The sequence below is a fragment of the Cyclopterus lumpus genome, chromosome 14, assembly GCF_009769545.1.
Source record: "Cyclopterus lumpus isolate fCycLum1 chromosome 14, fCycLum1.pri, whole genome shotgun sequence".
Lineage (NCBI taxonomy): Eukaryota > Metazoa > Chordata > Actinopteri > Perciformes > Cyclopteridae > Cyclopterus > Cyclopterus lumpus.
The window spans coordinates 16,670,960-16,808,152 of record NC_046979.1 but is presented as its reverse complement, the minus strand read 5'-3'; the positions used below and the strand labels follow the sequence as shown (position 1 = coordinate 16,808,152).

General features: G+C 41.4%; 1 protein-coding gene across 2 annotated transcripts; it reads left to right on the top strand.

The window, feature by feature from the left end:
• The first annotated feature begins 29,958 nt into the window (after positions 1-29,958).
• On the top strand, positions 29,959-113,196 carry LOC117742716 (seizure protein 6 homolog). Of its 2 annotated transcripts, XM_034550307.1 has the most exons (18): positions 29,959-30,386; positions 72,319-73,044; positions 73,501-73,622; positions 85,855-86,047; positions 93,813-93,998; positions 94,748-94,916; positions 95,437-95,603; positions 95,726-95,920; positions 96,778-96,916; positions 104,910-105,106; positions 105,827-106,021; positions 108,888-109,079; positions 109,585-109,779; positions 109,921-109,959; positions 110,204-110,312; positions 110,408-110,504; positions 111,044-111,097; positions 112,081-113,196. In XM_034550307.1, the coding sequence occupies exons 1-17, from the start codon at positions 30,302-30,304 to the stop codon at positions 111,068-111,070; spliced, it is 3,033 nt and encodes a 1,010-aa protein (XP_034406198.1). In that variant the 5' UTR covers positions 29,959-30,301; the 3' UTR covers positions 111,071-111,097; positions 112,081-113,196. The 2 variants fall into 2 exon arrangements, with proteins under 2 accessions (XP_034406198.1, XP_034406199.1); XM_034550308.1 differs by lacking the exon at positions 111,044-111,097 and having other exon boundaries at positions 30,030-30,386; positions 112,081-113,195.
• The last annotated feature ends 23,997 nt before the right edge of the window (positions 113,197-137,193 follow it).

The following is a 137,193-nucleotide window of genomic DNA, read 5'->3' as shown; positions in this document are numbered from 1 at the left end:
TAGTGCATGCCAACGATTGTTTTCCTTTTGCTCCTGACAACATTTGCCCTCATCAAAAAAAAAAGTCGCCAATTTCCTGTACTGTAGTTATCCCCCGTGTGCACTACTGACACGCTTCGGTCACTTCAGTTTTATTTCTAAATGTCATCATAAACTGCTGCGGATGCATTTTATCCATTGACGGTTTCCTTGTCAGAGGCAGCGCACTGAAACACTCGTGGTCAGACTCGTGAAGCGGCGCTAGTCGCCTGCTTCCATTTTGCAGAGATGGAACGCAGTGTTTCTCCCGACGTTGTGTTTGATGCTGGTACATAGTGTTGAGAGAGGGTTGCCTGGCTGTGGCACAGATGCTGGCAATTAGGGGAAAAAACTAAATGACAGCAATTTTTGCTTTAACATGTTAAACTGAGCAGAGTTCAAAGAGGTGTGACACGGCTGCTTCCTTTAACCGATCACGCTTAAAACGCTAGCTCTAAGCTTCAAAAGCATATCTTCTTTTCTGAGAGTATCTTCACTGATAGTGTGAGCATCTCTGCCTCCCTCCTGTGTGAATTTAAAAAATGCAAGACAGCTTGTGTTTGTTTTTCTTGTCCCCCCCCCACCCCCCCCACCCCCCCCACCCCCCAAGTGTCCTTGAACATGTTTGCCTCGAGTTGAGTGAAGGTGGCACCGGCCCACGTGTGACCGGCTCACGTCAACAGGATGACAGTTTTAACTAAACAGACAGTTTACGGCTCAAAACTGTGTTTCACTTTAGATTCACAGTGTTGCAAAATGTACTCTGTAATACCACTAGAGAGCTTCCATGCTACAAGTTTGCCAAGAGCACTGCTCTCTAGTAAACAGTTACAAGGAAACAACAGCTTAACCCCCCCCCCCCGAAAAAAAAAGATGAAAACACCTCCTACAAATTAAGTGTCACTTTCACAGCAGATAAACACGCCAGTAAGTGATCTCACGGTGGGATACAGTGTGCTTGTCTTGGCAAACATACACAGACATGCAGCATTTGGTATGGAAGAGCACTTTGGCAAATATCCAATACTTCATATGCATACAATAGTGGAGAGTTATTGCATTGAAAGGACATGTTTCAGTGCTTCTTGTTGCTTATTTTCCTTTTAGTGTGTATTGATGGCCAGTGGTCATGTCAGTTTGAATGTAGAACATTTCTACAGTAATGCACTGAGTACATGTGTTGTCATGACAACATGATCTAAGGATGTAAAGCCCTGCTTTGAAATGACCTGTAATGAGTGCGGTAGGGAGAAGCACCGCAAACTGGAGTCATGCAGATGCCTGACATTTACCTTATTAATAACTGCACGCACGGTTTACTAATATGTAAACATTGTGTCATCACCACAATGCTTGCGCATGGCTTTCCTGTCGGTCCTATGTGCTGGTTTAATCCCAGTAATCTTTCAGGTTTGATCGTGGGCCAAGGATATTTGCGATACATCTTTTCCGACATATAAAATATGAAAAGAGTATAGAAAACACGTGCACATATGATGGGCACACCTCATGGGATGTGGTGTTTACTGCCTGGGGAGTGTAATCTCACAGCTTAAATTGCTTTGTTTATCCCAAAACCACCATTTCCTCCTCCACATTGTGTGTAGCTACAGTTTTATTTCTACTGTAAGTAGCCAGGTAATGATATAATGCCGTGTCTGTGTGTGTGTTGACCCCTGCAGCCCTCCTGTGTGCCGCAGACACCTGAGTCTCGGCAGATCTGATGAGGATGAGGTGGACAGAGAGTCCGGCAGGCGGTCGACAGGGAAGAGCGAAGGCGAAGGCACATCGGCAGAGAGCGCGTCGTAACCCAGACTTTGGGTCGTCTCGGCTTTCAGTGGCATCAGACACAACAGGAAATCATGTTTCTCTTAATCACATCGTGAAGTGATGCTGCTCCTTTGTGCTTTTCTGTTTCATTTAACACGGCATATTGAATACGTTTGTTTATACAGAACAGGCAAGTTATATCAGAAGAACTTCCTGGCTCTAGTTAATTTATAAGAGCTGCTTTTCAGGCAAAAATGAGCCCTCCTCTGCACTCTGACTTTTCAGATAGCTCTGCCAAGAGGATTTAGATAAGCCCGCTCTGGCTCCTCCAAGAAGGTCTGACCAGCCATCACGACCGCTCCCCCTCCTCCCCATTAATGTGGACTGTAGCGCTTGGGAGGATTTAACCTATTTTAAATAAATATCTTGCTGTAAGTTTACATGTGGCTTTTGCTGCAAGCTGCGATGGCCAACATCAAAGTAAAATCATGAAATAAAATATATTTTATTTTGAAGCAAGCTGGTAGATGCGACGCCTAAGTTTGAAAAGTATTTAAAAGTGTATTTATATCGTATACATAGACATATAATAATATATGTGGAATCTACGCCTTTACATGAACATGATATTCAAATGAATTAAGATTTTTCTAAAGCTAGCGAGAGACATATTTTATTAAGATAAGGCTTCTGTCCTATTTCATGCTGCAATGACTTGGCTCCTTTGCGGCTCTGCCGTGCTTTTGTCCACTTTCCTCAAGGTTCAAAGGGAATTGCGTTTGTTTGCTATTATAAATTAGCTTTCTTTAGAGCTTTCGAGACCTCGATCGATGCAGAGACGCATTTTTTTCCGTCTTCTCTTTAAATACACAAACACTGGACTTCTACTGTACATCATAAATTAAAGCTCCTTTGAATGTTCAATGATATTCCAGCACAATGATGTTCATTTTGATGTTTCAGTGCATGTTCCTGTTACATGTGTACGGTGCAAATTGTCTTGAACTTTTTTGTTGGCCATATTGGTTTAAGCAGTAAAATAATAACACCGTTTTCAGCATAAGGTTCTTCCACATTCAAGGTGCCAAAAACAATTAAACTGGTGATACTGTGCAGGTGAGATCATTTGGGATGTTAGCGCCTATCTTTCCATGATTACCAATAAGAAGCACTCATATTGGGATATTGGGCAAAAAATGTCCTCAATCTAAAGCCAGTCTGCTCCTATATTTCATATTTTTTTGTGGCTGTCCAGACACATGAAACTCACTGGTTATTTCTATATTTGGCCTTACAGATGTGAGATTGCGAGCTTGTGAATTTTAAAACTAATCATATGTAGATATATTTAAATAAAGCATACACTGAATATGTGCATGCGGACTGTCTGCCTGTGTGCAAAAGAGAAGCTTCAAGTGTCTGACTTGCTATTTGCAGATCTTCTCAGAAGAGGCTAATCTGCATTTTTTTTGTGGTTCACATGAATATTAATGTGGAACACAGGACACTTTGATGTCAGTGATTCAAAATAGACTTGTTAACTGAAAAGAAGAAAAAAAGAAGAAAAAAAACACATTTTGAGTTTCATTGCCTCCAAGTTGGAGTTGCTGGCATTACACACAATGTTGAATAAGTGTTGCACACTTTTCAAAAGGCTTGCCTATTTTCATTATTCAACAAATCATTTGTGATATGAGTGATTTTCCAGTTTATTTTAGATAATAAATGTGTCTTGTTTACAGAATCAATGTTGGCTCGCTGTAATTGCATAGAAGTACAATTTGAAATGCGTTTCTGTTTTTCAAATTCACCGCCCGCGGAAGAAAATGAAGGTTAGAAATGAGGCCGGGAAGTTTTCTTTTTTTTTGTCACAACAAGCCACTGATGTGTTTGATTAATTTGAGCTCATCCTCCCCAGAGTAACTTCTCATCACACCCATCCACTTATCCCTGGAGACCGCGGAGGGAAACAAACAATTCATTGAAATTAATTAATTCGGAGCCGTTGGAAGACTTGAGTTGCTCGCGCCGCCCTGCAAAACGCACGTTTGGAAACGAGAGCCACACAGCGATGCAATTCAAAAACCGGCTCGCGGCGAATTCAGGAGGATCAAAAAAAACCCGAGAGCAAGCGCAGTCTTCCTCCCCACATCAATCTCTCTTCTACATAGGTGGAGCTTACCTAGATTCAAAGGCATTGATGGTTTTAGATTACCACCTTGGTTGACATTCACACCCGCCGCGTTTTGCTTCAAAGAAGCCCTTATTTATCCAACCAATCTGTAGTCCTCCTCATCCCCCGTACACAACCTGCTTCACTCGGTTCCAGGGAGCCCTTTTCTGTCATTTCACTTCACTTGCGTGCACCCTTCTGGGTGGCTGCGTGTTTCTGCTTAAAGGCTTTCCATTGAGTGACAGATTAAATTCAACCTCCCAATTTTACTTATTTCGGCTCCAACACTGTTTCACAAGCCACTGGAGCAGGAAGTCATTAGCTCGACAAAGCCAAGCAAGTCTGTGTTTACCGTGCCCCCCCCTCCCCCCCTCCCCCACCCCCGTTATTTAGACGGAATGGTTCGGCCACAGACATCTGCTGCGCTGGAAGTGTAATACGACGCCTCCACGGACGGGGCTGCCTGGTGCAATAACCCAGAATGCCAGTGGTCTTAACGTGTATGCACACACAGCTCATTTGCTCGTTGAGTGGAGCTTCCGAGTAGGCTATTTCTCCCATATCTTTTTAACATTTTCATCTCCGACGACGAGATTCAAAGATGCAGCTTTTTGAAATGACACTGCACGTGGAAAACCGCCAAACTGAGTCAAGAGCTGACTGTTAAATTAAACATTATTTAAATTATTTTTCATTTGATTAATTTATTTGGCCCAAGCTGCTCTGTTCGCCAAGCATCTCCACATTTTGACCTTGGTTGGAGGCCACGCTGCCAGGCAGAAAAAACATGCAGGGGGAGCAGTTATAAGGGAGAACGTGTTTATCAGGCATCATCTTCTACTATTAGCACTCCCAGTTCTCCTGCAGGATGCCTGCTGTCAGTAAAGCTCTGATTGGAGACTCTGGGACACCGCCTGCAGGGACCAGGTGAGGAGGCTGCACTCATTTGCAATTCTGAGATGTAAAGACACAGCGGTGTGCCGCACGGGAGCCTCTCTTTGTTTGCACATATCATTTCCACTCTAATGAACACTGCACAGTAGTTGGCCCTTGTAACGAGGATCAAAGGTAGCCTCAAACATTGTTTACATTTTGCAAAGGTCTTCGCCGCGAACCCGAAGAACAATAAATGCACTTTTTGTTCTCTTTTCCGTTCCATGAAAGTGAATCAGATTCAGCACCCTGCAGCAACTGTTGATTTATTTTTGTCTTGTGCCACTCCTCATATCCAAGCAAAGACCTTGGAGTGGAAAAGGGAAATGTTGGAGTGTTTATCACCAATTTCACTGTTGGATGTGTCTCTCTATCTCCACGCCGCAGTATGCAGGTGGCCGACGTCTCCTGCTGTGCTCAGAGCTGTTCAGTGCTCAGTGTCCCTGTCAAAGGAGAGTTGCTGCCCCTGTCGCTGGTGTGTGTGTGTGTGGTGTGTGTGTGGTGTGTGTGTGTGTGTGTGTGTGTGACCGAGGGGGGAATAAAGACTAAGCATGTACTCAATAGCAGTCCACTTCATCTGGGATTTGAAAGAGGAACAAATGGTCCTTCCCCCCTCAGCCTCTCTCAGGGGGGGGGAAGTGTTGGAAAGATCATTTACCTGTTTCCCAAAAATTCATCGAGCACTTGCTCCCGCATTGTGGTAAGATGTAATTTCTGTTGTACCATTGCTATTATGTTTTTATTATGTTTTTATATATGTCCTCTTGTCTCTTTTGATCAGGGACTTCTTTTTGTGTATGCCGTTTTTATCGCTCTATCACGGCAGTCTATGCTGTCCATCCAGCAATTGGGGATAATTCAAATGAAAATAATCAAACAGAATGTAATCAAAAATGTAATGCCAAAAGAGGTTGAGTGGTGACAAAAAGAAAAACGTGCAACACGGTCCCTAAATTCAGAGGGGAATGTGCTGCACATTGTAAGGGTAAATGCATTTTTCACTGCACAAAATATAGAACGTATGTGCTTTGTGCAGATGATTGATGATCATTAGCGATTCCTCCCCCATGTGCAGAGATTTATGGCTTTGAGACGACACCTACCCACCTGTTAGAATTTCAAAATCCTCCTCCAGTTTGGCCTACTTTTGTTTCCCACTGCCGAGTGATGGAGAACAGTTCAGACAGAGAGAGAGAATATTTGACACATTCATGTGGCAAAGCCTAAAAAGCGCTTGGTTTTTAAGCCCAAATGGACCATGAAAGAGCGGTTTTATTGCAATGGTATTCTGCATCTCTTGAAATTCTTTTCTCATTAGCTCGTCTAAAATGCAACCTTATTGTCCATATTCATCCGTGGCCAAACAGATGGGAGCATTGACACGGATGTGGGTGGTGACAGAGACTGAAGGAGGCTGCTGCTGTAGCTGCGCTTCCTTGTTACGCTGATCAATGGGAGTTATAGATTGCTGAATGGCCCTTTTACTCTCTCGACAATGGGAGGGTGAGAGAGAGAGAGTATAATGCCGATAACCAGATTCCTATTCGCAGCAGATTTCTTGAGCCGACTGAGTAGCTTTCTCTGCAGCTACATTCATGTATAAGGGTCTGTTTTCTAATGATCCTTGAATCTCCAGATCACATCTTCCAAGCAGGAGGTCATGTTGCTGCCCTGGAGCTGCCGCCAAGCTGTCCAGTTCCACTTCGGGATCGCCACATTCTGCACAGGAGCCCGTGCCTGTCCAAAAGATACCTCGAGCGGCCGTCACTAATTCTTCTCGACACTCTCCTGGCAAGAAACTCAGACATTCGGAAGAATGCTGAGGTCTTTAATCGCAGGGACAAATTTGAGGGCTTACGAAATAAGTGTGGAAGCTGACTTCACCGGGCACTTCATACACTCTTCAGCTGTGTCACTGCACGAGCCGCTGCGCTGAGAGATAAAATGTTCTCGACTCGGTGCCAGCACTTGACAGCTTGGTGGACTTTGCCACCAAACTCACGAGCTATAAACGGGATAGATTGCAGGAATTAACTATACATCTAATTGGAGAATTTACAAGCATAACCCACTGAGCGCAGATGGAAGTCATTCCAAGTGTTTTTGGAGTCACTTTATTTAAAAACCAAAGATATTGCACTGCATCAAAGTCCCCGGGGAACACATTACTCTCCGAAGTGGGATTTATTTAAACTAACACAAAAGCCCAGTGGCTACTTGGCTCTTGACTGGCTTTGTGTCTCTGAGTCTTGGCATGTGCAGAGTGAAAATGACACGGCTCTGCTGTAATCTATACCAGATCTGGATGGCTGTGATGGACCATATGCACATCGGTGTTGTCAGGTGGCGGAGACATCTGAACCCAGTGGACTGTTTTGTATATTTCTGCATAATTGAAATTGAACATTTAAAACAACCTTCAGGAGAAAGCCCCTCAAAAGTGTCAGGTATTTTTAATACAGCGAACAGTGACATATACATATTCACAGAAATAAGAAAAGAAAGCTCTATTTATTTATTTTTTTTCAAATAGAGCCTCTATATCTCAGGATGTCTGCTATTTGTACAGAGTTTTTCATTTCTGTATGTGATTGGAAGAGAGATCAAATCCCTGAATCTTTCCATTTCAACCTAACCCCGCTGAAATTGAGGGAAGCAACTTGAAACCACAGCCAACTGCAAGACCCTCAAACAGTTATTCATGGTAGGGGGGTGGGGGACAATCAGCAACCAACAGCGAGGTACTGAATGGTGGATAATCAGGCACTGAATAGAAATTTGGAAATGCATAAAGTGGGAAAGTAGCGGCTCAAACACATCCAGAGATTGACAGTCGGACAGTGAGTGAGTCAGACTGGATACTAATGTCTGTCTTGTCGTTCGGTCTTCCCTTTTAGCGGGCTCCATCCTGCTGCCCATGTGGGACTGAGTCTGAGTGACAGGCCGCTGACATTTGCAATCCCTCTGCCTCCAAGCGTGGGCATGCATGCCTGTATTAAAATGCAATGCCAGCGGACGGTCATTATTGGTGCATTCCACATATTATGGACGTACATCATTATATTACTTCTTCTTCATCATTCTGTGTAGCGTGCACTCTGATTGGCCTGTTGTCCCATCTGCTTTCAGCACAGCAGAATATTTCTCCCTCTAGCTGAAGGTCATCATTCCTGTCACATCTCTTTAGTTAGTTTGAGGTGTTTGACCCTGCAAGCGTACCTTAAGGAACCGGAGTAAAGCCCATCTCAATGGGAGAAATAATGTAGAAAGTATGAAATCCACGTCACCTTTTCAAGTTATTCTTAGAATATCTATCCATTACGGGCATTGTGTGGAAATTACAGGCTGCAGTCTGGGACTATATGGCAATGTTTATCGTGCCTCTGTGACAGAACACCTACCGGAAGTCCAGCAATGTTGCTGGGAGGCTTTATGTCCAGGCAAATGGTGGACTAATGGACGCTGAATTATTCAGTATCAGTTCTCATCAGAAGTGACGCCGTTAAGAAAGGTTAAATCAGCACGGAAGGGCCCTTTTTTCTTCCTGAGACCTTTTGCAAGCGTAAAAATGGGCTGCATCGCTGGAAGTTCAGGTGGATTCGTTTGTGTGTGTGATATTTCCTCACATTAATCCTTGACGGTGCTCATCGAAGGGCATTCAGTCAGAGGGGCTCCTCTCGCTCTCTTTTCCAGACGGCTGCTCCGGCTACTGCATGTGCGTGGAGCCCTCGCCGTGCCGGTGGCTCAAATTAATCTACAGCGCCTGTCCACCTGCAACAGACCTCATACGGCACAAGGGCACGTGCATTTGTTTCATGACTTCCTCCGGGGCCAAACACACGGAGACGTGTAATTTAGAGCTGTTGTCGGCCGCTGCAGTATCTGCTGGGTTTTTTCTGGCTAAACGATGCAGAATTTAAACGCGAGGTAAGCGCTCGTCTGTACTATGTAAGCCTCACCAGGAAGAAAAAGACACGAGGAATGTGACTATAAATCTCCAGCGGTATAAATAAATAATTGCAAACCTCCTATTGATGTCTGCTGCAGGTACTGTATATATATATATATATATATATATATATATATATATATATATATATAAATAAAGCACTTTAGTCTGTAACTATCGCAACACGCTGTTGTACAGTGTTGTGAGGCGGCACTTGCTGCTGTTTCTATAACTAGAAACTAAAAGGAAATAACATTTTTGAGGAACAAAAATACAGCTTCAGGGCTTCTTTGCCTGTATGTCATTATGTTCAGTCAAACAAAGTGCACATATAGATATGTGGTGTATTTGTTGGAGAGGTGGAGTCACATGGTAGCCCATGTTAGTAAAGCACAGCACTCATTATTATCATTATATCAGTGACAAACATGTGTTTTGCAGATCCACAACTCCAAAACAGCATAATTTATTTCTCCAATATTATCCGACACAATCAGACATTCTGAACATATTTTATTAGTGGGTTTCTTTTATGTTATCCATACCCGGTTTAAAAAAGAAACAAATTAATAATGTATACAGGATACTTTGGGAACACCAGAGGCCCTTTTACTCTTCTATATAGGATTAGAGTCCATCACTCAGCACAACACCCTGGACAGTATGGCCTCCTTTTCCAAGTGATTAAGCGTTGAGTAACCATAAGGCTGGGTTGATTTGAAAGAGTATGTAAAAACAAAAGTACTGCCAGCTAACGTATAAAACTGATTTAGTTCTGTGCTTGTTGGTGCTTTGTGGCCAATATTATATCCTTTTTATGAGGATAATATTGTGTGCGGAGTAAATTAGATATTGTATTTCGTGTTCTTCTTACAGGAGGATGAAGGTTGAATAAATCATTGCCGGCAACATTGCACTAAACGAATGACATCACCGCTGAGACAGTTGGCAGCGTTTGACATTGTGTCGCTTCTATTGGGTTTTGCAGGAAATCTGCAGCCTTGTTTTACAACGGTAGCCAGAAACAAAAATGGCTGTTGAACCGACACAAACAATAAAGCATTCAGGGTGTCTGGCTGTGGCAAAATCCTCTTTGTGGCAGAGAAGGAACGGTTGCACTGAAAAACACGATTGCGACGAAATAGAAGCACTAAATCAGTACTGAAAGTCATTATACGTTAAATAATGATTTACTGATCTTTAAAAAACTAAATAAGTAATACTAATAAGAAGATAAATAAAATATACATTACAACAAAAATAATCCTGTGTCCATTTGAGCCATCTACCTCTATGTAGTAAAAAAGTAAACCACATCACCAACACTCTAATAAGGACGAAGGTGGGTTTACATAGCAGTTACTTACTAATTACTAAATTTGGTGCGCCTACGGACACTAAAAGGAGCCGTATGTGTCGGTATACTATAACGGGTATAGAGACGTGCAGAGGCGTGACAAAGCATCGCTATTTGACGACCCTGGCAATGACACCAGGCTGGAAACACCGCAGTTATCGTAGAACTAGAGTACACTTGTGTAACCACTGCCATATCCTTCCTGATTGCGCCATGAAAGGATGATTCTCGATGCTGGAATCAGTGTGCAAACAGTACGAGTGGATCATTGCTGCAGACGTTTAGACATGGTTTTCTCTCAAACACAAAAACACCAGCATTTTCCCCATCTGCTAAAAGACGACACATAACATTTGTTTGTGTGTGTGTGTGTGTGTGTGTAAGTTCAACTTCGAATGGAAAGGTTTCAACACCAAAAAAAAACAACCCAATGAGAACCAGAATCACCTCCATTGATTGTGTGTGATGACAGTTCTTTCCCGACACTTCTGACCTTCGTATATATAGTGTCCAGCTTGTGAGAGTTACAGAGTGTATTTGTTGCAGGCTCTGTCACCAGCTCGTCCCTCAGGGGGCCAGTGGCTGCAGCAAATCTCGAAGTGGCTGCCTCAAATCGAGCGTTCTGGGTGACGGATTGCCTCTGGCATGATGTATGGCTGCTGCTTTCTTCCCACAGGCCTGCACGGGTTGCGTGTGGTTTAAGTGACCTCTGCTTCCTGTGCATCCAATCCAGTCCCCGCAGCCTCGATCTGCTGTCTGGGTGTAAATATGATCCATGGTACTACATGGCAGGCGGCGAGTGACGGCGCCTCATTGTCCGTGGGATGAAAATGAAAGATTCTCCAGAGTTTGTTCCAGCAGCTTTTGCACTGAGTTGAGGAGTTGGGATTCAGTCTCTTGAGTAGAAAACATCATTCGTTGTCAAGTGATGATAATACGTGAAAGCACAAAGCAACTGGATTTTAAGCACGTGCAGTTCCTTTGGGAGATTGCGGATTGAGATTGATGTTTTTAGTATTGGGACATTTTCTAGACGCCGCGTGCAAGTCATTCATACAAATGCTTTAAAACGTGAATTCAAAACATGTAACTCTATTTGGCACCGTGTCTGCATTCACACATTTATGTCTGGTTCTGATATTTCTAGCTGCAGGACAATTAAATTACAAATGAGTGTTTCTGTAATAGCAACGTTTAGAACGTTTTGCCTTTGCAGTCCACCAAGAATCCGGATACAGCGTGACCTTTTATCGTGTCCAACCTCTAATCAGCCAGCCTTTGCAACAATGGAGTCAAATATGTAATTTCTCAGTATAGCATCAAGTAAAATGTATGATTGTCAATGTTCTCACTGCAGTGCACACCACACCACTATATGATGGGTCACTGAACTTCCATAACAGAGGGAAGTGCCTGGTGCTGACACAATACATTTCCCCCTGCAATAGCTACTCTGGTAAATACACACACTGAGAAATTAGATTTGGCAGGTCATTCAACTCTCCCCTTGGGGATCTGCAACTTTGCGACTGCAATGTTTTTATTATTATTTTTTTAATCCAGCTCAAAAATAAAGAGTTCACCTCAAATGCTCCAAGTGTTTTGCAGATTTGACCATTTCCTTTTACCTCTCCAGATCTTTTAAGGCTGTGTCAGGAACTAGAAAACAACACATGTCTCAGCCGCTAATCAAAGAACGTGTAAGGGTGGAATTACATTTTCATCCTTGACTTTTGACTGTTTTGATACTCTACACTTTTACTTCGAGTAAACAGAGAGAAATAATTGGCTTGCCAAAAAGCCCAAAACTCCTGAAGGGTGAATTTTAAGAGACTATTTAAAGCTGAAGTTTGCTTCCTGGTGCATATTTTGCTGCACCGCAGTGGCATGAGCCTCACCTCTTACTTTGCCCAGAGCTGGTGGCCCTACTGGAGGATACAGTCCTGCTCATAGATCTTCCAGAGTATTCATGTATGTCCACTCCAGCTCCCTTGGCAACAGTGAGAGAGAACCTCGTCCCTCATGTTGAGTGCTCTCTGAACAAAGTGAGACATCGTTCTATTTAAAAATCTAAAGATACAATTGCAACTCTCCATTCATCAATAATACTCTGATTCATTAATGCTACTTCCGTGAGCACAAAGGGAAGCTTTGCCATCCGGCATAGAGCTGTTTCTACAATTGCACCTCTGTGTTTTCTTTTTAAAATCCTGTGTAGCAACATGATCAACACTGCTGACATGACAGCAGCAACTGGATTGTCTGCCTAATTAAATACGCTAATGTAAATGTGTTTGTGTCTTTATTAGATACAACCAGTGGTGGTTGGTGTTTTGTTTTTGGTAGGGCGATCCAAGAACATCAGCAAACATCCCAGTATGATTCAATGCAAAGAAAGTATCATATAGATCATATAATAATATTCAGTATAATATGATATATAAATACCATATAATATAAATATACATATCATAAATATATTATAATAACATATAAATATCGTATGATATAAATCACATATATATATATATATATATATATATATATATATATATATATATTAAGATGCCCCTATGAACCTTGTTAGGGTTAAAGTGTGCCTGTTTTGTGGCGGCTGGTGGAATCTTTTTTTGGTAGGGCCATCCAATCAATTACAGCAAACATCCCAGTATGATTCAATGCAAAGAAAGTATGAAACTACTGTGTAGTTAAATATTTAACATTTATTCCAACACTGACATTGTTTTGTTACAATTGTCAAATCAATATATTATATGTTTTATTTTGAAACAGGACGTTTTATTTTGAAACAGGAAATGTCTTGTAACTTGTAATCAGGAAGTGAAGGAAGAGCATGGCTCAGATTACAATCCAGTTGAGTTTGCTTGCATCTTATGCCTTTTGATGGCATCGTTGGTATGTATTGCAACTGTCTTCAGAGTCGTGATGTCAGGAAGGAGTTTGTCTAACTGCCAAGGTGTATCACGGCACATATACTGAGGGCAGCATATACATAATAAGGACATCTTATTCATACAATTCAGTATATTAATATATATATCATATAATAATATTCAGTAAAATATGATATATAAATACCATCTAATGTAAATATACAATATACATATCATAAATATATTATAATAACATATAAATATCGTATGATATAAATCACATATATAATAGAACATGTTTGTATATTAAGATGCCCCTATGAACCTTGTTAGGGTTAAAGTGTGCCTGTTTTTATCCACCTCCTCATTGTGTTTCTTCTCCTCAATCCTGTCCGTCGTCCAGCTGGTAGCGACGTTCACTTTGCTCAATATGGCTGCTTGAGGAGTTATCATGTGTGTCCTGGTGTCCTCATGTTGTATTAATTCTTCTGACAAGTGCTTCATGTCCCTTCCTCCTGTATCTGTCCATGCTGGATCTGTCCCCCTTGATTTTTACCGGGTCGGGTCTTCTTGGAAGAGAAGTTCTCACGCCTGACAAGAGTGCGCAGCTTTTGGGCCACACGACTTTAGCCCAAAGCTGAACCTATTTTAGGACGCTGATTGGCTAAATTGTACATCACTCATTTATATCTTTAATCAGTAATTGGCTAAACTGTTTCTTAGACCTGTCTCTTCTTGGCCAGAACAATTCGGCCCCAGTGCAGCGGCGACACGCAGACAGGCGGAGAGGATGTGCAGGAAAAGCAGATATTTTGCACAGATATCCTATTTTACAAATATTACTGGATATGTTCCCTATTTCCAAAACACTAATATTGACAATTTGTATAATTTATAAATATTATTCATATTATTATTAGAATTTTTGTATACTTTTTGTTGTGGCTCAAGGGCCCCGTGGCCCTCTATTGGCCAGCCGCCACAGGATACAACTTATACAAGTTAATTTCTCCATCAATTATTAGATTTAAATTCTCTATCATTAAGCTGACAAATCTTACTTCTAGTTGACATAAGCTGCATGCAAGGGTTGATATTTGTGTTGCCCTTTTTAAACCCCGTCAGCACAACTTGATACATTCTAAGATCTGACTTTTGCCCTTGTGCCACCGGCAGGTTGACATTTACTGCTTTTATTCAACATTTTTATTATTGTTGGGTGAATTGCTATAAACAGACAGACATTCATGGTTTTCAGAGGTCCAACCCCACAGACCCTGGTGCAGATCACATGTTTCACTTCTTCTGTGTCTCAACATCTATTCGATGTACTGCCACAGAATCGTGTAAATTCAAGATTCCCAGATGATGTATCCTGATGATCTGCTGATTTTCCTCTCGCATGGAATATTGGGTGATGTTGATATTTTGCATGCAAATGATAGCAGGGAATGTCCACCAGCAGTAAAACTAAACACACTTTGCAATCCAGTTTTATCTGTGGGAATCCTGTACGTCTCCTCTCTCTCGTGGTTTCAAAAGATCTCTGTTCATAACAATTAACCTGACTGAGAGATGAACTCCTGCTTCGTTTCTGGGTAATAAGAGAAGGAGATGTAAATAATATAAACTAGTTGGTAATCATTCTTTGTTTTAACTCTGCCAAGTAAAACCCTCAGCCTTAGTTCAGTGTCATGTACATGAGAACATGAGAGAATGGATAGAGGTTATGCGCCTCACAGCCTTCCAACCCTTTCCTCTCATCTCCAAAAAACATGCAGATGCTCGTGTTGAAATAGTTTTTCTAGTTTTTGAAATATTGACTATGCTCTGTGGCCATTTTTGCTTATTTGATCTCTCCAACGATCAAATGTTGACCGAACTTCAAATAAACAAGAAAGGTGCTCTCAGAGTGGAGATCTCTGTGAGGTGTAGCTACAAAAACAACAGCTGTATTGTGTGATTGAATGAATACAAATGATATTTAGCTAACTAAACAAATGAATAAAGTATCTATCCCACTATCTATCTATCTATCTATCTATCTATCTATCTATCTATCTATCTATCTATCTATCTATCTATCTATCTATCTATCTATCTAGTCTAGACACTAATGGGCTGTAAGGCTTCATTCAAACTAAAACAAGCGGCTGTGCACGCAAGAAATCGTCTCACAGTTGTTGTATAAGACACTGCTAAGTTGCACTGTACTCAGCAGTGTGTGTGTATCTGTAGTTCCTTCAGCAGTTAGCCAAACCCACTGAAGTGAGCCATCTAACAACAGGTGGTGAACGCAGCCTATGGACTGCAAAACGCTGTCAAAAAAAACATATGCACTCAGCGGCGTCATCACTAGCGGTCCTCACAGGCCAGGCCTGTCCTCTTGTGTCGCGTTTTCACTTCACTTCCTGCCATTGCAGTTCTCGGCCCCGCCCCTCTTTGAATCCCCCTGTGTCCAATCACAGGGTTGGACACAACCTGCCCAGTGGATTCAAACCCTGTGGTCTGCTATGTTCCTGTTAATATACCTTGTGCATATATCCTTTTACCTGGTCCTGCTTTGTGTCATTTTGCCTCAGTTACTCATTTGTTGTTTTGGATTTTTCTTTAATCAAATCACCCTTTATCCTCCTTCTGCATTTGGGTCCATCCCCAGTTGTCTTTTTGCCCCACAGTGACAGAGTGGATAAAGTGGCACGCATCCTGCTGCTCCTTCCAAAATTCTGGCAGATGTAAAAGTTTGCTCTGCGAGAACACTCCACACAGGTTGATTGTGCGCCTCCTCGGCTGATTTACAGGTGCTAGTCACGGCAGCAAAAAACGGCGACTTCCTCTCAGGATCTGGATCCCCAGCCTCAAACCAACGCGTTCTGTGCCTGGCAACAGGATTCAAAAGCTCACTGAATCAGCCGTAGAATTGTATTTCTACCAGAAAGGTGAGCTTCATTAACCCCACCCCCCCACCCCCCCAGTTATGTTGCTCTGGCATGGATTCTCAAGATAATTTTGCTATCCCTGAAATGCAGTGAATAATTAAACTGGCTGGGTATAATATTGAATTTTGACTTTCCAGAGACATATAAATATTTCTGTAACATCTATGAGAACACAAATAGCTACTGCAGCAATATCAGCACACACTTACTTATTATCTCACTCGTATCGCCTCATGTGCATGTGTGACGGAGCTGGCCACAGAAAGGTTGGCTACTACATGCTAGGAGGCATTGGCCCAAACGTTTTAGATGGGAGATAATTAATTAGAGTCCCTGGACTGACTGGGAACTCTCTTCCTGTCTTTAATCCCTTCACAAATGCTCCTCAGGTGCCACCAACAGCATTTAACCTCCCATTGCATCAGCTCCAACAGCAGAGGATGGTTATCCATATTAGGTTGCAAAGCATGGATTTTTCTTTTACCTACTCTCCACTTCTTGCCTTCTTTTGGCCCATTTTCTTTGCTGACTTTGAACACAACACATTGTTGTCCACACTCATCACCTTTTACACTTTATTTACCCCACATGCAGGGTATTTTTCAGCACATACTCGAATATAAGCCAAACCTATCATTTTGTCAAAGATTAAAAAGAAGAAAAATAAAACTATAATAGTCTATTTACATGCAAGATGTTGTGTTTTTCAAACTGTATAACAGGCATAACAGAGACTTTTAACTGATTCTCTACACAATTTATTCAGTGTATAATGTTACTTTTCCTGAAAGATGTTAATGCACTGATGAATAGATTGAGTCTAGATGTGATTACAACTTAAAAAGACAACAAATTACAAACTCGGATGCAAATTCACTGCAAGAATGCAATGCGCCGAATGGCTTTGTGTCCTTTCCTAATCATATGTGTGGCTGCAGGTCCACACATCTTAATTACCATTCACACGCATGTGAGAGTCACATAGCTTATTTTTTGAGCTGTTCAAACGGCTATCTGCTGAATATTAATGATATGCTCTCTGGGTTGCGCACAGGTTAATGCGCGTCCTTTCTGATGAATAACTAAGGGATCATGTATAATGCATAAGACTGGCTGTTCCCTGCCCTTGACTTTGCTGTTGTCTCAGGTGTCCATGTTGGAAGGTGAGGGAAGTCACCCTCAGTGGGAATTGTTTGTGAATGTCTAATACACTGTAACTAGAATAAGGAAATACTCAGTTGACAATGGTTATGATTATGTTGAATAAGTCATAATAATCATGCTGTCACGGTAATTCTAGCATTCCAATATTCATTTATTTTTGTGTTCGCTGCTTTGAATTAAAGCAAAGCAACTGCTTCTGAGGTTATAGTTATCCAGGTTTCAGCAAAGAAAACCATAGTGCTATACTAAGCCGTTGCAGTCATTCCCATAAGGTATATCCACGTCTGTGTGCTCTATAGTATTTATGCTGTCGGCATTCGATGTGAAGGCTATATATACTATAAAAAACCCACTATCCTGGATAAATTCAAATTGCATTTCTCAAACGTGTTTAAGGGTGCTCTGAACTAGCACACGCCTCCCAATCATTCAACTCTATGACAGTCTCATCTCCAGACACTGTTTTGTAAAAGAGTTGGTGGCTTGAGAGGCAGACGCTGGTGAAATGATGGAGGGAATATATATAAGAATGGCTAGAGGCACTGCATTGTTAGCTGGCTGAGTGAAGCTGCTTTGCTGTACTAGTTTGCAGACCCCTGGGCAACCCAGTCCATGTAAACAGAATATTTATTTAATTGTCTTCTTGGCATGTGGGACTGTTCCAACTCAAGTAAAATGCTGCACATGGATTTATTTTACTCTCCCCGCTCGCAGAGCAGTTCTTCCGATAGCGTGTAAACCTTTCCCTGCTTATTGACTCGTTGGTGTATCGATTCACGGGAGCATGTCAGTGGAAGATGCTGTTGTTAGTTTGTTGATGAAAACATTTTGCTATTCAGGTATTCAACATGAATGAACAATTTGAAAAGCATTCTTTCTGAATGCTGGGGAAAAAGAAGACGCATTGTGTGTGTGTGTGTGTGTGTGTGCTCAGTCCTATCTAGTGATGGCACATGTCTTGCCCCATGTTGTGAGTGTTCCCACTGTGCTGTAATAACACACCTCACTGCTGTCTGAAATATTCATGGCCAGGTAAGCCCATCACTCTGAGTCAGTCACATGGATTCCTTATTATCACCCCCCCCCCCTTCTCCTTGAGCCTCCAGGTCACTTTATTCCACCTGCCTTCTGCTGCAGTGTTGAGCTCAAAATGCCACTGTTCCACTCTGCATTGATGTGTGGGTATTGTTTTTTGTATACAGGCTTCAGTATACATGTTTGTATGTATTTAATTTGTTATCAGTCTTAACTTGGAGTGGAAATCTGAGAACCTCATTAATGCATCGTGGTGGCTAACAAGATGGAGGTTCTCATCTAGCAACGACTACTGTAGCAATCAGTGTTGCTTAGAGATGTGTGAAGGATCAAATCTCACATACAAGACAGGGTTGACATTTTTCCATGATAGCAATCCCATGTATATACATTCTGTGAATACCATGTAGTCGTTTTCATTGTTATTGGGGAATCCGCTGTTCTTCTGACATTCCTTCCCTACGCATATCTAGTTTGTTCATTTACACTGTTAACAGATACACAAGTTTGCCCTTTGTTTTCTTCTGGCTGCACTCGCTGTCATGACAAATGTCGAATGGCTTCAAGCTCTGCATTCGTTGTAGATTAATATTGTTTATTCATTTCTCATAAGATATAGTAAACATGAGCATACAGCTGTGTGTGAATTAGATTATTTAGAGATCGTCCCGTGGCTTAATTCCTGAGATTCCTCTGTGAGACACAGAACTGTGTTGTGAAGAACAAACAGAGCTGTGCAGTACCAGCAGAGAGCTCAGAGGCAACGTATTACACAATAAAGCGTTTCACTTAATGACGTGAAATAATCCAGTTAACATAATCCATGCTGCATTTACAGATTTGTTATACAGTTCATTCACGATTGAATCCTCATAATAACCAACGCCTTGACAAAATCTATTTCATTTGGTCCCTTGTTTGAGAGCAGGCAAGGGCAAATATTGCAAAATTCTTCATGAACAAATCTCGCCGGCGTCCAATAAGGTCAGGGCTCCATAAGCTCCGAGCCTTCCTTCAGAAGTGAGGCCGCACAGGCAGGACCAGAGCAGTTGATCGTACCGTAAGAAGCTTTTCTTGACCACACTGCACTGGTGTGACCACTCGGCAGCGCGGGCCATTCAGCGAGGTCAAAGTCAACCTGCACCAGGTCATGCCCTCAGCCAGGCACCATCAGTTGGATACAGGCACTACTTTTATTTCTGCTTTGACAGCTTGTTCAAGACATGTTATTTCTCTAAAAAAAGATTTAGCCTGCTGCTTCTTTCTTCTTCTTCTAACAACACCGAGGTTCATAAACAATCCCAGCTGGGTGCTTCTTACAACAATCACGCTTCCTTCTGCTTTGGTGGAAGAGCTAGGTGCCAAGGGGTTTGCTCAAGGGCACGTTGATTACGGCTATTGGGGGAGGAGTGCGGGTTTGAATCTACACCAATGTCATCTATAAATGTATATGATAATTACTTGTGTGATCCGTGTAATTTCATGCATCCAGCGATGAGACAAAGACCTCTGAGGAAATCAACAACGTCACACTTCCTTCTTTTTTTTTTTAATCAATAACTAGAAATGTCATGCTTCCAGGTCTAAATGGTGAGCTTGTGTACTGTATTTTATTGTTGATATGATTGTTGATATTGTTAATACAACCAGTAGTTTTTTCTGGATTATAGCAAACATGAAAAAACACAACAATCCTGTTAAATTTTCTGAAGGAAAAGCAAACATTGAGTATGAGATGCATCAATTACAATGTTCATTTTCATACTTGCACAATGCATATAAAATCCAATATCCCTTGATACTCACTGTAACTCACTTCATACACACACACAGGCTTCATACCAGTTAAAGTAAGTAAAGAGTTAAAATTAGATTTTACTTTATTCATCCCCAGGGGGAAATTACGTGAAGCAGCAGCAAATATGTTTACAAATATACAATAAAATAAAATAAAATAGCAGGGCACATTACATTTAAGAATGTAACTCTTTGTCTGGACATTTCATCAGTCAAAACGTTGTTGTGTTTCTTTTGTTCTTTTGTCTTGGCTTTCACATCTGGTTACTGCAATTAAAAGAAAGCCTCACTTTCATAATGCTTACTCCGCCGTGCTGTGAATCGTACCGTCATGTCACTGTCATGATTACAGGACCAAGAAGGAGCCCACTGGCGCCATGAAAGTCAACTCAGCGGTATGTTTTGAAGAAGAGGAGGAAAAAAAATAATAAAGGACAACTACAGAAAAACAGGTTGACTGATCCAGCGAATCAAAATCAAAATCCTCACATAGTGAAGGAACATTACATGAAAGAGTGAAGCATGAAACAAACACATGCAGCTGGCATGTGAACAACCCTCCCATACAGAATGAGATATTTCTGCCGAGACGTCCTGGAGGGATCTTATAAGAGAGTTCATATTGGTAAGCATACAGTGCATACAACTAAACATGTTTACTGATGTTGACGCGGAAAATAAAAGAAAACACTACAATGTGGTCAACAACCTTTTGATATTGCTGCAGAGCTCTTGAGAGGTTTTGTAGCCTTTGATTCAGCAGACAGTTCACATGCAGCAGGACTGACAAAGGTGAGAGTTAAGCATCTACAGAGAGATATGATCTGGAATACTGAACAACCTTGTGAGAAAAAGCTATGGCAGGGCAGGACATGAAAGCAGAGAGTGTGTGTGTGTGTGTGTGTGTGTGTGTACTCACATTCCCAACTCGTTACATATGTGAGTAAGCCTGGTCTCAACCCCTTGGCGTCACATTTTAGCACACAGGGACCCCTTAGGTTTAGGCTTAGGCAACAAAAGTACTTGGTTAGGTTTGTAAACAATTGTGGTTTCTGGTTAAAATAAGTACACATTTCGTAGGCAACGTAGCTTGATGTGATGTAGCGTAATGTAGAGTGGTAATAGGTTATTTTGATTTGCACATGTACACAAAGGGAGTCTTATGTTTTAAATTAATACATAAAGGAAGTTATGATAATTAATAGGGAATATTCTGAGGAATATTCTGGTGGAATGTATTGTAAAGCATAAGATGAACACTGTTTTTATTATTGTAACTGTATGTATTGATAACTATGTATTGATAACTATGTATTGATAACGTTTATGATGCATGAGAATGAATGGTAGTTTATTGTTTAGAAATGTTGGTTACAATTGGAAGCGGGGTGGGAACCCGTGACGTTACTTTATTCTGAAGGCAAGACGAGAGGTTTTATTCTGAAGGGGAACTTCTCTGTTCTTGACTGGAAGTATGACGTTTGACCCCGTCACCTTTGAAGATGGCCTTACGCCAACCAAAGTGATGCTTTGTTTGACCCAACGAATTACTAACATTTGAGGTGTTAAAGGCGTGACTGTGACTTATGAAAGGGATTTGTACTGGGGGGTACGTTCTCTTTTCACTTTCCGTTCGGCTTGAACGGAGGAGTTTTGGCGTGAGTGTGTATTCGGACTGTGGACATTTTGTTCAGCTGGTCCCCCACGATCGTGAACGTATTATTGTCTGGTAGTTTTTGCCATTAAATATTGTTCATTTTAAACCCATTGAATCCTGAATTTCCTTGAGCCCGAGACGTCCAGTAGCAAAGAATATTTTTAGTAAGTCCACGTAGACTACATTAAAATATGTCATCATTGGCTTCTGGTTTCACACAAGCAGCTGACTCCTGGGTGAACCTGCAGGGTGTCTTTTGACCCACCCGACCTCCTCCTGACGTGGACTTTGTCCCTCTTCACACGACGTCGCCTGGCTTCCAGAGCAGCTGCTCTGAGCGTCGACTGATGAAGCAGACGTGTGAGTTACTCGACAGCCAGGTGCATCTCGTGGAGGCGCTACAGGTTGCCCTGTGTGTCGGCATCGGGCGGCGAGGGCCACGACAAAACGTCCGCATCCGAGGCCCCTGAACGACTGGGCTGAACAAGGAGGCGCAACGTGGCAATCATAAACATACTGTACGCCCAGCTTAGTGTTTGTGGACAGCAAGTTGCACTGGCGGTGAGTATTGAACATGATTAAATATTTAATGTTTATTGGGCATTTATTATTATTTATTATTCAAAGTGACCATATAGAGCTCTAGCAACCTTTCATTGGACCGATCCAGTAGATGTATATAGTAAGTCAGGATGAAGACATCAAAGAGATTGAAAATCAATTCAATTTAAGTTTGCAACCATCACACAAAAGACGACAGTGGACACTCTCCACGGTTTCCATTCATCAATAAAGGCTTCAGTCGTGCCAATGGACTTAACAGATGGGTTTTCTCTTATAGTTCTGCACAGTCACACTTTAAAAAAAAAAGTATATAATGCATAAAATACAGCCGTCACTCAAACAGCAGCACTATTTTAAATGGTTTGTTAACCTGACAGCTCCAGGGGAAGATGAAAAATGTAACAGAATGACCATCCATCCTCTTTCTTGACATTTGGTATTTCAGAAACACTTCAAAGAGGTCCTCCATTACCTCTGTGTAGCCATCACACCCTTCAGCAGCGTGCACTGCTGAGCCTCTACAACAAGACGTGTGGATCGCCTCGTGTCTAAAGCAATATTCCCTTTCGCATCACACAGATGGAGCAGATAGAGATAGTTATAATTCTGGCATTTTTACCATGCAACGCGAAGTGCTCTTTCATTCATTTTACTTGACATAAAAAATAAAAAACTATGCTCCATCTGTTTGTTGTGCGAGAGAAGGGATTTTCCTACAGCTCCAACAGATTTCTTTTGCACATGTTATTTAAGGGTGCTATTTCAAATTCAGAGTGCCTCCACACTGCCCTCAACATGGAGTCAGCTGAGCCGGCAGCTCGCTGCTAACCGTGCCAACAACAGTGCTGACTGAGCTAACAGTATTTACCTGAGGGGGAATTGGAGGGTGGGCATTCGTAATGACGCCGTTGTCAGCTGCAACCGCCGCGTGAGCATGTCCGTGCATGCGTGCCAGCCCGGCTATGTAAACAAAGCCCTCGGATTACAACACACAGAGTGAGAGTGACTTCCTTCTCAGCTCAGGTGGACATTCCTCCTGCACTATATATTTACACAGCAAATAGCTGTTTGCTGGTATATCAATGCTCTGAATGTTTAATAAGAGAACCCTTAAACAAAGTGATCTTTTCAATCTGAAATTGTATTTCAGTCTGTGGCTCGCACTCTGACACTAAATGTTAATAGTCCATTGTAGTAGCGATGTCTCAGTTGGTTGACATTTAAGAGACTTAAACATGTTGATAATGTTGATAAAAGCAATAGTGGCAACACACAGTTATGATGAGCTGAACATCTTGCATCATCTTGTATCTTCCTTTGCATATTTACAGGGTTAATTCACACTGTCAACTGAATGATGTCTCTGTGTGTGCGTGTGTGTGTGTGTGTGTGTGTGTGTGTCAGAGAGAGAGACTGGCATTGCAAGAGGAAGAAAGGAAGAGCAAGAAGCTGGAAGGAACAATAGAAATCGCAATAAAGTAAAATTGCCCTTTGATCCTTTTCATAAAAAAAAAAAAAGACTCCGTGAACAATGTTCTTTTTAATTATAATTGAACATGTGTTTTAATAGAGAAAAATGACGTTCAAATGCAATTTAATGGCGACCAGAAAAGAGTAGCGAGGGGGAAAAAAAGAACAAAAAGAAACAGTCAAATGTGCCCACTGCCTCCCATTAGAGCAATTGCTCAAATCTTTTGAAGAGAATAACATAACTTCCCCGTCATCGCGGCTGTCAGTTTGAGTCTTATGGCTGAACGCTGATTTCCGGCCGCAGCCCCTTCTCTCTCCCAAAAGGCGAGGCGGCACCTTCGTGGCTGAGAGTGGGGAAACAGCCATTGCGTGGAGCAAAGCGAGCTAAACAGCTGGCAAAGATGAAAGCTGACGTTAAAAGTGGCAAGACTTGCATCTCTGTGACTCAGGGCCTGCGTGGTTTAGCGGGATGTCGCTGAACTCCAGACACACGGCACAACGGTCGCCAGCTGTGGTGTGTGTGTGTGTGTGTGTGTGTGTGTGTGTGTGTGTGTCTGTGTGTGTGTGTAGAGGTAAAGTGTGTGAGCCACCCACCTTCATCTGCACTTAACTTCTCATTAGGGGCTCGTGTCACATAAGGAAACGACCTGTGACCAACTATAGTATGCGGCTGAGGAGAGTGGGAGGGTGAGATCGGGGGGGGGGGGCGCATGTGACTTGTTGTCACTTGTCAGGTAGCGCGGCCGCTAGCCTTGAGATACTTGGCTGTTGTCTGGGAGTGCTTTATCATCTTGATAAATGCAGCCTTGGAGCCGTGCACTATCAGCACGCTCAGGGGCATGAGACACACTCTGACTAATGAAAAGAGAAGGTCAAGGGAGGGGAGCGGGAGAGGAGAAATCGTGAACAGAGATGTGGATGTAAAAGTATGGGATAACATGTCACACACTCCATGGAAGGTTTGTGTGTGCGTGTGAGAGAAAATGCGTATTTTGTTGCCTGCGTGTGTTGCCGCCATGACGTCTGCGTGCGTGCAGGCATGGGGGCAGCGTGTGCACGCAGCTCATATGGCTTTGTGTGTAAAGGCTGCGTAAATCAATTGTTTGGAAGTGTACAATCCCTTCTAGGCGAGCACTTCATTATACCTCTGGACAGAAAACTCCATCTTCACATACGCCTCTGTTATCAGGGCAAAATAGAGTTTCTCGCTGCAGCAATAATTTCATTCTCTTCAAAACATTCATTGCGCCATGTCCAGTGCCACTAAGCTTCTAATTGCATTTGTACAAGAGGTACAACTGTATTACAGTAGAAATATTCCCTCTCTCTTGAATGTTACTAGAGCAGGTGTTGAGATTTGTCGAGCGCAGTGTTAATTTTGGAGTCATCAAAGTGACAGCACTGAGCTTGGGAATGGTGTGAGGCTCATTACCGTGGACTGCTGAATCTATTGCCCCCCCCCCCCCGCATGACTGGGCAGACACTGCCTAGCATTCAGACAGACGCAATGATCAGGGGGTTAACAGATGCTGCTCAGTCTTTGAGGTCACATCCACTCCAGTCCCACTGTTGGGACTCAGACTGAGCGGAGCGAGCACAACAACATGCTCATGGACAAGTCGGGCAGCTAAGAGGAATGTTTCTCGCTACAGAGAGTCTCCGAACGCTCTTGTACGATGAAAGAAAGAAAGAAGAAAAAAAAACCCGGATACAAATCCACAAAGCGTTTTTTTTTTAAATTCATAACTCGAGGTCAAAGGTCAGGTGTAGCATGAATCTCCCCCCACCCCCCTCTCCGGTCCCTTTTTTTTCTCCTGCAGAAAATGGATGTGAACCGAGAGCTTTGAAAAACTGTCTACTGCGCAGTTGACTTGCTCAGAGGGAGCTCCTTTCCAATGCGTGGTAATGAGGAGTGTGCAATTAACTGGGCTCCACCAGCAGGAAGTACACAACAAAGAGAGCGGGGGGGGGACGGGGGACGGGGGGGGGGAGGGACGACTACAATGACGAAGACAGCTCAATGCTACAAACTGCACTGAACTATTTATTTCCATGCAGGCATGTGCGAGTTAAGACGACACTTGATATTTATAGGGAAATTGGGTCACTGTGGTAGCAAGGACCAGGACACAGAGTGGAGAAGACGGCAAAAAAAAAGCAATAAATTAAAGAGAATATCCACAGTGGCTGTTAGATCAGTAAACAATAAAGTATCTCTAGATCTATTACAGATATTCTCCTGTAATATACATACATATATATATTTAGTGTGTAGTTATGGCAAGGACATAACCTGAAATTGCTGATTTGGTCAGTTATAGATAGCTAACGTCCATATGTCATTGTACTTCACACGTATTTATCTCTTTTTAGTTCAAATCTTTACATATTTAAGAATGTATTTCATGTGTCCGACTGTGTAACATGTACTCTAATTACTGTGCCAGAAATACTCAGGGCTCGGAGCGTAAGGAATTTGGTTAATTTCCACGTTGGGCATCATCAGCATTTTATGTATGTAAATATATGAATAGCGAATGTTTTAACCTTGAACTGTCAGTTCCAGAAGATGAGAAGCATACGAGTGAACAGAATGAGTCACACCTGTTTTGGTAAAAAAAGAAAGAAATGAAAGCAACAGAGATGTTTTCAGCTTTCTTTTATCTATTCAGTGGGTAATACAATTTGACAGGGTCTCCTGCATTATTCTGCGGGAATAAGCCGCGTGCTCGTGGTTAAATGAAAAGCATGAACCTCAAAACATTCAATATCCAATTATGTCAACATTTAAAAAGGAGTTGGCTTGTGTGTATGTGACAATATATGAAAACGTGAAAATGTTGCTATTGTGAAGAATGCAGAACTTGTTTCTTTGAATGTTGTTTTGGTGGAGAAAGTGGCTTTGAAAGAACGAAAATACACATTGAGGCAATCGTTGAAAGAAACACTTGGAGGGCATCAATACTATTAGAGATTAGCTGTTCGGTTTTTCTATGATCAGACTTCTCTCGCTGTTTACTCCAAATGTATAATTAAGACTGTTGGTAGCACTTCAGTAGTAATTATACATATTTTTCTAAAATGCCTAAAAAGGAAAAACACACCAGAGTCTACGTTAAGCCTGCATTGAGTTGCATCAGATAAGGTTTAACGCTAACAGTAGTGAGTTAGGTATATATTATTTTCTACAACAAAAGGGATATATTCCCTCAGTTTCAAACCCTAAATCTGTCTCATTTTCCTCCCCTCTGGCAGCTGCCGCCTGATTGCCGTCGCCTAATAAAAGACAAATAGCAGTAAATAACAGTGATTTCGGGGCGGTATTCTGATTGCGACTGTTGGCTGAAAGGGGTCACGGCTCTGCGCTGTGAATGTAACGCGCGGTGATTAGCCCCGCGTGCATTTGTGAGTCCTCTGACTGTGATATTGTTGCCGCCAGTGACTGTAATATGGGCTGTAATTTGTAGGTTGTAATGCTCCGTGGGCAGGGACTCATTGATAGCGTTTGGCACACAGCCTTGCTTTGATGAAGCACTTAGCCAAGGCAGTCAGTCTGAATATCACAAGCATTGCTCTGAGTCAGTGGGAGTGTGTTTGTTAGCTGAACATGCCACGTAATAATCAGTCAGTCCTTAGCCATCTAATGAACAGTCATCATAAGATGTTTTTTACATAATCCTGCCATCTAAGATTACCTTAATGCATGTAAAGGCCTGCTGTCGACATGCGCCTCATTACCTTGGTACATTGGTCATTTCATTTCAAGGGTCTGATTTTCATTAACTGCTCTGCCCCCCTAGCCATTAGCAGAATGAAAGCTCGGCTGGAACCATCTGGCTGCCAACTAGACCTCAGGGCTGCTTTATGGCTCCACCGAGCTTCACTAAAGGGAAAGTTGCACTATTAGAGCCTCTTCTGAGTCAGGCCAGAGGGAAATACGGGAGCGATGCGAGGAGTGTCCCGTGCTTGGGGATGTGGGAGGGGAACAGGGAGATAAATTTAGAAGAAAAAGAGACACGTTGGCGCAGTGATAGAGGAGACAGAGGGGAGGCAAAGTGAGACAAAGTCAAATCGAGCCGGAAAGAAAAGTCAACATGAAGAAGAGAGAATAACAAGGAGAGTGCTATGACCATGTGGTTTCTGATATAAGATCTCTAAAAAGGCACAAAGTGACAAGGAAGATGCATCCGTCGACTGGCAATAACATCACACTTACGGCTCTTAACGGGATCCTGCTCATGTGGACCTCAGAGGACGAACGGGCGGACTGACAGCTCCACTGTACACCGTTTTACTTTCACAATGGATCTGCTTACACATACCATTTTAGAGTCTTTCATGATGCCTGGTTCTCTCTCCGTGCTTTGAATCCCTCCTCCTGTCCCCCATCTCTATTCTCGCCTTCTAATTGCTTTTATTTTTATACCGTTTTGCTCGTGTCACACAACAGACTGCCTTGTGAACGCACATGAACCTGCTGTATCTTCTCCTGTTCGGGTGACAGGGTGCACAGAAAAACTATCCAAAATTATTAGAGATGACTCACAAGCAACCTGAGTTTCAACGATTACCGTTCATGCATCATTTATGTTGACGTTGTTGACTGGATGAACAGAACACATCGTAATTACTGCTATAATAAGCTTCTTGATGTAACGGGCTATTGTGACGTAGATAACTAAAGTGGGAATAATGATGGTACTACGCCGATAACATTTTGGTGTCATCAGGGCAGAGCACATTCAGAACAACTTATCAGACTGGTTATTTCCAAATAACCACTTGTGTCACACCAGGGCTGTTAATGAATTTAAGCTTAGTTAACCACAACAAAACAGTGACGTAATAATCAATCTTTTCACTTGCGGCATCTTCACAGGAAGGGCAGAGGTTAACCACACAACATCAACGCTTAGGGCTTGTTGGAGTTTGACACTTGCTCGTTGCTTCAGTTCAGTAATGGTCTGCTGATACACGTGAGACTAATACTAATACTTATCACAGTTGTGTCTCTTGCCGCTACACCGACGAAATATTGTATTACTGGTTGTGCTCTACCCGCAGTAACCAATTTAGGAGCCCAGCTTTATTCATTAAAGTAGAGCTCTCCTGCAAGCACTGGGCAGACATGCATCACCAGCAAATAGATACAGCCCTGAGAGATACACTGAAACTCGAAAAGGGACATATAAAAGTGACCTAAGAGACTCGGAGCATGTCATGATTATTTCCAGCACCTGAGGACCGTCTCACCACAGGGTTAGTCATGCACAGCAGGGTCTGAGCTTTACTGGGTATGGGTCTAAAAAAGAAAGAAAAGAAGCCGCTGTCCTGACTGTCAGAATGGTGTAAAGCTAAATGTAGCAACATAACTTAATAATAGTCACATGGGCAATGGCATACAAATAATTACAAATACTACAAATATGTAGCTCTCTGGATGGATAAAAGGTTCACTTCATGATGTGGAACACCTGACTGGCAAAATTGAATTTCTCAATAGAATCAAATCGTGTTTTTCTAGTCGGAATCTAGCATTTTATGGTAATTGTGTACACAAGCAAGCCTCACCCTCCTCCATAAGGTCTCTACAGTAAACACTTTTATTATAATGTTAGGTGACGGGATTGTAACCTTATTTATACCGCATGCTTAAACAGAGCTCAGAAACCAAGAAGTTCTAAAAACTATTTTATATAATATTTAAAGATTTTTGAATTTGAAACCGTATTACTTTCAAATACTATTCTCAAGCACTTTGAAAACTACTTGTAATTATTACAGTTAAAAAAAAAGAAAAGTATAACCCCTGCTATGTGAAATCGTGTATATTGTGACTGTGTTCCTTCACCACTGCTCATCCTGAATACGTTCTTTTGTGCTGTGAAAATGAGATTCTGGTCCCAATGAGTCTCATTGTGTTTATGTAAATGATACAACATTATACAATAATGAAAATAAAACTAGACAATTATCAAACATATTGTCCTTATTATAAGTGAGCCACACCAGCAACACTGGTAAACCTAAACAAAACAATCGAATAATCCAATTTTTCTGTAGATCTGAACATGATTGTGAACGTTATATTGTTTTTTTAAAAAGGAAACAAATACACATGTAAACAACGAATGTGCTCTTAAAGAAGAACTCGTAGGATGTAAAGGGAAATACACAGAGCCCTCAGCCCAGCATTGAAACTCCCCCAACTAACTTCGAGCAGGCTGTTCCCTGAGCTGACGCTAGGAGCTGTCCGCGGTGCTGAAGCCTGCGCGCTGCCTCGTCTCTCCATGTGCCGACTGCTCTCACAGACAGACGGAAATCCGCGCACCGAGCGTCCAAATTAATAAAGGGACCTCCGCATTTCACTTGATAATTATCGACTGTCTTCACACTGCGAATATCAGAGGAAGTGCCCTCGGCGGACCGCGCGACTCAGTTTATGGTGTTGTTGTTTTTTTTGGCGTACGACTGAATTCCTTTTCGCTTTCCTTTGTTTTTCTTAAGCCCTGGAAGTATTCTTTCTCAACACGAGGACGTGCTCTGCAGCTACGCGAGGAGCGACCTCCACTTGAGGAGACATGTGTGTGAGACAGGACTGCCAATTGAGGACCCTCTTCGCGGCGCTGGTCCTCGCCGCCGCCGTGGCCGACATCCACGGGCAAGGTAAGAACTTGGGTCTCGCACGCACTTTGTGGGGATTGTTTTCGGTTACTTCCTTTTGTCAAAGTGCACCACGCGAAGGTGGAGCTGCTGGGCAAGGACACCCGGCTCCACCACCATCAGATCTACAAGTGTGTGTGTGTGTGTGTGTGTTCGTGTGTGTGTGTGTGTGTGTGTGTGTGTGTGTGTGTGTGGCGGCGCTTGCACAGCGATCCATATGATATCGAAATCACAATTATTGGGTTGAATTCTTGAAACAATCAAGCTAAAGAAACTACAACGTTGCTCGTTTATTTTATTATCAGCAGACATTCTAAGCTGCTAAAATATTATATAAACTACATAAATAACTTAAATATTAAATAAGAAGACTGATATATATACACACACACACACACACACACACACATATATATATATATATATATATATATATATATATATATATATATATATATTGTTTACTTATTTTAGCCTTCAATAATGTCCATACTGCACACTGAGTGTAGCTCATTAGAAGAGTTATAGATCCTCACATTTTGCCACTGGGTAATATGTGTTTAACAGTCAGTTACATAACGGTTTACTGTCAACTTACAGAACCTTTTTAGAACACACACACACACACACACACACACACACACACACATGCACACACAAAATAAAACCATCGACCTAACCTATTGAACAATATTTAATCTAACGTGATTCATTTTCCTAGTGAGATGCTTATTTATTTGTTGAAGCCCGGAGTAAACAGTCAAGAAGTGACTTGTTTTGGGCACCGAGGTCCGTGTGACAGACGGTGTTCGGTAATAAGACTCTAATCCTCAGGAATTGCTGAAGATTATTGACCAAGCTGTTTGACACAGTTGAGTGCGTGTGCGAAGCGGCGACGCATTCATGCACACTGGCCTTGTCCTAATTATTTCTCTATTGTGCCTCTGCCCTCTCTTTATCATTCTAACTATGCAAGCTGTTTTTCTACCTGTGTGTCAGCTTGTCTGTACAATTGTACCCCCCTCCACAAAGATGTGGTGATCTATATCTTCTAGCTTTTTCTCATGCAGTTTCAACTAAACAAGAGCCACCTCCAAGGTAGTGCGTGCAGATACAGTTTGTCCAGCAGTAATGAATACAATGTGCAGCAAAAATATTTACATCTGTACTCATTTCGGGATTACATGTTGAATATATAATACAAATCAATGCACAGGTCTGAAAATGCACATCACATCATCAGCTAATACAAGTATCTCATAATGCTGCAACACATTCCAGAGTAAAAGACCGAAGGCTTTTTCTACAATGTCTTTTCTGTGGATCGTTTTTATGAAAGCCGTCTGTTTCATGTTGAAAATGAACACATCTAGGGACAAGTAATTCATAAACAATGCAATCATTTTAAATATTTTCACATCGCCTGGGCTGTTTCAGCCATTACATCTCAGCCCATGCTAAATCAATCCTGGACTAGCGCCTGAAATAACATTTTACACTATCAACCAAACATCTGCTGATGGATATCAAGAGGAGGAAAGGTGCTGCGTCGCAAATAATTTCAGAACCTTGCACAATCACATTTGAGGTACAGCCTAACACCCTCTTTTCCAATTGTTTGAATGTTTTATGAACTTCTTTGCGTAAACACATAGTAGTGCTTATAAGTAGAAGATGTATGCATATTTTAGTGTTGACAAATGCACACATACCAAGAACACACCTGCTCTGCTCGCTCACCGCTCAAAACTCTCGGGAGGGGAAAAAAATGCACACTCCACTATTTCTTTTTTGAGAACAAAATATAATGTAATAATAAATAGCTTCCATTAGTGAATTCTCTGCCATTGCTTAGCGAGCAAATGTTCACGCTTTAGTAAATTCTGTTAGGCTGGCCATTTAGATTTTTGATTCTTGTGGTTTTGAGTGCGTAGACAAGCGGTGAGATCTGATTCTCTCATTTGTGGCACATGCCCGTTGTTCACAGGCTTCAGTCTGTTACTGAGCAGCGGATACGGACGCCCATCCGTTTCACTGGCATGCAGCATTTTGGAGACTGTGACTTTAGTTTCCCATCTGCACTGTGCACTTTCATATTATTGTGTAGGGAAAATGTTATTTTCAGTAATAAATGTAACTTAATATTTGTTGTCGGGGGTCATCAAAATTCTAAGGAACTGATTGTCCCTTAACTACTGGCTTATTTCTATTTCTCATCCAAGTGTATTGCTCCTAACGCTTTCTATTTGCAAAGCACATTCAGGCTGCTTTTGTTATTTAAAAACATCACCCCACACACACACACACAAACTGTCATCATTTTCTTGTTTTGTACCAGAATGTGGAAAACAGATGGATGAAAGACATTTTACATATGACAAAAACTATTTCCTACAAAGCATGTCCTGGCCTTTGACAACATTTTGAGTGGTGGCTATGTCTTTCATATGGTAAGCATCAAATAGAAAGCAAAACATCGAAATGACAAAAGGAAATGCAAGCACGCAAAACATAATTACCCACTCATTAATTAACAGAAAATGATTAACGGGTCTGCAGGCACAAAGTTCATGGTTGTAACAAATAATGTTGCTTTTTAAATTAATTGGTCAAGGCTTCTATACCTTTAATTTATTTTTTCCCATTAACAAGAGGTCATTTAGGGAGACGGAAAGAACAACAAAAACTGTTTCAAAGAGGATCATTACAATTCTGATCAGAACCTCGCAGATCTCTACATACCTTCAACAGCCAAAACAACCCGATAATTAAATGGACATGCCAAAGACATACAAGTCAAGTGGTTTGTGACCGAAATGTATTCATGTGTTCCATCTGTGTGCTGGGATGGAATCTGTCTCACATCATGAATACAAAAATAGATTCACACACATTAAATCTGATTGAAATAAAATGGTGCTCACTCCATGATAATTAAAATGTAATTGTGTGAATTGGTGAAGTGTAGTGAAAAATAGAGCTGCCCATGCACAGCACCCAGCAACAGTATTCTGAGGATACAGTATGATTACCAAATTGCAAAGAGTAATACTTAACATGAGAACACTACAGGCCTTTAATTATTTCCAATGCGGTACTCCGAGCGACAAAGTGACAAAACCTGTTATGGACATTTACTCGGATATACAACCTGAAGGCAACAGCTTTGAGTTGTCATAAAAGGTATCAATCAAATTTACACTCTGATAGAAAGCATGTAATCAGATGAAACTGCTATTACTTCAACAGCACTGTTAGAAATAATCTAAACAATATTAAAAAGGAACATCCCATGTATCTGTCGTCTCAGATACTGTGTAGAAACATTTCTAACCACTGAATCGACCTTAAGTAAAAAAATCTCACACAATGGTTTATACGCTCATTTCCAATTCAGTCGTTACAAAGCAGCTCAATAATAATGACATTTTGTAAAATGATTCAAATGAGTACGTCTGATAAAATCCAGACGCATAATTAATAGCTAATCACGCATCCATTCAGTGTGGAGAGTTTTTCGCTGGCCTCGGTGCTGCACTTGAAGTTTTCCACATTGTAATGACATTCAGCTGAGCCTATTATCTTTATGCTTACACATTATCTCCGCCTGTTAACAATGATCTGTAGCCATCGGGGAGTTGGAGAAAGCGATGTTTTATGTATCCTAAAGCTCATTAAAATGAGTTACGATCTCCTCGTGGTTGACAGAGCCTCCTTGACATGCCACTGTTGGTTTAAGGAATGTGTATAGTCAAGTCTTAGTTGTAATATATCTGGCAAATATGATTCATCATTAAAACATATCGCAAGTTAGCTCGTATAAAAACAACAACTTTGCATCCAGTTCACATGGAGATTTTTTTCTTCTTCCTAAAACTAAAACTCTAGTAGTGAGGCTGTATTGGACTTGACTTGAGATTATTGTTGGAAGAGTTGCATATTAAATCTGCACCATAAGTCATCGAGCGGGCGAGCATTTCTGAGGACCCGCTTTTGTTGCGACACCTGTTGACACAATGGAATTAATTACTTTCACGTTTCAAAAAAGCGTTTTGTGTGTTACTCATTGAGCTCAGTAGTGTTTGTCTGGCTGACATCACGGGTTACGACACTGGAGATGCTCTTCACAGTCACAAACGGTCATGAAATGAGTCCGGATCGTGGGAATGAGACGCCAATACTTTCGAGTAGATTGCTGCTTTGAGTGATGTGCTTGACAAATCTGAACATCCTCTAGTTTCAGGGGTGGCAACAGAAATTATTCAACACCTGTTTTTTGGATTGCCAGTGATTAACTTCATCAAGGGCTATTCAGCATCTGTGTGCTGTCATAATTAGTTTAACTTTCCCAAGGCCTGTCAATGGTAAATGAGAGTCATTATGCCAGAATGCCCCTCTTCAAGCCTTGGCGCCTGCCTGCCTCAGCCCCTCTCTGCGCCTGCCTCGGTCTCTTTCACTGCCTCCTAGGTGGAGCTCACAGCTTGGCTGAATGCGACTCATTTTCAACTCTTCATGTGCAAATGCCTCTCTCTTGCTGCGTGAGAAGGTTCTATGCATTCTAATTTGAGTCATTGCCTCATATATTTTCTCCCTCAAAAGTGTGGAGCTTTGTTTGTGGAAGGAAAGGAGTATTTTTGCAAGAATCTTTTTGGGGATTTCATCACAGCTTTTCTTGGAATGGGTCTCCAACAGCTGGTTCAGTCCTATAGAAATAAAGCCTGGTGCCATCACTAAATCAGGCTGTACTTCAGCTCAATCTGCAGTTCAGTATTACAATTCAGATGTGGAGAGCGGTAAAGTAGTTGGTTTATTTCTTTTCCTCATATTCTTGCTGTGTGGTCAAAATGCCGCATCAGCTTTAAAAAGGAGGCCAACCAGCTATGTTGTATGAATAGTGAAATAAGTATTTGTATCATCAGTTTCTTTGTCAGGTTCTCTTTCCTCCTCCCTGTTTTATTTAACATTTTGCTTTTAATTTTATCTTAAGGGAGACTCAGAGATGAGTGGTTGGCAATCGTCTGCTCCAGAGTAATTGAACATTTTAGTGTCCTTATTTTGGGACAAACTAATTAATTAACTAAATGCATTCTGTTCTCCAGCACTGAAAACATTTAAATAGACTTTTTCATTTTTCTTTCTAATATAATTGCACACTTCCTGCATACGCTATATTTTTTTAAATCTCAGAGTAAAATACCCTCAACACCGACAACATACACACCATCACATTATTTAGTCAGCAGTAACAGTATTGGCTGCTTGACAATTAACCAATAAAGCAAGAACATGTTCAGGTTTTTAATTCCATTATAAATAAATGACAGCAACAATATTATAATTCAAGCAACGTAATTTGATTTTTGTATATCTACTTGACTTATTTGCCTCAGCTGTACATTTGAGTCTATTATGCATGCGGTGTATAAGAAAATAAATTAAATACTGTTATAATTTACAAAACAGCACTCAATATTGTGAGTAATTACTAAAGAGTGCAATGAAGCAGGAACAACTTGAGATACCAAGATTCTCAATAAAAAAATAAAAAAAATCATTATATTCAGACTCATTTTGTAATAGCTACTCAGATTCTTTAAAACTTTTTTTTTTTTTTACAATATTGCCATATGTTACCAAAATGCATCGTACAGTAAAGCATTTACAATTACAACAATGTTTTTTCTTTTTCTTTCCCTGAACGCATTTCCCACCCTGTTTATTTAATCTTGTTGACAGTTTGGATGATGAGATGTTTGTGTTGAGCCAAAACACAGATATTAAAAGTGAACAAGTTCACCATGTATCCTCGGCAAAAGAGAGACATTTCCTCAGGATCGGAGGCAGGCACCAAGAGCTGCTCCACTTATGAAATCTCCCACCCGAGCAGAGAGCCGAGGCCGGACTTCCAGCAGGGAGGGCAATGGACTCTGGGAAAACCGGAGGGGCATACACAGTTAATTTATTCCAAGCAAAAAACCCTAAATGAAGCCATGTCTACTACTTTGTCAAGGCAGTACATCGCTGGCTTACTTCTACCTACTTTGCCTTTGGCCTGGCTTCTTATCGATCCCACCAGTCGTCCATTGACAAAAGAGTCGGCATGGTTTGCCTCCCCAGGCCGGGCCTCCTTTCCGCACCTTTCACGCTCGGCCTGGCCTTGTACACACCTCTCTAATCAGGACTGGCGTGTTTTGCGGCTGCAGTGGGGATGGCTCTGTGAAACGATTAGGCTTTGGGACAGCTCCGGCTCTCTTCCCCTCTTCTCCACGCCACAATCCATCTAGAAGGCATTTCATCTGCGGCTGTGGGAAGGCTTATGCGGGGTCGAAGAGCGCTGGGTGAAAAGCAGCAGGTAATAGGCTGTGTAATGTGTTTGGGGGAGTAGTTTTAGTATTCACAGTTAGCGCTGACCTCTGGCAGGCTGAGCCACCCCCACAGCAATTTTCTCTGAAAAGATGTAATTGAATTCATCAGGATGAGTAAACATATTATAAGTAGCATCGAAAGATAACAATGTTGTGGATAGATCAAGGAAGGGGATAGTAGCTCCATGAGTAATTGAAAATAGTCAAAGACAAACATAGGCGAAGAAAGTGTAGAAAGCTGGGAGAACACATTGCATTTATAGTTGCAGCTTGGCTGCTTCTCGAGCAACATCTGTCCTGGTTTTAAGTACCTCAAGCTGATCATAAGCGCCACAAACATTGGATTCTTGCAGTTGATGCACTGCTGGCTAAAATTAAGCAACATATCACAGGCATAAAACCATTTCCAAGCCTTCTGCTTCGCTGACGTGTTCAGGTCACACGACACAGACGCAGAGCAGATGTAACCCTGAGCCTCGTGCTCTGTAGTACGATGTTGACGTGTCCTCCCAGTGGACCTTGTGTATCATTTAGAGGTTCTAACATCGACCGCCATCTTCAAAATATCGAACATTGTCAGTCCCAGCAACTGCCGGGTGTTCGGGCAATTGTCTGCCAGTAACAAGGCGGTCCTCTGCCTCCGCTTCTCTCCTGGTGATGGAGAGCCAGCTCTTTGTGGCTGTTCTCATCTGTCAAAGCAGCAAGCAGCCTTTGGAGAGAAAACCCATCCTTGCGAATGGATTAGTTAGCAGGGAACAGCTGTGGCTTTGTTAGACCACGTCATTGATTGCTGGACTATAGCTTTTAGTGGTAAAAGCTGGTCCATGCATCGGATGCTACTGACATCTCTTTAAGATGGTGGGGGAAATAGATGGTGACATGATGTTTAGTAGCTTCCCATTGATAGAAGGAAGGTATTGAAAGCCAATACTGTTGACAGGAACATAATGTAACTCATTGCTTATTGTCTCTGTGTTCCTTCTCTTTTATATGGAATAAAGACAAGGTGACATCTGAAATATCTCAGCAGCTATTGGATATATTCCCATTACATTGAGTTGAGACATACAGGCAGTGCTACCATGAGGTTTACATTTGGGTTTCAGTGAAATTGCTCAACTATCGTATGGACTATGGTTAATTTTAGTTCTGATATCCATGGTCCCCAGAGAATGAATCATAATGACTTTGGTAATTCCTTGAACTTTCCTTTTTAATTTCCCCCCCAAAACAATCTGCATAACTGACATTCCCATCAGCCTCAGCTGCAATTTACGCTTAAACATATTAGCCAATATTAGTATGCTAACACTTTAATAACATGCAAATACACACGGTTAACCAGATCTGAAAAACAACATTACTGTCCATATAGCATTTATATGGTGTGTGTGTGTGTGTGTGTGTGTGTGTGTGTGTGTGTGTGTGCGTGCAAATTGTCCATTTTGAAGAATATCCTGGTCGCTTCTGTTTTTGTTTTTTTGCTGAATTTCTGAATCTCATTGGCCCACACTTAAATTGTATAAATATATTATCATTCTAGCCTCTCAATCCCCAAAAACATAGCAACAAAAATGACTTTGATTTGATTTGATTTAACCCACGAAACCAGTTTTGTTGCTCAGCAGCTTGGGGGAGGAGCCCATGAAGCCTGGCTGGGTGTGCTTGGAAGGATTAAGTCGGAATTATGAAAGCAAACAGACTGGGAATTATGGTAGTAGGGCTGATCCTTGCCAAAGATTGGACCTTTTACACAGTATGTTCACGGTAAACTGTATTCAGGAAGATCATTTAACTTGAGGATACAGCATTTAATGATCTTAAGATCATTTGATGGAAATATGAGAACAGTTCGACATAAATGGTACATTTGGGGAAAATTCAAATATTATCCAGCCCATGTAGAATACGTAATCTTATGAAAATATGATTGTGCTCATAATAAATAATACATTTAACATTGTTGCAATGAGACAATTTAGCAATGTGAGCACCTTAAGTTTAACGGAAAAAATATTGAACCAACTGCTGCGGCTATCATTAGAATTTTCTATCATTATTCAAGGCACTGCAGCATGTTGGGCCTACGTCTAAATAATAATAATTTACATATTGATTTACCATTTTATTTTAATTGTGTTGTATTGTGTGCCTTCTTTTCGTTTCTGCATTGCAACCTGAATTTTTAATGTTTGCCTCTTACATCTACAACATTATTAACATAATAAAATATCCTTATCCTTTCTGCCATAGATTATGATTTACTCTCCTTGTCTATTGCAAAATATTAACCAACCTTTTGGTTGATATTACAGAGTTAAATGGTTTATTTAATAAGAATATGATTAGTTTAAAGAAAATAGAGAATCCTGCTGTCTCAGTGCATTCTTGATGTGCTGCTGAATTAATCTACAATTTTGAGTGCTGTATTGTAAAGTATTATTGTAACTATAACTTATTTTACCTAGCAGTCTGCAGTATATCAGAAGTCAGATGTTCACCATAGCAGATCTGGATGCATATGAGAAAATATTGAACCAATTCTATAAAGTGTTATGTAACATTGCTTTTCATACACAATTCAGTACAAAATATGTAAGTATATGAAAAATCAAAACTGCATCTTGCACCATCCACATTTATGACCAAGACAAAAAAAGATCTCCAGAAAAGTGGAAAAAGCAGTTGACATGCTTTTGGACCTCATTTTGCAGACACCGAGCAAGCAACTGAGGTAGGTAGGCACTTGATATGACAGAAACGTTACTGTAAACTTGCAAGAAGGTAGAAAAAAAAACATCTAGTGCCAGACAGGTAGACACAAAACTGACAAGGGAACTGGGAAAAGCCAGGCGGTCTGACAAAAAATGGGTTGTAATGAGGTGCATGTGCAGGCAGCTGGTCACAAAGGCTGATGAGGAGATGAGCCACAGGTGTGCAGGACAGCGGGACACACTAACGACGCCTGCTGGACTGGTGCGGCTGGAGGCCTTCTTTTTCCCAGACACGTTGACGTGTCACAGTAGGAAAGCACATGGAAAAATACAATTAATGATGACTAAAGTCCATCTTAGCTACAGTTTAAGGGTCCTTATAATGTGCATTCTGGCTCACTGTCACACCGTCATGGTTTACTGGGACACTTGATTAGAACAGAGACATTATTAATGTGAGCAGTAACAGCTTGAAGTTGCAATGCCTGCTCTGTCTGCTAATTGCCCACGATCACTTTCTTGCTGAGGTTTAATTGTGAACACTCGTATGCCTGTATGCTATCGATGAGGCTGCAGCCCAGTTAGCTTATGTTAGCATGTAACTAGGGTTAAGAGCTAGCACGGCTCTGTCAAAATAAAAAATCCACGCAGTGGCACCTCAAAATCTTCCATGTAGCATATTAATGCTATGCTAAGCTAACCCTGCAGACTCCATCTTCATAATTTCACATTTCCCCCACTCTTAAATATAACGGTTTGCCTTGTTGGGACCAGCTTTTTGCCCCTGAATGAGAGACGAGTCCCTCAAGTGTAATTGTGTGAATAGATTTTTGTCCCAATAACATGATTAATACAAGTACACAGGAACTGAAGGAGATCGAAGCAGAAGAAGAAGGAGAGGCAACAGGCACAACTGTCACCATGACATCAGTTTAGCCTCTGGTGGAAATGTCTGCTAACTGAACCGTCAATTATTCCATTTGCTGCTAATAACTTTAAACATGCATCAATGGACTTAATGGTGATTTTTGTGTCAAATGTAATGGATAATGGCTTATCGCATCACTGATATATGAAAGTGAGGTAAACGAATGACAGTTAAAGCTTCATCTGGACCCATATTTAATTATGTAACTCAATGAGGTATTCATTTATTTCTCTTAAGACAACAATACACTATGATCAGCTGGGAATCCCATACTTTTTGGGTCAATCATGGGTCAGTCTCTTTACAGTAACAAGGCAAGCACAATGTTATAACAGCAATATCTCAATATATGCCAGAATGTAGCTCTAACTAGCTTTGAGGCATTGTTGCATGCCTTGAAATTCACCAGTTTAAGATTTTTCTCACAATATGTATTTTTAGATCACCTAAATGGCAGAATTCCCTTGACCTGAGAAACTCAATGCATATAGTTTAAGACAAGATAAGGACATATTATTTATTATTTTATTTACCTGGAATTCCCAATAGTTAGTAGGGTCAGTACAACAATCACAATGTAAAAACAGATATGCAATTAAAATCCCAAAAGGTATTACCAACCAAAAGGAATTTAGAACCAGAAGAAACAAATTGCATTAGCTGATGAGCTATATGCCGGCCTCCTGCGTTTTTCATTTCCCCCCACTACAACATAGGTAGCATCATGAACCCATCTCTGATTACTTTTAGTGGAGCTTGTTCTGCAGGAACAAAAATAAGCCAGATGTTTATCAGGAAACGGAGAAAAGGAGAGAAAATATTATATGAAAGGGCATTTTAACTAGTGTCCATGCTACTTCGAAAGCACTCTTGTGCTCCTTGAGTTCTCTCCATTTCCCTTTCTGTATTGTGAATGAAATGTTCGGTTGCATAGTGGGATTTTCATGAAGACAAAATGAGTAAAAATGAATCTGCAATGTATGAAGACAGCTCTTGAGACAATGAATGGGTTGGACTCCCCAGTACACAGCGTCTATGAATTTTGGTGAATCTCCTTGATACCGTTTCTTTTCAAACAACATGTTTCCCGGTTTTTTTTCTCCCTACACTGAAGTCAGAATGAGAGGAATGTGTACATAGCATAGTGTTAAAGCAGATCTCACATTGAGAGGAGTAGAGCATCTTCAATGTAGATCGCAGCTGCGAGGCTATATGCTGTGTGTTCATGGCGAGGATTATGCATCGGTAGCAGGTTATAAACAATTTGACAAGGAGGGTGCGAAAGTGAGAGCAGAGTTACGGAGACGAGGAGAGGAATGAATGCATAGTAGCTGGGCATCTTCTCCCCTTCTAGTTATACTAGGGAAAACATTAGATACACCACTTGGTCCAAGCTTTTATCTAGAGTGCCTGAGAGTGATCCAGCAGGGCTCAAAACAGTACCCCTAAAAATATTAATATTCATCAGTGTTTTTTCTTTCGGAGCCTCTCAAGAGATGGTGACCAGACAAGTGTCATGTTATTTCATGCCTAGGTGTACACAATAGGGAGGACAGTCCGTAAAAAAAGCCTTCCAATGTCAGTGACCGGTCCTGCTTGAAGGTGATGTGTTGTTTAGCTGAACTTATATGTCCCTGTCAAAGTAGTTTCATCTGGCGAGTAAATAAATCCAGACCCTTCTAGCAAAGCTGAGAAAACCTCATTATAAAAGCGCACCACTTGGCTCCAGAGCAATTACCTTCTGTAAATGAAGCTCAGCCTGTCCTGCCAGTCGCTCACACTGTGCAGGCGCTTTGCACATACACTGTGTCAACAAAGCAGCACGGGCCTCTGTTTGGAAGGTGCGAGGCTGTTTACCTTTGTTGCTGTGTGGATTGATGAGGTGGCTGAGGCAGAGGCGAGGGCATGATGTGAATAGTTGGAGTATTACTGTGGAAAGAGGTGTTTTCCCCCCTCGGAGGCGGCTAACTGAGTTTGACAAAGCTGTTTCTGCTGAGAGGCTATGGGGACGCTCCCTGGCCCCGCTCCAGGAGGCCCGGCTCTGAATGTGGATGCACATTTGAGGAAGTGATGAAAGGGAAAGAAGAAGACAGGGGGGGGGGGGAAGAGGCAGCTCCCAGTAACATTGTAGTGTAAATCAGCCTATAGTTAGTTTGATGTTTCAGTAGCAGAGAGAGAATACAAGTTTGACTTTCAGGGAGCTTTATCCGATTTTAAGCTCCGTTGTGTCTGTTATATTTTTATGGCCGCAGGCATTGTGTTTTTCGGATTGTCCGTGACGTCTCTCCATTCCCATGAACACAACATCTCAGGAACGCCTGGGGGGAATTTCTTTGATTTGGCACAAATGTCCACTTGGAGTCAAGGATAAACTGATAAGATTTGTGTGGCCAAAGGTCAAGGTCACTGACCTTATTTCCGCAAATGCAATTTGTCAAGAGCGCCTTGAGAGCTAATTTCTTCAAATTTTGCACACGCATCCACTTGCACTCAATTTCATGGTCTGAGGTCACTGTGACACCATAATTCAAGAATTCCAATGCTAATTATGACAATTTCACACAAATGTCTGATAGAATAAAATGATTAAGTGATAGCAAACTGCAACGAGTCTGGTTGGCGGAGGCATACGACCGCAAGGTTGTAAATCTAGTCGATATCTATAATTTTGTCTCAACCAGAATTATAATTTTAAACAAGATTATGAATTAATACTCATCTCATTCCAAAATTCTGCACTAACATGATAAAACCAAGAAGAAAAAAAAAGTCTTTCTCAGGGTATTTTACCTACATCTCAAAATAAAAATATAAAAAGAAGAGGGCTTTGTTCCTCTCAGTCAACCCAGTGATTACTCTGGTATTTTGATTTCTAATTATGTCCTTTGGCTACAATAGATTCTCTTTGAATCTGTCTTCCTCTTGTTAGATTGTTGAGCAATTCTACTTTTGGTGTTGTGGAATTGCCCATTTGGATGGTATATAGCCATCCCTATGGCTTTTATAGAGGACAAACCACTATGTGATTTTAACACGGCTACAACTGCCGAGCAAATTGGATTAAATGTCATGCTTTTGGAGTCATTTTATTCTGCAGCCTTTCCTTTCATTGTCAGTTACATGCGCTCTATCCCGACATCCCCTCACCATCGGGGCTCTCCCCCATTTTTAACTGACAAACTTAACTATATGGACTTTTTTTATATTTACTAAACGCCACTGTAGATGACAAGAAAGGCTTCAAGCCAACTGGATTTGTCACCCTATAATCCAATGGGATTTGCAAGCTCACGTTTCATTTCACAGCACAATCCAGTCCGTCCAAACTGATTATGAAAGCAAATATGGGGAGACATTTATGGGCACAAGTTCAACCATATTCTGAAGTTGTTGTTTTTTCCCCATGTATTGGCCTCTACATGCCACCACTTGCAAACTGGGCAGATGGGGTTACATGGTCACCGTTGTTGTATGTAACTAGAAAAAAGAAAAACAACTTAATGCAATATACTGTATTCTGTTGGAAACTAAAGTATCAACAACCTTAAAGTATCAATGACCTTATTACATGAAAACATTTTATTATTTTCGCTGACTTTATTATCATGCCCTTTATTGTTTTCTCTTGCATTGGGAAATCATTCATGTATGAATGGACCCATTTTGTATGTTGTTGCTATTAAAACACAAGTTTATTCAATTGAATGACGGTTCCATATTTAAAAGAGCTGTATTTCCTAATTGAGTGTGTCTTGATGTTGAGTTGTTGTTTTTATCCTCAGTCACTGAGTAAACAGAAGAAACACTTTGCCTGTCCGAAATATAACATATAAAGAAAAACACTTTTCTTTACTTCTTTATTTCTTTTCTTTTCTTATCTTATTTTTTCTTTGTTTATTACGGAGGGCACAGAGAGTCTTTAAAACAACAATTATTGACAAAGGCAAACTGACATAAGAAGCACAGAGGTGTCATATTCACCCTTTTCATTGACTCATGAATAGATCCTCAGAATAGAAGTTTTTTAATAGATCCTCAGGGAAGAAGAATCTTGTTGTTTCCATGGTAATACGGGTGAGGATCGTTCGCTTGCAGGGAGTAATTCGACAAAGAAACTTTCCATGGAAAAAGGTCACCAATAGGGGTAGGGAGGCCTCAGTCCTTCAATTTAGATATCTCATCAAGGCAGAAGAATAGAGTAGTATATTAGAATAATAATATACCGCGAGAGAAGAAGCCTGTAATGATTGTTGGAATGGAGTGGCACAAGGGGGTACAACAGAACAGGGTCAATGCACGAACACACACACACACACACACACACACACACCCTAACAGACAGCTCTGCCATTACGCAAATGGATCTGGAAAGGCACTCCAGTATGTTTACTCTTTGTTTCGGGCCGTCTGAGGATTTGGTGAGCTTGAAGACAAACCGCCCCTTGATCTGAAAGCCCAGAATCACGCAGAAGATAGATCAAAGCCTTGTGCCATGCTTCCGTTAGAGTCGGGGAAGATTGAGCAAAGGAAGGGAAAGAGAGGGCAAAGTGTGTGTGTGTGTGACTGTGTACTCAGTGTGTGTAATTAGGGTGGCTTTCTGGTAAACGTGTAGGAGGGGAGATGGATTGGCTGAGAAGAGCCGCAGAAGAAAATCCTTCCGTCTGGGTCTCACATCAAGCACCAAGGGGCCCAGTCAGATACCGGGAGACAAAATAGGGCCTGCTAAATGATGTGTGGAAGCAAGGACTGGACAATAGTTCCAGAAAATAGTTATCAAAAGTAGGCAGTATGGTTCCTCGCTCATGTTCTGTGGATTAAAATACGGGCATTAAAATACCGTTGAAGAGCTTATATTTGAAGGTATTTCTAGCTGTTGAGCTAAACCAATAAAAGCGTTGCAGTGCATTTTTGCACAAGGCCTCAACTTTTCAGCGCTGTAAAAATGTTTTTTAAAACTGTTGGCACAAGTTGCGACCGTATTAAATAAAGCATTCAGAACCCTTGCAGGTTTCTTGGCTGTGTTCTGTGTTCAGTTAATGATAAAGCAGAAAGATGTCCTTCTGGCCTTTATTTGAAACACTTCCAGTGAGAGAAGCTTCTTAAATTAATTATGTTTGCCTAATGAATAATTAAGTCAGGGGAAAGATAATTTGGTGTTACGCAGCGAGCCAGACCATTGTGCATGTAGGGGAACCGCGGCTCTGTGTGCCTGGCTGATTTCACATTGGGAGTGTGTGAAATGAGAATTAGCAAACAATCTGCCTCCTGTTCCATCACTCGCCATGACTAAAACATCACTGCTGATTACGCCTTGACAAGTGTCAATACTGCATGCCTGTTTGTTAACTGCACCAGAGACGTGTCGGTTATGAGGTCCTATTGTGGTGCGTTATTTATTCGCAGTTTGAGTCAAAGCAGATAACAAATGTTATTGTGTCAGGGTGTATTTTCAGAGAAGTTAAGAAAGAAGTTGAGGTACAGCCTCATAATGACAGGAGAACGGCATCTTTTCTGTGGATGACAGAGGTTAGAGATGAAGCCATTGGAGAAGACATTGAATCATCCAAGTCATTCTTATAGTTGTCTCTCAAGACGTAGATGGTGTTACCAATCAAACACTCTTATTCATGTATTTCTACAATGCCTTTATTGGAGAAAATTACATACCGGTAATTTTTCTTCCTTAATCCACACAATCACTGAGGCTAAAAGCAAAACATTCTGCGCCCCTCAGCGCAACTAGGAAGCAATGATTGATTCGGCCGAGACCAACAGTCACATGACACAGCAGTGAGGAGAGGACAGCAGAGGCTGTAAGTAGAGGTTGTATATTTATATATATAGCACGCAAAGCCTTCAACACTTGTGGCAACTTGTTTTGGCAATCTTTAAACATTTATTTTACAACATTATGCCACAAAGAAATTCAACTTCTTTTTCTGTGATTTATGGCATCTGTACTTCTAGCCGTGGTGGTGCTGTTACGATAGAGGTGCAGGATTATATATTGCAGGGAAAATCAAGGCTACAGAGAGAAACACGTGACGGGAGTGAAAAACGCAGAAACTGCTGGGGTTCAGAGATTATGTGGAAAATCAAACAGAAAGAAAACGTACATACTTTAAAGGTGGTTATTCTTTTTTCCGTTTGTGTGTCTTCTCACTAATATACACACATCGCTTAGATGTAAAAGGACGAACACCGCTGACAGTTTCAGCTTTGCTGCCCCCAGTGATTTATAGTCACTCACACACACAGAGAGAGAATGAGAGAGAGAGAGAGAGAGAGAGAGCAATAGGGGAAAGAGAGAGGGAGAGCCCCCCTTTCTATCTCCTTGTCTCTTCCTCTCCGCCTCTTTGTTACTCCCAGGTTATAAAGACTTGCCAAGAAATCATTGGCTCAACAGGGAAAGGGCAAATCCTCTTCAGCCAATTTAAATTCTCCTGAGCACATGGTGCCGCCTATTCCAAACTAATTAATAGACATGTCATGAATAAAAACACTTTGATTATGAAAAGAGGTTGCCCTGTGCCTCCTTTCAGGCTTGTCATTAGTATGAGGACACATGTGGTGAATAGCTGGAGTGGTGGTACCAGCAGCCCGAGACAGCCACAGATGCCCCCTTTTGATTACACTTTTTATGTTTTATTCAGAGCTGGCTGCATGGACCCAATACCACAGCCTCTGATTAGCTTTACCTGCACCAACAGGAGAGCCAGAGCCAGCAGGGCCAGGAGGGCAAGGCCTATTCAAAGGGCAGGGCACAAAGACATGTGACCTCCTTGAGCCCTCACTCACACTCCTAGTGCACTCAATCACCCACTTCCCTCCTGCTTTCTTTGTCAAAGTGACGTACAGTGCAGATCTTCCTATTCTGTAGCACCACTGTAACCTGCACTTGCTCAGTTTTATGTGGTTGCACTGTGAGGATGTGGCAGCACATTTGTACTCCAAAGGTCGGACATAGTGCATCCGTTCTTTTCAGGAAGCAGGTGGAAGTAGTTTGTCTCTCCTGACCAAATGATGTATTACGTTACTATGTTTTGATTTAATACATATTATTTGCATGCACGCTAGCATGGTCATACTTTCCAAGCTTCTCATCTGTGGGTTTGCGTTGGTCTGGCGTTCCACATGGCGTGACTCGGACACGGGCTTATGATGACATACACATCACACGGACCATAGGAAACTCTTGCGGAGCCGCAATGTATGACTTGGCCCCGCTTGTTCTCCCTTTGCTAATAACTGGACCTGATGCATCCAATAATAATTCTCCAAAAGTAGGGTAGAATAAGCCTTTGCAATTCTTTGTTAGAACAGACATGTGTGCTTATAAACTATTGCCTCTAATGAGTTGTAATCAAAGTATATAGTACTTATTAACATATTCATTTAACTTTATAAATGACTGATCAAATTATTTGTAAATGCATATAAATAATTATATAACGGGTGTCTAATTATGGCATAGTGGAGAAGGTTTGGTTGGGATAATAGTTTCCAGAGGGGAGTCTCCCATTACACTATGTGCAGTTAACAATGCGCTATCTGTTGGCGTTGTTAGTGTTACATTTGGCTGCTTTTTTTATCCTGTGGCAGCATCTAAGAGATGTTCATGGTCTCCAAGCAGTTATAGCTGGCATAGCGATGCCTCATGTCACTCTACAAAGAGGTTCTGCTGTCAACATGTGGTCTTCAGCCCAGCTGATTCATCCCAAAGGGAAGCCGGACCCCCTGCAGGAGCCATCTGTATCACTGACAAGGCTATCCATCATCCTCACTGCAGCGCTCAATTTAGGGTTCCTCTTCAGACAGCTTCAAGCAGCAGTGAACAGCTTTACATGTACGTGTCGGTAATGAGAGCCCTTGAAACCTAGTGGCTCTCAAAGCTAGCGTAAGGGAAAATCAATGTGTCAATCAATGTGTCAATCCCTGAGCCCACGCCCATCGTCCCGGGTTGTTCCAAATGTTGGTTTCTTCTCTGAATGTCTCATTGTGGAGACAGCAACACTAACTTCAGTGGAAAAAAAGTGATTGGTGTGTCTGGTATCACACAGCCGTGGCTTCTATAGGTCAGTGATGCTCAAACAGGGTGTGCTTTAGGGCCCTCTAAAGGGTTCAAAGGAAGAATAAATCCACTGTATTGCTTTAGTTGTTTATGTACATATGTAGCAGTACAACCAGGAAACTGGAAAAGTGGAGGTAACTGGAAATTCCGGCTTTAAGCATCCCCTGAAACTGTATGTACATTTTGCCTGTGGCCTAGAGTGCAACAAATGGAACAACAACATGGTCTAAATATCCATTAGTGCTCTTGAGTATTTTGATCATAGCCCACCTCTCCTCAAGGCACCCCGGCATCATATTTATCACGCTAATGGTTGGTGTTTGCTGCCCCATTGCTAGGAAACAAATGTATTTACGTCAAAAAACCAACCCCTGCCTTTAATACAGTGCAGAAACAAGAGCCTCACTCCGGGGTTGGGGATATCTTTTTAGTCGTTCCAGTTGTATTTGGTGTTGCGCTGAGAATGTGTTTAAGCTAATGGCTGACCGAGCCACTGCATCCCTACATCCTACAACACTCTGGCATTGCCTGGACTCAAAGTTTGTCAGTGATGCGTTCATCTGTCCGGCAGGTTGAGTAAGTGGAATCCATTTTGTTCCAGTTAATTCAATCAGGCTCAGCTGAGTGCTGCATGCTGACAGTGCTTTCAGAGGCCATGGGAGCTCTGGAGAGAGAAGATAGAAGAAGGATCCTCTTGGTAGGAGGGGTGAAATGTCATAGCCCACTGCCCCGGCCAGATGAGGCTGTCTTACACACCAACTTGGCGGCTCAAGGCACGATAGTTGCAGCTTATCATGTGTAAGCTTGGGGAAGGAGGCCAGTGGGCATGCCCACATTTTGTGTTGTCGTACTGATTCTCTACATTACAAATCTCATTCTTCATGCCGGTGCGCTGAGCTCTCATGCAGTTTCTCAATAATCGCATAGGCTGGTAGGCGACATGTCTAAATCTGTCTCCTACAGTTTCCCATTTCCACACAAGACTTGTTGTGATGCTTTCTGACCCGCGAACAAAATGGCAGTAAACAACCTCAAAAGTACTGTCCGCTGAAGGTAAACCCAACAGGCGTAATACCTAATCATCGTTCCATGCCCAAAAATCAGTCTGTCCACGTTGCACATTACTGCAACCAATGGAGAGCTTCCAATGGGAAAACGTACATCATAAGATGTAAGATTGGGGGAATGAGTCAGACCTGGTACGTTGGAACCTTAAAGCACATAGCTGAAGAGCATTGGTTCGATTTGCACAAATTCTTCAATTTGTCCCACTTGAAAACTTTGGGATTTTGGGGGTGAAGTGTGAGGCGAAGTAAACACAAACCTTTTTGTCCCTGCTGTGTGAAAATAAGATCCAATAAAGTCAAGTTTCATTCCATATCTAGTGCTGTAACTCAAGCGGTGGATCATATTTTTCTACCTTCAAGTAAACCACAGTGCCGATGTCATTACATTTTATTTTGAGAAAAATTCTTAGACAGATGCAAAGCGGTACAATGCAACAACCTGGTGTGACATGGTAGAAATGTGATTTTAGAGAAAATAACGCGGGGCTTTGTGAGGGAAAAACATGACTTTGCCTTTATCTGTTTTGCTGCAGAGTGTCAGGTTTGCTGAAAGTACCACAGTGGTAGATACAGTGGGATGGTTATCTGTGGAGTGCTTTGAAACCACTTCTATTCGATTTCTATCACTGCGTTTAGTTCACAAGATTTGTATGTTGAGGTTTTTGCTTCTATTCTTAGACAGACAAGCCTCCAGAGGGGCCCTTGCTTTTATTTTGATCACACATGAAGGTATCCTGATTTTTCCAGTAATGATCCCCATCCTCCCCGTCAGGGAGAGTCCCTGTAGACATCAGCTAGTTGAAGTGTCTCAAATTAAAGGCAACATCTCCACAATGTATAGGAAGCTTGCATTAATCACACCTTGAGAGTTCTGCTTCAACCCATCAGCTCTCCTTTAAAGGAAAATACTCCAAGTTATGTGCTCAGCTGTATCAATTTGGCAGTTATACCATCCCACGTAGTTGCTAACACAAAGTCACATTATCCTTTTGCAGCTCATACAACCGCTTAGAATCTGAATGTCGCTCCAAAGTCATCAGCGCCCACTTTTTGAAACTCTCTTTTTAATATCAGCAAGCAATTTCCTGCAACCAGCTAAATGAATATGCACAAAAATGTATGCAATATGTCTTGTGGGTGTATGTGTGTTCATTCTATGACCGAGTTTGGGAATGTGTGTGTGTGGTTCGTGGCGTGCGGGCGCGTGTGAGCAGTTGAGCATGTGGCCGAAGGACTGTCACTAATAACAAAAATTAAATTTCTGTAGATTAACATATGGAGATTGCAGGCTGTGAAATTGACTTGAGGCTGTGAAATTAAAGGCAATACCCACTGACGTGGTGGCTCTGGTTGTTCGGGGGTGGGGCAATTCTGCACCGTACGTGTGTATACTGCAATTCAATTAGTGCCCTTGATCATCTCCTTTAGCAAGTCCTATGTGGTGCAACTTGCCATCCAGGCGGTGACACACCGGCTCACTCTCGAAGAGATCTTTGATTTATTTGTTCATTAGGAACTCTCTCTACAGACTCAGACCTCTCATCAATCCCTGTTCGCCCTCAACAAGCACAATCAACCCACGTTCCATTTCACAGCCAAAGGGAAATAAGAGAAAAAATTGCCACGCATCATAACCATTGATAAGGCCTTCCCCTGCCAATGTTTTCAACTAACCCATAGCGTGGTAATCCCATCTAAAGTGGATTAAATATTAAATAGTTTGGCGTGTGTGTGTGGAAGGCTAGTGAAATGCCAGGGGGATTAAGTTGGAGCGGATATGTTGCGGCAGGAGTCGCATGCCATCCTGGAGTTGCCTTTTCTCAGTAATAGAAATGTCAGGAGGGGGAGAGAGGAGTGGGAAGGGAGGAGTGAGGGGCATGTCCTAACGGCAAGAGTTAGAAATCGTAGCTAGCGTAGAAGACACCGTTACTGCTTCACGTCGGCTTAAAAATGGCATTAACCTTTGCTGCGGAGGAAAGTCACATTTGTGATGCTTAAATTCTACTGAAAGTATTTCATTCAAATATATTTAGAACAAAAGGGCTTTATAGTTAGGTCAACGTAATACTTTTTCTTTTCTTAAATATATTCAAATTGTTTCTTTAAGCCTTTACACACACATACTCACACACACACACACACACACACACTTATCAAGACCAAATTTAATAATCTATAGCGATCTGTTAATAAGCAATTGAGTTTAGTGAAACCAACATTACAACCACCTTGCCTTCAGCAGGAAGTGTTATTCATATCCATCTTCGTGCTTTATTTTGTGATGTTTTATCTCTCCCAGAGCGATCATTTTGTCAGCATCAGTAATGCCTATAAATCCTACTGTGGAGGAGATTAGTCTGCGAGAAGTGCTGCTGCCTGCAGTAATTAAAATTCTGCTGGATGGCCAGGGTTTCTCCTGCCATCATCTCCTCCAAACATCGCTCACTGTCTGTCTTACGAACTCTCTTTATCCTTTTGTCCCTCTCAATAGTTTTAATCAATTACAATACATGTCAGACCTGATAACCGCGTTCTTTCGTGCTTAAGTGGACGATAAGAGGAGAAGAATAAAGGCCCTTCTTGAAAAAAAATTAAACCGATGACAGCCTTCTACTTCTGGGGCTTTACATCTCATCTCAGATCACGGTTACGCCGGTGTCATCTGGAAATGAAAAGAAAGAAATATGGCAGAGAATATCTGATGCGTGATAAAGGTCATGTAATATATATTTAAATTCTTAACATTACAAGTTAACACACAGAAAAGCCACTGACTTTATTTATTATAATAAAATTTAAATTAAAATTCCACCACAGTTCACAGATTGTTGTGTTGGGTTCATCTGTTTATTTAGTGAATCATTTCCTAATCTAATCCAGATTTGTTGACGATTGCTCTCTTTTGATTGAGTCACACAGCCATCTGCTGCTGTCTAGAACTGATCCTACAAACTACGACTGGCTGAGACTGGCTGTCTTGCTCTATGAACATGTATTTTATGACACTCCAGCTCATAGCCCGACAATCGCACTCAATCACAAATGGAATGAAATGCCATTGTGCATCTCTTTGCATCACCAGTAGTATGTAAAGTCAATGCAAATATATTGTTCTCAATGTCTGACAAACAGCTTTATAATTCCTCATTTTAACTACCAAACTTGTGACTCCTTCCATTTGGACTTGCATGATCTATGGATAGTCTCCATCAATCTATCATCATGGTCATCTAAAGTGTGTCTTTATCTGACAAAGACAGTGAAACTAGACGTCCAACACTCTGACTGGACATATAACAAAGAATTGTAGTGGGACCTTGACTTTTATTATAATCTCCGCCTGGAGAGTCATGAGAATGCTTGGGTGTGATTGAGTGTGCACCTCTGTGTCTGTCCATTGCGAATCTCACCCTCAGCTGCAGCAAACTGCATAATATTTTTGGGTGCTCATATATGGCTGCATGCTCAAGGACCTCTCTTGGTTGCAGTGAGGCATACATTCTCAAAAACACCTTGTATTGTCTGTTTGATACTGCCATTGTTTGACTGCGGATTGCTCACTCACTACTCCTAACGGGCCCCCGGCCATAAGAGGACAATGAGGCACACAATGGAAGAAAAAAAAAAAACCCTTTTTGAAAACAGTGGGAGGACGGTGAGTTTGTCTATTAGCTAACAGAGTGTAGAACTACACACACAGCTGACTGCATGGCCGCAACTGCAGTCACTGCCCCACTGTCAGAGACGCAGTTATTCTGTGCGTCTTTATTTGGCATCAACCTCACGTTTACATACCGTATTGTCAGATCAATGACTTGGAGCCTAAAGTTGCGGCTACACCCGCTAAGACATGTGTCTGCACAGAGCAGCTGCAGACATCTGAATTGATTAAAGTGAAAGGGAATCTATTGTGTGAGATGTGCGAGTAAAACAACACGTCTGATGCACTTAGTCCTTGGTTGTTGCAGACAAATCTGATGCGCATCTGTATTCTACTGTGGGCACCTTTCTAGTTGCCTCTATAATTTATATTCGTACACACACACATTACAATCCCTCACTGTAAACACAATTATAGTCATGGGAGATAGAAAGTACTTCCACTGCCGCTAAACTAAATATGCTGTTTTACACTTATGAGTGGGGATCATGTGCTATCTGGACAGACATTTGCCATCAGTTACACATTCATAACTAAAGGGAAGATGTTTGTAGATGTGACCCTGACTGGTTTTCTCTAGGTCTTCAGAATGTCAACATTCAAAGAAATAACAGACGTAAGAATACTGTAAAGCAATCAGTTTCTTATCTTAATCTGTCAGACGGCGATGCTGCCAACTCAGTGAAGCTCAGCAGTCTGCACTTTGAAAGATCTTTGATGACGGTAATCTGCCCTGTTTCGCAAGCTGTGCAACCGACCGCATTTCAGGCGGTATGAAATGGCGCCATGGTTCCTGTCTGTTGTATTTTTTTTTCTTGCTCTATTTTTGACACTTGTTGCCTCAAATGTCAGCAGTGCATCTGCTTCATCACCTTATTGAGCTACCCTTTGTGTCTGAGTTATACTGATGCTGCGATTGGGCGATGAGCCCGTGTCTCATTTATAAGTTCTCCACGGAATCATGTGCAAAATCTTGGAGTTTTAATCAACAACCTCAATCTGCACCTAATTTTGTTTTATGGTTTCAGTGACCTTTTCTGGGACATAAAACTCTGCCTGTGCCAATCCCCGTGACGTCGTGGGGTCATTGCTTCATCAGTTATCTCTTTACTATAACAGCAACATGACCTAAACGCTCTGTCCTCAGCCATCAGGCAGAGGTAGATAGATGGTTTTATCTGTAAATGTAGCTATTGCACTACATGTGCTGACATAAATTCCCCGCTGATAAGAGGAGCACTTTACAGGCCAGGTGGCAGGTCATGGCTGTAATTCAATGCAGCGTGTACAGGAGCAGAAATGAGACTCACTGGCTGCCCAGTCTTACGAATGAGCATTACAATTATACAGCATTTGGTTGTAAATCAACTGCTGGGAGCCCACTAAACAACTCATTTATTCAAAGTAATTTTTATATATGTTATATATTTGTTAGTAGTGCAAGAAAATTGAGTAATATTAAGCAGCATAAGGCATTTGTAGCATTTATTGTATGTTAAATAATCAAAGCTTGTGCTCTCTGAGTGAACCTTATCACAAGTAGCTGATTGCCAGTCTGGCACTTTGCGACACGTCTCTCATCCACAGACCTCGATCCAGGGAGTCGGCCATCAGCACTATTGACGCTAAGCTTGATGGATACGACTTGGCAGAGAGCATCGACTGAAGAAACTACAGTGTTGTGCAGTGATTGGCTGGTTGTCTGGATCTGGAAAGTGCCACATGAACATTTATAAATCGACAAGCAAATACTCTAAGGCCAGCTCCACAGGAGGTTTAATTAATCCCAATGGGAAAGCATAGCTTTTAACAAGAAGAGAAAAATATCTCAGATGTTTAGGTGCGGCAATCTTTATTATTTTTCTTCAAGTTGAGACCTACAGATTGAAGACTGTTGACAAATGAATATGGGAACCTAGTGGACTTTAGTCTTAATTAACTGAACAGTTTTTTTCTTTAAATTTTCTTATTAATATTTCATTAAAATTCATCATCCTTCCAATCATGTAGCAGATTTGCATGCTTAGTTTGACATTTTCTTTGAAATAACAACCCCCAAAAGACACCCCATCTAACTGAAAATATTGCCTTTGGGGCAGAGGAATGTGTGTTTGTGTTTTGGTCCAGAATACTGAAATAAGGTTGACAAGGTGTCAGACCAAATATTTGATTTTTTTCCTTTTTATTCCCCAGGAGGAGCTATGTAACTATAATGATGTGTTGCTACAAAATAAAGAAGAAAAAAAACAACCTCTTTCAGACTCTGTTAAGATCAGAATTAGCATAACATCTCTATGAACAGCCGCACATAGAGGTTGCAGTCCTTTTAACCTTGTGGTTGGCAACGCTCGCAGCACTGACACACTGATGTGTCGGACCACTTGCTTATTCACCTCCCTCCGGAACGGAGCAGACAGGTAGCTCGAGCTGGGTGAGGTTGCTGGCTGACTTTGTAGAGAAGTGATGCTGTAACAAGCTGTAAACACTGACTCGCTCATTTAAGTATTTAAGTCATAGTCTACTGGTGCCACTAAGACCTCGGGCCTTTCTTGAAGACGTTTACACGTGACTGCAAAGTCCCTTGTCATAGAATATTAAACACTAGACTCTCAATTTTTGCAAACACACTGAAATAAATTAAAACGTTCCATAATAAACACTTAAATATGAGACGATAGGATCATTTAAATTTGAAATGGTGTTGAAATGATGTGTCCATTTAATTTATTCCTTCCAAAGATGGGGAAAAATATCAGGTGACTAATGGGATTGCAATTTTCACAGGAAGCTGATCTAATCAAACATTTAACAATGGGCCAATGTATATCACATACTATCTGTTTCCAGTAATGTTTGGTGCAAGTTTCCCCTGTGCTGGTAGATCTGCCAAGATTTAAGGGATTAGAGTGGGTTGTATTTTCCATGGTTCTACAGACCGCTTAACCTTGCAGCGCTGTGACGACCGTTTTCTGACCAGATTAAGCGGCAAATGTACACATCCACCAGATTTACTCTTTGGTAATTGTATGTGCAGTACTCATACAGGAAAATACCGAAGTCGGGCCAAATTTTGGTATCATGGATTTTAAGGCTCATAAATGACCATATCACAAAAATACACTCAGGGATACAGTTCCATAATTTAATCAATCATTCATTTCCATATAAATAAGGTACTAAATGACACAGAAGAGTATGAGGGCATCCTTAATAAAAACAAAAAAGAATGAAGGTATTTATTTTGCATGAGATTAAAGTTAAAATACCATTTCAAGAATAAGTAGAGATGCTGAGAATAAAGAAGAAATTAAGGTAGAAATTTCGCGTCATTTTGTCCATATTCTCGAAATCCATTACTGCTCTCCGTTTGTGTGGCTGCATCATCAGTGCATGTGTGTCTCTCTGAGGCAGACCCAGGCTGTGGCTCTGCTCTCTGGGTCTGTGGCTGCATCATCAGTGCATGCGTGTCTCTCAGAGGCAGACCCAGGCTGTGGCTCTGCTCTCTGGGTCTGTGGCTGCATCATCAGTGCATGCGTGTCTCTCAGAGGCAGACCCAGGCTGTGGCTCTGCTCTCTGGGTCTGTGGCTGCATCATCAGTGCATGCGTGTCTCTCAGAGGCAGACCCAGGCTGTGGCTCTGCTCTCTGGGTCTGTGGCTGCATCATCAGTGCATGCGTGTCTCTCAGAGGCAGACCCAGGCTGTGGCTCTGCTCTCTGGGTCTGTGGCTGCATCATCAGTGCATGCGTGTCTCTCAGAGGCAGACCCAGGCTGTGGCTCTGCTCTCTCAGTCCATGCATCATGTGTGTGTCTCTCACAAAGGCAGATGAGAATTGTTCCTCCTCTCCTTCTTTCCCCCCATGACTGGCCCTAATAATCTTTCGTTGAAGAAATGCGTGGAGTGCAGGGATATCTTAAATATATATATGATCAAGATTAATGCAGCAGTTGAATTCAATGTGGGAGCAAATTTCAGACTCGCTCTCCAAAAATGATGAAACAAAGTAGTGAGTTATATCGTGGCTAATTGAAGGGGTTGCTTTCAAAATGTTATGTATCCATTACGAAAAGTGCTGCCACAGTGGAATCCAATCAGGAATTCAAAGAAAGATGATTTGAGTCACACAATAATAGCTCCTTCATAACCCAGGCTCTTGAGAAGACGCCTTGCACGGATTTAGGACCTCATGTACTAAGGTGGTGCATATCATGCCAGAGATCACTTTGATTTCGATCGCATGTGGCCCTCTGGGCTCTACGGCACTCTATTTGAAAGACAAACAATATCTGATGACAGAAATGTCCAACTTAATCTGTTTATGGATTAACAAAACACCTAAATCCAATAATGACAATCTGGATTTGTTTTCCCCTTTTAAATCCCAAGGTCAGGGAGTACCATATGGCCGGAGATGGACATGCCGAGAATATGAATGCCGTTAAAGAGAAGTTAGGCTACGCTTGAAGTTAAAATGACAGGAAGAAAACAAAAATGGCAACAAAAAACAAACATAAAAAAACAGCTCACATATAATAATAATACTCCTGTGGATGGTATAATATAATTCAGTTTTTCCCCCCACATTGCTTTTGGACTGCACTTTGATACTTTGTTTAGAGCCAGATATTATCAAATAGTCACTCCATCTCCAGCACTTTCCATTTCACGGCCACCTTTATCCAGACCTTTCCTGTGTGTATCATAATGCGGGCTATATGTGGTGCAGCTCAGCAGTGATGAAGGATGACATTTGTGATAAATGCACTGACCATAAACTGTCAAATCGGAGCAGAACCAGCCTCCTGGCCGCTCCCTTAGTTACGCTCGGCACCCTTTCCCTCCCGTCTTGTCCGTGTAACTCGCCTTCAGCTCCGCGCATGGCTGCTGCGTTGGACACACTTGGTCAGAGTTCACTTTGACGGGAGCTAAAGTGAGTCACATAATGGCCAGGGGCATTAGCAGCCAATGTTAGTCACCATTAAACATATTTTCACCTCTCTCCCCCATGACCCCTTTGTAACAACAACAAAAAAAAATCACATACACAGCGGCAAAAAGATGTACAGGAAGAAATATGCGTGTTCCTTTTTTAGACGCACAATAGAAAGAGGAAAGTGGGAGGGTAAACATCCAGAAAAGTGGATGGCACTGGGTTACCCATTGTCTACTGGCACATTTTTATTTGATTCATCTGTTATGCATTCACTCGCTTTATCTCCCGCTGACAAGTTGTCATTCACCCCAAGTCTTTTGTCCTCTTGAAAAAATACATTGAATTATTCACCCTGCTTCATGCATGATTTTGCTACTGTCAGTCCACATCACGCTTGAGACAGATAAGAGAGATGCTTTTTTGGGTCATGTTCCAAAAACCTGCCAGAGGACACTGATCAGCGCTGATAAGCTTTTTCATTGTTATAGATGGACATGAAGTCCTATCAGGATTTTTGATTTCCTGCTCCTTTTCTATGAAACTTCAGTATGTGAACAGAATGGCTTGGCGGTGTATTCCACACCATCCTCATATGGCCCCGAACTTCCATGGCGCTGCACTCAAATCCATCAGAGCCCAAAACAGGGCGGCGTTCTACACAATCTCAAAGAACATCAGTTGATGAGTCGGCTGCAATTTCGCTACGGTGCCACTGCAGCGTGGCGTCACGCAGCTGAAGCAAGACAGCGAAAGCAAAACATCAGATCTTAAGCAGCTACCTTCACAAATATTAGGGAAAAGATGTTATCCGTCTGATTACTGCGACTGGTGGAACCAAAGAGATTACATAGTGAAGAATAATGTTTTGGTCAAATCAGGCCCTCTCGTTACGCACTACGGTGCTGTTTTGCAGCTGGTGTTTGATTTGGCAGCATAACAACACACACATCACGGATGATCGCGGTGTGGGAGTTCAAAGTACAGTAGGACTTTTGTGTGTTTATAGCTGGAGAAAACTCATGTTTCCAGCATGCTAAAAATCAAGGCCTGTTCATCTCCTCTCTTCTCCTCCTCTCGCTACGGAATAAACAAACACCTGCCGACGCCAGGCTCACCTTTTGATGTATGTCTCTTACAAGTGTGCGGCGGCATATTGGGTTAGCGCTGGCGTGGGTGTCGTGACCACCTGCTGTCTTTAAAGGACTCGGAAGAGCCACGTCGGATTCTCAACAGGGCTAAAAGCGGCGCATGCAGTACAAGAGAGACGGAGAGAAGCATTCCCTCAGACTCTGCTAAGTACGTGTCACTGCTCACCGATCAATCAATGCACATCCTAGGGGCCTTTCAGTTCAGTTTAGTTCAGATGGCATCTGATCAATAATAACGCCTCGCATGGAAATAACAACAGCTTTACATGAAAAGGCAAAGGTAGGCTTTATGAGGATTTTAGACAGCTTGCTACAACCTATTCAGTGTTATAGGCATCCATCATTTCTTATTTTTTCTTCAATGGACCTAAAATTACATTTGCTGGATGTTGGGTTTTATTTTTGAGAGGATCCTCATTAGCACTAGGATGAACATTGGCTATTCTTCCTGCAACACACATACATTCAAACATATTTATAAACTTAACTTAACTTATCATATATGCGACAATGTAATGCCACCCAACAGTTGAGCTGAAGGGTGAGAGTGCTGATGAATGCCTCAAGATTTCTGCTGAGTTGGAGCAGACAAACTCTCACAAATGTATATTAAACAGGGGTGTGAGAAGGATGAATGACTGGGCACTAAAATGTATTTTCCAGCCCCTCAAATCCGTTCAGGCTAAACCACTTTAATTTTCTCCCTTTTTATTTTTTTTACTCGCCGCTCTTCCACACAGATTTGCTCTTGCACCACATGTGTGTTTGTAGATCCTCTTAGGGTAGCCAGGCTTGAAATCCAATTTTGGTGAAGCTATAAAAGCGCAGAAATAAAGAAATAAAATAAAGAAAAGTTTATAAACTGTGATGATTCTTTTTATTACACATGCGCCAATGAAAAACAACTTTGCAACTTTAGTGCCGAGATAGGTCTTTTCGGGATTTTTTTTTTACACATGGACTCCTTCTCAGTGCTAATGGAAAGTTTCTTTCCAAAGAACAACAGCTGCTTTCCAAGAGACTTGCTCATCATTTGGGTTTTGTTTTTACCATCTGCCAGTGTTTCGACTTTATTGGCTCCACTGACGCTCTCCAATTACCTGGTGTGGTAATTTACAGCTCCTCATAATAACCTGCTCCTGCACCAGGAGAAGTTTAAATAAGATCAGAGCAGAATATTTGCAGTCTCTCAATCATGCTTGAGTACACTGCTCCATCACAGTTTATTAAAGCAATAAGCTACACCAGGCTGTACTTTGCAGTTATTTAAAGCAGCTTTTGGAAGAATTATTCTGAGGCAAGTAGATGATTACCTTAATAAAAACAGGATTTACTTAGAGTATTATAAGTCTCTTTTAACCAAAGATGTACCACAGTGACTTCTTACCTTCAAATTGCTTTAAATGTGTAGCAATTTCCATTCAAAGGGTAGTTTTTCATACAGCAGATGTCCTTGACTCGTGATTATGTGAGCCTGTACAGAATGACTATAGCGTGCCACATGGGATGCAGAAATCCTGAGATTGCACAGTGACAGTAGCCTTCGTGGTGTCAGCTTCGCATGGTAATATGGATTTCACATCTTAAAAAAACATGTAAAGAATGAGACAATTACTTCAAGAATTATGTGTCAAACCATATAATCCCTTTAGCGACAAAAACATGACAAAAATGTCAGTGTTACAGTATGACCTCCGTTTCTGTGTCTTTTTTTCCAATCTGCCTCACAGCTTAGCAGAGTCATCGTATCTCTTCTTGTTACCAATGACAATTAGACGTGTTATTTCATCCTCTAGGATCGTACCTCGCTTTATCCTGTTCCCATGCTTTAAACACACAGTTGAGATATATGTTAGGGAACACTACACCTAAACCACCATGTGTGGCTGTCTGATATAGTGAATAGAACTAAGAGCAACATCAATTTAAGCTCCGGAGTCAATGATATCGTTTTTTGATATTGTTTTTTTCTTAACTTCATTTTTGTTTTAAGTAGAAATGCTCCCTGTTACATACTTCATACCATTTAGACACACAGACACAACTCATCAGTGCGCCATTATATTACTTTACTTTTGTCTTTTAAATCTGGAAAAAGCACTGGTGCCATTCACAACACCTTTTCTCTATTGTTAGCAAAAGAGATGACATGTGCTTTAAGTATCACATATTTGCAGAAGAATCACTTCTGAAGAATTTTTACTATGAGTTCCACTCATATTAACAACCAAACTGAAGGAAAACTAATGATTTAATGAAGTATATTTGCTGTTTCAAGCTTTTGGTTTGAATTCAAAACCCACACCAGGAGTAGGTAGAGGTTTTGGGCAACAGCTCTGCAGATGTGCAAGCTGATGTCGAAAACCTAAAGAGTGGTGGTTTATACATTGTGTAAGACTTGACAACAATAACAATATGAGTCTTCAGAGAAAATCTGACTGTTTTTTTGTGTGTGGAATATCTAACATTTATTTTCTTACTAACAGTCTAGCAAGCAAATATATATTTAAAAAAATCCCACCCATCCTTATGCAATTCGTTATTGTACATGGAATGTCCCTTTCAGGAGAACATGATGCTTCTCAGCTCTGAAGGGCCCTGTGCCTATCAGCCCTCTACAGGAAGCAGCATCATCCATCACTGTCGGCGTTAATATTGTTTCCCCTCACCTCCCAATAGGCAGCTTGTGTATTGGTTTATAACATTTATGTTTTCAGACTTGTGTACTCACAGGCTCTCACCTGGTGTTGCTCTCTGGCATCCCCCTGCCAAAACACATACAACTAATTTCAACATTACATGCAGCCAGCATATTAAATGCCTCTGCTCAACGACATCTCTCGCTCTCTCTCTCTCTCCCCCCCCCCCCCCCCCTCTCTCTCTCTCTCTCATCTCCCGTCAGGATTTAGCTGATTATTATTTTTTATAGTCCGTTTCCTGTTTCAAGATTGCTTTAAAAAAAATTCTTGTCAAATTGATGAGATTTAAATTGATGCAGTTAGAAGATGTGCTATAATTGATTACACAACATTTGCATTTTTTTTAAAATTATTATTGTAAATTATTGAAAAAAAATTAATTAAAAAGATTATATTTCCAGTGACCCTTAATTATGATCCTCTATACCAAATGGTGATTATGTCCATTAATGATAAAAGTACACTTACATTTTTCTTCATAAAGTCAAATGAAGGACATCTTGTTGTTATCATCTCACTTTACGTACACAAGGTGACCAACTCCAAATATAAAACATAAAAAAAATCTTCAAAACGAAGAAAGTGATCTAATATTATATAATCTGAATTATAGTCCGTGTTGAACCAGATCACATTTAATACATTTCAATAACTCTCTGGTCGGAGATGCACCGTCTCCAGTGAACAGAGAGAAGTTTGTCAATGTGCCCAACTGTCAATGTCATATAAATATGCCATAAAAAGACTAATACGTGCAATACGACTACCACTACTGGTATTATCCCCCCCCCCCCCCAATAAAAAATAATAAAATAAAGAACTACCCTCTCTAGACTAAATATGTTGACACAAAATATGAAAGAGAAAGCTCTATTGTCAGAAATAAGCCAGTGATCAAAGCAAGAATATTGTCACCCTACTTAAATGCAATCTTCCGGCATCTGCGTCAAGTTTAGATTGGACATTGTTTTCAAAGAATGGGAACCTTCTCTCAAGCTGCGTGGCTATCTTTCCTTCCAAGAGATTCAACCCTCACGTGTTTACAAACATACAGCAATTTCATACGCAGCGTCTCTCTGCTCCCCCTGACTTCTAGTCCCCTGCACCACTTTATTTTGCTTGCTTGCTCCTGCAGAGTGCACAGCAAATACTTCTGCTTGGATTGTGGGAGATGCAAGTGCCAAAGTGATTTTCTTCTGAGAGTCTGGTCGTCCACCTCCTTGGAACCAATCCTGTAAATACATAAGGTCAAGGATCACACTTGAATGCGATCGCTTCTGCTCTGCCTTCCAGGGCCATTGCATTAATCGCCTTTTCTCTCCTCATCCACATGGACCTTCACATCCACGTTTCAGAAAGTGAAGAAGTGAAGGGACAACTGTTTGTGGATGAAAATCACATTTAATTCTCACAGATTTTTCCCTTTTTGTCTAACAGCCATATCAGAAATCATTGATGAGACCCACGGAGGTCTAACCACGAGAAAAAGGTTTAACAGAGTATATATGCACATTATCTCCCCCCCCCCCCCCCCCCCCCCCCCCACCACCACCACCACCACCACTTCCCAGGCGTCCACCGAGGCACCGAGACCAAGCTTGGTATGTGCTGCAGTCTCCAAGGAAGAGGGTTAAGTGGTGAGATCAGGATGACACGACAGCAAGGCAGACATGAAATACCTTTTGATAAGATTACATTTATTACTTGGGTTTGGTGAGCTCGGGTGACGCCGTCTGTGTTCAGGGTTCAGCGATACAAGTTCTAAAAATAACAACATGATAACAACGACAATTCCCCCTTTGGCTATTCCTATGGCCATTGAAATATTTACAATTTATCGAAGCATCAACACATATTAACCAACATGGTTTACATAATTCATCCATAAGGTTAAAAGCATTTTTGTTGTAAGGGACTGTAAACATTGTATTTTTCAAAATACAATCACCTGAGATGATGTGAAACAGACATCGGACCTCCATCTGTGTTGAACTGGGTAAGGAAACATGTCAGTGAGTTTTGCAACGAGCACAATATTTCATCTATAAGGGAGAAGAACAGTCGGGCAGATTTGTGTAACATAAGCATGCGTGAGCATGGGAAACGTGTGCTATCCAGCTGTGCACGTAATGTGTGCGTGTGAATGCACCAGGCTGCACATGTCACAGGCTGAATGTCACACAATAAAAGGTAGAGACAAGGGGAGCAGCTGGCCAGGTGAGAACTACAGTAAGGCACAAGGTAAAGTCTGCTGAATATGAAGTCTGAACTTAAATAGACAAAGAGATTCTCACTGTGAATGCCAGCAGGTCTGTTTCAAAGGAAGGTGACTCTGCAGGAGACGACTCCCACCGAGTGTGAGACAGAGGCAACGGATTTCTAGTTTGCACGAGTGCTCGGGTGAGAAAACCATTTGGATAATCGTGCCAGAGTGGAAGTAGGCTGCTGGCCTAACATATTATAGATACTACCATTTGGTAATTCTTCTTAAACTAATGAAAACAAGGGTCTCTCTGTGCTCTCATTCAATGAGCAATTATTTTCTCTCACCTTCTCTTTGTTTTCCATTCTGCTGCGATAAAAGCAATCCAAGACAGCGGTGAAACTAGCAGTGAGCCCACATCACCCACTTTTAACCTCATCTCTTTGGCCTGGACCAAATGCTGCCATGTTGCACAAACCACTGACAGCACTCCAGTTCCTTTCAAGTTGGCTTCATCAGCCTGAACACAAGAGCTGTTTTTTCTCTCTCCATGTTTTGCTTTAAACAACAAGTACAAAGACAAAGGCCTCTGATATTTCTTGCTGGCACTTCAATTTCCCTCGTTTCAGATGGTCTTTTTGTGAGATGAGGGAGTTCTTGATGCTGAAATGACTCTTTTCTGGATTCGGTAACTGATTCAGTGTTGTTACGTGAGCCTCCCCACGAGATGGAGTAATGACAGGTGTAATGGCGCACAGTCAATCTATGACTTGTACACAGATAAGGTTGGAAATCGCCAGCGTGATGCTTTAGTAGTATTATCCTGGGGCTGATTGAATTGTTATGGGGCTGTGGAATGACTTAAAGAGGGACGGAAAGCGTGACATAAATCAAGTAGCTTTAGATTTTACCACTAATGTCTGCGTTGTCAGGAGGAGAGCCAGATGTACAACCTGCACCCTCAGAGAATATGAACATATGTGTATATTACATCATTTTGATATATTATAGAATTGCAATGCTAAGTAGTACGGAGTGCTGCTAAAAGAGTGCCACTTCCCAACCACTGTTAAATATACATTTTGCTCACAACATAGTAATCCACGATATATTTGAAAGTTGTATGTCTTGTTTCACCCACAGCTCTATTCTTAATTGATGCCACCATGGAGTAAATGAGAAGAAAATGAAAAGATAAATGACTCTAATGGCAGGAAATGAAGTGTGAAAAGAGACATTCCTCCCAGTATTTTCTAGGATGCAACACATTGGTAAATTAAAATACACCCGGCTTCTGTATAAAACCGATTCTGCCATGATTACAGAAAACGATGTGATTTTTAATACCAGACATTTGTACAACAAGACATGTATCCATTCATTCTTACGTTCTCTGGTAGAAAAAGAAGAAGGAAAAAAAGCATTACAAGTGAAAAGCAAAGAAAGCACAGTAGACAAAATAGGTAGAACTGTGGCATGGGAAATGCAAATTGATTAAGCTAACAAACAGTTATATTATAAAAGAAATGATTGCCAATTAAACCACATTCAACCCTTCCTTATAGAGTTCAGATTGGTTTAAGGCTGGTCCATTTACCCCCTGCAGCTTTCGTGCTTTACAGTAGATTTCATGCAAGTGGCGCGGCTGGGTAGCTTAAAGGTCAGGTCTTACGAGCTCCCCAGCACCATTAAGACACAGTTTGTTTAAAGCCTGTCTGAAGGACAGTGCTCAATGAACCGGAACACAGACGGGCCGTAATAAATGAAAGGGAAAAGTTATGGTTCCGCTCAATGAAGTCAAAGGGCAGATGGAGGATAAGAGTGTGTCTCATTTCAATATTCTGTTATCCTCACGACTTAAAAACCAGACAGACAGTAAAAGCTTAATTTGATGCTTAGGAAATGAATCTCTGCACAGTCATGGATGCACTGTTCTGGGTTTTGACTGAAAATCATTGTGCGAATTGTGACCTTTTAGTTCTTTTTTTTCCCGAAAGGCTTATTCTTGCAGCCAGTGCTCACTTATTTTAATTTTCTTCATATTCTTTTTTTATATAATTTCTTTCCATGTCTATGCACGCCTGTCACACCCACACACCAAATAAAATTAACAGTGCATTAGGTTAACTAATGGAATCATTTATCAGTTTCACTCCATTATTTCCTGTAGTCTTTCCTTATGGCTTTAGAAGCTGCACATATTGCACCAAATGCCTCTACGGGAAAATGTTCACCTTATGTTCAAATGAATTCATGAGCTCGAAGCTCCAGCGGGAACCCTAAAAGGAGTCATGTAGAGTGATCTGAAGGCCTTGTATCTGAGCCCAGCGGAAGCTGCTTATTGATTCGCTTGTCTAGTGGCTCTTTGTAATAATAAGGAAATAAAGCCCCTGGATATAAGAGGAGATTGATGTCAATCAGCAGCCTGCCTCAAGTGTAGCTTTTCCCATCTTATTAGTGCTCTCTCCATGCACTGAGTGTTTACTGATGACTCCATTGATATGCAACTGAGGAGAGGAGGCTATGTGTGGCCATCTTGAGGAGGAGTCTCTTATGATTGCTCACTCTGTCATCATAGTCAGTGTCTGCTGAGAGGTTGCCATGGATCCATCAGGGCAGAGCATGAGCTTGTACCTACCACTAACGCATATTCAGGATGCTCTTTGTTTGAATCTAGTCCGCAGAGATGAGAAATAGGGTCGCAAACACAGTCGTCACCATTTTAAAAGTCTTATACAAACCACATTTGCCTTCTAGAATGCTTTTATGATGTCGAGGAAAAACAAATGAGCAGCCGAGTCGAGATGTTCAGTTCAGGATAGGATTTATATTTTTGCAGCAAGGTAGAATCGAAAAACACAATAACATAAAACATAAACGCAATGAAGACAATTTACGACATTAAAAAGGGTTGGTGTAACAAGCAATTCAGAATAAAATATAGGGTGTACGATGAAAGCAAGGAAGACAGCAACGCCATGAATAAATATTGGAAATATAAAATGTGTAACTGCAGTGTAGCTGATGCTGACATAACATCCAGGTCATTCTCATTCTTCATCCAGCAAGATATCTTTTAAAGGTTTAGAGTTGGACCGCACTTTTTCAATGTGGCAGATAAAGCATATGGCTTCCGAGAAATAGAAAGTGCAAATTGTGTAATTATGTTCTCAACTCGCTTGACCTCAGGACACAGAGACCAGTTTTACTGAACCATCTGTTCAGGTTTCGTTTTGGTACTTTTAAATTGTCAAGAGCAATTTCTCTGCATCATTAAATTATCTTGTAATAACGGCTAAGTACCTAGCTTCACTTTTTAAACAGGGTTAGCGTGACTTTACATATAGACTTTACATGTGATGGTGCTTAAGAGCACCATCACATTCTGTTTTTATCCTCCGAGACCCTGACATTTCCTAAATGTGCTCTACTAAATGTGCACACTGAAGAAACATATTTCCCCCAAGACAATAAATGGTATTTTATTGTATTTGTGACACTGCTCAGAATAAGATAACAGTAATCTCATTCTGTCATGGTAATTACCACCGTTAATTTATGAATTGGCCCTTCAGTAATTAACCCGCGTCAGTGCGGTGCGATGTAATGCAGTTACATGCATAACCTCTAGAGTGTGCATCTACTTTTAGCTACCGGATCAGCGGTGAATTAAATTGAACTGAAATATGCACTATAATACATTTCACACCGGCTGTGTCTGCTGTCTCTTGCACTCAGCCCATAGCAACGCTTTATCGATCACTACTTGTACAGCAAAGCACAACTCGCACCTATGTTAGCATCTCTTAGTGATTGTAGTCACTGCCTGTGACTCGATGCAACTTGCTGGCGTGTGAAGGTTTAAACATGATACCCATTCTGCGGACCTGACAGAGCCCATGAGGATCACTTTGTTCTGACGGTGGCCTGGTGTCGCCAGCATGTTACAGTGCCTCTCTACTTGATTGGAGTCCTTCAAGCACAATACATTCAAATTGGCTGGCAGGACAGGGTGGGATTGAAAGAGGTGAGAACAGGACCTGTCTTTGTTTTAAATTACAACCTTTAAACCAGAGCTGGAGAGAATCAGCATCTGGCAAAGGTTGGGGCGGGGCAGGGGGGTCAATTTGACAGTCATACAAGTAAGTAAAATGAGTTTCAGTGTCTGCATTACATTATAGTTTGTCGCTACATTTACAAGAATTTACTACACTGTAAAATACAAATAAACTTGACCCACTCGATGTTTTACAGCCTGTATTGCAGAAGTAGGCAGAGCTTTCTTAGCGAATATATTGACAAACAGCTATTTACTAGTTTGTTTTTAGTGTTGAGGTAAAATGTTTTACTCCCCACTATCTATTTGTTTTATGTTTGTTGTATATAATAATATATAATATCTATGTTATTGTTTTTTTTAATCTATTTTTTCCCAATTTTTGGGATTCATTACTATATTGTCCTCATTTTGGTTGATGATGTGTTACACCGTTTCCATTTATACTGTCACCAAGGTCTTTTAATTCAAAGAGCTGTACAAAGGGATATGAATGGGGTTTGATTGACTGATTGCCATGTTCAGAAACCAATACGGGTTGTCCAATCAGATTCCATCGGGCGGTGATGCCACTCCCGGTGCAGCCCATAGCCCATATCAAGAGGCAATGTTGTACAAATGCATTTTAAAATGTTGCCTTTAGTCTGCTTTTGTTGTTTATTTAGTCTTTATCCCACGTTTTCAGAAGCTAACATCATTTACAGAAAAGATTAGGTTATTAGTGACTTCCCTATCTATGTAAATATGACAAAATCCCTCTATATTTGCAACTAATTAATGCGTTCTGTCCCGTTGTATGTATTGATTTACATACTCAAATGATATTTGTAACTCAGTTTTTGTCTCTATCCTGTGAAACCTCAACTGTAAACACCCAATTAAGGCTCAGCAATGAGAAGAGTTTGTTAGCAGCACTCACTCCTCAGTAATCACCACAGTGAGGTCTCCAACTTGTACACATTGATCCTGTATTGATCTGTGTATGAGAAACTCTGGTTTAACCCAGTTTTCTGTTCTCACTCTCCACTTCCACTCGATATTCTGACTGAACAACTGAGCAACTGGACGGTCAACAGCTGACCAGCAGAGATAGAGACAGAGAGAGAGATAAAGATACTAAAATGAAAACATAGGCCAGTTACCAGTTTAATACAGCAATAACAATGATCTTGTCAAAAGCACAACTTCCCAGCTTCCCCCATACGATATTTTTGAGATTCCTCTCTACTTTGCAATTATGATGAACGGGGGGGGGGGGCAGCCTTATGAACGTCAAGCCTTCACCTTCATGTAGACCTCCCTTTACACTCTTTATTCTCGCCGGTTGTGCGACATGTCAAATATGCTTAGTTTGCCTTTATAGTGCAGCCTTCGTTGCTTTTGTTGTGACAGAATAAGGCTACAAGGAAACGCTCCTCCTCCATCTTAGAACATCAAAAGGTCTTTGAATTGCTTCTGTCTCCAAGAAAGATAAATGTGGTGTTGTCGCGTCTGCCAGTATAATGTAAAACCATGTGTCAATTCTGTCAGCATGGGAGAGACTTTGTAACACAATTGTTTACTCTTCCTCTTGAAAAGCTCGATCAAATGTTTATTAGCGTGCCGGATGGTGGTAAAACTACTCTGCATCAGCAAAATGGCTTACCACTCTTTTCATTAGGAGCTCAGCAGAGCCTCTCCTGTGGCGCCCTTAATGTGTTCCACATTAATTCATTAATACATTAATTACAGTTAAAAACCTAAATGTTTGTTTCCCGTTATGAGAGCCCCAATAGAATGAATACAGACAGACTGTTTTCCACAGTGATTGTTTGCCTCCTACCAAGCATATTTCAGCATCTGAAAAACAACTGGCACTTGTGATCAATAAACCCCAAAATGAGCCAGTCAATTGCAGAAGATGCAAGCTTTATAATTTAATCAGATGTGATGACAAGCAAGAATAGACAAAAGACAGGATGTGACATGACCATGTATTCATTATATTGTTTCACCCGTCACATGCCGCTGCATTTTACTTGACATCCGAAAGGTGCGCAGACGTCGTAGAAGCATTCAACTGACCTCTCAGGGACATTTCAAAATGAATCTTACATCTGTTCTGATGTGCCGTAGCTGACAAAAACACTCACCATGACGACATCCCACGCTTTTGCTGTCTGTGTCAACAGCATCCTTTCATCGACGCGCATGGAAATGTGTGCTGGCAGCTTTTCTGCCTCATTTACACAAATGAATTCAAGCTAATTAAGGTGTCAAAGCAGATGGCTTTGTTTCATGCACACATAAGAGGATGAACTTCCTCAGTCCTTTTTTTATATCATTCTTACATCGAGCCAGAAAGAAGAAAAAAAACAAAAACACATGGTATTGGTTTATGTGTGGATGAAATTAGATGGAGAAGGTTGAAACATGTAGATTGCACTGATGCCAAAATGAAAGAAATAACTCGACGTCCTCAAAATATGGCGACTACTGTTTTAACAGCACTGTATTCCTACTGCTGTCTCAACAAGATAGAAACACACCCGGCCAACACACAAAGAGCCAGTCAGCACTAAAATGTCAAAAATATGATAAAAACGTTTCCACATAAAAAAGGTTCAGAATCTTAAGTGCGTATAACTCGCAGCCAGCTGGAGAACATTTGATCATTTCAGGATTGTTGTCCTGTCAAAGCCCCTAAAGAACGAAAACATTTGTCTTTCTGATGTTTTCACTATCTGGAGGATTTGCAGTGGTGGGAACTATCCATTCATTAGGATTTGTCCACACAACTGATGTGAGGAAATGTAGCAGATAATGGAGAAGATATAGCATGTTTAGACTCTGTGTGCTTTCGGCAACAAAGAACACGTACAGTGCACTGATCATCTTGCGCTATAGAGGATATGCTGACATCTACAAGTGATAGATACTGAGTTTTATATTGGGCTCTACTGTTCCTTAAAATTTGGTCTGTCATCTTTTAGATTGACAAGAGCAAAAAAATGCAACCAATCAGTGGGGTTTTTATGATTGGCTGAATTGACGAGGACAAAATAAAACACAATTTTTTATATTTGGGGTGACTGGAGGATACTTTGGACATTGCCCATGACAATTATCAAGCATCCATTTGTGGTTGGTGACTATTTCGATACTAACCTCTAACTATGTGTCTTTAAATTAAGCTCAGTCATTGTCAGAATGGCAACGTGTGTCAACAAAATATCTTCTGTGACTGGCAATAATGTCTCATGTATTGTGTGTGTGTGTGTGTGGTTTACTGACTAAACCCTGGTTGAATGTTTACTTTTTTTCTCCGTGTAACTTTGAACAATGCCAGCTCTGTTTGAGTGGTGTGTTTGTGGGGTTGAATACAAACAGAGAATATGAATACAGTACTAGCCTACGTAAGAATGACTTAGTGAAATATGTGCTTTTAAAAAATCTTTTTATCTTACAAGCAACCAGACTATTTCTGCTTAGTGTCTCTCCACTCTGAGATTCCAGCGCCTACGGGGTGTGATTGTGGAATTTGCTTTTGATTATAAACCGGCTTTCTGCAAGCCGCTACTCACCACTGTCAGTATTAATCGTCCGCATCTTAAAATCTGAATTAGAGAACGCTCTTTAATGAAATGAAATTTGGCATGTTAAATATAAAAATATTTCAAAGATAAACTGTATGTGTTCTTACATAGGATACTATACAATCATATAATGCTGTACTGGACGTTACTTGTAGTGACCTACATATGTCAACCCATTGGACTAGTGTGCTATTACTTAAGCTTCTGTAAAGGATAGTAAAAGGGATTACTGTGCTGCTGCCCCTACCCCCAAAGACACACACTCACGCACACTGGATAATGAACTGATTTAAATAGCAATAAAAAGTGTGTGGAAGAATTATACAAGAAGATAGCCTCTCACCTCATTAGATATCATTTGAGTAGATTATCAGCTGGCAGTCTTGATGATTCTATAATGAAACTGTCAAAAAGATGTACTGTTCTTGTGCACTGTTGTTACTTTTGTAGCTCACTGTACTGTAATATTGTACATCTATACATTACGCTGTTCTCTTTTTTTTCTTTTGCTTTTAGCGCCAAAGGAAAACAACGGCATCAGTAAGAGGACACTGGACCCAGACAGGGACTTGTCAACACAGGATACGGAGAGCGAAGTCCACTCCGTCACCACCGTCTCGCCAATGAACATCCCCAACCACCGGCCTGTTCTCAAGGGCCTGCTGCTTCACGAGCACCTACTTACAAGGGATTTCCAGGAGGACCAACACTTTTTTAAGAGGGATGGCTCTGTGTCTGCATATTCCACCATGCCAGGCTCTCGATCTGCCTCAGATGCAGAGGACCCTGTCACTCAGCTGGTGCCCCACAAGGATGCCCCAGCATTTTCAGACATTGCCACCACTGCCACTGTGGCGGCCACCTCCCCACTGACCACATTTTCTCCCTCAACACCAAGGCCACCCATGTCTGTCCCTCAAAAGAAGTCCTCAAAGACAAGGGGGGCGGACAAGGTAGAGCCAACAACAGACTCCTTCACCACTCAAGTGACACCAAATAATAGAGACTCAGTGGCGTCCATATCATCGCAGAGGAGTCAGCCTCAAATCTGGAGTGCGCCTCCCGTAGAAGCAACCCCGGCCCCCTCCTCGATGCGAATGGAGGAAGGAGAAGCGAGTGAAGCCACGCTGAAAAAGAAAACAAGCCCCGATCATCGACTCCCCAACTTAACTTCCCGAGAGAAAGGTGCCAATACGACGTCCACAACCGTAATCACCACCATCACCACAATGCAGACAGCAGGTAGGCATGTTTATGTTTCCTCTGGCTTTCAAAGATGACATTCAAACGACCTTCTTAAATAAATAGCAGCCGCATCCAAATAACTTTTTCCCCGATGGAAATTCAAAATTGAGGGTACCTCTCCCCAAAGATTTAACACATCCATCCTTGAGGACAAGAACATTAAGCATCAGGTAATCAACATCGCCGGTGTTCATTTCGCATGCTGCACACCGCTATTCATCTCACCAGCGGGGATAACAGAGTCTCTCATGTGTCAGAAACAATCTGATTTTCCCTGATGTGTCCTGCTTGTCCTCTCCTCTGGCCACCGAGGGCTGACGGCCCAGATGAGCAGTGTCAGGGAGGACATAGATAGTTAGAGGGTTATGGGGCCACGGTGACACAGGTGTGCTGTCAGAGAGATCAGTGGTCCGGGAAAAAGGGAATCACTTGTCTTTTTACTGTCTCCCACAGAGCCATGCAGCCTGAATTTCACTGACCCCGAGGGCAACATCGAAATCCTGCAGCAGCTTGACTCTGGAGCGGAGTGTAACTACCTGGTTACGGTCTACCTGGGATATGGCATTGAGGTTCAGGTCAGTGCAAAAGGCTCACTGTGATGTTGGCCCTTATTAGCAATTCATAAACTGGTGCGTGCCTGGTGCAACTGATCACATCTTAAAAGTTTGAAATTGCATCTTTAAACCAAAATTAGTATATTGATGTATATGTCAAAAGTGCCAAAAACAAACTAGTTACTAACCTTTCAGCTGTTTTTAGTCTCCACCAGGAAGGAATAACCAGACTCAATACGTTCACTAGCTATTTGCTCATTTAGTTTATATTTCATGCTGGGCAGTTAGGGTACAGTAGGTTTATCAGATATTTAGTTCCTAAAAACTGCTGCCTGCATCTGGAATTAGTAAGAGCCGTGATCCTTGACCAAAACAATGAGCTGAAAGATGCTATAAACTCAGTAGAGCTGAGAGGAACTGCAGACTTGGGTGTCTGAAAGTAAAATAATGTTGCAAAAAAATAATATAAGGCTCCTTTCAAAGAGTGAAGAGTATAGTATCCTGGCTGTTACAGTATCTGCTGGTCTTGTGTGGGTTTACGGACATAGACGGCAACACATTGCTGGGCTGAGTGGGTAGATGGGGGCACAACAGATGGGGTGTGTCTCTTGGCAAGTCTTTTCACAAAAAGGTTATACAAATTAACTGTCAGTGCGTGTGTTCCCAGGCATTTGCAATTTCTCAAACGCCTCATTTACCACCGGAGACTCTAAAATGTGTGAGCTTTGTCTCGCTGCCTCTGGTGGGCTAAGATAAGTGCTGACATAGTATATGTTTGTATAAGTTTTTCTCTGAAAGCTTCTTCTGGGTAAAACAAGTAAATCTTGTATCATTTGCATTTCATCACATTTGATGTATTAGATCTCAACTTCAACGTCCTCTCTAGTGAATCCAAACAGCAAGGGAAGGGAACTTATAGACATGTTATCCTCACACATCGACTGTACCAGGCCTGACAAAGAAACAGCAGGGAGCCGTGTGTTTCAGCACCACCATGTGAACAGATGGGGCCACAGTCTCCCTCCGGCCTACAGCTGAACCGATAGTGATCTCATGGAAAACTACACACACACACACACACACACACACACACACACAACTGCCTGATGCGACTGATGAGAATGACGAGCCATGGCCTCTTTGTTCTTCGCGAATGAAAATGGAAAGAGAGAAATTTAAGTCAAGTGTATGTCATACCATCTCATCAGCACTGAGTGAAGCTCCTTTGCCTGGAGGCTATCCAGGTCCCACGGTTTTATAGGAATAGAAGAGATTATAAAGTAGACTTGCGGAGGAGCAGTGTGCACGGAAACAGTTTTTACTCCACACTCACCTGCTGCAGAAATAAATGGACAAACATGCAGCTGTTGTCTCATTGAATTTGATAGAATTTATCACACACACACACACACACACACACACACACACACAGGTATCTATATATAAACAAACAGGCCAGTTTTTTAAAATTTTAAAATTTTGCAATATTGACTATTGCACCAGCAAGAAATAAACGACAGGTATTAATTAGTTCTTCTTTCTTAAATTTGTTGTCGTTATTGTAAAGTATCGTTATTGTAAAGATAATGTGACTAAAAACAGATTATTTACGGAGCAGCACTTTTTTTTTCAATGGCAACAAGCAACAAAAAATATGCCAAATAGAATAATTAAACAGTTTAGATGTTTCACACGTGTAATTTGAGACACTAATCCTTTAAAATCATAGTGTCCAATAAGAAAAGAGAGAAGTAATGAACTATTGTTGAAGCGACTAAACGGATTGCTTCCACTTTTCTGACGAGCTTGTCTGTCGATCTCTGGAGGGATCACGGAGTCTCCTCTTCTCTGGCGAGATCATGCTCAGTTTGCTGTTTTTTGGCAGATAGATTTTTGTAGAAACACATAAATATATATCTTAAAATTCACTTTGGTTTGGATAGCATTTAACGTGTCGAGCACTAAGCATCAGAAATATATATCTTAAAAGTCACTTTGGTTTGGATAGCATTTAACGTGTCGAGCACTAAGCATCAGAAATATATATCTTAAAAGTCACTTTGGTTTGGATAGCATTTAACGTGTCGAGCACTAAGCATTAGGAGCCAAACATTCTTGTTTTGGCAGCCTGCCTCCACTATGGAAGGGAGTCATTATAGCAGACATACCAGCAGTTTGCAAGGGCAAATGAATTAAATCTGATGGAGTAAAAACTCTGAAGGACAGATGAGGCGACTGTATGATAAATATTTCTGTTGATGTATGGTTTGGTAAAACATAATATAGGCACTCAGAGAACCTTCTGATTCCCATCAGGAATCACATAGACCTAGACCAGACCTTTCTTCTGTGCTTAGTCAATACTCTTTTCAGCAGTCTGGCAGCTTGCAGAGGAGAGAGGATGAAAAATGTATCAGGAGAAGTTCCTGCCCTCAGCCTGGCTCTACAACCCCTCGGCCACATCTAACAGCACATAATGCATTGCTCCAGCTGGTGATTCTGGCCGTGTTACAATTTATTTGCAGAATAATTGCTCAAATATTAAGTGGCTGATGCACCACCAACTTTCAACCCCCGGAGATGAAGTAAAATACAAATATCTAGGCATTGCACTTTAGTGTACACTGCACATGATTTAAATATATTTATAGAAATGCGCAGGATGTTTGAACGGGTGGAGTGTGAATTATATAATGTTAAATGTTGAGATATAGATTTTTTTTGTCTGACATTCCAAGCTATAAGATCAAATTTAGCAATAATGTTAAAGCCGGGTTAAAAAGCGAGCAACTGTGATATGGAAGGCTTTCTATCAGGTCAAAACAGCCGTGTCACACGTGAAAATGTATTATTTATTCTTTCTTTTTTTTTTGCCGATATCTTGAGCACATATTCCTGTCCTCTATATCTGTCTCCGCAGTGCCTTTTTCAATACGTTTTTAGTAAAGGACAGATGGAGGCTTTCCAGAACTGTGCTGTGCTATTAAAGTACTTAAAATCTGTTCTGCAGCTTTTTCTATTTGATCAGGTAAATCCGGTGGGTTAGCTAACTATCAGCTTTTTCCAGGCCATCTGTTCCACTCCGGTTTCTTCGTCTCCTCCGCTCACTGATCTACCTTCCTGGGTCTCATGGAGTTACCATTCGAGGTTCTGCACAGGTTGTTCCAGCCCTGTTTCATGGTGGCCTCTCGCTGGAAGAGAATGTATTGTGTTGGGGAGGACCGAGAGATACATTCCAGGTGTTACGAGCGGAGACATGACCAATTTCTCCCGTTGCCACAAAGGCTGATTGAGGGAGTGTTTCCATTTTCTCACAGGTTTAAAACGAGCATCATTTAAAAAGCTGCCGAGGGAGGATTTTGAGGTCAATACTGTATATCTCATTTTTTTTCCGCTCTTCTCCATTCCTCTCCCAATTCTTTCACCCCTTTTTTTTTCCTATTTCCACCCTGCTCTCATTTATCAGTTCTTCTATCTATCCAGTTCCTCTCCCCTGTCTCAATCAGTTTCAGCTCCGGTGGTGAACCTGGGGATGAAATTAAACAGGACACAGCAACACATTTACACCGCTCTAGCTTATTTTTCATATAAATACCTTTTTATTTCATCTTCTTGATTGTGTTGGTTTAAACAGCAAGTGACCACCAAGTGAAAGAGAACACAACATGTCTTTGTTTGTTTCTTTAATTGAAGCTCATGCATATCAAACAAACGCCTCAAGTCTCAGTGGGGTAAATTATAGCTTCCAAGTTTTTCATCCTCAAATGAGTGAATATTGTTTCAGAAGTTTCCAAGTGAGACTAAATAAAACGTAAGAACCGAACATCTAATAAGCTCAAGGCTGAATGTGCTAATGAGTAACATTTGAGTGTGGGGGGAACAACACGGTCGAGGTGGATCACCAGTGAAATGCCCCTTCAAAGATGGAGATGTTATGCATGCCAAGTGTTTATAGCCAAGGCCGACTTGAGGGTTAACGATTGGTATTTGATGCTGCTTCTGCGACCACGCTCCTCTGACTCTAATCAATAGCCATGTTAATAAGCAGCAGAAATACTTGACACACAGCCTCCTCTCTGTGCTGGGTGAATTGCTGTATTGATCCTTGCACTCCCATTTTAATTCCAGTTTTTCTTACAAAAGAAGAAATTGCACATGGCATTGACCCTGGCCCGAGTGGGGCTGATAAGGGGGAGGGGGAGGATTACATTTGTTTTGTTGGTGTTCAGTCACCGCCAGTGCCCTCATCAAATGAAAAAAAAAACGTTTCCCCTTTAAAATAGCCCTATGTCGATGCTTGTAATCCTCCCTCCTTGCATCTTGCATACTAAACGTTGTTTTAACAAGGTGATGCCCATGATTTGGCCATTCTCTGACTCCCCAGCAACACAAACGACGCAACACGTGGCAGATGTGTCGCAGAGAAACTGAGTCTGACTGAGTAATGGAGGCCAAGGCGGGCTCGCTGCCTTTAATCAACTTGAGATGAGGCAGAGGGAAGCCTTCATCATGTTGTGCCTTGGGGGAGTAAGGGAGAACATAAAGAAGGCCAGTTTGATCTTGATGAGCTTTTTAGGGTGCCAAGGCCTTTCTGAGATGAGTTTTCATGGGGCCCAGTCATCCCGGGAGGAATGCTTTCAGGTGACACTAATTGCTCCTCCACCCAGCTAGCTGTCAAAGAGGGAAAACTCTGTCTGCCAGAAAACGACGTTCTCGCGAACTCTCTCAGTGTCATGATGAGGCTGGGAGAGTGAAGATGTATGTCTCGAAAATACGAGGCGTAATTAGGAACGCATGAATTTAAATCTATGCAAAAAAATGCACACGGCAGCAAATAAACGGGGATGTCTAGGCCCAAAGAGGCACCTCGGTGAGTGAGACTGATTCATCAGAGTGCACGAGTCTCACGTCATGAACGTGTTTCAAATGAGGGGCTTCACGTCTACCTTACTGTGAGCTTCTGGAGGGAAGGTGATCATATTTGAGAGGATGGCCACTTTATGGTGGAGGCTTATCATTAAACTGCATTGTCGATAATTTTTTAGGGAACACATTTTCTCCTGGATGATGTTTTTTTTTAATTTATTTTTTTTACATCACGATACATTTCTCGTTCTAATGGTCACTATGCTACAAGCAGTAGTGTGGAATGTATCCTCTCAGCCGACAGTTTAAATAGCACTACTACGCAGAACTACACAACACAGTGTCAGCATCTGTCAGTGTTTAATGTTGATTGTGAGTATAATCATGGCTTAAGTCCTTGTAGGGAGGTGATTGTGGGGGTCAAACATGGGACTTTCACCTCAGAGACCAGCGTTCCCATCCTGTGTGAAACTAAAGGTTATGTACTTGACCCAAATCATGATCTTTAGTAGTTTTGTTGCCTAAAACTAAACGTAATTTAGATTGCAATGTCAAAATCCCAAGACTGCCACAACACTCTAATGTGTTGAAATACACCATCTAGAAATGTTCATTTGAAACATATTTTCGGTTCAGAAATGTCAAGGTTGGTTTTATCCGTGGTGTGCAGGATTATCAGTTTTTCCTTTTTCTGGCGACTGGTTTGCAAAATGTGACATTACTGACGATGAGCAAGCTAGGATTGTATTCAACCAGCAGCTCTGTCACATCCTCATTAACATTGAGCTGATTGGTAAGGATCCATTGTTTTAGACAGCAGGGCAAACAGGAAATGGTCTTGGCTGTTGTGTGTATAGAGGTGAATGTTCAATTAAGATAATGTGTTCTATATAATGAACACTGGAGGAATTCTTTTTGTATGAATTCATCAGGAAATACACAAAAAAAACAACTGGTGGTGTACTAAGATTATTCAAATGTGAGCCTTAGATATACGGGGCGATGAGGTAGTCTACCAGTGCACTCCCCTGCATCAGCCAGAGTAATGATGACACTACAGCTGTGAGTCCAATGGCTGTTGATTTATTGCCCCCGGCAGCAGGGTCATTTAATTTCCATGTATAGGGAGATCATTTTGATTACATACTGCTCATTACTGCATCAGCAATGGCTCCTGTGAGTCAGTGTAAATGTTCATTGCAGAGCACCGCCAGATGTTTTCAACATTAAATTATCAGCGAGAGCCCGCCTCTGTGGACAGTTAACTCATATGTGTGCTTATGGATGAATTAATAAAAGAGTGAATGAAGAGTACATGCCATCTGTAAAAAGGCCAATTTATTTGACAGATTGTTTATTTCAAAAGCACCAAGATACATTTTTCTCGCCCTTCATTTTCTTGTTTTCTTTTAGACAGTAACTCCTTAATTGCATGATACATATTTGTTGGGCTGGGCTGCAGCAAAGCAAGGCCGGCCCTGTGAGCATTAAAGTCTGTCACTGATTCTCTGTGTGAGTGATGAAGTTACTGAGTAATGACGTTACACCGTCGGCCGTTACAGCGTTGCAGTTTCCCCATTATTTAGCCAAATGTGCTTAACAACAACGGCCAGTGTTGCTCCTGAACGCACTTTTTCTGATCCTCTTCCTTCAATACGTACAAGGTTGTTGTTGCTGTTGACACAGTTTGATGCATAGTCTTTGTTATGACATCTGGAAGCTGAAATAGGAAAGTTATCTTATGTTTGAGGCTGTGGGCATATTCATAATTGTCATGGGATGCAGCCTAGGTCCAAAGTACTAAATCCAAATTCAGAACATTAATATAGCAGCAAACACGTATTGGATTTATAAAGTTATAGTTGGTATAAAGCTCTCCCCCTGTGTGTGTTAAATTCAGTTTATTTTATATAGCCCAAAATCACAAATTACAAATTTGCCTCAGAGGGCTTTACAATCTGTACACATATGACATCCCTGACCTTTGACCTCACATCGGATCAGGAAAAACTCCCAAAAAATAGAAACCTTCAAGAGAGCAACAGAGGATCCCTCTCCCTGGATGGACAGAAGCAATAGATGTCATGTGTACAGATGAACAGTGTTACAGAGTTACAACACATTTAATAATTATGACATAAATAATGAATAATTAATAGTAGGCATAGACCATGATCCACACATAAACAATCCATGAAACAGAAGGAGGAGGGGGGGGGGGGGGGGGGGGGGGGGGCATCAGCAGGGCCATGGCAGGAGGCAGGAGGCAGGAGGCAGGAGGCAGGAGGCAGGAGGCAGGAGGCAGGAGGCCGACCCACCAGGCATGAGGCATCACGAAAGAGACCGGACCAATGAAGCCCAGCCCTTGAAGTATGAGGCACAGAGAAGTAGGCAGGGCCATTGGGAAGGAGGCCAGGCCAGGGGCAGGATGCAGGAAGCAGGGGCAAGGAGGTAGGACCCAGGAGCCAGGACCAGCTTCAGACACAACCAGGTCCAATGGTCCCATGAGGCGAGAAGGCACAAAGACTCCGGGGAAGAAGTAGAGTTAGTAATGTGCATCACTGTGTTCTGTTTACATAGCACTTCTGCAAACTATTGCCTGTGCACTTTATGGTGACTAAGACAATAACACTTTAGATTATTAGAGTAATCCAGAACATCAAATGTATGAAAATATGTTTATTTTGTTGAATTTATTAGATTAAAGCATTCCTGAGTAATTTGACTCAAAACATAGCTATACGAAGCCATACTTCAGTAAACTGTAAGAACAAATTGGATTAACTAAAAATGGCAGATAAACATCAAGTTTTCATGAATTCACATTTTTGATGCACCACCAATGACTATTCTGTACACATGACATCTATTGCTTCTGTCCATCCGGGGAGAGGGATCCTCCTCTGTTGCTCTCCTGAAGGTTTCTTCACTTTTTTCCCTGTGAAAGGTTATTTTTGGGGAGTTTTTCCTGATCTGATGTGAGGTCCTGGGACAGGGATGTCGTATGTGTACAGATTGTAAAGCCCTCTGGGGCAAATTTGTAATTTGTGATATTGGGCTATACAAAATGAACTGAACTGAATTGAATTGAATTGAATTGAACTATACCCGTAACAATTTGTCCACAATTTAGCACAAACTAAACACAGTCCAGCCAAATAGGCTACAGGTTCCACCTTCCTTAGTTTCTCTCTTATGGACTGTTAGATACCAGCAATGAATCTATAGTAACAGATTAAAAGCCGTGCCATCTTGTTTTCTGTTTGGATGTGATAATCTTTACCTCTGCTCACCCACATTGTTTAACACTACAGCACCCTGGAAGCTACCTGTGTTCGACAAAGATCATGGCAACAACACCAAGATCGAGGTATTGACTCAAGCCAACATTTTGCTTCTTTTGAAGCCTTTATTTTGGAGATGCTTTGTATTCTGAGTGCAGTTGTGGCCGTGCAAGGTGGCCTGTTCATTATAGTGGTTTGATTGAAAAAAACGGTGGCCAGAGGAGAGAGGGTCATCTCTCTCCTCTGGTGCTCTCATTTCGATTGTGTTCAGGAAACATTTTACTGGAAGAGTTGGGAGAATAGAAAAGGCTGGAGGGTCAACGACTGGTATTTGAAAGAGCACTTGGAGGACAGTCTTACGTTCTATGCATTGTTTAAAGCCTTCCTTTAGTAACTTGGATTAAAAAAAAAGAAGAAAAACACAAAACAGACATTCTCTCTTCTCTCAACACAATCCTCAAAATGGAGGAGCACAATGTTTAGATGGCATCCTCTGATAATGTTGCTGGTGCAAGAAGTGTGCTTGGTCAGCCAAATCCCCGGTCCCACAAATGTGTCTGCTGAGGCAGAGATTCCAACTGGAGTTACAATAAGCCTGCTCTCATTACCGTCCAGAGGAACATGCTTGTGTGTGTAGATACGTGCACACACACACACACACACACACACACACACACACACACACACACACACACACACACACACACACACACACACACACACACACACACACACACACACACACACACACACACACACACACACACAAAGAGTGAGACAGTGAGAAAGAAGCCCCCCTGGGCATCTGGCTCCAGCTCTGGTGAAGATAAGGTGGTGTGATGTCTCTTGACATGGCCAATGATTCATAATTGAGGCAGGACAGCTGTTGCTGGCTGCTCTGACAGGTCCCAGGGTGGATGACAGACGATACGGCCCTCTGGGGCTATCAGTCCAACTGCTCCCTGTTCCCTATCTGCTCACCTGTCCTTCATGAGCCTCCCAGGTATATGTACACCAAGAGGTCACAGAACTACAACCTGTTTGACCTCACTGGATATGATTTTAACTTGTTGCAATATCAGGGTGCATACAAAGAAACAATGAAAACCAACAACAATAAAAAAATAAAAAAATGTAACTTTTAATCGCTGAGTTCAACTACTTGAAAAAGAAAAAGTGTTGTCGTGAAACAGAAGGAAAGAAAAGAAGAGAAATACAACTGAATTTAAATGAAAACCAATAGATACAGACGAACTGAAACCATATGCTGTAATCACATTATGATAAAGTGGACTCAGACACCATCAGGTGAAACATTAACTATTCAGTTGTTGTCATGAGAGGAAAAAAGATGTGTAATTAAGATGTATCCTGTCTAATCTCAATGGCTGATCCAATGTCCAGGGACTTTTTCTGCAAAAGGCCTCATCCTTGATTACTAGGAATCCCATCCATGGATCTAAGGCGACACCAAGGCATGTAAGGAGTCAGGGAATCACAGACTGCATGTACGTGGAACAAATAAATGGAATTATTTCAAAACCAGCAGTACAATTTTGACAATCATTGAAGAACAGAGAGCAAACATAAAGTGGCTATATGTTTTGGTGCCAGTTATAATGTAAGCAGTGAATCAGTGAAGGAAGCTCTGACAGATACCAACATAAAGTACATGACAAGCAGTTCATGCTGTACAACATTTACAATTTTGCGTCAGTAGGAGACAATCAATGCAAAATCATGAATGGACCAAAATAACACTGCGATTCCTAGCAATCTGCTTATTGTGTTTTGACTGGCAGCCTAGTTGGCTGTTGATGGGATTGGTAGAAATTGCTTGTCCAATTAACTGTTGTCAATTCATTCTATAATGTTAACATTTTGTGAAATGTTGGGATATCCAGCCTCTGATATCATTAAGGCAACAAGATTGATAATAAAATTGGATCGGCGGCAAGTGGGGGGAGGGGAAGGAGATTGAGGAAGGATAAGAGGTTTTCCCCCAGTTGCACAGAGGGCTTTAACAAGAGGGACATTTGATTTACAGCCAGATTTTTTTTTTGAGAGATGGTTGACTGAAATATTTATGAGCCATGGTGGAATATCAGCCATCTCTCATTGTGTCGCCAGCTTTACACAATGGCAACAGAAACAGAAACACATAACGGAATAATAGTTTGAGACTGCGTTTCAGAGATTACGGGAATAATAGGCTCTAATCTTTTAACTTTCTGAATCCACAATAAATACAACCAGACAACCGGATGACAATAAAAATATTCATCCTTGCTTACATTTTTTTAATAAAATTAACAAAGTACAACCTTTTCCTTCTAGTTCCTTGAAAATGAAAAATTATCTTCGCCATCATCTCACCCCTTGAATATGCGAGAATAGATGTGAAATAGAAAGAGAATGACTGTGCTGTGCTGTGGGGTGAGCTATGAAATTATAAGATGAGCAAGTATACAGGAGTAACCTGATTTGCACAACATCCAAACCCTCCATATTAACTCAGAGGCACGAAGGCAGAAGTGGGGGCAAAAAGAACTGTGCCAAAGGCTTTGTCATTGCAGTTGTCCTTGAGAAACAGGGATTGTGAAAGCATGTGGCATTCCTTTATTACTCTGTGACACGATTGTTTAAAACGTTTTTTATATTAAAAACATACAGAGGGGATTCTGTAACACACACACACACCTACATACACACACACTCACACATGCATGCACATATCTGCTACTTTGATCTAGTGTTTGCGCTCTGTGTTGTCAGTTGGTCGGAAAACCTCCAGAGTGTTTAATTCTGGTTGTGATAAAAATCAAATCAATCAAAGTGGCTGACCTCATGGATCATTCGGGAAGAAGTCACCTCTAAGCTCACTCTCAGAGTGTCCATTAGCCTCTCTGCGTTCATTGTCAGCTCTCCCTCGACTGAGTGACAGTTAGCCAACCTGGCCAAATTCATTTCGCTGCTGCCGCCGTGCAATGTGCTCAGCCTGCCCACTGTCTCAGCTTTTCCAGGCTGTTGCACTAACACTCCTGCACACATATTACCTCAGGGACATGGGCCTATGGAGGGCAACCCTTTTTCTGCCTCATGGTATACCTGAGCCATCTACCCATGACAGCTTCAGCTTTCGAAACATGTTATGATTCTCACTTAGAGCTTGAACTAGATGTGGTTAAATTAGCTTTTCCGGTGAATAAAGAATAAAGAATTTCGAAATGATTTGAACTCGGTAAAGTGATTTAAACCTGGATTGGCTTTAATAAAAGTCTGTCAATCTATTTAAAACTGCAATGCAAACACAAATGCAGACTGTTTGCCTTGTCCATGCACCTTGGAAGTAGGTGAAGTCTGTAATCCCTCTTCTGCAAACACACTAAATGTGTTTTTGGTTTTTTTTATCTCTCAGAATAATGACCATGACCTGCTGTTGGATTAGCATGCCTCTTTTGTAGTTATGCGGGGGAATGCATCAAGATGTTGCTCCAAAATGTGTCAGTGCTTCGTTATCCAGACAGTTTAACTACATGCAATCCTCCCGAGGTTCCTTCACCAGATTTAGCTGCAGATGCTGTTCAAACCTGTTGAAGACATAAAGCACTGCTGTCGGAGTGGCTTACGGGCACAAGGAAAACACTGAAAGAGGATGAGTCAATCATGCAACAAACCATGAGTGCAATAACCACAGATCCAACAATTACTCAGAAAAGGTGTTGACAGGTTAACAAAAAAGACTAAAGCAAACAGATCCCCGTGCAACTGTGTTGGTAGACAACTGAGCAAAGTAACACAGCAAGTGACCCATTTTTCAGAGCAACATCATTAGACTAAATTTGGCTTTATGGAAACACAACAGCGGGGGACGCCGAATTAAGATCACATCTGGTGTGAAATGAGACCTTGTAAGTCAACACTTAGCATGCGATTTGATTTCTTGTATTGGAGTTAAAGGTCTACGACTCCAGCGGATGGAAATAAATGTGCTCCGGATACAATACGCTGCGCCAAGTGTTACTCTACAAAGACCCGTTGCAAAGGGTGAGATGCACAGAAGTGCAGCATTGAATGCCGGTGTCCTTTTGTGTTTTGTTTAGGTGCTAAATGTGAGTTCGCTGGAGGGAGAGCAGGTAACAGTGGAGGACACGGGTGGCCGGGAACCCTTCATCCTCGCCAATGGGTCAGTCTTGATGAGGGGCCTCGTACTGCGCAGCTGGAGCAATCAGATCTCCATCCGATTTCGTAGTGTCCAACAGCACAACTTTGGATCTCTCCTGCTGCATTACCAAGGTGAGCCAGTACCGTAGCTACAGTGTGTTGTTTATTCAAACTGTGTCCAACTACGTAGTGATCAGCTTAGCACTGTTCACAATGGATTCACGTACAAGGTTGTACTGTCATATTGGGAAAAACAGCTCTCAGTCAGTATTATTTGCATTTGGTCATACCACAAAACAATTCAAAATTCAAATGACCCACGGATGTGTACAGACTGAGGGAGGATTGCTTGCCATTGGATTTAACACATGCAATAGCTTTGTGAGCATTTTATTTCATTGGCCTTTGCAGAGATTGAAACCATAGAGACAGAACCTTGGTTTTCAGTATGAAAAATGATTATTTTAGCACCTCATGTCTACCAGATGAAGTTAGCTGTCAGCAAGCTCCTGTAGTTAGCGAAGGCACTTGATTTATCGACATTACACCACAAGTTGCACACTGTCAAAAATATTTTTAGCTTAACTTGCAGAAATATAGTTAGCCAAAAACTGACATTAGGACAAAATGCTTGCTGTAAACGTGAATCCTTCAGTTTTCCCAATTCCTTCTGCTGATGCAGAAAGAATTGCCTCTTATTGCCTGCATCCTCAGTTTTATGGTGCGGCAGCTTACATAAACTTAGTTTGGGGTTCTTTGCCCTGTCGGTAGTGCATCCCACCAGAAAGCAGCTTTAAGGCATTTCTCTGTATGCTAGCAAACGTAAGATAGGCACTATCTCGCATTACAAAGTCAATGAGCGATGAATTGTTGTCGCCTGTGTGGGCGGGACTTAATTGCGCCCTATCTTTATGCAGAATGACTTATTAAACGTGATGAAATAGTAACTACATAAGAGGGTTGCGTTGTCAGTGAATATGAGGGCCCGTAACTTCCTCCCGTTCTCTTGCTTGTTTTGTGTGGGTGACATTGATCTTCCATGTGCGCAACAATGTCTGTTTATCTTAGCAATCACACAAAGTGGCCAGCAATTACATGCCCCATCGATTTGAGTTGATGGTGTAAGCTGTTGGACAAAACATTCATTCCACCACATTACCGTGGCACTTTCATCAGCTCGGAAAAAATGAAAGCGCCCATCAAAACCGTGGCGCTGACGTGAGATAAATCAGCCCGTCGCTGTTGGATGTGTGAATATTGCTATGTGTGGTCAGGCTGAATGATGACAGCGAGGGGTCGGTGCAGATCACACAGGGTTCTGCATTGATGGGGACAGATGGGGACAAACAGTTGAAAGACACTGTCAGTAGGTGCACTTTTCTTCTCCACTTGCCCTCTTTGCGTTTCAGTATAGATCTTATTCAGTATTGTGTGCAATATTCTCCAGGATATTGTGCGCCGTCCACACCACTCATGTGCTTGTTTATCAGTTCAAGAAAAATATCTAGTGATACAAGCTGTGATCATCTGTACCCTGGATTGCATTCAAGGTAATCTAAGGAGACAAAGTAAACAAATGTTTGCCCATAGAATGTCAGCCGTCTAAAACGCACTCCATTAAAACATAGCTTTCTATACTAATTTAAATGTAAACCATGTAAACCAGTACCCATTCACAATAGACCATATCAAGAAAATAAACGTGCATATCATTACATTATTGGACTTTGAAAGGATCAATTCTCTCAGGGGATGTCTGGCTTAGGGCACCACAATATTGTTTTACTTTTTTTAATGTTGTCAGGGTGACGTGGTTCAAACCAGTGTGACACATTATTTAGACAAAAGTGCAAAACAAAAATATACAGGCATAACACAAGACACTTGTAAAAGATGTTATGATTTTAATATCTATAGTTCTTTTTTGTTAGGGGAATATGCATTTTTTGTGTCATGTGAATATTCATATATGAGTAACTGTGACTACAATAATGTGCAGGTTTTTCCAAGTAGAGAAGGATAGAGAAAAATGAATAAAAAAGTAACTTTATAATACTTTATAATAGCAAGGGTTCAATAGCCCTGGAAGTAACCATGAAGTCAAGTTAACACAGCGCCTCTAAATAATTTCACAGATAGATCCAGTTGTGTCTGGCGCTACTATATTCCTCAGCGCTTAATGATATCAATTCTTATGATCCGATAAAACCCTTTCTCACAGACAGCTTTCTGTATTGTAATTGTTGCAATAGTGGCATATAAAAACCCTGCACGTTAGCCTTCCACCAATAAACCTATTTGCTTTGAAATTTCGATGGTAGAAATTGTGTTACTCTGATATGAATAGATGAAATAATCAGATTTCCAGAATAAGTTGAGACATATTGGATGGGAAGAAGATATTTCAATGTGTGTTCCTCTCCTTGATTAGCAGAGTTTCACCTTGTCCTTTCTAATAAGCTGTGAGAAATGTGATTGGACAAGCGTGGCGAAAGAGACAGAACTGTGGAGAGATGGATCTGGGCTCAGGGTAATTAATATCTGCTACAGCGTTGGCTCTGCCTGCGATGACAGATTGATGGATGCCTCTATAACATCAGCAGTGAGCCTGACACTTGGAACATGATTATAGGTGTGTTTGACCATTCAGATTTATGGAGTGGGAAATAGGGGTGTGGGACATGAGGAGAACATCTTCATCTGTATTTTTTCCCTTAATACACAGGCATATAGCTCTACATAGCACATCCATTGTCCATTCCTCTATGATGTCCGGAGACAGCCACTGCAGCTAAAATATATATGAAAAAAAGAATGCATGCGAATAACAAAGAACCATAAATGAAACATGTGTTACATGTAATGCATCCTGAGGGTATACCCTTTTTGCACACGATCCATATTCATCTATCCATTTCCATGCATGCAGACAATATTTATTCATTTATTTATTAATGACAAGAATAATTATGAATGAGCCGTCCGAGTTGCAATTATTGCATAGGAAGTGGTATCAATATAAACATATTGGGACAAATTCCTATTGTTTTGGCAAATTACAATTGACTGCAGTTTTACAGCATGAGCATGTTGAGGATATTTCACCCGAAAGTGTGAGGCAGTCGAATGTGCAGGGAAATTAAATCACTCCGAAAGTGCTGGCAGGCAAAAGTATTCTTTGGCAAAAAGAAGAATTCAACCAGTAAATGAGCCAAAAAAAGTTTAAGGCATTGTGGGTAGTAATAATTAAATGTTACTGCATATGCAAACGTCAACACCCAATGCCAATCTAACTCCCAATTAAGAAGTTTCTTCTAACCGCAACTATTTATTTACATTACATTTAGCTGACGCTTTTTTCCAAAGCGACTTACAATCATGTAACATTCATACACCGTAGACACAGCTACAGGGAGCAATTCAGGGTTAAGTGTCTTGCTCAAGGACACATCGACTAGGGCGGGGATTGAACCGCCAACCCCCTGATTGAAAGACGTACCTACTCACCACCGACCCACAGTATTTAGTTTTCTAAATGATTGCCATCGTCTCTGACCTCTTAACATCTCTTGGCTAGCTTGATTTGTCAATTCAGGACTTTAGTATAAAGATCACAATCGATGGCATTACCAGTGGCAGTGATGCTTTAGAGGAATTATTGGACCTCTGCCACTGACAGTGATCCGCCAATTTGCCAAAACTTCTCCGTAGCATTGATGAGATGCCTCGGGTCCAAAGTTGTTTCTCTTTAATAGCCTTTATTGAGTAAATGACCATTAAAATCGAGTTTTAAAACCAACCACATAAATATCAATAGACCATATCATGGCAGAACGATGGTCTGGCTTTCTACAACTGAATCACTTTCCGGGAGACAACACTATCGATCTTTCTGTAAAAGGTAATGCTTGGGTGCACAGCCGGGACATGAGGTTTGGATACAGTGAGTCACACTCTCCCACAAGTCACCTGCTAATTGCAGGACTGCAACAACAACAAAACCACAACAACTGACCAGAGATGACTACTCATCAGCGCAGGATTTTCTCTCCTCGAAAAAAGCCTTTTACTCTCGAAATGTTGACGTAACACATTGTGAATAATATTCCCCAAATACACTGCCATTAACCATAACAATCGACACTGCATTCCATTGTTTCTGTTTCATTATCTCCTGCCCTCACCTTGTCAAGTTTGACGTCATTCCAGCGCTCCACCTGAGGGGATTCAGATGACACGTAAAATATCTTATTAGGCCTACATTTAAATACAATTTATTTGTCTGGCCACATACGGTGGATAACTTAGTTTCACCGGCTTCCTCACCTCATCTGTTCCCTGGTCAACCATATTTGTCCATTATTGGTTGAGGAGCAGCATCCGAATGGCAAATGAAAAATGTTCATGCTGCGGAATAAAGCTCATTAATGCGAGGAGTGTGTGAGTGAATGCACCAAGTGTTTCCTTCCTTTAAATGATTTCCCGTGCAACCTTTGACTGAGGGCTGAAGAAACCGTCACCAATTATTGAATCGTAAAAACAGATTCAGGCTTCCATATTTGTTGACAAAAACAACAACTTGAATTTAGAGGAAGGTGAGAAAGGGCAGGAAGCAATCTGAACAGAAATACTTTATATTCAAAGAAGCCAGGACAAATCCATCGCTCATGCACAGATAAGAGGGAGAGAAAGAAAGAAAGCGCGACAGGATGTGTTCCTCTTGAACTCCTGCGAATAAGCACTGAGAAATGACAAAAAATATAGTTTAATAGTTAAAAAAACAACAGACAAAACATTTAGCTCATGTCCAGATTCCCTGATGATGATGTATTGGTTATGACAAGCTAAACATAAAAAAAAAATTAAAAAAACATTCTAACTCCAAACTGTGCCATTTATATCCCAGAGGCTTTAAGCTATTTTTTCCCTCGTTCTCATTCTTTCATGGACACTTTAAAGCTATATTAAAGTAGAGACCATCCTGCGATGGGATCAAACCAGCCACGACAACAAATCGGTACAGGGGCGTAAAGAGAGCGGCCCATTGGCTCACAAGGTGAAAACAATACCAGCGTTGCTGTCGTGGCAAGTACCACATCTAAAAGACAGTGTTTGTCAGTACGTCTCTTTTTCTGACCTGTGCTGCCCCCCTTCATCTAAAACCGTGTCATTTTGAGAGATACACGGGAACGCAGAGGCGGTGGGGGGGGGGGGATCGTTATCACAACAAAGTTTCTCCACCGGGACACCTTATCGTTTGATTTAAATCAGTTAGCAGAAATGCTCGTCCATACAGGGAAACTGAAAGGAAACTGAAAGGTGTGCATATCACCGTTGTGACTATGTCCTCCCCTCTACAAGGAAACAATAACTAAAGACGCATCTGTTTCCCGTGGCCCTACAGTACCATCAGCTAATCTTCCTGGCTGTCTGCGCCGTGGATCTATTATTTGTAATGGCAAAACAATCAGACTTTATGGCCCAGCACCGCATCTCCTGGAATGGGGGCCGGCACGTATTTTAATACTTCGGGAATTGGCTCCACAATGTTTTGCCTCCGGCTCTCCCGCTGCATGCTCAATAGGGATGTAAATGCTGCTACGATAATGGCAATAACTAGCTTCATTGGAGCTAGTGATAAACTATGAATTGAATGGATGACCCAGCGGCTGCACTGGCTCACTGATTCAGTGCAAAAGAAAGGCGTCTTTCATTGTGATGGAAACCAGTGTGAAAGAATAACCAAAGTCGGTAGATTAAAAACACAATAGGTGGGGGCCGCTTTACAAACCGTTATGGCCATTATGCATTTAGGGCTGTTTTCCCTCGAGTTCAAGTTCAAAGATTGATAGAATAACATCTATGCATATCCAGTTAAGCTTCAAGGTAAAGCTAGAAAAAAAACACTATAGAGTTTTCATTTCCATCTGGAATGAAAGGCCTTCATATCCACGAGTGGCTAATCTCTCATTCCCACCAGCTCTGCATATCTGCATGCAAAGACCTTGAATGTATGACAGCATTCATGCGTGCTCCTATCAAGCGCACGCTTTCTCTTTCGCCTCGTGGCCGCCCCTCAAGCTCAAAATGTATGATGTTGTTTCGCCGTAGACTCCGTGTCTGAATCGTTGAACAGTTGGTGCTGGTTCATCGGGGCAGTTTAGATTGGGTCAGGTATGTTTTAAAACCACCAGCACCAGCAGCCAAACCATGTTTCTACTTTTCATATCCTTAGTAAACATAAGCAAACACTAATAGGATGTTGCAATTTCTACTTATTTGATTCATGCCAGTGCATATTGCAGTGATATAGTTATGTGATGTCCAAATTAATTACAAAAAATAACTGGATGTAAGAAATAAACTGAAACAGGTAACACCTAAAGTCAATTTCTATAGACGGGCTTACACCAAACAACCCTTCAACTATGCAGCTGTAAATTGCTGCAGTCTGTGTCTCAATTCTGTAAACAACAAACAACATTAATCATATTACCATGAGTAGAATAAGGTGTTTACACTACATAGCCTGTGCCCGAATATTATAAGTACAATTTCAGCGCAGACAGGTCTTTCACGATGCTCTTTTGCTTATTGTTTTTCTCCTGCTCGTATTAGCTCCTATTAAATGCTTCGCGGGGCTTTCGTGGGCTCCAACACGACATGCATCTTGTAAAGTTTCAGTAAAGTTGCGGCTTCTAAAAATGTTTCTGTAATTGTGCCCGGTGCACAATCGCAGTGCGATTGTCACACAAGCCAAATTGGGTCCAATTAGGTTGCTTTTTTTTTGTCATTCACACGTTGCCAGAAGTTTAAAACTTTTAGTCTGGTCATTAAAGTACCTACCCTAATGAGGTAGAACAGTGCGGCCATTAGACAGGAAGAGATGCCTGTTTAATAGCTTCCATTACCTCACTCCATTATCCATGCGAACTCCATCCCATCCTACACCGTTTATTCAAAAACAAGCACGGGACAACAATGCAAAGCAAGTCCAGGAACATTGATCTTACCCCGCTGGAATCACGACTCTTTGACAACCACCGCAGAGGCAATTCCTCTTCCAGCTATCACATTACGGCCCCGTGATGTTCAACTGATCAGCAACCATTCCATTTGTCAGAGTATTTGCGGCTCTCCACCGCACCACACGGTGATGTTAATTACTGGAGTGCTGCAAACATGTCTCTGAACATTTGCATACTGCATGAACTGGTAAACTGCAATTAATAAGCAGCTGGGGGTGCTTATAAAACAAAGTTGGTGGTTGTTTGTTTGTTTGTGTGTATGTGTATGTGTGTGTGTGTGTGTGTGTGTGTGTGTGTGTTTGTGAGAGAGAGAGAGAGACACAGAAATGCATATTAGAAAAGTGTTTTGGAGGGGAGACAACGTGGTCAACAATTCAACATATTACAGTACACAATGCAGGACACAGAAGATTATGTTGTGCAGCCAGTTAACATTGTAGGCCGTTTGTTTTGGCCAGAATTGGACTTCTGTGCGGAATGAATGTCATTTTTACATTAAAAATCTCCCTCAGGCTTCGGGGACGCTGGTAGAATATTTAACATTTGTGATAAAAGTCAGACCTAGCAGGTCTCTGGAAGAAGCGTTTCATCACCAGAATGAACATACATGAAGTTATTTCCACTTCCAGAGCTGGGCTCTTTTACAATTTCTTTTTTTTCGAACCACATTAGCACATTTATCCTCCTCCATAGTAAGTCACTGAATATTCATTCATACAGTGCTTATCGAATAATGCATTTCCGTTTAGAAGACGTTTAGGCCCATTACAGGCCACAGTGTTGCCAGAAATGTCACATGAAAACACGTTTTTACTCATACTGCATTTATTATTTAACTCTTTTCATTTGGGACTTTCTTTCCTCTCCAGCCTTTGTGCTGAGCTGTGCCTTCCCCAAAGAGCCGGCGAGTGGAGAGGTTTCCGTGACGCACCTGCACCCGGGCGGAGAAGCCGACTTTCGCTGTTTCACCGGCTACAAGCTGCAAGGCCCCAAAATGCTCACCTGTCGCAATGCAACCACACCTTACTGGAGTGGGAAGGAGCCCCGATGCGTGGGTAAGACACAAAGAAGCTCATTGACACGAGGAGCAGTGAGGAAGAAACACATTGAACTGAAACACAACAAAACATTCCTAAATACATTCATCCAAACGTTTTCTTTCCTTCTTTTTGACGAGTCCACATTTTTTTCAGAATCCAACAGAAGCATGTTTCTACAATTGAAACATGCAAATAAAAAATGAAACTTAAAAAATGCGAGGTGTATTATACGCGCCTCCTCTCCTTAGCTTTCCTCTCAGGTGATTTTGATTAATGAACGTTTTCACTAGGTTGTCTCCTATCGACTCAATTAGTTACACTCCGAGACCAAATGAGTGTGTTTGCATGTGATTAGCAGCGCGGGGAGCTATTCTTTGGAGACGGGGCAAAAACAAGGACGTTGGACTCGGCTGCCTTAATTAGATCTGGGCTGCACGACCATCCTTCTCCTGCTGGTGAATGCTCATCTGCCAGCTCCAACCGCTTTCTGCGCCTGCAGCTGCTCTGGACCGATAGTGTTACTGCTGCTTTTTTGCGCTCTTTCTTTACACGTCCATCACACACAGCCACACACTCTGAGACCCAGGTGAGCCCCCTAGTGTAGTCCGGCCACAATCCACTGGATATTGATGCAATCTACCCTGAGACATGGACTTTACTCCAAACACCCCCTCCTACCACAGTTGGTGTCATTATCGTTCTCATATTCCTACCCTCCAACTCTTTGTCTCCTTCCTCTTTTCTCTCACTGTCTTCTCATGTAGCATCCTGTGGGGGGATGATGAAAAATGCCACCTATGGTCGTATCATCTCTCCCGGTTTCCCTGGCAACTACAGCAACAATCTGACGTGCCACTGGGTCCTGGAGGCCCCTGAAGGCCACCGGCTCCACATTCACTTTGAGAAGGTGGCTCTGGCAGAAGATGATGACAGGTGGTGTATGAAAAAAAAAAATCAATTGCACGTTTGAGAGAGAGAGTGTGTAGTGTGTGAATGTTGTGTGTGTCTTCAGGTAATGGCACGGAGCTTTAAACTAATTCTGAAACACAGTATGCCTCTGGATCCAGGCTATAAATAACCAAAATCTTTAGGGAACGACAGATGAATTCTAAGGGACCTTTTATCATTATAATCCTTGAACAATGTTCTATCAAGTGAATAAATTGGAGGGACTGCACAGGGTAGCAAGTGGTAGGAAACCGCAATTGCATTACATTTTCCTCCAGCGACTACTGATCCACATGGCTATCTTCACACATGGCCATTCACCTCATTACCGAGTGGTGGAGAATGTTATCACAAAGTTATTACAGCCACAACTGGAACACCGAGCAGCTACCGGATAGCTAGGAACTTCATTTTTGAATGCTTCTCTTACCTTTCAAGGCTCACTTACGTCTATTTTAAACTTTCTTCCTTCTCTCTCTGTGTATGTGTGTGTGTTTTCTTTCAGGCTGCTGATTAAGAATGGCAACAACATAGACTCTCCTCCTGTGTACGACTCCTATGAGGTCGAGTATTTGCCCAATGAGGGTGTGCTCAGTACCGGACGTTACCTGTTCATAGAGTTCACCACGGATGGGACCGTCACTTCCACTGGTGCAGCGATCAGATACGAAGGCAGGTTTCATGTCGCAGATTGCTTGAGTTTCCTCACAACAATCAACACCTTGTCACTTGGGTCTAATGCTGGGTCTGTGTGTGTGTGTGTGTGTGTGTGTGTGTGTTTTTTTGGTCCCCAGCTTTTGCGAAAGGTGTGTGCTACGAGCCCTTTGTCAAGTACGGCAACTTCAGCGGCAGCGACTCCAGCTACGGCGTGGGTGCAGTGGTTGAGTTCTCGTGTGACCCCGGCTACACGCTGGAGCAAGGCTCCGTCGTGATCGAGTGCGTTGACGCACAAAACCCACAGTGGAATGAGACCGAGCCGGCTTGCAGGGGTGAGTCAACAAGACTTCATCCGCTGCAGTAATTGCTCGATGTGAAATCTTTTCACAAATAATGTGCTGCCACTGCAGCAGAATTTAAGATGTGAGTGACCTGAGGACCCGATGCCTCCCTTCTCCGCTTGATCATTGCAGGAGAGAGTGAAGTCTTTTTATCCAAATATTAAAAAGACCACTGGCAGTTAACCTTGGGTTCCTAAGCTGCTTTCCTCTGATCCACGATACATTTCCTCTTAAAATTGTACCATTGATTTACTTTGATATGTATGCTTGCAGGGCAGACTTTGGTAGTGCTTAAGATTAAAAAAAGGCATACAATAGTTGGCCTAAGATGAACACTACCACACTGCACCATAATAGCTACCCCTGAGCCCTTCTCCTTCTCTCTCATACTCTTCCCACACACACACACACACACACACACACACACACATTGACCTTACTCTCGCTCTTTGTTGCCTACATGGTCCTTCTGCCACACAGGGAAATCGAAAAGCTCTTCTGTAAAGCTAGATATGAGGAAATATAATTTCAGCTCCTTCTGGGTCATGATCATCAAGCGCTTTCATGACAGTATGCAGTTTCACAAGGTTCAGGTAAAGGAGGCCGTGCACTCCATTTTAGATGTGCTTTATTAAGCACTATGACTATGTTTCCATCCTTTTGAAGTCACATAGCAGTTTGTGTATCACCATTGAGTTTGTTGTCACCGTGTTGTTGGCACACTACAAATTGCGGGATTTGATATTTAGTTAATATGATTGCAATCAACATTTTCTGTGTCTTGAAATCTGTGAGAATGCAGGCATTTGTTTCTCTGTGTCAATCTGAGGTGTTTTTGTGCATTGCAGCTGTGTGCAGCGGGGAGATCACAGACTCGGCCGGCGTGGTGCTGTCTCCTAATTGGCCTGAGGCCTACGACAAAGGGCAGGACTGCATCTGGGGTATCCATGTGGAAGAGGACAAGAGGATCATGCTTGACATCCAAGTGTAAGAGACTGCACTCAGGTGTCGGACTAGAAATCACACAGGGAGGTCAGAGGAGGAGGTCAGATTGCCCTCGAGATGGCAAACACTCCATCTCCGGCCATAAACTCTCGCACGCCAAAGCTTCTTCCTCATCTATTCTCTCACTCACACAGAAACACTATGACACGCACATGGGGAACGTGTTTCTGCGGTTGCCGTCACTAATTAGATTTTTTTTCTTCATCATCCGCTACATTAAGAATTCTGTGTTGCTTCCAGCTCACTCTCTGACCAGATTAGCCAGTAAGCTTCCCTGCTCCCACTTCCCTGGTGTCTGTCTCAGAGTTGGCTTTGAAATGAATATGCTCTGGCAGTGAACTACTCTGAGCCACTTATACAGTACAGCCTTCCCCACTGCAATTCAAAAAAAGGCACCCAGACGTTGAAATAGACACATTCACACTCGTTTCTGCTTCACCCATCATTCTGGGTGGACATGAGTGCCCCATCTAATAAACGTTATTGCTGTTAAATTAGGTTTAAAATATCACATTCCTTTCTTCATGTTACACTAAAGGTATCTTTATAAAAAAAATGCATACTTGTCTTATCAAGTATGCATTCATCCATTTGCCTTCCTTGTGATCCCAACAATATTTCCACAAACATGCATCCTGTAGGAAGCACAACAACTACATCATAAGTGATTTGTGCATCATTGCCTGAAGCACTTGCACCCTATAGAGCGCAAAGAGATTAAAAAGAAGGAAAAAAAGAGACAACTGACACATCTCAAACTGAGGCAGTTGTTAATGTTTTGGTCATTGTGGTATCAATGTATACAAGCTCTTGCATCCTTTAGTTTGTATGTTTGGCTTTCCGTATTATTTCATTCATTCTTGGTATTTTCCTGAGCATGTAATGAAATTGCAAGGTTTAAGTACGACATGGGCTCTGGATGCTGTGCAAGCAATTCACTACACTGGTAGACCAGCGAGAAGAAAATTGAATAATGTAAATAAAAAACAATATTTCTGTTTTGCCATTTTCTAGTTACTTTGAGCAGTACAATAATAGTTACAAAAAACTTGCTATATTTAACAATTTTTTTATTACCCAATTTGTTTTTCACAAGATGAATACATCAAAATAAGTGAATGGGCATATATGAAAACGTCCCGGGCAATATTTGCAAACCTGCATCGAATAGACACTCATCTTTGTGGTGGAGCAACAATGTGTTTTTAGGGGGCAATGAAATACTATTTGAAGTATTCTACTAACCATTGACTTGTTAAGACACTGGACAAGAGTACGTATTTCCTGGGTTAGTGCAGCTTCTGCCCAGAGGGAAGTGGTCACAGTCCATTATTGAACTTACATTGTGCTTTCTTGACTCATGCCAGTATCAGCCTGGATGAACCATTGGTACATGTCTTTCACTGAAAACATTAGGAATTGTGCTGATCTCATCATTCCAATGAATAAACATTGGGATAACATTAAATGCATCATGTTGACAGCAGATTATAATCAGGGAACTTTGTATTGCACGCCAATATTCAGAGTCGTATATTCAATATTCAAGAGTCAGCAGAGGAAGTGTGGATGGTTTTTGTACGGGCTCAGGTTGTATCCTGCTGCGTGGTTACAATCCACATAATGCCCCAAACATTATCTTTCGGCTTTTAGGAACAGAGATATGAGCCATCACTCAAATATGATACGCAGAGCAGAAGGGAAAAACAGCATCAGAGGATAGCAATAATACGTCAAAATACCACACATGACCTTCATGTGACCTTGCTTGCCTCCCTGTTCTTTAGTTGGAGATTAGGATTTATGATTAATGTCAACCAGTGCACCTTGGGTTAGAGGGAATCCCCCCCCCCCCTCGCAGATTGATTTGAGGTAAACTGATTTTTTTTTCCAGAGATCTGTTTTTAAATTGCACCAGCCCAATATTTGTTTTAATCCGAGCCCCCATGAGGCCGTTCGCTGGAAATTAATGGTGCTGTGGCCAGCTTTAGTTTATCTCAAGGTTGGTCATGCATGGCCTCCATGGCAGTAGGAACCCACAGCTGTCTGATCCTCGCAGACCCTCCCATTACCCTCATGTCCGATCCGCTCATCTCGAGAATAGCATTCTTGAAAGGCTAGGTCAACGACGTGTGTTTTGTGTACATGCGCTCTGTGTGTGTGTGTAAGTGACAAAAGGCTCTCGTGGATGGGAGCTGTCTCATTACGGAGGGTGGGCACACACTTTTCCACATTAATGAGAATGTTTTCTGTATTATCATTCATCACTGTGCCTGTGCTGGCAATTACAGCGGAGCAGTGTGCATAATGAGGACTGATTAATTAATTTAGGCCAAACAGGAGGGCTGGCTCCTTGCTAATTACCATGGAGCATGGCTCGAGCAAGAGCCGAAGACAAGAGGTTACAGCTGTAACATCCCCACCTGTAGAACACAACAAGGTAAAAAGGATTCACATGTGGGTTTTAGAATTCAAAGGACATTGTTTGTAGAACTGTGTTACACGTTTCAACACAGTGAGTAAAGTCTGTTTTACAGCGGTGATGTTTTTAATAATAATAATAATAATCCATTTAATTTATATAGCGCTTTTCAAGATACTCAAAGACACTTTACATGTTATATTATACACCGTAGACACAGCTTCTTTTTTTGTCAGTTTAATGCGCAGGATCAGAGAGATTTGAATGAGGCATACTGGGTTTATAGAGTCCTCTTGTGGAGATTATGAGCATTACACGCCAATTTCAAGTATTCTTGTGCCGGGGATATTATAGTTGATTTTTCATTTTAAAACATAACCTTTTTTTTTTGTTGTTTTCACCAAGCAGAACAAATCAAATGTCAAATACGTGTAGGAATAGATGTAGAAAGCAATTTCCATTCTGTTAAGAGTTACTGGATATTTGTCGGGTTCTTCAGACTCGACAGGTCAGTGAAGGTGACAGACTGCCTGGAGGCCTGTACAAAACACAGCTGTCATCCCCTCATCTGCAGAATTGAGCGGCTGCCATTGGCATGCAGAGGAGTTTGTACACACCTGAGTCACGTTGATGAGGGGGACATTTACTATAGGATAAGACAACTCTAAAGTATTGCCATGACATTGGTTTGAAATAGGCTTTGTGCATCCTTTCACGTGAGCAATGACCATGTTAACAATCTCACACTCATTTTCACTTCACTTTGACAGTAGATCATTTGCTTTCGTCATTAAGGATCTGTCCAATCACAGACTAGGACAAGACTCCAATAGGTAGGCTAGATAAAAGAGTGTATTGATGAGTTATGCACACATGTATTGTACTCGCCCGTTCCTTTCCTCCTCTTATTTATAGCAACATACAGCAGTGAAGTGACAAAATATGAATTTGATACATATTAATGTTACTTTAATGGAAGGTAGATATGAACTGAGGAAAAAATACCTATTTCTTGAGACAATTAGTTTGCAACACAGCACAGGGCATGACTACTTTCCTGTCTGGAGAGGAAACCTTTACAGGAGCCAGGTGGGATGACATTTGGGTGGAGTGATTGCCAGGTTGCTACAGAGAAGGCAGCTGTGAGGCTTGTAGTGACTCACCACAGAGTGCTGTTTAAGTCTGGACTCAAGGCACTCTGGCTTTCTTTCGTATTGTCGCCAGGATTTAGAAAAGCAACTGGAGCAGACAGTGGGAATTCAAAACCAAGGCTGACATCGGCATTCGTTGTGTGATTTAGAGTGAATGGGTTTTGTATGCTGAAATAACTACTGCATGTGTATGTTTGCCAAAGAGGGATATCTGTCTTGTATTCAGATTTCATAGAGTGCACACATACGTTTCTTTTAACAAAGGAGGAATATCAGCAGCAATGCTATTGCACTCTATCACCAGACCAGATTACTGAAACTCGCTAATAGGGGTTGTGGCGTTGAGAGTATTCACCTTTGTGAGGGAAAGTAGAGCGCATTAGAGTAAAAGTAGTGATGGAATATATCCATGTTAAAACTCTCTTAGAAAATGTCTAAACCTGGACTGTATTTACTGCAAAATGGAGCAGCAGGTGCTGTAATTGTGTGTTGAGCTGGATGAAATGCAGAACAGAGACTGGACACAATCACACAGTTTGAGATGTGCCAACTCACAGTTCCACATCCATCCTTTATGGTATTCTAAATGCAGGGACACCTCTGGGAGATACGGTGACATAAGGTGTAATGATAAGGTGGAGAGCCTTGTTGACTTGAGCAGCAGGTGGACGATAGAGCGTGAACAGAAGTGAAGTGTGAGATGTGGAGATCGAAAAAAGATGTAAACAATTTGGCGGTGGTGTTGCTCTGTGGACTACACCCATGCTCGTTGTTGTTTTTTTTTTATCGTGGTACCACTACTCTTGATTATTCCATGCAGTCACTAAGTGTGTGCATGATTAGTCTATTCTTTCGATGCTTTGTCTTTTTGTACTTTTTTTAAATGCATATTTCTAAATACACAAAATTTGCAGATTACAAATGGAGACTGGCATTGTCATTCCTGTCACTTTCACCACAGCCGCTGACGGTTGGAGTACATGGAGGTGTAAATTGTCCCCATAGCTGTCCAACTAACCAGGAGGTGTACCTTGTCACTCAGCACCTCATTTCATCGCCATTCATGCAGCTGGCATCTATTATGTGGGGTCTGTCAGGAGAAGCTGAAATACAGTTTTGGCTTTGACTTTTTCATTTCAGCACCAGCACATTGCACAAGCACACAGTGGAATCCAGGCATTATGTTTTTGAGTCATATTTGCCTCCAGGGCCTTTCAATGCTCCACCAGAGGACGATGAATATTCACTTTGTGGGTGTAATTATATGAATTGTTGGTTAACGCAGATAGTCAACATTAATATGTAGATGTGTTCGTAGTCGGGGTGAATGAAGCCGGAGTGGGTGTATTTTGTTTGTTTCTACTCAGCAGTAATGTAGTAAGACTGTGGGGGAGGTTGTGAAGAAGCGATTGAGGAGAGGTAAACAAAACTCGGGTCATTTGTTTTATTCTATCATAAAACTGTGTCAATCACAGACGAAGCAGGCCCGTCAAAGGCTCCTACTATTAGGTGTGTGCCAACCAAGCAACAGAAGTTAAGTTAGTCTGTGCTGTGCATGTTAAATCTCATGTTCATTGGTTTTGTCCCATGGGTTCAAATGCTCAAAAAGAGCCTCGAGCTCAGCTCATGCTTTTCATTTTAAGTCTGTGTAACAATGTGTCAGCACAAGTCGCCCACTTGAAGTAAGAGAGAAAAAAAACAGCTGATACTGTATATTATGCTCGTTCGAGATGAGCCAGAATCGATCGCCGGCGATCGGCGCACAATGCATGCTGGTTAGATTTGTGTCCGACTTGATCCCGACTTGCTCTGACATCATGCACGCGTGGTCAACGATGACCTCACGAGAGCTAGACTCGCCACCGACTGCATGACCCAATGCATGATGGGAAACGCCTGGCTGTCGCCAGATCAGAGAGCTACAAACACCACGTTTAGTATAAAATCCTATTTTATGTGTAGTCATACTTAACGCTCGAATGTCGGCTGTCTCAGGTTCAATCTAAAAACACATCTTGTGTGATTGATAGTAATAAAGCTAATTCATATAACACGTGTCAAAACGAGCAGCAACATATTCCACCTAAAAATAACAAAGGATGCAGGTACACACACATTTCTACATAAATATATATTTACAAATACATATGAATAAATCTGTACGAGATCTGCAGACTACATGTAGCCTAACAGGAAGTGACTGTTTTCCTAGTTAGTTTTAAATATATGGACCAATGAACTTCAAAAGGGCAAGGCTGAGCACATACATGGACCAAACCGCAACAACAAAACCAATCTTCACTAAACTTGCAGGATATTTCCACATAAGAATCTGAAAAGTACCCTGAACGTTTCATTCAAATTGGCTACTTAGAAATGGGCGGGACATAACATAAATTCAATAATAAACCAGAAATTGTTGTTCCAATCATTACAAAACTCGCAGGATATGTTTTTATAACAATGTTTAACCACAGGTATAAAAATGTTGTAATCAGTCAATAGGGGGCGCAACCACATCCATATATGTGCATAGGCCTGGTGAAAAATGTGGCCATAAATCAGTGACCAAACATCACCAGATATTCTTTACTTAAGCTAATGAAACATGTCACCAAAACGCTTCCTATGAAATATGTCTGGCGGGACTTTGAGTGTGTAATTATTGAAAAGCTGCATACAGTGTCACGATGAAACAAGTGTGTGATTGGTCCCACTCCTTCTTTAGACAGAATTAAACCAGCTGAAGTGACTTTGCTCAGCTTTGTAAAGCCTGAAACACACTTACTTACGACTGCCTGCAGCTTTGATTTTGGCAACTGAGCTTCTTCCTTCTCGTTCTTCTAAAAAAGTTTCAGCCTGGAAGGACCGCTTGCGTCAATATGTTTTGCTGTGAATTGCACTTTTATATTGTCACATTGATTTGAAGGACATTTAGAACAACTTTTTTCTCTTTTGTACATGTAACCTTAAATATTGCACTTTATGTGTTAGTGGCATGTATTTTTGTGTTCTCCTGCTGGCATTTATTTAAATGTATTTAATGCGTGCATGTTTTCTGTCCACTTTCCACTGATCTTTAGTCTACATGATTTTCTATTTTGAGTTGTACAGTCACCTGTATGCCTCTCTATGGCGCTCAGGTGTTGTGCGATTAGTATAATTCTTTTTTTCCCAATGAGGGAACTACATTTCCGTGCATTTTCTGCAATCTGAGAATAGAAAAGTCTCTAAAAAACATTTATTCATGGAACAAATATTTTTGACTTTAAATCTCATATGACCTGAAGTACACAAACTCACAACTCCATATTTCTAGAGGGAAAGTAAATCACCAATAAAGAGATAAAGACAGGGTAAGAGACAATGACGCATGATTTGAGAGCAAGGTGTGACCACAGAGGAGCTGGACATATTAAGGCATTGCAACTTGCAACTTGCATTGATGCAAAAGTGTGCAAAGAAATTGAAAAAAAACTGTGGGGATTGTTATGGGTTACAATTTTTTTTGTAAAAGAAAACAGTTTGAAAGCTTGCTGGAGAGGTCATGCAGTGGGCGGTGATTCATTGCTACAAAAGCAGGGCACCTACCTATGACGTGCATGGAGAATGGCACTGGGCCATTAACACTGTTAAATTCGGTTCAACACAGCTTGGGAATGTAACACAAAACAACCACACAGCCGATCTGCACTGCAGGTTCGACTCCTGCCGTAAGACACATAGAGCAAGTAGTTCTCCCTGCTTATTATATCAGCAGGGAACGACACCTTCTCCATCCCCTCTGTGTGTGAATAAATGTCAGGCTCTGCTGCTGATGTTCCATAAAAAGGGGTAAGGACATCCGCATCTCCAAAGGGAAAAGGTTAATGCATTCTTAAGTTAATGACAGCAGAGGTGCTGTCCAACTGTGGCTCAGCTGCCTCGTGTTCAATTTGATATGAGCATTATAGCCAGCATTTAGATGTTGAGATTTTTTTTTTGGGGGGGGGGTATTATTTAGTTATCCAAGGCCTTTAGTGCTCATTATATTTCTATATTCCTGGTTGTCGTGCATTTTTCTTTATCATGCTCATATATTTGCAGATATGCACTTCAGTACATATTCATGAGACCAATGTGGGGGACGGCATACATCATGAATTATTTAGTGTTTACTTCACATCAGATCCATCCAATATAAACAGAATTAATATTTCCCAAGTACTGCTGACATCGCCTTGTGCCATCAGCAATGCTTTCATCAGCTGAAGGAGATAGCAGTCGCTTAACTGTTTAAAAGCTTTGTGCAGAAAGCACAGCAAACATGCCACATAACCACAGACATGGGGCATTGTGTATGAAAACCTTCATTTATATCATTAGGATGAAATGTAACCACTTTTTGTTATGTCTCTTCTAGTCTCCACATTGCAAAGAATGATGTGCTGACCTTCTACGATGGTGATGACCTGACGGCTAACATCCTGGGCCAATACAGTGGCACACGGCCACACTTCAAGCTCTACACCTCCATGGCTGATGTCACTATTCAATTTCAGTCCGATCCTGCCACCAATATCTATGGATACAACAACGGCTTTGTGGTCCACTTCTTTGGTAAGACTGTGTTTTATTTACTAGGATTTTACCTTGAAAAAACACAATAACATTGTGTTGTTCTCTGGTTAGCTGCAAGCCACAACGTACTCTTTAAATTCAGCGTATGACATACATGTTGTGTGAAACTGGCACTGCAAAACAAAACAAAATAAAATATATTGTACCAGGCTTGCAATGTAAAATGTTCCTATAACCGAGCAGCTTACCAATTACAAAAAAGTTTGTTTCTCCGTCTCTTTGCCTCTTTCTCTTGATGTGCCTCTGTCTGTCTTCTGGCTTATCCCAGGTGCAGAGGATGAGATAACAACAAACACAGAAACAAAATAATAGGGTGCACTTCTACATCAGCTGTTTTTGCCCAGTGCTTTGTGTTCTTGGCCCTGTACGCTGCAGTTAGGGAGGCGCAGATTGACTGCTGCCAAACCACATGCTGTGTTCCTCCCAGCAAACATCACAAGCCTCTATTTATATTGTCCTCCCAAACGGCTGCTGTTTAGTGCGCACAGCACTGACTATTTTACCGTCCTATTCGATCCCTTCCGAGGAAGCGAGGGTTTCTTCCTTTTACAATACCAAGTGAAGAATGAACATTACACAAGAAAATGTACCAAGAATTTCTGTTTTCCCGATACCATTGTCTTTCCTGAATGCAAGGTAGGATGTCTATTTTCCCATTCTGTGTCTCTTTTACCGACACAACTGCTCCAACGTCAACAGAGGTGGCGAGGAACGACACCTGCTCTGAGCTGCCAGAGATCACCAACGGCTGGAAGAGCACGTCTCACCCCGACCTCATCCACGGCACCGTCATCACCTACCAGTGCTACCCTGGATATGAGCTGGTGGGCTCTGAGATCCTCATGTGCCAGTGGGACCTCACTTGGAGCGGCGATGTGCCGAAATGTCAGGAAGGTGAGAAGAAGCACAAACTTTTTTTTTCTTGTTCAGCGAGTGAGAGGAAGACGTCAGAAGTCATAAGGCTTTCTCTCAGAATCCTTTGTCTAAGTCAGCAGACTATAATACATAATCATATTTCTACCTCCTTCTGTTTCATTCATACATTGTCATATTCATGTAATGTGTTTATGTAACTTTGTAAATGCTGTTCATTCTGTACACATGACATCTATTCATCTGTCCATCCGGGGAGAGGGATCCTCCTCTGTTGCTCTCCTGAAGGTTTCTTCCCTTTCTTCCCTGTGAAAGGTTATTTTTGGGGAGTTTTTCCTGATCTGATGTGAGGTCCTGGGACAGGGATGTCGTATGTGTACAGATTGTAAAGCCCTCTGAGGCAAATTTGTAATTTGTGATATTGGGCTATACAAAATAAACTGAATTGAACTGAATTGAAAATTGAATTTAAATTGTATTGGTTTAGTCAACACGTCACGCTGATATCTAGATCTCAAATTGCTCTCAAAATGGTCACAATTGTGTATCAAATGTTACAAATGAATTAGGTCCCAATGTTCACACAAATACCAAGCAATTTAAACAAGTGTAAAACAATGCACAAAATACAACCTGAAGGAATATTTATAATTCTATAATACATATGTTTTATTTTGCCTTCAAAAAGCTTCCTGTTTATACCAATTTCCTTTTGTATTTATTTACAGATTGTTAAATGACGTGTCACCACCTGGTGGTCATGTGTTAAATTACATGCCGGCACCATGGACACAATACCAATGGAAAGTCAGTTGGGACCCCATGGTGGACACATTAAATGCATCCACATATGCAATGCTCAGAGCCAGCGACATAGTATATAAATAGTGAAAAAAAACTATATACAGTAGACAGGAAAGGATCAGAAAGTCAAACACGACTTTCATCCAGGAGACTGGTGTTCGTGTCCCCAGAGTGCTTAATTAGTTATGTTTGTGACACGTTTATGTATTTTACTTAGTTAACATACTGAAGCCCAAACTAAATAAGTGGGGTTTTATTTCTAAATGTTAAGTTGTTTATGTTGGTGGCCCGTTATTGTACACCTACGTGCCACCGCCACACAATGCGCTGCTAATGGAAAACATTGGAGCTTTCTCATTTCTACTTTTCCACTTCTCATGTGTCTTGGACCAAACTATCACAGCTGCAAGATGGTGGTAAAAGTCCTTCTGAAATAACAGAGGAGGATCCCTCTCCCCGGATGGACAGAAGCAATAGATGTCATGTGTACAGAATGAACAGCGTTACAGAGTTACAACACATTTAATGAATATGAAATAAATTAATAAATAATAACGAGTAATAGGCATGGACCATGATCCATGTAAACAGAAGGAGGTAGAGAAAAGGGCCATCTGCAGGGCCATGGCAGGAGGCAGGGCCAAGGGACAGGAGGCCGGGCCAAGGGGCAGGAGGCCCGGGCCAAGGGGCAGGAGGCGGGGCCAATGAGGCAGGAGGCCGGGCCAATGAGGCAGGAGGTCCATTTCCTATCTTTTAACACAGCATTTTGGTTCATAGCTGTCATTTGTCATGTGTTGAGTAATTGAGATATCCTTATCCACATCACATTATGAATCACTTACAAAAACCATGTAAACCATGGCCACTCAACAGATTAGTTATTGGAGATTTGGGAATTGCGCCTTTAAAAGGCACCATCAACCATCGCGTATGAACCGGTGCCCTGTTGTTAAACACTCCTTCAGGAAATGTCCTGATGGGACCTAGTTAACTGAACACCTTGAGTGCTCTCTTGGGTTGGGATCTGGTGGCTGATCGAAATGGGATGTGAGTCATGGTTGTTATACTGAAACACTAGGTGATCAAATCCAGTGTTGTATGGATAAGGTTTGATAACTACAAACAGGTTGTAAACAAACAATCTGCCCTGATGGCAAAATAAGGACATGGTTGTCTTCTGCTTTGATGTGTAACGTGATATTTAAAAAACAAAGTACAGGGAGGGTTGTGTCCCACAATGAGTCCAAACATGCATGAAAAAAACATTGGAAAATCATTTGCTAAATGATAGAGGTTAGTCATATATTAAAGTGTATGACCAAGACGTTTTGTAACAATAGCTCAGGAAGAAAACTGGCAACACAAGAAATGATCAGGGATAGATTATGAATCTGAGGGACCGTGGGGACAAACACCCCCGTCCTTTAGAACTGCTTTTGCAAAAGTGCATCATATTTTTCTGTGAAGCATCTTGTTTTGGCATTGGCCCAACGAGACCCCTTCAAATTCAGAGCATGGAGAGTTTTTTTGCGTGGAGGTATTTAGAGAGGCGGTATATTGTAATGAGCCTGCATGTAACATAGGAAGGGGAGCCAAATCTGATTGGCTGGTTGAATCACATGGTTTCTGCATCTAAGCGGCCTGTCGGGATTCCAGATACCCAGATGTATGTGCAAAAGGACTGAAAAGGTAGATTTCTCATGTCCCCTTCATTGATGCAGTGCATACTTACTCTTGTAAATAAATATGTTATACTACATTCATTATTGTTTAATTCAATACAATTAGTAATAACACTGCATTTCTCTGAATTGGTCCCAGTAACAAACGTGTAACTAATAACACATCTGAGGAAAAGATAACTAAAAAGACTTTGGAGAAGATCTGACAACTACTGGAGGAAAGTTGATGAAAAGGATCGAAGGCGTTTTTGAAAGTGGTGTGACCCATTAAAGGTCTTTTTGACAAACCAACAGCTTTAAAAGTTGTGAGAGGGGGTGCAAGGCACATGATAATTATGTTTTCACCGTCTTACTTATTACCACCAATGATAACGAATAATAATCATTTGTTTTTGCACCAGTTCTGACATGCCAGGACCCGGGAAATGTGGAGCACAGTCGCAAGGTGATCGCAGGCAACCGTTTCATCGTTGGAGCGACGGTGCAGTTTATCTGTAATAAAGGCTACATCCTGTCTGGCAGCAGCCTCCTCACCTGCTTCAACCGAGATTCAGCAACACCCAAGTGGAACGAGAGGCTGCCCAAGTGTGCCCGTAAGTCACATGAGCCAGAAACACACAGACTTTGTGCTTTGAATATAGGACTTAAACATGTTACTGTTCATTGTGTGCTACTCCTGTTTTCGACGAATCACAACTAATCGACCTATAATTGGGGTGTCGTCTCAGTGGGGGAAAGTGGTCGTCCCGTAACCACAAGGTCCCCGGTTCGATCCCCGCTCTCTCCATAGTTGCATGTCAAAGTGTCCTTGAGCAAGACACTGAACCCCCAGTTGCTCCTCGGGCGCTTCACTGCAGCCCACTGCTCCTTAATAACTAAGGATGGGTCAAATGCAGAGAAGAATTTCCCCACGGGGATCAATAAAAGTGTAACTTTCTTTCTATAATGAATTGCGTATTCATTGTCGGTGGCCTTTTTTTGCAAAGTTCAACAAAATAAATGGTCAATCTTTGCCTTGTTCGTATGAGTGTCAGTGTTTCTACAGTGGAAAAAGATGCGCTGCAATATTTTGTGACTGGAGATGTTCCTTCCTCTCAGCTGAAAAGTACGAGCCATGCAGGAACCCCGGCGCCGCCTCCACCAGTGTGCAGAGCTCTGAAAAGGCCTTTTACCAAGCCGGAGAGAGGCTCAGCTTCTCCTGCCACTCAGGATACGAGCTGCAGGGTGACGCCACCATCTACTGCATCCCCGGACACCCGTCGCAGTGGAATAGCACTCCACCTGCCTGCAGAGGTAAACCATGCACAGGTGTTTACGGTTGTCTCATATGGGACCTCGACCACGTTAAGTGCTTACTTAGTCTGCACCATGCACTGTGCTTTGTGTTGCACAACGGTGCAAATACTGACTAAACTGCAATTGTGTCTTTTGTAGCATCCTCAACCCAATATATGAACGAACGCAGGCTGGATGGTGAGTTTTTTTCGAGGTGTCATTATGCTGGTTTCTATTCATGCCGTGCTGGCGACAGCATGGCCGGGAGGCAATATGTGTTCAGATTCTCCGGTCAAGGTCACTGTGACCTCGCATCCGTCCCATTCTCAAGCGGTATCTCACAAACACCTTGAGGGAATTTCTTCAAATTTTATACAACCGTTGCATATTTCACATAAATAAAACCTGCATGTTTTTGTTTCCCCCCCCTCCCCGCTTCCAGTTGTAAATATGGATTATAGCATGGAGGGAACCAATATTGCGCTTGCCGTTTTTATTCCGACCGCAATCATCTTGGTGCTTGTTCTCGGGATTTATGTCTACTTTGCAAAGTAAGTGACTTTAAACCAAGAACTAAACAGTTTATTTAATTTGAAATCAAACAAGCCTTCAAAGGATGTTCCCTGTTTCTCTACTCTTAACTTAGACTCCAAGGGAAGACCATCAGGATGCCAACATCCTCGCCACCGTATGACAACATGACGGAAGAGTCGGCTTTCGACAACCCCATATACGAGAGCGGAGTAAGTACAGATGTCATGTGCATGCAATACGTGGATTCACAGGACACCAGTGTTCTGTCCTGATCCGGTCCCATCCGGCTGTCATCCTGTCGTCATCCCATGGTTCACCAGCAGAGGGCGCCCTCCGCCTCATCCTTCATCACCATGTCAATCATCGCCAAGAGCAAGCCACACAGCTCATGATGTTTCTGCTAAAAATAGAAAGCAAGGACACTTTTCCTCACCTCACTCTGTGATCATTTTTCATCTTGGATTTCCATACTTCATTAACTTCCGATCTGCAGTAAATCATTCCCATTGTGGTACGTCATCTCCTACCCCTGTCATATAAATGTATTGTACAGGGCATTTCACACCAGGTGTGCAAATGCATGTTTGCTAGTCTGCACAAATGACACTGTGGTTATATTTAAAAACAAAACAGGATTGCAGTATGTCACATGAATAGTGAATATATGGATGTACGATGTCTCCTTCTGTTCCATGTACTGATCTCAAGTGCATCCTCTCCTCTTTCTTTCCCCCTCCTGCTCCCTCAGCACTGGCAGTCTCATTCTAGATACTAACTGTCTGTACTGCTGACGAACTATGAGGTGAGATCTCCTCCTGGTCCCGAGAGCACATCTCACTCACCGTCACATGACCCTTTTTGTTTTGACTCCACCTCCCCAACCTGCCACGCAGTCTGATCAGCTGGTTGGTCGTTCTGCTCTTTCTTTAATTATTAATTATTTAAACTGGCTGTCGAAAACAGTATTTACAGACCGGCCTAGCTATACAGAACCACTGGTTGGGGACAATTTGAAACTCATTGACACAGACCACGAGACATGTGGTTTCTTGACATGCAATCATGTTTTTTTTAATAATAAAAAGACTGCTTCAAGATTTGCGAGAGTTCTTACATGAATGAAAACTCAAAAATATTTTTGGAAATTTAAAACGTTTTTTTTTTTAGAGCCCAACTTTGAGCTTTCTATCTTGTTTTTCAGTTCAACCCGCCCCTCTTCCGCTTTGCCTCTGTCATTCTAACATTTCCGTAAGGATAATGTTGTGCTGTCCTGCTTCATTAACTATTGTGTGATTGTGACATCTAGGCCACGTGCATACTGCTCATATTTTTTTTTGCTGTCTTTGAAGTATAGCAGCAGTACTTAATGTGTTGGCATTATTTTGTTCTTTGCTTATTTCTTAAATGATTTAAGTTGCCAACAGATAATAATTGGGAAACATAATGTTGTGTGTCTTGTTAGCCTTTCAATTGGTACGTATTGATAATGCCTATGGAAGTTAGTATTTGTCCACTGTAAACATATTTAACGTCATTTCTGTTTTTCATGCTCATACCAAATTGTGTGTATGTTTCCACATTTTAGGTTTATCAAAATGGGCAATACATTACTGATAAACAGTATTATTGTATAGTAAATCATCATTATGCCAGCACAATAGATCTTTCTTTCTTTTTAAGCTTAAAAATGTTCAACAAATCAGATTTGTTTTATTGTGCATCACAAATTGTACAATCCTCAATCACTATAATTCTTTAACTGGTGTATTTGTCTGGTCTTTACAGGACAAATGAAAAAGATTAAGAGGTGTCTGTTTAGAGACCTTTAAAGCAAGAATTGCTAAAGCTTTGCCTTTTGGGACCCTCTCTGCACTGCTCATCGTTTCCCTCCGACCTTTTTTGTTCCCAATTGATTTTTTTCCATTTTCCCTTTGTGTGGATTACTGTAAATATGTCTCTCTGTCCACGGTCAAAATCTGTGAATCTGTCGCTCACCATGGTGATATTTTTATAAAGTAAAATGGTGATGACCGTTGGTGATTGTATTGTTTCTAAGTACTTTTTGTTTGATGCCCTAATCCAGTAGCAAATAGAGACTGAGGGAAACCGTGCTTTGATTGTCGAGATCTGTTGGATACACTCTTTGGAAATTTTCCATCATAACAATTTTTTTGTGTGTAAAGTATGGGTCTGCTCTTTGTAAATAAACTGCCTGTCCAATAAGAGTGCCTCGCGACTGACTATAACCTGAGAATTCATCATGTGAACATGTTTGTAAAACTGAATCTCTTGTTTATCTATTATTTGCGATATTATTAGCACTCCACCCTGCGTTGAGGCTTTTCCGTCATACACTTTCTCTTCTAAAAAGAAAAACAAATGACGTTGGGTATACTTTCCTTCGAGCTGATGTGTGGTTCCAACTGCATCAGAGGATTTCTCACATACTCTTAACGCATAGTTTTTGTGTGGGACTCATCAGATAAACATCATTGTGTTCCTATGTTGCCCTGTAAAGTCTGCCTCAAAGGATAAATAGTGATTTGATCATTTGTATATGTTCCAAAATGCGCCTCAGCGTCATCAGACCCCGAGATAAAATCCCAGTGATTACTTAAAGCATCTAGATGATTTACAATACGAACTGATGCAGGCAGTTGAGTGCATCAGATTGATTCCTGTGTTGCAATTACATTTTTTTGTGTGCAAAATTAATCATTATGTAACAGATGGGTCTTTACCTGCGGTCTCAATTGTCCATATGCTTGAGTTAAATCTGTATATCCTTTATACTCAAACTAATATTTTTCCGCATCACAGCTGGCGATGCCACACCCAGGAAACCAAATCACCTTCAAATATCTATAATCCTCTGATTGATAATAAAATAAAGTGTTGTTAAAAGTATTGTCGTTGACTCATTACTGAGTGAATCATTGATAAAAAATGTCACGAATGAAACGAGCCTCTACTCAGACCATAAGATACATCCAAATGTAAATAGCGCTTTGCATCAATTATTTTCAGAGGTAAGTGCTTGATCAATCATCAGCCAAATATTCACATCCAATTCATTTCTAGTGGATGTGCAATGCTTTTAGCCGCGATTCACAGGAGACATTTTGACATGACACAGTAGGAACATCAAAGGTTTTTGAATCATAAAAACAATGATATTTAAACTCCTTTTTAGTTGCTTTGTTGACAGGGTTGTGTTGTGCCCACTGGCTCTGGTCACACTGTCATTGCTTACTGGAAAACCTGAATAGTTCAGAGCATCACCTGGGCTTAACAAGAAAATATGTCTGCTTTGAAAGAGACTCTGAAATATTATCTATGCACCCCAAATGCTCAGGATATCATGTTGGCCTGGTCATTCACGAGAGGCAGCAGCATACACACCAGCACCATGAAGCGCTGCTTCTGTTAATGTCTCATATGAGAGGGGACGCCACATTAAAATTGCCATACAGACCTCTAGGTGGCAGCAGAATAACAAGTGTGTGAGGTCAAGTTCATATGCTTTGTTATGCTCATAGTTCTCATTCAGTGACAGGGGAACAGGGCATACATTTTTTCTTCTTAAAAATAAAATAACAGAATTGGCTGAACTACCTTTTTTAAACTGATTTACTTAGACCGTGTTGTATTTGTATAGCGCCCTTCTAGTCTTCCGAGCACTCAAATTGCTTTCACACTACATCATTCACCCATTCACGCCCATGCACACACTGATGGCAGGGGGCTGCCATGCAAGGTGCCACATCAGGACTAAACACTCACACCCTTTCATGGGACAACGGGGTCCCCTGGGAGAAGAGTCAGCCCCAAACTGTGTTTTAAATATCTTTTAAATGTCGAGAGAATTTGTATGATTTGTCTATATCCACATTAGCAGGCGACAAGAAGCTGCCTTAAACATGCAAAGAGAAACCAGCTGCTTAAAGTTAAAATCTACACAGTTTTTCTACACTGGACCGGTCACACAGACTTAACACTGTCTTGACAACAGTTATAATCCACATTCTAGTTTATGGTTGGCTGTAGGCACAATATGTACACCTGGAGATGCTTGCTCTGTCGGTCCTGCCAGAGACTCTGGTCCTTTGGATGAATTTGCATTTTGGTAGAACATGTCAGATACAATCATTGATTATAGGAAGTGCGGCCACAAGGTTTTTGTTTTGGTGCCTTTTGTTTATGTGGGAGCTGGCTCGTCTCGGTGTGCCGTTTGTGGGCAGTCACCCGTGATTTCGGCTGAGCTTTCACTCTGATGCAGGGGGCAACGAGCAGTTTGAGCCATTAAAATGCAAATGTCCTATGTGCAGTCAGTCAAGGTTGAGGAAAAAGGGCCACAACTGAGGATCTGCTTGTGTGTCAGCTTTTTCTCTTTGTTCACGTTAACCACCGACACACTGACTCAACGTCTGCTATCACAGAAATGAAGAAATCCATACCAATAGAAAAATACAACATTGATTGCTTCAAGGTAGTCTGCCGGGATTTAAACCCTTTTTTTGTGTGCTTTTTTTTGTTTCTTTGAGATTTAAATTGAGAAAAAATATTTATGAACTGCGTGTCAATTGCATTAGGCGCAAACATAATTACCATTAAATGAATGCAGCCAATCAATATACAAATATCTCATCACTCAACGTTCAGTTGAATATGAAACTCACCTGATAGCATGTATAACTATACAAACATGGAGACCTAAGAAAAATAAAACACCACGACTGGGAAGATTCATGGTTTTATGATTAACAGGAAGAATGTCCAAAACAAAAGAAAAATAAAAAAACTGATAAAAGTATACAATAACTTTCCATGTTTTTTGCAGGATTAAAAACACATTAGTCTATTGTTATCGGAGAGGGTTTAGTTTCATTACGGGGCCAGCAGGTGGCAGTCTACTACCGACATCACTGTCCAGAGGAGGGTGAGCTTCCTCAGGCGCATCATGAAGACCATCTCAACACTTAATACTCCCATCATGCACCAGAGCCGGACTGCTTGGTGTCAGGGTTTTACAGGACAGGATTGTTCAAAATTAAACTAAAACGCCCTGCTCCCAATCCAGCGGAGACCAGGACATGGCAATTAACCCACTAATACTGCAGGCCATTAAAACTCCCACTCTGTGTCGGCGGCCCCAGGGCGTACAGTACGCTTCCATGGGGCTGTGGGATGCATATTAGGAGAGATGGTTTAATGTAATGACCCATCCAAAGAGCTCTTGTGTACAATTGAGTTGTGGCAGTTAGGAAAATACAGCAACATTGTAGGCGTCGTAAAAACATTTGAGCGAACATATTTATAGAAGGACAATAAAGTGGTTTGTCGGTTAATATTTGTTGTTCTCCAATGATTGTTTTACCAGCTTTTCCCTTTTACTGCATCAACAAAATCTTTCTTTGATCCTTTTTTTAAAACACTTTTTCTGAAAACAATGTGAATATTTCCCTGGTCGGTCTGTTTCAGTCTTATATTTGAAGTTTAATCTGATCTATCAGTGCTTTGATGGTTCACCCCGAGGCTTCCTTCATTTTTCTTCCCCCCTCTGTGTTTTTAGCCGAGATTGACAGCAACGATCTCCCTCCCTAAAGCATGATTCTATTCATCTGATTAATGTGCCATTAAAACAGTATAGCAGCAGACATATCAACTCAGTAATGGAACCTGGACAGGTTAAAGCTGCCTCTCATTTAAGGTAGCCTCAGACTGTGCAGGAGAAATGAAGGTTGGTTGCTACTCTAAGGCTGTGACCCTCGCACGCCTGACCTTTGTTCACGTAGACCTACAGCATATGAGTTTATACAGCATATGAGTTTATACAGCATATGATTTATACAGCATATGAGCGTATACAGCATATGAGCGTATACAGCATATGAGCGTATACAGCATATGAGTTTATACAGCATATGAGCGTATACAGCATATGAGCGTATACAGCATATGAGTTTATACAGCATATGAGTTTATACAGCATATGAGTTTATACAGCATATGATTTATACAGCATATGAGCGTATACAGCATATGAGTTTATACAGCATATGAGTTTATACAGCATATGAGTTTATACAGCATATGATTTATACAGCATATGAGCGTATACAGCATATGAGTTTATACAGCATATGAGTTTATACAGCATATAAGTTTATACAGCATATGAGTTTATACAGCATATGAGTTTATACAGCATATGAGTTTATACAGCATATGAGCGTATACAGCATATGAGCGTATACAGCATATGAGTTTATACAGCATATGAGCGTATACAGCATATGAGTTTATACAGCATATGAGTTTATACAGCATATGAACGTATACAGCATATGAGCGTATACAGCATATGAGTTTATACAGCATATGAGCGTATACAGCATATGAGTTTATACAGCATATGAGCGTATACAGCATATGAGCGTATACAGCATATGAGTTTATACAGCATATGAGCGTATACAGCATATGAGCGTATACAGCATATGAGTTTATACAGCATATGAGTTTATACAGCATATGAGTTTATACAGCATATGATTTATACAGCATATGAGCGTATACAGCATATGAGTTTATACAGCATATGAGTTTATACAGCATATGAGTTTATACAGCATATGATTTATACAGCATATGAGCGTATACAGCATATGAGTTTATACAGCATATGAGTTTATACAGCATATAAGTTTATACAGCATATGAGTTTATACAGCATATGAGTTTATACAGCATATGAGTTTATACAGCATATGAGCGTATACAGCATATGAGCGTATACAGCATATGAGTTTATACAGCATATGAGCGTATACAGCATATGAGTTTATACAGCATATGAGTTTATACAGCATATGAACGTATACAGCATATGAGCGTATACAGCATATGAGTTTATACAGCATATGAGCGTATACAGCATATGAGTTTATACAGCATATGAGCGTATACAGCATATGAGCGTATACAGCATATGAGCGTATACAGCATATGAGTTTATACAGCATATGAGTTTATACAGCATATGATTTATACAGCATATGAGCGTATACAGCATATGAGTTTATACAGCATATGAGTTTATACAGCATATGATTTATACAGCATATGAGCGTATACAGCATATGAGTTTATACAGCATATGAGTTTATACAGCATATAAGTTTATACAGCATATGAGTTTATACAGCATATGAGTTTATACAGCATATGAGTTTATACAGCATATGAGCGTATACAGCATATGAGCGTATACAGCATATGAGTTTATACAGCATATGAGCGTATACAGCATATGAGTTTATACAGCATATGAGTTTATACAGCATATGAGTTTATACAGCATATGAGCGTATACAGCATATGAGTTTATACAGCATATGAGCGTATACAGCATATGAGTTTATACAGCATATGATTTATACAGCATATGAGCGTATACAGCATATGAGTTTATACAGCATATGAGTTCATACAGCATATGAACGTATACAGCATATGAGCATATACAGCATATGAGTGTATACAGCATATGAGCGTATACAGCATATGAGTTCATACAGCATATGAGTTTATACAGCATATGATTTATACAGCATATGAGTTTATACAGCATATGAGTTCATACAGCATATGAGTTTATACAGCATATGAGCGTATACAGCATATGAGTTTATACAGCATATGAGTTCATACAGCATATGAGTTTATACAGCATATGAGTTTATACAGCATATGATTTATACAGCATATGAGTTTATACAGCATATGAGTTTATACAGCATATGATTTATACAGCATATGAGTTTATACAGCATATGATTTATACAGCATATGAGTTTATACAGCATATGAGTTCATACAGCATATGAGTTTATACAGCATATGATTTATACAGCATATGAGTTTATACAGCATATGAGTTTATACAGCATATGATTTATACAGCATATGAGTTTATACAGCATATGAGTTTATACAGCATATGAGTTTATACAGCATATGAGCCAGTACACTTTTTTCTTTTTTCTAGCAGGCTTGTGTTTGAAATTAAGTACCTGTGCTTGTTACAGACCTCGAGTGGCTCTTTCATTATACTTGGAACAGATTTATTGCACGGAACAACTTCCATGCAATAAGCTTTTTTATCCAACGCTTTATTGTTGCATAACAATGACTGAGGGGCTAATGTATAGAGGTAAAATAATCCGACATTGAATAATTAGAATAAAGATTTAAAGTTTGCTGCAACTCAGTGGGATATGTCTCCGTTTCAACGTCGTCAATATCAAGTGTAATATTGTGTCCGAGGATGAAAGACAAGAATTGAAGGGATTTCTCTCGAGAGTCAATAAGAAATTGTTTATTTCTTCTTACTTCATCCCTTCATTGCTCATGGAAAATGCTCCAGTATGTTACTGTACTGTGTTTGCTACAGTCCCCGGGGAGCTGATGGCTCATGAGGCAGGCAGCCATGTCATATCGCACAGACAGGGCTCACTGTCTTTGTCAGTACAAACTGCAGCCTCAGGAAGCCATTTTGCTCAAAACAAAGGGTAAACCCCTCTGCACGCCTCTGGTGGTGCTTGACGTGGCAAGATGCCAAATCTCAGTCCCCAGCATATGTAGGGGGTCAGGGCTTCCCTAATGCCCTCGGATCACTGAGACTCATGTAAACAAAGAAGTGCTTGAATTATCTTTATCTCAAATCTCTGGACTGGCTACTGGCAAGGCTGATATTAGAGAGAGAAAGAAAGAAATTGTTCATCTCTTGTATATATGTGGATTAATTTTTAAATTCAAAGTAGGACTAGACGTTCAAAACTGAAGTATTGTGAGAAGTAAAAAATGTGCTTTGGAAGGACTGTTTCAGAGGATTATCTTGATTCCCGTGATTTTGTCTAAATGGACGAATTACATTTTTATTTCTTGCCATAGGGCAAGAAGATTATCATTGTATTTAACAACCTTTGTGTGCATATTGTGTATGCTTTAAGACGTTCTCAGACATTCTTAAAAAATAAACATGTAATTAACTGAAAAGGATGTGTACGAGGCTAGAATTTCTCTGCACAAGTTATTGAGCAAGTGAAACATCTCTACGCATCTCTACGCTTGCAGGACGTGATGTATCTTCCATTTCGGTGCAGCTTTGGCTTTGCATGGCTCCTGTCATGGATCGTCTTCACCGCTTCTTTACTACCTTGCAGACAGAAATATTTTTGACCAGCGGGATGCAGCAAAGGGAACACGCTTCTGGTATGTTCTGGTGTAAAGTGGAAGTGATTTGTTCACTGGCGAAGATACGCCACTTCACGATTAAAGGGTACATGTTGTAAAGGTTTCATCGGTGTTGAAGATGAATGGATGCCGAGGGAGGATACATGAGTGTGAGGATGAATAAAGCAGGACGTTGTTGGACTGGTCTCGCCATGTGGAAACCTCTGCAAAGGAAAATGTCTCAGGAACTCTGTTTCGCAGACGTCAGCCTTTTTTTGCAGTGTGCACACAATTCCGTGGAGGGAATGAGAGGATGAATGCATGCGTAGAAGCCTGGGTATAGGGATGAATGATGATCATAGAGGTGGGTTGAGAAGCGGCGACAAAAAAACATAGCGTGGGCTGACAAGGTATCAGGGGGCTTGACAGGTTGGTTAGATCCCCGGCTCCTCCTGTCCACGTGTGGAGATGTCCTTTGGCGAGACACTGAGCCGACCGTTGGGCCCCGCATGGCAGTTCGGGGCCATCTACAAGTGTGTTTGTGGAAAAGTGAAACAGCTGTTCAGAAGTTCAGCACGACCTGCATACGCACCTTACAGGCATACTCAAATGTGTCGGCAACGTTTCATGTTGGTATGTTTGAATGTGCGCCATGATGGTTGGATATGTGTAGCTGCTCAAGCAATTGTGGTTTTGTATGCACACAAAAAAGTGTATACTCTGTATGCATGTGCTCCTGCGTGTGTGTGTGTGTGTGTGTGTGTGTGTGTTGGTGTGTGTGTGTAAGGCAGAGAGATCACACCGGTGTATTATCTGAGCTAGAGCAAGATAGGAGATGTTTTCCTTCCAGGATGCTGGGCAGGTTTGAGATTGAAGGGTCTGAACAGAGGGGGGGGGGGGGGGACAAAAGCGAGCGAGCCAGAGGGCGGAGGGGAGCGGATGAGCCGGTGAGATGATAATGCAGCATGACACCTCTGAAATGAATCCCTGGTTACCATGGCGAAGAAGCGGGATGGGACAGTCTCTCAGGAGCCTCAAATAAAGCCAGCTGTAAATGATGTTTGATTAGTATTTAGATCATGTTCCTGCTCAGCAGAGACATTCTGTCAGCTGTTTGTGCACCAGTAACTCCGCCATTGTTCAGCCTTACACCAGACTACATAGAACTTACAATGCTAATCTTTACGGCATATTAAACTCTAATTGCTTACTATAATCTAATAAGACTATTTGTTTAGCTTTATCCTAAAACTGTAGCTATATATATATATATATATATATATATATATATATATATATATTATACCGTAAGGAATATACAAACTAGGTAACATACTTACTAGCTAATACTTTATAGATAGTTTGATATGACATGTAGCACTTAAATGGAACTTACTGCTTTGTAGTTTGGCTTTCTTGATTCTTGTAGTTCTGAGTTTGTACTCTCATGGTTGAATGCACTTATTGTAATTCGCGTTGGATCAAAGCGTCAGCTAAATGTAATGTAATATTGTTCAGCACTTGAGGTCTTTCAGCAACACTGTTTAATTGCTGGTTTTTAAAATGTGCAGGTATGAGTCAGAGCATTTTTTTTGCAGAGTGTAAGTAAAGAAAATGTACATTGATAATTTGTTTCTATTATATGAACGGTAATAGCTAATTCACCTATGGACTTTTAACACAGGTGCATTTGGATATTGTATCTTACCCATCCTATATGTAAATCTGCAGCAGACAATTCTGTTTGCTCAAAGCTTATAAGAGCAGGGAGGTATCTGTGTGCCACATAGTAAATATGGAGAGCGGGCGGGTAGCCGGGGCGGTCTTATTTACTCATGCACCTCAGCATATTAAGTAGATTTTATGTCAGCTATTTGCCAATGAACTGGGGAGTTTTTACATGTAAATTCATAGTTGTGAAAACTGAAATGTGGTTATCTAAATATAGAAAAGCAGGTTATTTGCATATTTGGATGGGTGTTATAGGAGGTCAAACTTCCAAAGTCAATATAAAGCATAGGCCTAATATGCTTTATATTTATATATAGAATATATGGCAGATGCAAACTAATGTAAATTAACGTACAGTCAATATTAGGTAAAAAATATGCTCCTTCTGCTCAACGAGCAGTCTCGTTCCTGAAGCCTTTGTGTGCTTTTTAGGTGACCTAATTGATTTCATAAGAGACCTAAATTAAGACCTTACATCTCAGTAATCCAGGGCGAGATGGACCATGCTGTGTGTGATGTGCAGACTGTTCGCCCTGCTAGCTTCTTCCACTGCTGCTTTTGCACTTGTCTGTTGTTTTTCCATCAGCCAGGCGGCCGATGGACTGCTTGCCTTGCCGGAACTAATCACATCGGACTGCTATCTGTCTCCATCAATTACACACTAGGTGCCTCTTGCCCTCCTGTTACCATGCATTGAAAAGGACCCTATCACACACCCACAACAGACACCTGCTGAATGTGTGCAAAGCAGTTATTCTGGTGAAAGCACAAGCAGCTTTAAGATACAACTGTGCTCTCATTCATTTGTCCATCCATTGACTTTACCTGCTCATTCCTATTGAGCAGCAATGGTGGGGAGGAGACCTGGGAGTGGAGGGGTGGGGAGAGTGGGTGGGGGGGTGGAGATCACTCACTAACACCTGCAGTCCTCCAGTTACCGGCTTACAGGTACTTTGAAATCTGAAAGATGTACCCCACTCCAGTGTAACGGCACTATTGATGATATGTGTTAATAAATGACAACACCGTGTTTAGTTCAACTCTAATTCTCATTGACGACCAATTCAGTGCGTCGTGCATGAAGCCGTCAGATTGTATTGATGCAGAACTCAATACTAATTAAACTAAAATGAAATCATTAAAAACGCAATGAAATGTCAAGCCCACCGATTTATACAATCCAACATGTTGCTGTCTACTCACTGTCATAATACAATATAAGTCTATATTTATTTCAATCCAAACAATGAATTGTAGATGATATAGTAGATTGTAGAATTGTAGATGATATTATTTGAACACGGTTTAAATTTTAATTTCCAATCTACTATATTTGATGTTCTCCTGCACACTCTGGTGGCCATTGCTCTTCTTCATCTCCTCCTCTTCCTCTTGTTCACTGTCTGGCCCATGTCGCATGTATGGAGGGATGCCTGACAAAGACGGATTGCTCAGCCACAGCTTAAAGGTGACTGCCTCGCTCCTTGTTCCCTAAAGCGCTGGATCATTGGAATCCATCATGAGCAGCACTGGTCTCCATATAGACAGATCACATGGATTAGACAACAGCAGATGGGCACAACCGAGAAGAAGAGCCATGTCTGATAAGAGGCGGAGAAAAGCACGGATAGCGAGAGAGAGAGAGAGAGAGAGAGAGAGTGTGGAAACGCGAGACTGGATGAGGATGTTTTGGTGCAAATGCTGAAGAGAACCAACACAGTCGAGGGATGGAGAGAAGGCGAACGCTGAGGAGCCTCACCTCTGGTCACAGTGGAGTGTACTGGGGGAGGGGTGTGTGTGTGTGGGGGTGGGCATGTGAATGGGGGGCATTTATCATTATTGGCTCTTACCTCCATCCCTTGCTCAACCTGACATCCCTCCCATAGCATTGACATAAATCATGATTTCTCCATAATAGATCCCCTTTCCGCCGTGGAGGGGAAGAATGCGCTGCTCATATCGATTTCGGTCTCACTCCGCTCCTCCTTCCCACATTTCGGCTCAGCACAGTGATGCATAATCATTATCAAACATTACTGATTTGGAATTTGTGGGATGCCAGGTAAAGTTTGTTTTTACACGGCTTAATTTAGATGCATGGGATACAAAGAGGGGTAACCAACACGCTGCTGTTTTCTTTGTATTTTCAGCTGGAGCCACTGGGAGACTCATCAAAAGAAAGATGACAAAATAAAGCAATTGTGCAAGCGCTTTAAATCTTTTCATTTTGCTCAGCTTCCAAAACCAAATAAATATTTGTGCTAAACTACATGGACCCAGATTCCAGTACATGAAAGTGGCTATATATTCATATATATATATATATATATATATATATATATATATATATATATATATATATATATATATATATATATATGTATATGTGACTATATATATATACAGTATGTATATGTATACATATACATATATATATATGAATAGATATGAATATATTTATAAGTTGGTTTCAACCAAACCATCTCATAAAGCCCAATGTTGATAAGCAGTGCCTAACAGCAGGTGATGAACAAATACGAACAAAGAGGACGGATCGCTTTAACTCTGACTGAGCTGAGCAGGTATTTAAACATTAATGACCCTGTTGTTGGTTTGAAGTTCAAGTTCATTTATCAAGTGCGCTACATTTAAACCATTAGAGTACCCGCTGCTGTGCACCTGGACTGTGGCCACGCTGAGGCAAGGATTGTTTAACGGCAACAAAGACAAAAATTCAGTACATGTCGGACAGTTGGAAAGGATGATTTTGATTAAAGGACCATCTATTTGCCAAAATGAGGTATAGTTTCACAGATATTAAAAAGATGTAATCGTCAACTAAAACTGTTGTTTTTCAAAGGCAGCTTTAGAGGCACCATGCCGTCCACAAATAAGAATCAAAATCACCACCGGAATCATTAGAAGTCATACATATTTAATGTCAGATCGTTTTTATAATTAAACATTAAAATTTAATATGTTCTTTAATATGTTAACCAGGAGGCACTACGGGACTATATTTTACAAGTGTCTTGATTAATCACCTACCAGCAAATGTATTTTCAAATTATACTATAATTAGTCATTTTATGTTTCAATGCTGAGGATATTTGAAGAAAAGCTGTGGGGTATTTCCATTGAAAGAATGTGATTCTTTATTCTACAAAAATGTTTCATTAGAAATGCATTAATATCTCACACATCTACAATGTACTGTCAAAGAAGTGTTGTGATATTTCCGTTGCTGGTTTTCTGTTTAAATAAGGGTATAACTAGTTTGACTCTATTTTGGAGAGACAACACTCATTTCTGCCAACTGCTGGACATCTCATGCTTCAAAATATGATAACATTTTTTTTTTATATTACACTTATTGTTTTCTATAAAAATCTTAAATCTTAATCTTCTATTTCTTACTGGGTGAACGCATCTTGCCTAATGAGCTGGGGCCACTCACGGCACTGCACTGGATAAACTGGTATAGACAACGGATGGATGGTTTCATAAAGACTTGGATGGATTGTTGGTCCGTGATCACACTGGTATAACTATTGAGATTAAAGGTTATTAATTCAACTTGTGGTGATAAACCGTATAAGGACTGTGGAAAAGTGGAGGCCGAGAAGATGAGCCAGATTAGATTCCTGACAAGCCTGTACTTAATGATGCCCAGACTTAACTACATATGTGGGGGTTAAGTGCTTCATGAGGCCGATACAGATAGTGCCTAAATAAATGATCGCAGGGTTAATTGCAGTGTTCTAGGCTTTTGATAATGGACTGTATTTCCCTAATGATAAAACATGAGCATCTCCAAAGATCCTTCACTCAAAGTGCCTTTATTGGCCTTTGGTTTCACAGCCCAGATCTCCACACTGTCCAAGATAACCTAATTAGGCTCTCTTTTGCTTGATGATTAGCTAGAGTTATTAAATATCTTGCTATAAATATTGTCATGACGGAAGAGTGGATTATTTGCGTAACCAGAACCCTGTTGTGGGACTGAATTGGTGCTGCAGGGAGTGCATCAAGATGAGTGAAGCGTCAGGGACGGGATATACTAGCATGATATGTTTTCTTAAACAAGCACACAAGCCTGAGGATATTTGCTTCTCAACGCTTATTGTTTTACATAGCAATCACTGAAATAGTAATCACTAAAACTGTGCGTACTGATTCCAGGCTTTAAGTAAACCAACCCTGTCAACCCTGCCATCATATAGCATCATGAAGACTTGTTGCTGCAACTTTCAGGATGCATTAGACATAATGTGTGTGGTACTGTATATAGTGCATTACTCATAAAGAGACTGGACAAATATCGCTTTCATCTCTTCGAAAAACTATTTTAATTTTGTTTTTCTGAGATTTTGTGTGGAAAAACGCACACTGTCTCTGTTGCAAAATGGGGAAAAAGATGTTATCAACCAGGCAAGTGCTTCTTGTGATTCCTCAGGTCTGTGTCTGACACACAAGAAGCAGAAGAGGTCAAGGCTGGAGATTAATCATGTAGTGATATTAGAACACGCAAGCTACAATATATACAGTATATAGTCTTCAGAAAGATTAAAGTAGCACAATAATAATATGTCCCGCTCGTGAACACAAATAAAGCCATGATGCACAGTATCATAATATCATCAACATGCAATAATATTGATGTAATGTGGAAAAAGATGATCCAGTTAATGAGAGTTATTTTTTTTTGTATCATCACTAAAATTTACACCAGCGAAAGCAGCACTGAGCAATGCTTTGGAAATGTTCCTCAACAGATCCATATCCACTCATTTTGTGTGATGATTTAGAAGTGTTTATGTGTCACACATAAGTAGATCATTATCACATCAAAGGACATCCAGTAATGAATACCAGTGCATCAGAAGTCCGGTTACAGTTCATAACGTCAGCAAGCCGTGCACTCCACTCTCATTATGGCTGGAGTGTGAAGTGGAGGCGGTAATCAGCTCGGGGGTCACATGACACCTTTTTCTCACTGACGACAGAGTGCCACTTTACTTGTCTAATTGTCCTAATTGTTCCATATCTGAGAGGAGTGACCTCAGAAATGGAAGACTCTTAAAATGAAGAGCTCTTACTGTCAATTAAGGAGAAATTCAACAGCATGAGATTCACCCAGAACATGTCAGCTTAGTGCGTTGTGTTAAAGGAAATCATTCGGCATTTTTGGCAAATGCACTTATACACTGTGTGGCCTCGAGTTAGATGAAAAGATACACACCACTCTTATGTCTGTGTGTTACATCTAACAAGTATTTCTATCAGGTGGCATTTTAAGGTAGCAAAGTGTGTGCCGCACTAACAAAATATACAAAATGAAGTTTTAAACAGCCTGGTACTGGTGATGTTAGAATATAAATGGGCAGGTGATTAAAAAAAAACATTCATTGTACTGTACAGCACAGTTTAAACACACAAATAAAGTGCCTGAAATAGATAAGAAGATAAGTGGACCATGTAAGTGCTGAAACTGTCAGAGTACTTCAATCACACAGGAGAAGGGGGGGGAGGGGGGTGTTATTATGGCAGATTGTGGTGTCTAAAGCCTGTTGCCTCTCCACCTGCTCTCTGGGCTTTTTTACAGTGCACAGAAACCTCCTAACCTCTAATGGCAGTTTACTGAACGTTTACCCACAAGTGTCATAATTTGCTCTAACAACTACAATTATGGCATTTTATTTTTTTTTTTAGACACAGTATATTAAATGGGAACGACAAGATTCGCCATTATAACTTGAATTAGTCGTCAAAGAAAGGTCCTGGCTGAATTGTCGCTCAGCGAGCATTACGTTTCAAACTCAAAACACAACGTTGCTTCAATTACGTGAGTGTAAAGTGAAAGTAGGGCGAGTGTTTAGCTTCTGATAGAAGCAGGAGACCAGCAGGTGAACAAAAGCCAGCAACAGGGAAATGGATTGTTGCAAGAGTGATGTCAACAGTCTTGAAAAAGGTCATTTTTTAAGCGACTTTAGGGTTAAAGTCTAAAGGGTCAGTTTGTTATTTCCGTGTATTTTAACTTGAAGAAATATTCTTCAGCACTTAATCGGCCATGAAATGAAGTTAAGCAAAGCAGCTGGGGTTTCATTTACATGGAAGTGGGTTGACATTTTTGTAAGATTCTTTTAGAAATCACTCTGCGTTAATGTTGGCAGCGTATCACTACGGGCTGGCTGAAGGTACACCCATACACAACCTGCTCTGTGCAATTATTTGGGCATTTTCATCCACAGCAGTTAATAAAACCATGGTTTAGATTAATTGGTCTGCCCTTGTGAGGCTCTTACAGCACTCGAGTCGGCCCTGTTTCTTATTCACAGTATGGAGGCTCTCTGCCTCTAATAATGGATAAACAAACAAGCGTGACGAGCCCGATGTGTATCAGTTCATAATTTAATTATGTTTTGATGGCGAGCTCTGCGGGCGTAAGAATAACCGAGAGAGTACGCTGCTGTCAATGTCATGCACTGTTTGGTATATTAGGATGGTGCAGATATTGAGCTGGATTCAATTCCATAAATAATCTGGTGCTGATTTGTTTTTCCAAATCTATTTGTTTTTCCTTTCTAATACTACCCCTATATGAACTGTATATGATCTTCCAACACAAGTGTCATTGTAAGGGTTGTTGTTGAGGAACGTCAAAGGTGAGCATGGGGATGTGAGTTACTACATTCCTTTAAAACAGCATACACATATGCAGGATTTGATATGCAAATATTGTCCTTTTGTTGTTATTAAGAATTAGAAAATAGACCTTTTAAGCACGGCAACAATACGATAACAGCCTGAATTACTTTTTTTTTTTGTATACAGCCGCTGCAACACATGACGTTGACCTTTGGGGCTGTGACACGCTCTCTGTGCACTGGTGTGAATGGACAATGCTGAGCTGCTCTGGCAGGCATGTTTCTGATAAACCAGTGATCTCCCAAAGGCACTTAAAAATGAGCCTGACTTCATTTACATGATAGTATTGCCACAGTGTCTGTGTGAGCATGCTGGGGTCAGAGCAGTGCACTGTGGCATTAGATGGAAGCACGTTGGTGTTTGGGAGAGTGGGGGCACTGGGTGAGGGGAAGGTGCACACCCTGATGAATACAAATAGCACATAACATTCCCGCTACCCAGCGTCCTTATCTGAGAAGAGGACATGCGATGCTGTACAAAGAGTGTTGTGGAGAGACAGGGCTCTCGTCTTTGAACGCTGTATCGCATTGACACTCAGGGGGCAGGAAGCTACATCAGTATGTTTAAGTACTTGCGCATTGCTTGTGAATATGTATTCTCGCTAATTCCTTCACACATGGGTTAATTTGATTCATTTCTGTTGTGAAACATGTTGCATGCTATTTTACATACTGTTCATGCATGATAACAATCTACCGAGATCATCAGAGAAAGTTCACGTTGATAATGTTGGCACTGTTGTAGGACACCTGTCATTCATCTGAAAGTATGAATAACCAGACGGTCAGTCAGCACTGACTCCAAATTGTCCTGCAGCAGGCTGCTCGGACCACAGCCATCTTTGATCTCGGCCTTCATATCGATCTCACGTACACTCCTGGAGTGTTCCATGACTGCATTTCACACGGTTGTGATGTTATCGCACTGACAACACCTGTCCACAGACATATAAACGCCTGCAGCAAAGTGTTCAAAACGGTGGTTGTATTTCGTAGTTGTACGACTACAGGTGTGTCCAGGACCACTTTTTGCCCAATGACACATAAACGCAGATTCACAAGATAAAAATGTTACCAGCCAAACAATGGTACGGCTGCAGCCAATGGAATGATCCATGCAATGATGACACGGTGAATGTTTCAGCACCATGGACAGAGGCCTGTAGTGTCCACCTTTCCACCACCTGGAAAGTTGAGGGATGCTAAAAGTCTCTGAAAACATTTTCTCAATAACCGTCTTGCTATAAGTGATGGCTCCGCCATAAACACAAAATGTATCACTACGGTTTGAACAGTTCTTTTTACATTTTGTATTTGTTTTTTGTATTTGGTTTGACGTCGGTGTGACTAAAAAAAGGTGTTGTCACGCACTTGCATTCGCCAATTAGGATTTTGCAACATTTGATCAGGTGAAAGTTTGAAATTCTCATCATTAAAGCTGTGCTCTGACTTGAAAGGGTAATTAGTTCTCCGAAAGAAGATTTAAAACAAACTCCGAGCTTTCAGTCCAAATCCTTAAAGTGAACCCATTACTTTTTGCTCGAGATATTTTTGTAATGCATTGCACAGAAGTGAATTGGATCATTGCCACTGGATCTTGGGAAGGTATTCAATGCATTACTGCCAGCCTTGTGTTAAATCAATTGAAATCACAGATGAGGTAGCAGAAACTTCCACTGGCTCCAACCCTATGAATTTCGAAAAGGCACAATAGGTAAAACCCCACTGAATCACATGCAAATCTATCACCTTCTTTAAAATGCATGCAAGACCTTTGGGACAGTTGGTATTCTTGGTGAAACATGTATTCCCTCTTTCACTTACTGAACTAGAGTATTACAAAAGGCAACACAGTGTCATCAAGCAGTGACTTAATTGACTGGTGCAGGAAAATCTGAAAACAATCGTCTCTTTTGTCCATGTTTTGCTCCAAGATTAATGGTCTGTGTGAGTGAAATAAAGCTTATTTTCATCAGAGATGCTGATGGACCCCACTCTGGCGCAGAGGTGCACAAAAGCATTCAGTAACTCTGTCAAAACATTCCAAGCCTGCACATAACACTGATTCATGTTAGCTGTGCTGATAGCTACTCTTCTGTGAACCACAGAGAAACAATCCCAACGTTGTCATAAAACATATTATGGTATGATATAAGTCACTTGTAGCCTGGACATTTTTTTGCCACACTGTGTTTCCATGGTGTTGATCCCTGTTGGCAGGCCAAAGAAACAGGTCAGAGAGATCAGCAGGAGAACCGGAGGCTTTTCTTGAGACTGTAGGCGCAAACACACGTGCACACGCACACACAGAACCACAATCATTAAAAAAAATGGAACTTTCCCGATCTGTTCAGACGGGGCCTGAAATCAAAAATTTGATGGTTCTGATGAATGAAATCAGTGTGTTATGATGCCTATTCTGCTAATGTTCCAATAGCACTTGCTGTTTGTGTGTGTGTATGTGTGTGCGCGTGTGTGTGTGTGAAATACCTTGTGTGTACATGCTGGGAGCCAGCGCCTGCATACTTAAAGCCATAGAGGAGGATCAGAGCTCAGCCAGACTGGGTAACACCCATAAAAAGCAGGGGGCCTTTATGCACTTTCTTGATCCCTCCATCTCTTCCTATTTGCTTTCCCCTCCCCCTGCCATGACAGCATGATTAACCATCGGACACACAATAGGGGCACATGTCCCCATAGCCACGACCAGCTCACTCAGACCTGTACATCCTAATAAGGATTAGGCGAGAAGTTAACAATGAATGAAGAAGTCCTTAAGGAGCCGTTAATTCTATTCTGCTCTGTGTCACTTTTCATCCTTTGCTATTCACAAGCCTGTGTTTGAACATAAGGTATAATCCTCTTAAATATCAAAGGTGGACAAATCATATTAATTTAGACATTGCTTCCCCTGGCCCAAGGGCACATTATGCACTCGACACAGAGCCCCAACCTCCCCATCTGCTCTCCTCTCTCATCTACCTCTCTCTGACACCCTCATGCACTCAATTCTTTATTCCCTCCGTCCATATCTAACTTTAACCCTCTGTAATTGATGTTTTTTTAGTATTTCTCACAGAAGAATTGACAATGTAGACACATTTCAAAGGTTATGGTTTCAGCAAACCATGTATTGATCGCTGACACTTGATGTGAATACATCTCCCATTTTGCTGCATGCTGCAATCAATTATGATGACAAGTTTGTGAATTTTTGATTATATTGTCTATAAAAGAATATAGATATTATATTATACAATATTGAATATTCTGGTGCTCAGGTGTTTGTTTGATAGTGGTGGAACTGGTAAAGGAGTCATTGGGTGTGAAATGACAAGATATAGTGAAAATGCAAAACCAGACGGAAGGAATACTGAAGGATCAGAGAGGAGGAAACGAAAACCCACCGATTTAGCGATGCATTCCTATCAAATATGGTTGATGCAAATAAACATAATGATGAAGCAGAATCAGATACATTGTCGTTTTTTATTCCACGCATTATTTTTACTTGTCAAAACCTGGCCCCTCAATTTCCCATAATGCCTCTTGCTGTCAACAGTCAGAGATTCAGGTGTGTTTTACTAGCGGGCTAATGTAGCCTTGAGCCTGAAGCAGAGATGGTCAGTGGGCCATAGAGATCTGGTAAAGCTCGTCTTCTCCACACCTCAGATTTATGTCGTTGTTTTTTTTTTTTTTATGTTCCCTCTCGTAGAACTAGGACTCCGACTTTGCGCAGCTCCCTCTGTTGCCACAAAAGACAACAGCCACATTTATGATACTTCCCTTTTTACTTAACTCTCATGCATATCAAATAAGCAAACTTCTTATCAACTTCTTTGTCTGTTTCTAAATTGAACTGAATATAGGCTGCTTGTAGCCGAGCAGACGAATATCACTGAAAGACAGAACATCAGCATCATTGTCCTGCTCTCATCACTGGTGTGATTTGTCGACTTGTGCAGCCAACTTCATTTCCACTTGAATTTGATCAACCTTCTGCTGGCCTCTCAAGGAGCTGGCATACACACTCTGACATGAATTAGCCCCAGATTGACTGATACTGCTTCACCCCTTGGGAATTCACGAGTCCCTGGCTTTTCTCATCCTTCACTCTTTTCTTCTCTCCTCTTTTCTTTCGCCCCATTGCTTCTGGTTGGGTTTCTCCCTTATGCCCGTCCTTGTCACTCACCTGTCTGTCAGACATCAGGCTCTCCCCCCTTGTCTGACAGACAGGTGCTAGCAATGTCTGATGGAGTAATTTGCCACGAATGTGCAAAACACGACTGATCAGAGAAATGTCATCCAAGGTGGTGGAGAATACCGGAGCGCTGAGGCTGAGGCAGAGACGTCCATTTCCATTCATCTGAAGTAACTGACAGATGGTCCCAGTTCTCATTTTCCATCCTTCTATACCTCGTCCCTCAGCTCATTAATGCTCCACATCCTCTACACAGGTTGATTTATTCTCCACTTGAAGTCGGGGTTTTCCACCACTTGAGAAAACAACCTGTGAGTTTGAAAGTGTTGGACCAATATTAAAATGAGAAGGACCCCTATATGACGTAAACAAATATGTGCTTAAGGGCCTTTTTGCTGCACTTAACATTGATGCCCCTTGTTAGCTCTACTTAGATGTGAAATAAACATGTAGGTCATTTGTGTGTCAGTTCTCAGTTGATCGGGGGCTTTAAATACACAAATTGCACACTAATGGATGGTAATGACCACAGTCATTGTCATCCTTATGATCCTTATTTTGAGTGCGTGAGAGATCCGTCAGCACTTGGCCACTATTGAGGAGATAATGTTTCTGCAGAAGGTAGAAAATGGATTTTCCCTTCAAATGACTTTTCAACTGTGGCGCACACATTAGTCGTATCTGATTCTGGACCAGTCGTCACGTGCGGCTGACGGTCTCTGATGTGGAGGCAAAGGTCACGAGGTGGCGACCTGTCTGATGCAATGGCCCGTGTGATATGATACATTGCCTGTCAATGCGTTTGCATCACCCAGGGAAATGTGACCATGGCCAACATCAGTAGAAATAAACCAATTGTGTTCGTGGATGCACTCCAACAAAGATGCAATTTACATGAAGAATAAGACTAATCTGCACAAAGACAATCATTTTGAAGCTGTGTTCACATGATGTAACACATCGGAGGATCATACCATGCCAATCAAGGATTATCCTGGGTTCAAAAAAGAAAGAAATGGAATGATGGGTAAGAATTTTTGAGGTGTATCAAATCACAGCAGGTACACAAGGGATGCTGGGAAATAAAGCAGCCTAATCCCCTGGGTGGGAATAGATTTAAAAATATTTTAAGGGATTTATATAAAATCACAATGATAATCTTACATCATACAATTTCCACCCAGGTGAATGTTTCTTTTTCTTTCTTTCTTTTTTACTTTAACATGCTTTTTCATATTGTGCACTCTTGAAAGTGAATAGGAAAACACTGTAGGATACATCAAGTTATCATAAAATACATGTGCTACACCACTATTCATAATGGTACAAATTATATTTTATAATACTTGTTTTATAATTGCTGCATTGGAAAAGAGTTGAACATTGCTATATTTAAAAAAATATAATGATTAAACTGATAATGTAAAATGAGTGGATTCAGTGGCTCCATCGTCCCTATGTTCCCGAAATGATGAAGAACATTGACTTCAGGAACCTTGCAGATTTATGAGCTATTAAAAATGGGGAACCCTCTGAAACTGTGTGTAATTTATACTTTTTTTCACATGAGGCACTGGTTTGGCAAGAGGAGAATACAGCAGGCTTCGGTCTCCTCACAGTAAGACAGAAAATTGAGGAGCCACGGAGTGGTGATTTGCCCCTTCTCTTTGAGCAGGAGCCGAGGTTCCTACAGACATATAGAAATCAATACACAACACAGGATCCGACACAAACACCTCCACCAAAGGCCCTCTCCCCAAAATGCTGTGACCCTGAAATGACCATATTCTGTTATTGTTCCCTCATCTCCATTGAGAGGATAAGACTCACACGGAATTGATTGTGTCTCCACAAACTGGAGATAGCCATTGATTTTCCCTCTTCTTTTAAAAAAAAACAGGAACGCTTTGTTTAGCTGACATATACGTCTTCCTTCTCTCCCAAGGTGGACATCCAAAAGGATTTCAGGAAAGCAGGAATGCGGTGATCTGCTTGAGCAGGAACAGAAAAAGTCTCACTGTTGTTGGGGAAAATGGAAGAGTGGGACAACCCCGCCATCGGCCCTGCAATACTCAGAGTTTCTCCGCTGAGGCCCTTCCTTCTCCCCAGTGGTTTGATGCTGATCTCTAACAACTCCTGATGGGAGAGTACAGTGTCATGGCTTCTTTTATCTCCCACTACCTCCAGAGGAATGAACCAATCGGCGTGCTGCAGCAAGGCCACTGGCAAGAGCTCACGACATGTCCCGTGATATTATCTAAGGGTCAGATGTGACGAATCAGTCAATCACTCCTTGCACTGATCTCTCCCTCTTCAATTCTCACTCGCCTCTCGCGGGAGCCGGCAAGTTCCAACTGATCAATTGCTTGCAAATAGCTTTATTGACATGACAAATGAAACATCTGCATTGATGAGCCTGTTTGGACAAAGAGTTGTCAGTAATGTAACAGTGGTGGTAGTGTCAGATACAGCATATGACTCATATGGATTGGAAATCGCTGTAATATGAGATCATGTACTTTATGTCGTATCTTTTCTTGCTGGCCAAAGACAACCTTGTATCTTTAAATTGGGAGCTAAACTATTTAGCGTTGAACGGTTGAGAGAATTCTCTTAAGATAAGTTAATCATTTAAAAACGGTCTCAAAGGTAACATGGTTTGTCCACCTGCTTCTCCAAAGCTCACGAACAAGTCATCCTGTGTGTTTAATCCACACAAAAACAAATGCAAAATCAATCATTTGAATTTATTCTGACAATTCAGTTTCGCAGGTGAGAGGACAAAGGATCTCGAAATTGAACACGTCTTTAAAAAACTAGAGAGGAGATCCTGGAGAGCATTAAATAGACAGAAGCAACGTTGTTTGGGAGAATTATCTCAAATGAATTGTTACATAAAAATGTACATTTGAAACGTACTATTTGTTTTCCTGTCTTTGTCAAGACCACATACTGCGGGGATGTGTATGTTGTTTTGGATAGCAAAGCCATATGTCTATATTGCATGATGCCAGGTAGTCCCAGTCCTGTCCCCTCTAGGTGTTGTATTGGGAGGGTACGGTCTGTGGGGGGTGTGGGGGGGAGGCAGGACACTGCCGGAGGTTTGACTAAAGAGCAGTTTTGTTATGAGCATATGTCTTAGTCAAGAGGCATTGGGCTTGGCAGACACTCTACTGTGTCAATCCATTAGCACTTTTCTCAGTGCACTCCCCCGACTCTCACCACCCGCTGCCCCGCTGACTGTCACTGTGGCAGCTCCGAGGGAGACCAAATGAGATATGAATAATATACCATGATGCATATCAGTTCAGATGTACAAGTGTATTTGTCTTTTATACGAAGATAAATAAATAAAACATTTTATTATATCAATTGATTTGTGTGTTTTTTTTACATTTTTGGGCTAGGTATACCTGATGTCTTTAAAATGTCACACATCAATGTTTCACAGCACAGTTACAAGGTGTAAAGCATAAAAAGTAAACCAGGTCTTTAATATTAATGGGAATGTTCTTAGAGGAATTCTATTTTAACATTCTTACCCCTCCCTCTCCTGTGACCAATTAACTCATTTAGGGAACATACTATTTTGTGGCCATAATTCTGTGTAAAGCCCTCTGGCGTGCTGGAAGGAAACAGATTAGCACATTAGCATTGTAGGGGCTGAATGAGGACTTCTGCCTCTGCCCCGGGCCCTGCACGCTATTAAAGCCACTGCTGCTCACCGACATCAGCGGACAATTATCCAGCTCTTTTTGCCTGAAATAGAAAGGTTTTAATATCAATCTCTCCAACTATGGCATGTTTGCATGGCGATAAGGACAACTATACATGTAATGCACAACATCTAAATATATGACTCTCCAGAGGTAGGCAGACAGCATTGAAAATGTAAGCGGGAGCTATTCCACCTTTCCTGACCAATTTCTAATAACAAGTCCCCTTGTCCAAAACCCACTTTCATACTGCTGTCTACTGTCTCATTCCAGAGGTGTAAGAATTTACAGAGAGCTCTGTTTCGTTGTCCTCCTCTCTGCCCTCTGGGCCTTTATGCAGCCACAAATGAGAGCCCGCAAATGCACTATTTTCTTCAAAGTACTCCTCTCTCTCCAGGGATATTGACCCTGCCAGTTAAGTTCTGGTTGGCTGCGCTCTGCAGAGATGTTGGGACTGTCAGAGGAAATATACGGTCCTTGTCTGGAACCCAGGTGTGCTGAGGCAAAGTGTTAAATTTGGTCATTACTCTTGCAATAGTGCTTTTTATGTTGCGTTCGCAAGGGTCATGTGTGCAACCGCCACAGCAGATCTTGGTGGAAAGGTCTGCAGACAGAGACATCGGCGTCAGTTGTCAGGAGGATCATATTAAAACAGCTTCCTGTGTCCATGACGGAGGCTATTGGTGAATGTCAGACGGACATCTACTGACCCTCTTGCAGGGCTGAAAGTTAATAGAAAGAGAGTGGTAAAAATGTGAGGATATGGTGATGAGATGCATCAAGGCTTTTGAGGCATGTCGGACAAATCATTTGTGCATGCGTGTGCTTGCTTGCAGCAACATATGCATGCATGTGTTGATTTGTATGTGCCGACCGGGCTGGAGGCACAGCCAGGGGGAGGAGACGGCAATTCTAACGGCTTTTTGATGTAGATAAATGGCTTACAGATGGCTCACTCAATATATTCAAATGAGATATAAAAATAGGGGAGGGTCTTTCAATAAAGGGGATGGTTCCATGTGCAGCATCATGTGAAGAGAATGCATTGATCAGTCTACCAACCTTTTTTTCCCGAACATGTCTAAATGTCTGTAAATTGTGTTCTGTAATGACCCCAACAATTGAATCTGAGGCTTCACAAATGTAGGTCTTGTCCTTTAGCTCAGTCTGTATATTAAATCTGTTGTTTCATGCAAATTGTAGGTTCTTGAAAATTTAGAAGGAAGCTGGTTGTTTGATACGTTACGTGTGAAAGAAAATAGTATTTAAATTTGTAAATGTGTACCACTGAATAAGACATAAAAAA

Excerpts from the sequence above, each read along its gene's own strand:
- LOC117742716 (XM_034550307.1), top strand. The coding sequence starts at position 30,302 with ATGTGTGTGAGACAGGACTGCCAATTGAGGACCCTCTTCGCGGCGCTG. Across the intron at positions 30,387-72,318 it reads GGCCGACATCCACGGGCAAG|CGCCAAAGGAAAACAACGGC; the intron begins GTAAGAACTTGG and ends TTTTGCTTTTAG. Across the intron at positions 93,999-94,747 it reads GAAGGAGCCCCGATGCGTGG|CATCCTGTGGGGGGATGATG; the intron begins GTAAGACACAAA and ends CTTCTCATGTAG.